Raw genomic sequence first — 119,826 nt, forward strand, 5'->3', positions numbered from 1 at the left:
ATATATTTATTTCCATCTTTATCACTTTAAGTTTATAATAAATACAAATAATCATCCATTTAAAGTAATTATATATAAAATATTTATATATATATTTTCTGAGATATGATAATTTTATTTTTCAACAATAGTTATTTCTATCTTTATCATTTCAAATTTGTAAATTTTATTTGAATCGTAAATTTTATCCTTTGCCAGTATGATTTTTACAAATAAAGGTATATAACAGTTATTTGAGTTGTCTAATATGTATATGTAACTGACCAAACTATATTAGTTATGATCTTTAGATTTAATTGGGCGTCTGGTGCTTGTTGAAAGCTCCGGATACCTTTCGGCTAACAACGTGCACACTAAACTTTTTTTCAAAATAAAAAACAAAGAGTAAGCTCCGGATACCTTTCGGCTAACAACGTGCACATGCACACTGAACTTTCTTACATATATTTATCGTCTTAAATTTACCAAATTTCAAAAATTTGAAGTTATATACACGATTATTTCGTCATTCATTTATGTATAATTTATTAATCTATTGTAGAATAAATTAGAACTTTTTCAGAAACCTTTATAAATAAATATTTTCATAAATCCAAGCTTTATTAAAAATTTAAGATTCTATTATACAAAAGTCATAAAATAAATAATTCTATTGTTAATAAATTAAATAACCTTTAATGTTACAATTAAAAAATTAGATTAAATTAAAGAAACAAATATTATAGGAATATTGTAGGGTGAAAAAATTGTCTTCTCTTTGATCTTGGCTTCCACATCATGTCTTTATGATACCAAACAGATGGGCTTGAAATTTCAGCATAAGCGATTTCTTTGGCTTGAAGAGCTTGTGTATTGAATATAATCCAATCTGAGAATTTAGTTGTTGTAGTCGTCGAAGGAATCATAACATCATCCTCAGGACCATCCTCATTGTAGTATTCTTTAGGTTTAACCTGTTCAATATTTTTTTTTATAAAGAAAAGTAATAATTAAAACATAGAATTATTATCAATTCTCATATAACATGATTATTTAAATAATCTACATGAAATTTAAGCTAAAGATAAAAATTAAACAATTTCGTTTCTATATTCCCAAAAATATACATGGTTATTAACGATCAAAGTTATCCTGCAAATATGGCAATCCAAGTGTAATCAACTTATGAAAAAGAAATTATATATAATAGAAATAATTTAACACGTTAATCATTCCGATTATATAAAATAATACCTGATATTAATTAGAAACAAATTTATTTATCGATATTATCTATTACATTAACAGGAAAATAAAAGAATAATAAGATCCATATGCAATATATTTTTTTAAAAAGATGGAAGATAAATATAAGAATATATTATAAATATTCGATTGAAGAAATTTTTTTTTTTGAATGTTATTATAATTTTGAGAACATAATAAAAAAATTAAATTTATAACCTCATCAAAAAGCATATTTATTATACCTTTTTTGAAAGGTGAACCAACAACAACTAAAGCTTTATGATTTATGGACTTGCTTTCCAAGAAACCACTATACGAACAAAAAAAATAAAAAGAATGAGGCGATTAATCATAAAAACAGAAAATCGGAATACAAATAAAAAATGTTGGGAAGATGATTAAATAATTAAACGTAAAACCTCAACAAAAAAAGCACAATATTATACCTTTTTTGTAAGGTGAACCAACAACAACCAAAGCTTTATGATTTATTTATCTTGCTTTCCACGAAACCACTATACGAACATGAAAATAAAAAGAATCAGTCGATTAATCATAAAAATAGAAATTCGGAATACAAATAATTTTTTTTGTGAACATGATTAAAGAATTAAACATAAAACCTCAACAAAAAAGCACAATATTATACATTTTTGTAAGGTGAACCAACAACAACCAAAGCTTTATGATTTTTGGATCTTGCTTTCCAAGAAACCACTATATGAACAGAAAAATAAATAGGATCAATCGATAATCATAAAAAACAGCAAGATCGGAATACAAATATAAATTTGAGAACATGATGAAAGAATTATTGAAATTGATAAAATTATAAATTCAATAGAAGAGAGTTTTTTTTGAGAATATGATTAAAGAATTAAACGTAAAACTTCAACCAAAAAAGCACAATATTATACCTTTTTGTAAGGTGAACCAACAACAACCAAATCGTTATGATTATTGGATCTTGCTTTCTAAGAAACCACTATATGAACAGGAAAATAAATAGGATCAGTCGATGAATCATAAAAACATCAAGATCGGAATACAAATATAAATTTGAGAACATGATTAAAGAATTATTGAAATTGATAAAACTATAAATTCAAGAGAAGAGAGTTTTTTTTTTCTTTGTTGAGTTATGGTGAAAGCAATCGATTGTATTTATAGTTGTGAATGACCTATATTTTTAGGGTTTCCAGTGAGGAGGTGTATTGTCTACGGGTTTTTTTTTCCTGCAGAAGCCCATTAATCTATAAACAATCTAAGCCTATTAATTATCTCAAATCTGTAGAATTTATAGTATAAAACAGAACTATAGTTGTAAAAGGATGTTTTCCAGGAAATTTAGGGATTAATTTAGCAAATTCTATTTGTGCAATTAACTTTTTATGCAATTAGATTATTTCTAATCCGATTTTTGATTTATTTTTAATGCGAAAAATAGGTAATTTTACGTCCAGGGGCAAAATATTTCAACGTGAAGGGCAATTTCATTAATGGTATAATGGTAAAATTTTGCTGAGATTGAATGTGAGACGTTTTCACTTCTCATTTAATATAATTGATTATTTATTTTAGATAGAATTATGATTAAAATATTTAGTGTTTATATTTTTCCTTAGTCTTAGACTAGGTTTTGAACCCACGATTTATTTTATATAAAATTATATATAATTGATGAGAGTTATGAAATATTATCTTGTATAAAACTTTAAGTTACTACTAAGACAAAACTTTTATTTCAGATACACAATTTTTAAAAAATATAAAAATCAGTTGTGCTAAAACTTAAATTTGATCAAAAAAATCATGAATTTAATTGGTGTCTAGGCGAGACGGATGGACATTCGAACTGGTGACCTTGCATATAGTAAACTATTTCTTTGACCACCAGACAAACAAAACATTTTCAGAATCATGAATTACTCTCGTTTTCTCATATTTAATTGACTGCCACCATCTATGTCTTTTGTTTTTCACACTGTTTCCTTACTCTACATATTCTTTTTCGTCATTTTCATTGTCAATATTTCATGATAATTGTTATCATTACTTTTACCGTCCGGTTCTTCGTTATACTCTTCTTCTTCCTCTTTTTCGTTAGCTTCCTCACATTCTTCCCCTGAATAATCATTTAAAACCATTTCTTTTTTTAGACTACCACATAATTTGTTAACCTATCAAACTTCAAAACCAAAATCATTGCCTCTTTTCTCATAAAATTCCATTGATCAGTATAGTCACCACATGCACTTAGTTATTGATCCTTTCACCCGTATACTTACTCGGTTTATTGAAACTTTTCGAACCAAAATCTTTAATACTACAATTGTAAATTAATTGCAGAGAAATCAATATGAACACATGTATAGCTAATAAAAATGTGTTGGTTGTCAATCATTTTTCTTTAAACCTCAAAAATTAACTCAAACAACATCAAATCAAGATCTTGTAACGTGATCCTTCTTTCTCGGACCCAAAAATAAAAATTTTACTAAAACAATATCAAATCACCTATCAAGTCATACAAAAAAACATGTTTTACAGCCCATAAGAGATGTAAAACCCGAAAAGAGATAAATAAGTTGTTTTCAAGATATTAAAAAATCAATAATATAATATTTAATAATACTTAAATTTTTTTTAATAGAGTTTTAATATTATGGTATTTTAAAATTTAGATGTAGTTTAAATAAGTTATTTTCAAGATATTCTAACCGATGTGGGATGTTGTGCACAGTTATTTATAAAAAGTTTAATATAGAAATTTTACATAATTTCAAAAATGTTAAATATTAAGATGTATGATTTCGATTGGTCGTTTTAAAAAATCTGAATATAGAAAATTCTAAGATTTTAAAAAAAGTTCATTAGTGAGATGTCGAATCCCTATTGGTTGTTTTAAATCCTAGGTGGACAGCTTTTGGAGCTTATAACTTCTACTTTTATTTAGTATAGAATAGTTTTTGGGTTCGCGTGGGTTTTTTAAAAATATTTTTAGATAAAATTATATATAATTAATGATAGTTATGAACTATTATATTCGGATAATTTAAGTTATTATGAAGACAATAATTTTATTTTAAATACACAATTAAAAAATATAAAAATCAATTGTGATCAAAAAAATCATGAACCAGTTTTGGTTTCTCATATTCAATGGAACACCACCGCTTATGTCTTCGTGTTTTTTTCATTTACTCTTTATATTCTTTCTCGTCATCTTCATTTTCAATTTTGCATGGTAGTCAATTTTGGTTTCTCATATTCAATGGAACACCACCACTTATGCCTTCGTGTTTTTTTTTCATTTACTCTTTATATTCTTTCTCGTCATCTTCATTTTCACTTTTGTATGGTAGTTGTCATCGTTACTTTCACCATCTACTTCTTCGTTATACTCTTATTCTTCTTTTTTCTTGTTCGATTTTCCGCTTTCTTCTACTGGATAATCGTTGAGAACAATTTTGTTTTAAATTAACACATAACTTTTGTCCACTTCTTTGTTATACTTTTATTCTTCCTTGTCCTCATCTGCTTCCTCATTTTCTATCACTGAATAATCATTCAAAACATTTTTGTTTGAAGTACTACACAACTTACTTTTTGTTGGAAATTTTATTATTGTCTAAAATAAAGAACCAGAAATCAATTGTATATGTAATCTAAATTGTTGAAATTTTTTTTATTGTTAAAATATTAAAATGTTTAAATTCACTAAAATAAAAAACCTAGTTAAACCGAATAAAACTTTTAAATTTGGATGCATGATTAATCAAGCTTCCTGTTCATTTTTAAATTTTGTAAAAGCTATGAACTTTTAAAAGTTTCAATATTTATAATATTTTAAACTTTTTAAAAATTTAAAAATTATAATATTTAAAAACTTTTTAAATGTTTTTATTTGCTCAAATAAAACATCAAATTAAACCGAATAAAACTTTTAAAATTGGACGCTTGATAAATCAAGATTTCCTGTTCATTTGTTGTTGGAAGCATATTAGTCTTATTTATAATGGTTATGAACCATTATCTAAAAAATTTCTAGCCGACGTGGGACGTTATATATATGTCTTTTACTTTATAGATTTAAATTTGTCCATTTTCTAAAAAAAATTAATAATATAGAAAACTACAATATTTTCAAAAATGTTAATAAATGAGATGTCTAATCCCTATTGGTTGTTTTAAATATTATGTGGACACCTTAAGCAAAAATGTTAATTAGTGAGATGGCTAACTCATATTGGCTGTTTAAAATCCTATGTGGATAGCTTAAGAAGCTTATAGCTCCTATTTTTATTAGTATAGATTTGAGTTTATCATAAAGGGTGTGTTATAAAAGGGATCAAACCCTCAGATGTATGTAATTATTGATTATTGAATAAACAAATTTTACGAGAGCTTTGTGTAAAGCTCATACGAAGATTGTACTTCGTGCGATATATTACTCATGGAAGAAAAGGAAAAATAAAATTTACCTATTTCGATCAAACCGTGTTAAGATTCGAGGACGAATCTTCTCCAACCCGAGGAGAACTGATGCAGCATATAGTGAGCTTTACGTGAGTGTTTACGGATTTGAGATCCATTAGATTTGTTAACTTATTTTAATTGTTAATTATTTATTTTAGAAAGAATTATGATTAAAATATTTAGTGTTTATATCTTTCCTTAGTCTTAGATTTGAGTTTATCATAAAGGGTGTATTATAAAGGGATCAAACCCTCATATGTATGTAATTATTGATTAATAAATATACAAGTTTTTCGTGAGCTTTGTGTAAAGCCTAGAGAAGAGGACTCTCAACCCTAAGAGCTTTTATTCAAGCCGTGCAAAGAGGACTTGCAAAACTACGTCGATGTCGTTCTCTGGAACCGATGTCGACCCTATCCCTATTGCTTTTTCGTCAAGTCTTGGCGTTCTAAGCAAGATCCGTTCGTGAATCAAGTCCTCTGGAGATCTTGCGTTCTCGTCCGTTAATTAAGCTTCCGCTCTCTATCAAATTCCAACTAAAATTTGTATAACTAAAACCATCTCACCTAGACACTCACACACTATTGCTTTAATAAATGGACCCTACAACTATTTTGCCAATTGCAAATAGTACATGTATTACTTTCCTAATAATCTTTTGAAAATGTACTAAAACTCAACTTATCTCTTTCTTTAATGGGGACAAAAATTTTAATTAAAGCTTTATAGTGGAATTTCTCGTTTAATGTCGGTTATATGAAGTCAAGAAGTGATTGAATTTGTTCTCCTGCGGTTTGCAGTGGTTAAAGGGACAATTAGGATCTGAATGATGACTGCATTCGGGGCGGCCAAATCCGTCAGCGGTTTAGTATGCCCCAAAAATAGGACGGACAATAGACCGCTGCAGACTAACTTTATTTGTACACAAAAATAGATCGCAGTTGGTCTGCAACGGTTTTTTCTGTATTTTTTGGACCGCGCCACAACAGACTAAACTTATGAATGATAAATAAAAAGCGGTCTAGTCCGCTGACGGATTTGTCCGTCCTGACCGTTGTTACCATTCAAACTCTTAGGGTGTTGGTAAAGTGAAGACTTTTTTATCGCGGGAGAAGAAATAGCCTTTAAGCCAATTCGAGTAAGCTGTTTTTCTTTTTACTTTGACCATTCCGGAGATAAAATTTAACCATCCCTGTTTATGCTGTTTCTTTGAGAGATTTGAGATTATTTGTCACACACTCATTTTATTTAACATTAAGCTGAAAATGTTTGATAAGGAAAAGATTTGTAATTGCGTTAGAGAGATTTGAGACCAGGGTAAGCCAGTTATTAAGACCTGACAACACTTGAGTGCATGGTCTCATCAAAATCTTATTTGTTTACCCATATCTCGTTTCTTGATGTATCCCTGAATTGTAATAAAACCGAAATTGAAGTTTCTCTTCTCTAACACCCGGATACTAATAACATCATTTTCAATCGTTTCCAATATTTTTTATATGAGAAAATTTGTAATCATGTTTTTGACGTGTAGTTTTATAAAATGTAAACATTATTGGAGTGTAGAAAGGGAAGAGGAGTGTGGCTTTTTATAAAGTTCCAGACTTCCAGTGAGTGAGTGAGCCACGTGTCATCTGGAGAGTGTTCCAAGTGAGCACTATGCGCCACGTCAGTATTTTTAGAGGCTCTAAATGAAGAACGGTTGAAGAGATTTACGCCACTAGATATGCTAAAATCCAGGTTTAAACTTTTATCTTTGAGAGGATAATTGTGGATTATCACAAAAAATGCTAGGAGAAATGAATCGAAATTAACATTTGGATCGCTGTTTGTCACTACTTGTCAAGAGATCTGAACCAAGTAAACCGTACCGCCTATAACCATCCTAGAAGATTGGACATTGTTGCATATTGGCGCAGGCCTTCACATACTGACGCAACTTATCAAATGAAAGAACAGAGTCCGATCAGTTCAGATAATGACTTGACTTGCACAACTCGTTATTGTTGTTAATATTGTTGCATCTTCACTTGGTTAAGTTTGTACCTGTTTGGAATTCCAGATTCTTGATTATGTCTCGCGAGTCCACCAGGTTGTATAGTATTCCAGGGGCATCTAGTAGACCAATGAGAATTTGTTTGACTATGGAGTATGATTGGATCTCTTTTTAAAAGATGCAGCTATCATCTTTGGGGAACTAATTAGGGGAACTTCTTTTGGTAGTGTTAACACCTTCATTCTCCTCGTGTGTTGTCCCACTTTACCATTGAAATAATCTGTTTTCAATTTGTGAATAATATGCATGGACTGAACTGGTAAACGCATGTATGTCATTGCCTGCAAGCAAAAGGCTTTGAGTTTGGAAGTGGATTTGCAGGTTCTATTTCACTTGTTTGAACTAATTTAATGCTCTCGTGATCACAAAGTAAAGATGTATGTAATGATTCTGCAGGTTCCTGACAGGTAATGAGCACAAGAACAAAATTCTTTACCGACGATGTATATAAAAGAGTATTGACAAAAACAATCTGTTCTGGTGGAATAACGACGAGGGATTTCAAATGGTGAGATAACAAACATGAGAATAACATCAAGCCAACATCAACAATTGGAGGAAGTTGTTGTTTGATCACCTCTGAGATAATTGAAAACCCTCTTTATGCAGTTTGCTTGAGGAAACTGGTGAAAATGGACTGTTGAAGGAAAAGGCATAGATAAGACTGTAGGTGGTGGTAACTGTGGCAGAAGACATACAGAGATTGCATCAGAAAACATTCAGATTCCGTAGGTGCAGGCACCCGCTCTTAAAGCTACAAGGTACCGTACATTATTGGCACATGCTTTATTGCTTGACCATGTGATTCACCCCCAACATTGTGGTTGACTGTTAGATTGTTATGCTGACATACATAATTTGAAATGAGAGGAAGATGCAGTGCTGGTCGAAATCTAATGGCGCCTTCCCTGCAGTAACTCTATGGATCTCTTTTCAATATACATTCTATATTTGGGTAGCTTTTGGATGCCCCAAAAGTTTTAAATAGTTTGTGGGTTGTGTTTTTGGTCCAATATTTGCAAGATTTAGCGGTGTGCTTGTAAGATATAGAGAAAAGACCAATAAATATATTTGCAACATACCAGCTCGGCTTAGTAGTACAAGTTAAGAGGTGAATGGGTAATGATGACTTCTAGTTGTTGTACAATTTGTAACTTACGTGAAATAAGGACTCGGAGCAGGGGAGCTTTGTACATGAGACACTTTTGTCATTGAATTAGATATGCTTGAAATTTTTAGACATAACACACTTCTTCTTTCTTTAGACATATGTTTTGATCATAAAACTTAATGTTTAAAAGCAAGCAAGGAACACTACAAAACCACATCTTGTTTAGTCACCTCTTTTTCTTTTGTTGCAACCAGCAGCAGGTAGCTCGATTTGGACCAAACTTGGAACGTAATTAAGAATAACTGGCGAATTTGCTGCATCAACCCAATCCAGCTGACCAAAACCCAATTCACGGACTTTGTTATCCTCTCCGAGAAAGAATGTCTTGTCGATGGACTTGTTCTCGTCTTCCATCCACCTTTCACTACACACGGCGACTTTCTTATCCTCGTCAAGCAAAAAGTGGACATTAGAAGTAATCTGAAGATCAGGGCTCAAATCAACTGCTAAGACCTTGCTCCCGGACACCACTTTGGTGGACACATCAATCTTACTCGTCACCCATATCTCAGCCTTGGATGCCTCATTTGGCTGTAAAAACACGGAGAGCTTCTCTTCTCCAACAACGGAAAGACTCAAAACCTCATGCCTTGGATACTGACGGAAGAGCCACAAACAGAGATGATTTCTCAGTAGAAAAATCAAATCTGACCAATGACAAGCTAAGTTGCGGTTTTGATTTCTCCTTAGCAAAAAAGTAAGCACTTCCCGTTAAAAACACGACGTAATCGTTGGCAGAGCAATCAATGGACCATCCTGGTGGAGTGAGATCACCGTCAGGAAGCCTCCTCCACGAATCATTAGAGTTAAGCTCGTAGATTTCTATATCTTCGCCATGAAAACCAAAGCACAAAATTTTGTAGCTTCTTTTACTACAGGACTTGTTCTTGTTCTTGTCTTGCTTGTAGTAGTATCCGAGAACAAATATGGTACTATTCATCTTACGATTGCGGGCTTCGATCCACCTGGTTTGACCAGTAAACGGGTTCCAAACCACTATTTTAGTACCAAACCAAGTGATGTCTCCGTCGTAGGGGTTGCATAACAATAAGCCGTCGCAGTGACAGACATTAGCTATATCGTACTGAGATGAATTGTTAAAATGCGGATGTGGTAGGCTAAGCTCTTTTTTTACCTCTAGAGATGGAGGAACATCTCCATTGGGAAGATTGATGCTCACCGGACAAATCCGGCACTTCTCTGTCAAGATGAGAGAGTGAATCTCCTTTGCGGCTTTATCGCGGTGCTCGCTTCCGAATCTCCGATCATCTTTGAATAAACGGTTCCATCGTTTGCAAGTAGCTCGTAATCGTTTAAGGGAAGTGGCCGGAACGCGATAGAGAATCTCATCTACCAAATCATTAAGAAGCTCCACCGGTCTCGCCATTGATCTCAGCTGATTGTAAAGTTAGGGTTTTGCTTTTCACGTTTCTTCTTTCTTTGCCAACATATATAATTTTGGATAGGAGCAAACTAAAATGTTAATTTATGTTGAGAATGGAAAGTTTCTATTTATGTTTCGAATTGTTGGTTTAATGTCGGTACAAGAATTGAATTGAGAGGTCTGTCTGAACCAATTAAACCGTACCGCCATAACAATTCTCATTAGTTTCGGAGAGTCCGATTTTGATATTTACAATGGCTTCTTCTTCTTCTTTTTGCATCCGGATTGGGATAACATATATAGGGCCTTCACATACTGATGCAGCTCATCGCATGAAGTATAGAGTCAGGTCAGTTCAGGTAATGACTGGTGGTGGTGTTCTTTTGTTTGAAAACTTTATCTATGTATATTGCTTATCTTCGTTAGGATTAGTATTTGAAATGGAAGCAATCTTCACATAAAGTATCTCACTTTCTTCATGATGTGGCAGGAGATCTTCAGCTAGAGAGACCATTGAAAGACTAGCTCATGGAAATCAATTTACTCTAATCTCTCTTTACATATGTTATCCCTTCACATTATTTGGTGCATTCTCTTACCTCAAAGTACTCTGTTTTTGGAGAAACTCATGCCCTTTCCACACAATGAAAAGGGGAGGAGGGGTGAATATATAAACATGGTAGATCCTTAGAAACACTCGTTTATGTATTTGTATGGACTTGAGAGGTAAAATAATTTCCATCATTAGCAGCTGACCGCCTTTTGTATCAAATCACTTTGCAAACATTTTTAGAAGTCGATTCGTTTAAGACATAACACTTATTTGTTAGACATATGCTGTACGAGACATGTTTAGACCATAATACTTAAAAAAAAAAAAACTGTGTTTAAAGCAAGCACGCAAGAAACAGTACAAGACCACATCTTGTAGAGGTTGTTTATAGTCTTCAGCAGGTAGCTCGATTTGGACCAAACTTGGAACGTAATTAAGAGGAACTGGCCGAGGTCCTGTCTGATATGTAGTCGGATCAAAACCAAATTCACTGACTTGGTTATCCTCGCCGAGAATGTATATCTTATCGATGCAGAGGCTGTCGTAATCCATCAATCTCTCACAACACACGGCGACTTTCTTATCCTCGTCAAGCACAAACGTTACCTCATCAGTAATTTGAAGATGAGGGCTCAAATCGAATGCTAAGACCTTGTTCCAGGACACCGCTTTGGTGGAGTCATCATCAATCTTACTTGTCACCCATATCTCAGTCTCGGATGTAGAATCGGGCTGTAAAAACACGGAAAGTTTCTCGTCCCTAACAGCAGAAAGTCTCAAAATTTCGCACCTTGGACGCTGATAGGGAAGACGCAAAAACAGAGATGATTTCTCAGTAGAGAAATCAAATTTGAGCAATGACAAGCCAAGTTGCGGTTCTGATTCCTCCTTAGCAAAAAAGTAAGTATTTCCCTTCAAAGACGCGAAGTCTTCAGCGATCACAGCGGTCCAGCCTGGTGGAGTGAGATCACCATCATCAGGAATCCTCCTCCACGAATCAGAGGAGTTAAGGTCGTAGATTTCTGTTTCTTTGCCAGCAGGATCAAAGCACAAAATTCTTTGACTGCAGGAGGACTTGTTGTTGTTGTACCCGAGAACAAATGTAATGAATGGATTCCAACGATTGTCGGCTTCGATCCACGTGGTTTGACCAGTAAACGGGTTCCAAACCACTATTTCATAGTGGCATGCGGTGGGACTGGTGATGAAATCGCGGACGCATAACAATAAGCCGTCGCAGTGAAAGACTTGGGTCGTCATATCGAATTGACGTGAATTGTTAGAACGCGGACGTGGTAGGCTAAGCTCTCTTTTTACCTCTACAGATGGAAGATTGATAATGCTCAACGGACAAATCCTCTGCTTCTCTGTCAAGATGAGAAATAGAAACTCCTTTGCGGCTTTATCCCGGTGCTCACTCGCGAATTTCCTATCTTCTTTGAACAGACGGTTCCATCTTTTGCAAGTAGCTCGTAACCGTTTCAGGGATGTGGCCGGAACGCGATAGAGTATATCATCTACCAAATCGTTTACAAGCTCCGGTATCACCATCGATCTCAGTCTCAGCTGCTGTAAAAAATCTAGGTTTTTGCTCTTTCTTCAAAGGGCTTGTTTGAATTTTAGTACGTTTAATAAGCAGTATATTTGACTCTGTATGTCTTAGATATAGTGAGAGAAAAAAAAGGTGGCTGAGTGAGAGAAAGGTTGCTGAGTGAGAGAAAGGAAAGTGGATGGGTGACTGAGAGGTAGAGGGGAACGTAGAACGGTAGACGTGAGAGGGAAGAAAGTGGGTGGGTGACTGAGAGATAGAGGGGATTAGGGGAACGTGGAGTCAGCAGCAAATTTTTTTTTTTGCTCTTTTCTTATTCCATCGATATATCTTTATTTTTTAAATTCTACTGTTACACTTTCTAATCTAAACCTATAAAATACACTCTAATATAAATTAGTTTTTTTAAAAACTTTCAAATACAAAATTTTTTTATATATAATTTGATATGCATTTTGTTTAATTATTTTAAATATATTAGGACTCAGACCCTAGCGATGTCGCGGGAGAAGTATTTTAGAAAAAAATAAATAAAATTTAAAATTTAAAATTATACATTATGAAAGCATTTGTCTGTAATAAAATTGTTTGAATACATAAACATTAAACATAAACTGTTACTAAAAACACAATCATCAAAATGAAAGCTACAATTAAACGCAACTTTGCAAAAAAATATTGTTTAAAGTATTATAAATATAAGGTTTTTTTATGAAGAATTATAGTAAAGCTACAATTAAAAAAATTATTACGACAAAGTGATCATAACTGAGAATATTGAACTAATGGTTGGAATGAATAAATATAATTTTCTATTAAATAATTATAATTAAAAACAAAATAATATAAATTTTAAATCTTAAAATATTTTTTAACGAAAAGTTACGATAAATAGACGCAACGCAACTATAAATTCTATATTAAGTTTTATTAAATTTCTATATTGCTATAATTATTTCTAAAATTTTAGTTAGATTATAGAATAACGTTGAATATTACATATTAATATTCAAATTATTTAGATTAAACGTAAAACGGAAAATTTGTTTCAACGAATAATGATTTGTTAGTTATTGATGAAAAGACAAATATATAGAAAGTTCAAAAGACATGACTATTTAAATAGACACACCTATTCGAACGAAAAGTTGTGATGAAAACATATGAATAAAATATAGTGAAAAGACACAACTCTAAAATGAACAGATACAACTTTTTGAGTTTAAAAAAAAAGGAATAAAAACAATTTTCTTACAAAAAAATACTAAGCAAAGTCGCAACTGTTGTTTGTATTTATTCAGATTGTTATTCTTATTTTTAAATATTAAACTATTTTTAACAAAAAGTTACGGTAAAAATAGTGGCAACCATAATTTCTATATTAAGTTGTATTAAATTTCTCTACTGCTATAATAATTTCTAAAATTTTAGTTAGATTATAGAATAATGCTGAATATTAGATATTAATATTTAATTATTTAGATTCAACATAAAATGGAAAATTTTGTTTCAACGAACTTGTTAGTTACTGATGAAGAGACAAATATAAAGAGAGTTCAAAAGACATGACTATTTAAATAGACACACCTATTAGACCAAAAAGTTATGATGAAAATATATAAATAAAATATAGTGAAAAGACATAACTTTACAATGAACAGATACAATCGTTTGAATTAAAAAAAAAAATATGAAAAGGTGCTACGAAAAATCGCAAATGTTGTGTCTGCACTTGATTTCACCTAATAATCCATATAAACTGATTTAAATAGAGGACATCTTTATTACCATATTAAGAAGTCAAATTTAAAAACTTACTATATAATTCATCTAACTCTTGAAAAAAACTCTAGTTATTTTCATGAAATTTTTATATTTAAAATTAACTAAGACTTGTAAATTAGATTCGTCACTCCAAAAATCTTTTGTTAAATCAAGAATTGAAGGAATATTTTTACTTTTAAAAGAATGAATGCCAGAGAATAATTTAGAAATGTGTAAATACTGTTGATATTGAAATTTTATATTATTTTGTGTCATGGCAAAAAATGAAAATAGTTCAAAAAGACAAATATATCTAGAGTTCAAGAAATATGAATATATGAATAAACACAACTCTACAATGAACAATTTTACCAAAAAAAATTGTTATAATGAACAATCGCAACTTTTTCTAAAACACACAATTTAATTTTTGTACAGATTTTTTTTAAAAATATCCAAAAGGTACGGTTGAAAAAACACAACTTTTGATGGCATTTTCGGATTGCTATTATATATAGACATTAAATTTTTATATTTAAAATTAACTAAAAGTTGTAGATTAGATTCATCATTCCAAAAATCTTTTGTTAAATCAAGAATTGGAAGAGTTTCTTTACTTTTAAAAGAAACAATGTTAGAGAATAATTTAGAAAGCTGTAAAAACTGTTGATATTAAAATTTTGTATTATTTTGTGTCATGGAAAAAAAATGAAAACAGTTCAAACATATAGATTTCAAAAGATACGAATATTCAAATAAACACAACTCTACAATGAACAGTTGCAAATTTACAAAAAAAATCAATACAATGAACAATCGCAACTTTTTGTAAAACATACAATTTAAAATTTTTTACAGATTTTTTTAAAAAATTATCCAAAAGGTACGATTGAAAAAACACAACTTTTAGTGGAATTTATTCGGATTGGGTTTAAATATATTGAAAATTCAAATCCAAAAACTCACTATGTAATCCATCTAACTCTTGGAAAATCACTCTAGGTATTTTCATTAAACTTTATATTTAAAATTAACTAAAAGATTAAATTAGATTCATCATTCCAAAAAACTTTTGTTAAATCAAAAATTAGAGGAACTTCTTGACTTTAAAAAAAATGAATGCTAGAAAATAATTTAGAAAAATGTATAAACTATTGAGATTGAAATTTTAGTTGACTTTGTGTCATGGCAAAAAAAAATGAAAACATTTCAGACAGATAAATATATATATATATATATATATATATATATTTCAAAAGATACGAATGTTCTAATCAACACAACTTCACAGTGAACAGTTGTAACTTTTCATAAATAACCGTTTTAATGATCCATCACGACTAATCAGAAAATATCCAAAATGTACGATTGAAAAAACACAAATGTTGGTCGCATTTATTTGGATTGTTATTATTATATAGATTTTATATCACAACTGATATATATGATTGTTCTGTACATATTTATTGTTGGATGATTTTTAATCCGTACATAAGTATTGCTGCATTGTTTTTAATTTGATTTCAAATAAAATTTATCTAAAACATTTACTATATTACAATTCCAACAAAAAATTGTATAACTAAAACCATTTCTCACCTAGACACACACACTATTGCTTTCACAAATGGACCCTACAACTATTTTGTCAATTGCAAATATATAGTAAATGTATTACTTTCCTAATAATCTTTTGAAAATGTACTAAAACTCAATTTATCTCTTTCTTTAATGGGGACAAAGTTTTAATTAAAGCTTTATAGTTGAAATTTCTGGTTTAATGTCGGTTTGATGTGAAGTCAAGAAGTGATTGAATTTGTTTTTCTACGGTTTGCAGTGGTAAAAGAAACAGTTAGGGTCTGAATGGTGACTGTGGTCGGGGCGGCCAAATCCGTCAGCGGTTTAGTCCGCTTCAAAAATAGGGCGGACAATAGACCACTACGGACCAACTTTATTTATACACAAAAATAGATCGCAGTTGGTCTGCAACGGTTTTCTTTCTGTATTTTTTGGACCGCACCACTTCGAGTGAAGGATTTGTCTAGTCTGACCGATGTTACCATTCAAACCCTTAGGGTGTTGGTAAAGTGAAGACTATTTTTTATCGCGGAAGAATAAATAGCCTTCAAGCCAATTCGAGTAAGTTGTTTTTCTTTTTACTTTGACCATCCCGGAGATAAAATTTAACCATCCCTCTTTATGCTGTTTTTTTGAGAGATTTGAGATTATTTGTCACACAGCTGAAAATGTTTGATAAGGAAAAGATTTGTAATTGCGTTTGAGAGATTTGAGACCAGGGTAAGCCAGTTGTTAACATTTGAGTGCATTGTCTCATCAAAATCTTATTTGTTTACTCATATCTCTGTCGTTCTTTGATGTATCCTGAGTTGTAAATGTTGTAATAAAACCGAAATTGAAGTTTCTCTTCTCTAACACCCGGATACTAATAACATCATTTTCAATCGTTTCCAATTATTTTTATATGAGAAAATTTGTAATCATGTTTTTAACGTGTAGTTTTGTAAAATGTAAACATTATTGGAGTGTAGAAGAGGAGTGTGGCTTTTTATAAAGTTCCAGACTTCCAGTGAGTGAGCGAGCCACGTGTCATCTGGAGAGTGTTCCAAGTGAGCACTATGTGCCACGTCAGTATTTTTAGAGGCTCTAAATAAATAACGGTTTGAAGAGATTTACGCCACTAGATATGCTAAAATCCAGGTTTAAACTTTTAAAATTCTTTCTGAGGATTCTTTGAGAGGATTGCAACATTGTTGCATATTGGCAGGCCTTTTCACATACTGACGCAACATATCACATGAAAGAACAGAGTCCGATCAGTTCAGGTAATGACTTGTCTTGCACAACTCGTTATTGTTGTTAATATATATTATCTTCACTTGGTTAAGTTTGTACCTGTTTGGAAATCCAGATTCTTGATTATGTCTCCCGAGTCCACCAGGTTGTATAGTATTCCAGGGGCATCTAGTAGACCAATGAGAATTTGTTTGACTATGGAGTATGATTGGATCTCTTTTTAAAAGATGCAGCTATCATCTTTGGGGAACTAATTAGGGGAACTTCTTTTGGTAGTGTTAACACCTTCATTCTCCTCGTGTGTTGTCCCACTTTACCATTGAAATAATCTGTTTTCAATTTGTGAATAATATGCATGGACTGAACTGGTAAACGCATGTATGTCATTGCCTGCAAGCAAAAGGCTTTGAGTTTGGAAGTGGATTTGCAGGTTCTATTTCACTTGTTTGAACTAATTTAATGCTCTCGTGATCACAAAGTAAAGATGTATGTAATGATTCTGCAGGTTCCTGACAGGTAATGAGCACAAGAACAAAATTCTTTACCGACGATGTATATAAAAGAGTATTGACAAAAACAATCTGTTCTGGTGGAATAACGACGAGGGATTTCAAATGGTGAGATAACAAACATGAGAATAACATCAAGCCAACATCTACAAGACTACAACTGGAGAAAGTTGTTGTTTGATCACCTCTGAAATAATTGAAAACCCTCTTTATGCAGTTTGCTAGAGGAAACTGGTGAAAAGGGGAGTGTTGAAGGAAAATGTATAATTAAGATTGTAGGTGGGAACTGTGGCAGCAGACATACAAAGGTGAATCTGTATATTACAAAAGAAAACATCCAGATTCCGAAGGTGCTGGCACCCGCTCTTTAAGCTACAAGGTAGGGTATATAACTGGCACATGCTTTACCATGTGATTCACCCCTAAGTCCCTAACATTGTGGTTGACTGCTAGATTGTTATGCTGACAGGGGGATACATAAATTTGAAATGAGAGGAAGATGCAGTGCTGGTCAAAACCTAATGACTCCTTCCCTGCAGTAACTCTATGAATCTCTTTTTTAATACACATTTTGCACAGCTTAAGGTTAAACGACAAATCAAAGAGTTTGTTATGAGTAAACGTCTTCTGATATGTTTCAACTTTGGATGTCCCAGCAAAACGCAAGTTTAGCTGCGGTCTTAAATAATTTGTGGGTTGTGTTTTTGGTCCAATATTTGCAAGATTAAGCGGTGTATTTGTAAGATATAGAGAAAAGACCAATTAATATATTTGCAACATACCAGCTTGGCTTAGTAGTACAAGTTAAGAGGTGAATGGGTAATGATGACTTCTAGTTGTTGTACAATTTGTAACTTAGGTGAATTAGAAAGGACTCGGAGCAGGGGAGCTTTGAACATGAGAGACACTTTTGTCATTGAATTATAGAAATGCTTGAAATTTTTAGACACACTTCTTCTTTCGATCATAAAACTTAGTGTTTAAAAGCAAGCAAGGAACACTAGAATACCACATCTAGTTTAGTCACCTCCTTTTCTTTTGTTGCAACCAGCAGGTAACTCGATTTGGACCAAACTTGGAACGTAATTAAAAATAACACTTATTTGTTAGACATATGCGGTACGAGACATGTTTAGACCATAATAATACTTAAAAAAAAACTGTGTTTAAAGCAAGCAAGCAAGAAACACTACAAGACCACATCTTGTAGAGGTTGTTTTTAGTCTCCAGCAGGTAGCTAGATTTGGACCAAACTTGGAACGTAATTAAGAGGAAATGGCCGAGGTTCTGTATATGTAGTCGGATCAAAAGCAAATTCACTGACTTGATTATCCTCGCCGAGAATGTATATCTTATCGATGCAGAGGCTGTAGACGTCGTGATCCATCAATCTCTCACAACAGAGGGCCACTTTCTTATCCTCGTCAAGCACAAACGTTACCAGCCCAGTAATTTGAAGATGAGGGCTCAAATCAAATGCTAAGACCTTGTTCCAGGACACCGCTTTGGTGGAGTCATCATCAATCTTACTTGTCACCCATATCTCAGCCTTGGATGTATCATCGGGCTGTAAAAACACGGAAAGTTTCTCGTCCCTAACAGCAGAAAGTCTCAAAATTGCGCACCTTGGACGCTGATAGGGAAGACGCACAAACAGAGATGATTTCTCAGTAGAGAAATCAAATTTGAGCAATGACAAGCCAAGTTGCGGTTTAGATTTCTCCTTAGCAAAAAAGTAAGTATTTCCCTTCAAAGACACGATGTCTTCAGAGAACATACCGCCCCAGCCTGGTGGAGTGAGATCACCATCAGGAATCCTCCTCCACGAATCAGAGGAGATAAGGTCGTAGATTTCTGCATCTTTGCCACCAGGACTAAAGCACAAAATTTTGTAGCTTCTTTGATTGCAGGAGGACTTGTTGTTGTTGTACCCGAGAACAAATGTTATGAATGGCTTCCAACGATTGTGGGCTTCGATCCACCTGGTTTGACCAGTAAACGGGTTCCAAACCACAATTTCATAATGGGATGTGGGGAAATCGCGGACGCATAACAATAAGCCGTCGCAGTGAAAGACGTTGGTCTCAAGTAACGGCTTAGAGGGATCAGCTGGTAGGCTAAGCTCTCTTTTTACCTCTACAGATGGAAGATTGATAATGCTCAACGGACAAATCGTCTGCTTCTCTGTCATGATGAGAAATAGAAACTCCTTTGGGGCTTTATCCCGGTGCTCACTCGCGAATTTCCTATCTTCTTTGAACAAACGGTTCCATCGTTTGCAAGTACTTCGTAACCGTTTCAGGGATGTGGCCGGAACGCGATAGAGTATCTCATCTACCAAATCGTTAGGAAGCTCCACCGGTCTCGCCATTGATCTCAGTCTTAGCTGCTGTAAACAATCTAGGTTTGTGCTCTTTCTTTTTAAGGGCTTGTTTGAATTTTAGTACGTTACTTCGGTCTTAGATATAGTGCTAGAAAAGAAGGTAGCTGAGTGAGAGAAAGGTTGCTGAGTGAGAGAAAAGAAAGTGGATGGGTGACTGAGAGCTAGAGGGGAACGTAGAAGTGAGAAAGAGGAAAGTGGGTGGCTGACTGAGAGATAGAGGGGAACGTCGGGTCAGCAGCAAATTTTTCTTGTTTTTCTCTCTTATTTCTTATTTCATCTACATATCTTTATTTTTTTCTTTAATTTTACTGTTACACCTCCTATATCTAAACCTGAAATACACTAATATAAATTAATTTTATTTTAAAAAAAATTTCAAATACATAAAAATCTATAGTTTTTTAATAATTTGTTATGCATTTTGTTTTATTGTTTTAAATATATTTTATATCACAACTGATGTATATGATTATTCTGTACATATTTATTGTTATATAGTTTTTAATCCGTACATATTTATTGTTGGTTCAGAATAATCATATACAACAATAAGCATGTATGAATTAAAAATCATCCAGCGATAAATATGTACAAAATAATCATATACATCAGTTGTGATATAAAATAATAAAAATGCATCCTACTATATTAATTGAGAAGTACAAATATGAAACTAACCTTAAAACGTGTAGAAAATTACATTCAATTGCTATTAGAAAAAATTAATTAAGCTTAATTAACTAATTTAAATAAATATAATTAATTAAAAAATAAAATAAAAACTCAAAATCTAAAAAAATATTTTCTTTCTATATTAAATTATGGACGAAATTAATAACTATTTTTTTAAAAATATATAAACCAATCAGAATTTTAAAAAATAAGATTTTATATCCAAGTATACAATACAATTATTTTTAATAACTAAATTTAAAGATTTTGTTAAGATTTCAAATTATGATTCTCCTATCATCTTTATTTTATTTTATTTACAAATTGTTTGGAATTTTCATATAATACTTATAATTAATAAAATGCATATTTTCTGCATATGTTGTGATTTGAATTTTTTAAAACGAAGATATTTTACTCAATGTATGAAAATATGTGTTTTAATTTCCATATTGGCGGGTTAGTAAAACTAAATTTATATAGATGATAAATTAATAATTTTTATTTGCTCAAAATTATAATATTAAAATTACTATTTTATATTTCACAAAATAATGATGCAAATACAACAAACAAAAAATATAAAACTGTAATAATACGTCAAAAATAAAATACTATAATATTTTAAAATAATTAGTATTCAAATAGACTAATAAATTTACATAAAAATTAAAAATAAATATTATCTCAAACAAAAGAACTTTTAAAAAAAATAAAATAATAATTTTTATTATTATATTATAATTTTTAATAAAAATATTGACCCGTGCTTAAAGCACGGGATATCTCCTAGTATAAATTATAAAGAAAAAAGATAGATTTTTTTTTGTATCTGAAAAATTGGTATGAAACTAATTTATATTATCTAATATTAGACTAACTATATAAAATAAATAAAAAGATTAAATTTTTTTTCTCTCTCTCACCCACACACTATTGTTTTCCCTCTCTCACATAATTTTCTCTCTCTCACCTATACACTCACACACTAATGCTTTCACAAATGGACCCTACAACTATTTTGCTAATTGCAAATAGTAAATGTATTACTTTTCTAATAATATTTTGATAATGTACTAAAACTCAACTTATTTCTTTCTTTAATGGGGACAAAATTTTAATTAAAGCTTGATGGTTGGAATTTCTGGTTTAATGTTGGTTTGATATGAAGTCAAGAAGTGATTGAATTTGTTATTATGCGGTTTGCAGTTGTTAAAGGGAAAGTTAGGGTCTGAATGGTGACTGCGGTCGGGGCGGCCAAATCCATCAGCGATTTAGTCCGCTCTAAAAATAGAGCGGACAACAGACCGCTGCGGACCAACTTTACTTGTACAGAAAAATAGATCGCTGTTGGTTTGTAGCGGTTTTCTTTTTGTATTTATTGGACCGCACCATTGCCGACTAAACTTGTGAATAGTAAATAAAAAGCGCTCTAATCCGCTGACAGATTTGTCTGCCCTGATCGCTGTCACTATTCAAACCCTTAGGGTGTTGGTAAAGTGAAGACTCATTTTTACCGAAGGAGAAGAAATAGCCTTCAAGCCAATTCAAGTAAGTTGTTTTTTCTTGTTTTTTTGACCATCCCGGAGATAAAATTTTACCACCCCTTTTTATGCTGTTTTTTTTTTTAACATCTTACTTTATTTTATTAATTGAATCAGAGATTACATAATTGTTTGTAAGGAATACAGATACAACCAAAACGTGATTAAACTTAAGATGAAGAAAATCCAACCGAACAAGTGAAGTAGCCGTTGCTTTCTTTTGTAAGCCTTGCACGCTAATAGATTATTAAATATATTATCTTCCTTCTTTGTCTTCTTCTTCAATCCGATATGATTGTTTCCTTTGGCTATCGTTCTTTTGACGAAATTCCATTTAACTTTAAAACGATCAATGGTAACGATCTATCTGTTACATCGCTTCCCAACAAAACATCTCAAGGAGATGACATTTTTCTTGGTTATAGCTAATACCCATAATTTTTTTGCGTATCCGATTCTCCGCACCGATGCTTCTCTTCTTGGAATGCTTGATATTCCTGGATCCCAAACTTGTCGACCAATGCACCACTCAAATCGAGATTTATCGATCGTTGTGTTTATCACATTATGAAAGGTTTTGTTATCACAATATGCCTTTGGAATCACTTGTAATTGCTCATCACACCGAATCGTTGAATCTATTGTGGGAATATCAAACGAACGGTGGTTGATTCCAGTAGGAATCCTTACACTGTCGCAGAAGAACATAACAGCCATCACCCAAATGGTGAGGAATAACCTTTCTCTCGCCGACACTAACACACAGGAAAACATTTCGCATCCACTGGGAAAACAGGAGAAGAATACACAAATTGAAGTAAACCGCCTTCGAAACCTTAAAAACACCGTGAGGAAAACAAATAAAGTAGTTAAGAATTTTAGAGAGAAACTATTGAGAATTGAATTCATAGGATCTCGGGAAGATATGAGCGGCCACCGTAAGGGAAATGCCATGATCACTTTCCGATCACCCTAAAAAAACGGTTGTGAACTAAAAAAACAAATACATGAAGTAAAAGTACAAAAGAAAGAAAAAGCATAGAGAAGAAGTAGTACGGCCGACGCCGAAGTTGACGCCGGCCGGATAATACAACAGAGGAGTTTAGGTTCTAATAACAGTCGCCTTCTTCGTCGCCTTGGGGAGGGGGTGAGAGACGGATTTTATGCTGTTTATGCTGTTTCTTTGAAAGATTTGAGATTATTTTTCATACACTCATTTTATTTAAGATTAAGCTGAAAATGTTTGATAAGGAAAAAAAATTTAATTGCGTTAGAGAGATTTGAGACCAGGGTAAGCCAGTTGTTAAGACCTTGTCCATGACAACATTTGAGTGCATGGTCTCATCAAAATCCTATTTGTTTACCCATATCTCTTTCTTTCCTTGATGAGTTGATGTATCCCTGAGTTGTAATAAAACCGAAATTGAAGTTTCTCTTCTCTAACACCCGGATACTAATAACATCATTTTCAGTTGTTTCCAATATTTTTTATATGAGAAAATTTGTAACCCCCTTAATTTGGAAAGTAGATGTTTTTTACGTGTAGTTTTGTAAAATGTAAACATTATAGTTCTTTCTAGCAGATAAAACAATTAATTTGATACTTACATTTTGTGTGGTCACAAGTAAATTGTTTGTACCACTTTCATTAAAAATTTTGAGTCACAAGTTGTATTATGCTTTATGCATGTCCCCCGATCAATGCGGTCCAGCTTACTAACCTCAATAACTCCAAATCCCCATTTTTTCTTTCTTCTTTGGGTCTTTTTAAAACAAGGCCATGAATCATGATTCGTACTATTGGGGGGTGTATTGAACTTAATATTTTAGGAGATTTGATGAGATTTTAATATTTTAGGATTTTGAGAGATTTAATGTAGTTTTAGGAGATTTTGATTATTTGGTAGAGATTTTAAATGATTTAATAAGAAAATGATTTGGGATTAATGAGATTTGATTATTGAATTTTAGGTGATTTTAGGATATTTAGAAAAAAAAAAAAAGAAAAGAGCAACTTGGACTTCAACATCGTCACTTGTTCTAGTGTTATGTATTAGTGAGATCTCTACAATGCATGTACACACAGTTCACACAGTTCACACTGTAGTTTCAAATCATCTACTTACAAAGATAGTCGACATTTTTAACCAAAAAGAAGATTCTTACATGATCGGAATTCAGAAAGGGAGAGAGAGTACTACTTAATAAAGACACACAATTTACACAGACTGACACTCTATATTAATTTAAGCTCTTCCAGCCATTCAAAATGGAGGAGACACTGATCTGGTTTCCCTTCTGCAACCGCCTTCTCCGAGAGTGAATAAAACCAACTATTTCTCCATTTAAACTCTTTAACAGCAGTTGGCCTCTTACGAAACCCACTCTGCTCGCTATTGGAGTTGATGGCGGCCTTGATAACAATGAGCCTGCATACGAGAAGTCTTATAGAATAGTCATACTTCCCGATTTTGTTTCACTTCCATTTCCTTCTGTTGAACTACCAGAGAAGGTGAGGATTGCAGTTGATACTGTAGTGAATGGTGGTTACTCCCATAACCACCAGAGGTGGCGGAGTCGACGACTAATTTTGGGTTCCAATTCACAGATGGATCAGCTTGATTGAGCAACAATGTCTTGCGCTGCAATGATCAACTCGATTGGCTTAAAGACAAATTTGAGATTTTTTTTTTGAGATATGTATCTGAGAGTCAAGAGAGAAAGGGATAGAGAATAGGAGAAGAGAAGTTGCAGAGATGGGTTCTTTTTTTGTTTTTTTTGTCGTCAATGGGTAATGGTTCTTCCAGAAAAAAAAAATAACACTTTTTATTAAAATCCTTCAAAGTTTCACCTTTAAAGGTGTGATTTTGTAAGTCATATATTTGAACTAAAAATGTTAAAACAATCTCCTAGAATCACACATTCAGTAGATTTTTAAAAAATTTGTGATATTTTGAATAACAGTATATTTAAAGTGAGATTTATAAATTATTGATTGAATAACAAGAGATTGTGAATGATTTTAAATGATTTATATAAATCTCAGATTCAATAACACATGATTTCAGATGATTTTTAAAAATCACTAATTCAATAACAGTGAATTTAAGAATACCTTAAAATCTTCTAAAATATCAAATTCAATACACCCCCTTAGTGTTTGCTATAGGAATTGTTATTATTTTTGTAATTTTTAAAAAAATATATAATCGACATCTAGTAAATGCATACAATGTGATGGCTCCATGAATAAGAAAAAAAAAAAAAAGATCTTATGTGAAGCTCACTGGTTATGACGGAAAGACTTCCACATTAAATTAAATAAAACAAACAACAAGTCAATAAATTTAAAGGGCGGTGCGAAATTGAGTCTCTTTACTCTCTCTCATCTTGATGAAGACTTAAATCTGTTATCCGATTCGTATTTATGGATTTTGTCATTCTGATAACGAATACTACTATTCAGTATTACAGGATATATACTGTATTAGATATGAAGATTATGAATACATAGTTTATCGACTTATTGTTAAATATAAAAGAAAACTATATCCTTTAAACAAAAGGCTTTTAATAGATAAAATTTACGTTGCTTGGATATGAAGTATCTGGATTTCATAATTTTATTTGATTTAGTAGGACTTAAATTCAATATTTTGGAGATCTAAACTTTTTAATTTTTTTTTTTGTCGGCATCTAAACTTTTTAATTAATTTCAGACATATTTGGATACAAATAGTAGGAGTATGTGATTTTTAGTTAGGATAAGTTTTCTGAGTTTTTTTTTAAAGTGCGTGCCCGTTTTGACATGTCCCATTTAAAGTGTTCATATACGAAATATAAACACATCCTTTTTATATCTACAAGAGTAAAATTGATCGACATAAATCTAAAAAGCTGTGAATATTCAATTAGTCTTTCAGCCTTTGAAAATATTTAGAAAATTCGTATCTTGCTTGACTTAGAGAAGAAGAACCTAAATGAAAAGTTTACAACAAGAATTGGAAGTATTAATTATTGTATACAATATACAAACTACAAAGGATATAAAACAAAATGTGCCGCTCTCAGATCTCTCTATGATCCATCATCACGCGTCTTTTAACAATCTGAATAGTCAACGCTAAAGAGACGTCCGAGAGTCCGACCAGTGAACTAGTACTACTACTAGTCAATAAGAGGCGGCAAGCACATCGGACGGTCAGTAGTTTTCACTGTAATGTTACAAACGGTCACGATCTCTCAGATCAATATATAGACATGGGACTTAATTCTGGACTTAAAGTTAATAGTATTAATTACATTAAACAATTAATAATACAAGTGGAGTGCTTTTTGTATATTTTAAATTTATTTATTAAACACCAATTCTTCTAGGTGTTGAGTGTTGACCAATATGATTTTTTTTAATATATACTACCATATAATATTATTCCTTTTATCTTTGTATTTTATTTAATCTCCAGTTTTGATAACTAATCTTTGGTAGAGTAAAGTCTTTTTTTTTTTTTTTTTTTTTTTTTTTTTTTTTTTTTAATGTTTGCATAAATAAAAAGAGGTTTTTACTTTGCCCACACTGTTCATTTTGTCTAAAGATCCGTTACCTCTCTCTGGCAAGAACTCTGTGAGTTTCCGACAAATAATTAGGAGATCGAAATTCTTGTCTGACACACACACAAAAAAAAAAAACCTCATTCTTATTCGAAACTTCCCCCGGAGACTTTTCTCTTTTTTTCTTTCAGTTTTTTTTCAGAAATTTCGTTCTTCTTCGTCCGTCCGTGGATCTCTCAAGTTTTGTTGAAGATATCAAATGGTGGGATAAAAAAAATAAAAAGAGAATAAGACACCGCCAAAGGAAAGTTTCTTACTTTCGTCACTTTAGTTTCCGAGAGCTTTGACTTATAAAAGCTTTCAGATTTTCCCGGAATAATTAAAAAAAAACCCTGGATGGAGAAATTATATTGACCGGGGTGTATAGATTTGTGAAGAAGGGTGATTTGAAGAGATGGGTAGGAGAATTAAGAGGAAAGGTTTCATAAACACTGAAGCTGCGAGAGAATTTGTAAATCATCTAGTTGCTGAGAGACATTCCTTGTTGTTGCTTGTTCCTTTGGTGTTAGCTTTCTGGGCAATTGAGAGATGGGTCTTTGCTTTCTCCAATTGGGTTCCTCTTGTTGTCGCCGTTTGGGCTGCTCTTCAGGTTCGTTTTGTTTCTCAAAAGAATCACCTTTTTTTTTTTTTTTTATTCCATTGACCCTTTGATAATTGATCGGTTCTTGTTAAACCGCTGGTTAATTTTGTCTGGATCCGTTGAATCTGAATACTTTAGAATCCTCAGATAAAGTTGGAACGCTTTTATGCTTTTTTGTTTATATCTAACAACTTTACCATTTACAAAAAGAGTTTGATCTTTCCCACTCATGAGGTAGATAGTTCTGGTAAATTGCTTTTTTCATGGATTAGTTTACAATCTTAGCTAATTGAGTTTCATTCATGTGTTTGTGTTAGCCTATGTACTAAAAACTGGTTAGGGGGTTTTTGTTATGTAGACTTGATAAGTGTGTTCGTGTGCACAACTCTGAACTTAGAGAGTGGATAAGTAAAGCTAAAGTCTTGCTGTGTTTTTCCAATGTGATCATATGTTTTGCTGCAGTATGGAAGTTACCAAAGGGCAATACTTGCAGAAGATCTTACCAAGAAGTGGAAGCAACACGTTTTCAATGCGTCGGTGAGAATTTCTTTAACCCTAGTTTTTGATTACCTGTCGTTATATTATATCGCTCGATGTTATAACTTATAAGAGTAGCGCGTTGTGGCTTTCTCCAGACGATAACTCCTTTGGAACATTGTCAATGGCTTAACAAGTTGCTGTCTGAAATTTGGCTAAACTTCATGAACAAGAAACTTTCTCTCAGATTTGCTTCCATGGTAGAGGTGAGTGAGCTCTTATTCTTAACTTTTCTCTTTCTTATCCAAAATGTGTGTTCTGCCCATATACTCGAGCTGTACATGATTCCTTGGGTCATTTAAAGACAATAAAACATGAACTTTTGATCGCAGAAACGACTGAGACAACGAAGGTCAAGACTAATAGTAAGCAATCTCTCCCTTTTCCATTACACTTCCTTCTAAGAAAAGTTGGACACAGTGATGCTAATTTGTATCGGTTTTCGATAGGAAAATATACAATTGTTGGAGTTTTCTCTTGGCTCATGCCCTCCTTTGCTGGGACTCCATGGAACTTGTTGGTCCAAATCAGGGGAACAGGTTTGATTACTTTGATATTTAAGCTGCAAAGATTTGAATAAATGGTTGTATTTTGATGTTTTACCTTTTCTTTTCCTTCTCTGGTGGTATAGAAAATTATGCGATTAGATTTCACTTGGGACACAACAGATCTAAGTATCTTGTTGCAAGCCAAGCTGTCCAAACCGTTTAATCGAACAGCACGAATCGTTGTCAACAGTCTTTGCATCAAAGGCGATGTAAGTGAAAGCTCGCATAACCTGCTAAAAGTGTAAATATATTCCTTTACATAGCCTTCTTCCTGGTTTATTTACTGTATCTTCTTGCAGATTCTGATCAGACCGATTCTTGAAGGAAAAGCATTGCTCTATTCCTTTGTATCGAACCCTGAAGTTAGAATTGGAGTAGCTTTTGGTGGTGGTGGTGGCCAGTCTCTTCCCGCGACAGAGCTTCCCGGTGTCTCCTCTTGGCTGGTTTGTTTCCCATATTTTATATCTCTAATACAGTTTTTTACGGCCAAGAATAGTTTCAGTTACAAAAGTCCATTTACAGGTCAAAATCCTAACAGAAACGTTGAACAAGAAGATGGTAGAGCCACGCCGGGGATGTTTCTCGTTACCTGCAACCGAACTTCACAAAACAGCCGTCGGGGGAATAATCTATGTAACCGTAGTCTCTGGTAGCAATCTTCACCGCAGTGTTCTTCGTGGAAGCCCCTCGAGAAGTTCCGAAATTGCAGAAGGTAGCAGCGGAAACAGCAGCAGTAGCAGTAGTAGCAAACCTGTTCAGACATTTGTTGAAGTTGAACTCGAACAGCTTTCTCGACGAACCGAGATGAAGTCAGGACCGAATCCAGCTTATCAATCAACGTTTAACATGATTTTACATGACAACACAGGGACACTTAAGTTTAATCTTTATGAGAATAATCCAGGGAGTGTCAGATACGACAGTCTCGCTAGCTGTGAAGTTAAGGTAAATTAATGAATAATAAGGACATTTTAAGTTAGTTTTTGTTACTGGCTGTTACTTGTTTGTTCATCTTTCTCTCTTTGGAATGTACAGATGAAATACGTAGGTGATGATTCAACAATGTTCTGGGCCGTTGGATCTGATAACGGTGTGATTGCGAAACACGCTGAGTTCTGTGGTCAAGAAATCGAGATGGTTGTTCCGTTTGAAGGAGTTAGCTCTGGCGAGGTAGATGATACAATTTCTTCTTTATGTATTACTACTCCAATAAACTTCTTTACTCAATTTGGCCAATTCACTTTATTTGTGTGTTTTGCTCTATAGCTGACCGTCAAGCTACTTATAAAAGAATGGCATTTCTCTGATGGCTCACATAGCTTGAATAGCGTTCATTCGAGTTCTTTACACTCCCTCGACAGCTCCTCTACTCATCTCTCCAAAACCGGTCGGAAGATTATTGTGACTGTTTTGTCTGGAAAGAACCTTGTTTCTAAGGATAAGTCCGGAAAATGTGACGCCTCTGTCAAGTTACACTACGGAAAAGTAAGTAAATCTTTTACATGATTTTGCTTTAAATGGCTGCTGCACGATCTTAAAATCTAAAGAGGCGGGCCATGTTCTTGAATGTTGTGTAGATTATACAAAAGACGAAGATAGTTAACGCAGCAGAAAGTGGCTGGAACCAGAAATTTGAGTTCGAAGAGTTAGCTGGAGAAGAATATTTAAAGGTGAAATGCTATAGAGAAGAGATGCTTGGCACGGACAACATTGGTACAGCTACATTGAGTCTTCAAGGAATCAATAACAGTGAAATGCATATATGGGTTCCGCTTGAAGATGTTAATTCTGGAGAAATAGAGCTTTTGATCGAAGCTGTGGCTCCTGAGTACAGTGAAGTAAGTGTTTGACAAACATCACTCTCTGTCTCTTCCTTTTTTGCCTCATTGATTATTTACGCTTTTTTTTCCGGCTTTTTCGCAGGCAGATTCTAGTAAAGGCTTAATTGAATTGGTTCTTGTTGAAGCGCGAGATCTTGTGGCTGCGGATCTTAGAGGAACCAGTGATCCTTACGTTAGAGTTCAATATGGAGAGAAGAAACAGAGAACAAAGGTACTAAAGCAATGGTTTGGACGCAAAAAAGACATTTTAAAGAGATTAGGAAACAAAACTTAAGAGATTTTGTTGTTTTCAGGTGATATTTAAGACATTGCAACCGAAATGGAACCAGACAATGGAGTTTCCAGATGATGGGAGCTCCTTGGAGCTACATGTCAAAGACCATAACACTCTACTTCCGACATCAAGTATAGGTAACTGCATCGTGGAGTACCAAGGGTTAAAGCCAAACGAGACTGCCGATAAGTGGATACCTCTCCAAGGAGTGACACACGGCGAGATCCATGTCAGAGTCACGAGGAAAGTCAAAGAGGTTCAGAGACGCGCCAGCGTGGATTCTGGCTCCCCGTTTAACAAAGCTCTGTTGTTGTCCAATCAAATGAAGCAGGTGATGATAAAGTTTCAGAATTTGATTGACGATGGAGATCTTGAAGGCCTTGCTGAAGCTTTAGGAGAGTTGGAAAGTTTGGAGGACGAACAAGAAGAGTATTTGGTTCAGCTTCAGACAGAGCAAATGCTGCTTATCAACAAGATCAAAGACCTTGGCAAGGAGATTCTTAACTCTTCTCCGGTTCAAGCACAGATTCATTCCCCATCTCGATCAGGGTCAGGTTCGGGGACAGGATCCTATAGCCGGAGATTACCCGCACCAATGTAGTCTGTTTTCAGATCAAACAATCATCTATAATGTATATAGATAGATATCTAGTGCATTGGATTAAATGTTCAGAGAGAGTTGAGCCCTTGTTACAAAGTTAGAAACATCAAGCTGTAAGTTTCTTTTTATTCCCATTGTTATTCAGTAACAATAAAGACAGTTATAATTGTTTGTAAAACTGTTTTTCCTGTGTCTAGTCTGATCAATAATTTACAGAAACCTACAGAAGCAAAATAGTTTTTACCTAAAGGTTATTCAGTCTGCTCATCACAGTAAGATACTTTTCGCATTAATAATTTCTCTTTCCCACAAATGTTTCAAAAAGCTAAATGACTCGAGGTAAGATTCCTAACTTGTAAATTAAGCCTTAAGAATAAATCCACAGAATTCGAACATGTTTGTTCAAAGAGTAACCGGTGATCATCAGATGATGAATAAACCGGACAAAACCATAATTATTACATCATACATGAGGGATCAAGTAACATGGCATGATACAGCTTTAGATGACTAAGTCATTGTGTGAGATTACACATGCATATGATCCCGAGTTAACCCCTACGGCTCTACTAGTAACTGTGAAAATGGCGGTTACAAAAGGGGATAGAAATTACATGGCCTAGGAAGAACCAGCGGGGACAGCTGCTGCATTGGAGCTAGGCTGAACCGAAGTGGCTGGAGTGGTGCTTAAGCTCCGATCTTTCGGCTCCGGTGCAACAATGGGAACTGAAGCTCCGGATTGTGAAAGAGAGGTTTTTGCAACCGCATCTAGAGCGGGTATCTGATGCTGATTCAAGTTAGCCAAATCATTTACAACGTTGTGAAGTTGTTGTAGCCTGTAATCTGTCTCGGGCCGCCGACAAATCTTCCTCAAGGGAACAATTTCCTGCTGGGAGCAAAGAAATCCAAAATAGGTGAGTGAGGAGGGTTTTGCTTTAGGGTCTCAACCATGAAACCAAATGGAGCTGATGGGTAAACAAAATGATAAGAGATAGCGAGAGAGATGATCGTCCAACCTCGGACTGGTCGTGGCTGTAACGCACCAAGAACCTACAACGACAACCTCTGACATCATGTCTTCTTCTTTGTGCGTCAAGAACAGTGGCATCAAAGTAAAGAGCTTGATCTTTTCCTTCCTGAAGATGTTATAAAAAAATATCCAGTCAGGGATAAACTTACATGACACCTATCATTAAATGCTTAGAGAACAAAGTTCTAAACCTGGAAACAAAGTACGAGATCTCCGGCAAGAACTGCAACACATTCTGATGCTTCACATGGGAGAGACCGTTGCCTTACGTGCTTTTTGACGTTTATCCATTCATCTTCTTCAACTTCAAAACCCGCGAACCGAACCTGCACTTCCTGAAAGACCCAAAAGAAAGATTTGTTGTTAGCAAAACTAAGAGGGGGAACAAAGAAGTCAACTAGAAATGTGTTAGGAATTACCGGATCACCAATCTCCAAGTTTCTATGTGCTAGGAAAGCTTGCACATCATACCTGTAAGTAACCAAAAGAGACACATATCAGAGCAAAGCAGTGGAATGTAAAGATATTGTTGAAAACTATCATAAGTCAGTCAAAAATACTGAAGATCGAGTGCAAGGGAATCACCATGCACCATCCCTGGCAGATTTGGCTTCAAATTCCAAGTAGGAGTTGTCTGAACCACTCCTCATGACACCAGGAACTATGAGAAAAAGCAGTAAACAGTTATGAAAATGGCATCTATGCAATATACGCCATACTGATCTAGACTTATGGACAAGAAAATAAAACTGAATAATCCAATGAAACCTATCTAAATACATAAGCTTCTCAAGCTATTTGACTGCGAGTAAAATATATAAGGCACCTAAAATACCGGAAGGGGCAGGAGTCATGCCGGGTAGATTTCCAGTCATATGAGTGGTTTTAGGAGCGGCTAATGGTTGCATCACATTTCTCATCTGATTTGGCAAATCCATACGCGGCATGGAAGATACATTTAGCTTCCCAGGAGCTTTATTTCCCCTTGCTCTCAAAGCATACCGCCTATTTTGGAACCAGTTCCAGATCTACGATTGCATAGAAACGACACTCCAATTAAGTAAAAACAATTCCAACAGACTCTGTCTAGAAAAACTCAAGAATCAAGAATGAAAAGACCAGTACTTGCTTGAATTGCACAACAATTTTCCCCTTCCGCTCAGGTGATTCACTGAGACAGAAAACAAATGTGTACCAGTTTTTAGATGATAAAGACACAAGAAGTGCTTTCAGACCAATAAAATTGAGATACAGCAAAGTAAATACCTAAACTTATCAGCAAGAGCTTCAAGAATATGTCGACCTGGCATTGCTGTATTATGCTGTAGCAAAATTGCTTCCATCTCATTCACCTTATATAACATTAAACATCAGCCATAGTAAACAAGATAAAACCTTTTCAGAGAACTGACAAAAACCATAGAACAAAAGACACATGGAAACACTTATCAATAACTCCAATTAACAAAGTAGGAGCCAATTGATTTCAGAACACACATCGAATTGCCTTCAAGTCTCGCATAAAGATTAACGCAAATTTCTCAAACAACAAGTCAAGTTTCTATTATAGCTAATTATAAAAAATCTCAACTGATCTTCAGAATCTAAACCCTATCATATCATGAACCCAAAACGAGACCCAAATCTAAGAAACCAAACCGACCCAAAAAAAAAATCAAAATTTTCAGCTCGGGGAGCTCAAAATTAACACCAAACACATCACATTACAAAGAAATCGAGATTAACCTCGGGTAGGATAAATCGAAACGCCGGACCGCCATTACTGGGAGGTCGACCCATGATATCTCCTTCGTCTCACCGAAAAAAAGAACAAAAATTGGCGGCAGAAACTGCCAAACTAGAACCAAACGTATCTCACTTTGAATTTCGAATTCACGGCGAAACTGTCTAGAACACGGCCGGTGACCCAACGACAACGAATCCGGTTTTACTAAGACCCGACTCCGCCGCTTATATAACTTTTTCACTTGTGTAATTATTTTTTAACTTAATCCCCTAGTAATGGGCTTTAAAAGCCCATTTTAAAGACCCAAATCTTTAAAAACCCAAAACAATCTTATCCGTATGGTCGAGTAATCCAAACCAGCTTTATCCGTCTCTGCTCTCAGTATCCCAAAAACAATGGCGAAGAAGACATTTCGCTGAAAGCTTTCTCCTCAGTGTGTCAATGGCTTTGGTTCCGCTTAATTTTACTGAAATGCCACTGAGAAGCTCTCTTCCTTTGACCTCGACCTCTCGCTACTGTTCGTCTCCTTCGCTCCACGCATTGCTCTTCTATTCCTTGGGTGTGAAACCCTCGCGTCATCAAATCGTTAGGCCATTCTCTTCGCTCCGTACGAGTGAGCGTAGCAACAACAACAGGAGCCATAACAACCGTCGAATTGATAATCGGAATCATAAACCTAGTCCTCCTTGGATCGATAAGTGGCCTCCCTCATCCTCCGAAGCTCGCGGTGATCATGTCGGCGAAAAACACGGCGGAGCTAAGATTCGGTCGGCGGAGGAGGAAGCTGAAGCGAAGCTTCGGTATCTGGAGCGGGGTAAAGGACAAAACGCGATTGATAGGATTGTTCTTCGGCTAAGGAATTTAGGATTAGGTTCGGATGATGAGGAGGATGTGGAAGATGACGAGGGAGGTGGAATTAACGGCGGTGATGTGAAGCCGGTGACTGGAGAAGAGAGATTGGGGGATTTGTTGAAGAGAGAGTGGGTGAGGCCTGATATGATGCTTGCTGAGGGAGAAGAGAGTGAGGAAGAGGATGAGGTGTTATTGCCATGGGAGAAGAATGAGGAAGAACAAGCGGCGGAGAGAGTTAAAGGAGAAGGAGGAGCGGCGGTGATGATGAAGAGGAGAGCTAGAGCTCCATCACTGGCGGAGCTTACGGTTGAGGATTCTGAGTTACGTCGGCTGAGGAGGGATGGAATGTATTTGAGGGTAAGGATTAATATACCAAAAGCTGGGCTAACGCAGGCTGTGATGGAGAAGATTCATGATACGTGGAGGAAAGAAGAACTTGTGAGGCTCAAGTTCCACGAAGTGCTTGCTCGTGACATGAAGACGGCCCATGAGATTGTTGAGGTTAGTTAGTTCTCTTGCATAGTTCACTACATACTTCATTGTAGAGGAGGTTTGTAAGATATTTAGCTGAATTTGAGGTACAAAACATGATGCGAGATTATCTCATGAGAACGGTTTTCATTATCTATTAGGGATTCGCTTCACAAAAGTGATATGGTCCTTTTAGGGACAATATTTGAGACTGTGAAGTACCTAAGCTCAATTTAGCTCTGTAATAGAATGGTTGTAGAGCTTTTATTAGAACAGTAGGAATTTGTGGTTGATCTCTCTTGGGAATAGTGACGTAGTTGTAAATAAGGTATATTTGAGGTCTGGAAAAATTAGAGATAGAGCTGAGCACGGCTGTTAGAATTTTTTGGAGTAACAAGACTGTGCAGGAGATGCATGTTAAAGTTTCACAGAAAACTGATTAGTTTTACTCTGATGGGCAGCGTCGAACTGGTGGAATGGTGATATGGAGAGCCGGAAGTGTAATGGTGGTTTACCGTGGACTTGACTATCAAGGACCTTCTGTGATCTCTAATCGAGTGGCCGTACCTAAAGAGACTCTTTTTGTCCCTGATGTATCGTCTGCTGGCGATGAAGCAACAAATGCCAAAGATAACCAAAGTCCACCTTTGGTAATCAGAGACCCGATCATCAAGAACCCTATTCGCAAGGAGAATATGACAGAAGAAGAAATCGAATTTAACAATCTATTAGACAGCTTAGGCACACGTTTTCAAGAATGGTGGGGTACTGGGGTGCTACCTGTGGACGCTGACTTACTACCTCCTACAATTCCTGGTTATAAAACACCTTTCAGGCTTCTTCCTACTGGGATGAGATCAAATTTGACCAATGCTGAAATGACAAATCTCAGGAAGATTGGTAAAACTCTCCCATGCCATTTTGCTCTTGGTAAGATGCTTTCTGATCCTAGATGATTTTTTTTCCTAGATGGTTCTGCTGTTTGGTGTGTTGAGGTTTTAAACTTGAATATGCTCTTTACAGGCAGGAACAGAAATCACCAAGGATTGGCAGCTGCGATACTCCAGATCTGGGAGAAAAGTCTGATTGCAAAGATCGCTGTGAAGCGAGGTATCCAGAATACAAATAACAAACTGATGGCGGATGAGCTGAAGGTCTCTCTTATTTTTTATTTCTCTAAAGTTCAATAATAGGGAAAAAGAAATACTAAGGCAGTCCATATATTGATAAAAAAAAATAGTAGAAAGTATCTGTCATCCCCCTGAGCCCAGTTCTATGGATTTAGGACGTTTAAATATTTACACGGAAAGGCTAAAATCTTTCATTACCTCTTGTCTTGTTACTATAGGCATTGACAGGAGGTGTCTTGCTGCTCAGAAATAAGTATTACATTGTAATATACCGTGGGAAAGACTTCCTTCCTTCAAGTGTTGCAGCTACTTTGGCAGAAAGACAAGAATTAACTAAAGAGATTCAAGATGTCGAAGAGAGGGTAAGAACTCGCGACATTGAGGCTATTCAGCCTGTTGGTGACATGGTACCGGCAGAAAGACAAGAATTAACAAAAGAGATTCAAGATGTCGAAGAGAGGGTAAGAACTCGCGACATTGAGGCTGTTCAGCCTGTTGGTGACAAAGTACCAGCAGAAGCTGGCACTCTGGCCGAGTTTTATGAGGCTCAAGCTCGATGGGGGAAAGAAATAACTCCAGACCATCGAGAAAAGATGATTGAAGAAGCTTCAAGGGTGGCAAATACGAGAGTTGTGAAAAGAATCCAGCACAAACTAAACCTTGTAAGTAGACTATTTTATCTCTGGTTGCTAATTTGTAACTTGAGGTCTATTGTGGATGTCGGGTGGCAACTGTGATAGTTAGTTGCCATTTGTGTATCTAACTTCTCCCTTGGTTTGTAACAGGCCCAATCGAAATTTCAACGAGCAGAGAAACTGTTGTCCAAAATAGAAGCCTCTATGATTCCAAATGGACCTGATTATGATCAAGAGGTCATCTCCGAGGAAGAAAGAGCTATGTTCCGAAAAGTGGGGTTGAAAATGAAGGCATACTTACCCTTAGGTGAGTCCTGCTCTCTTAAGCATTGTTGATGTATCCTGTATGTGTGCAGTAATTAAGAGGTTGTAATAAAATGGAACATCTGTCGTCTTGTTATATGAATTAACTGTTTCTTTAACGTGGACCTAACAGGTATCCGTGGTGTTTTCGATGGAGTCATCGAGAATATGCATCTGCACTGGAAGCACAGAGAATTGGTGAAGCTTATATCAAAACAGAAGGTCCTTGCATTTGTTGAGGACACGGCTCGGTTACTGGAATACGAGAGCGGTGGAGTTCTTGTGGCAATAGAAAAGGTTCCTAAAGGATTTGCTCTTATCTATTACCGTGGGAAGAATTACAGGAGACCCATTAGCTTGAGACCAAGAAATCTTCTGACAAAAGCAAAAGCATTGAAACGATCCATCGCAATGCAACGCCATGAGGTGGGAAATTCCTGAAATTTTCTACACAAATTGTATTTATATTCACTAGTTACTTACTAAACTTCTCTTTGGCAATTATTGCAGGCCCTTAGTCAGCATATCTCTGAACTGGAGAGAACAATAGAGCAAATGCAAAGCGAACTTGTAAGTGGTTTTTTTCAATGTTTAATATTCAATATATAATGTTAATCTTCTGACACTATTAAGCTCCCTTTGCTTTCGTGTTCTGCTCTGATTCACCTACCTGCTGCTTTTTGTAGACCGCAAAGAACCCGTCATACAATGAATCAGAATGGGAGAACGATGAAGATGATGATGATGATGACGAGGATGAGAAAGATGATGTGGAGGATAATGAGAGTGATTGGGATGAAAGTGACGGCGAATCTGCTATTTCTAGTATTGAAGAAGCTGATAATTCATCTCGCTAAGCTGAAAGTGTTTTGACACATGCGTTGTCCTATCTCAGGAGGTTGAAGCTGACGATGAGATATCACAGAAATGGTTCTTTACACTGACTGGAAAAGAAAAAAAACAAGTGCCGATTCATTGTCGACGTGTATAAGGTAAAGTCTCTTGTTGCAGAGATCACAAAATCTTCGGAGTTCAAAAAGCAGAACCTGTCAGTCTTTCAGCCTAGGCCGTGGGGAAAAAAGTAGCATCTATATACAGTTTTTGTTTCAAATACATTTTAAGTTTTGCCAGTGTATCATCATTATATCAAAAAACTATTGTAATTTAATCAAATGTATATCAGGAAGGTAGTGCCCATGTCTTAAGTCGTCTCTCGACTAGTAGTTCTGTACTGCCTTAGTGGTCTGAAGAACATTTGCATACTGGAAAACCATTAGTCAACCGAGAATTGTTGCTCTGGCCGCTCGGTCTAGCAGTTGCATGATCCTACAATTGCATACTTAGTCGTACACTTTAAAGTTTGGCTAAGATCCAAAATATGACATTACATCAATGTGCAGAAGTTGGCATGTAATATACTCATCATAGCCGTAAACTGAGAAAGCAAAGTTTCAAATCGACTACTCAGCATCAACCAACCCATGCATTAGTGCTCTATGTTAAACCAAATGCAACTCAAAAATATCCAAATCGATGAGAGCTGATGATATTCATTTGGATTTTTTTGGTCTCCCTTTGCGATCTGTTCTTAATTTACTGGCTCGGACGGCCAATGTACAAGCATTTATACATAAAATAAAATAAAAATTACAAAGGTTATAAGACGTTTCTTTGTCCCCTTTTAGCTATAAACATAAAATGACGTATAGAGACATGCATGGGAAGACTTTTCCCTACTTTTTTTTTTCTTTTTTTCTTGGGTGTAAATGTTAAGAAGCTTTTCCCTAACTTTCACATAAAAGATACACTAACTAATTTACTTGATCCCATAAATGATCTTTGTGTGTGTAAATAGTACAATTGATAAAATTGATGGAGAGTTCAATAGAAGAACGAGTAGGGAATTTCAAATTTAATATACGTGATTTGAATCCCCTTTACCATATGGAGTCCATATTAAACGCTTCCTCCGGTTGTGGTTGCACGTGAGCCGAACTTGAACCATTTTGCATAATATTGGAGGCTCCTTGTTGTTGAAGCGTAGACGGATTGAAATTGGGAATCATCTCTTTTGGGAAACCATAAGTGTTCCTAATTTGGAAAGCCTTGAGCAACAAAGAGTTGATTGGAGATAAAGGCGGACCAAGTAGACTTGTTGTCCAAGAAGGAAGATTCGTACTAGCCATGTTGATGTTCATGTTGAGACCAGCCGTGCTTGTAGTATTGTCTTCTGAATAAACATTGCGTTGCGAATATTGATGGATATGATTATTGTAATCGATGGTTGATGAGTTTGAATTCAAATTCGGAATCTCGATATCTTCAAATTCATTTGCCATTGATGAATTCGCATCGCATGGAGATCCAAAAGATGGTTGTGAAGATTGAGGTTGTTGTTCTTGTGCTTTCTTCGTTGCCGTGCTCTTTTCGAATACCCTACATACAACCCATTCCTCCTGAAAATTCAAAGAATCAAGATTATGTATTAATTTTTTTTAAACCAACTATTTATGATTTTTACTTTTAAAGCAGGTGTATAATTAAGTGGGTTATTAAAGGGTCTATGAGTCGAGGCATATGTCGGGTATAAAAACCCATGGTCCATAGAATACATATGTATCATGATACATATCTATATATATATATATATATATGCATTGTCAGAACTTTTATTTTTGGTGTTAAATTAACTAGGTATGTACCTTATTTGTGGGGTTGAAGGGTTGTTTGCTCTCAAGTCTGTACTCATGCATAACCCAATTGCTTTTCTCACCTTTCGGAGCTCTTCCTTTGTAGAAAACTAGGGTTTTCTTCATCCCAACCAACACTCCACTTCGGTATATCTCTTTATCTTTTCCGGTGGTTTTCCAATATCCGGCTTCTGTTGCCCGGTTTGTCCTCAAACCGGTTGGATATTTCCGGTCCCTTTGGCTGAAGAAATACCATTCTTTCTCTCCCATTGAAGCCTTGGCTGCATATGTACACATTATTTTGATACCATTAGCATAGCCGCATATATAGGTATGGGCTAATTTTAATTAGTAATCGCCTCAGACATCACAATGAGCCTAAGTATATACATATATACTATCAATTTTCTGGATAAATGTAATATAACTCCAAGTACAATATTAATTAACCAACTAGCTAGAAAATTATAAATATGGTATCTATTATCCACATGTTTGGTAGGCTAGATACACCTGTATATAAACGTAGTTAGAAATGAAATATATGGTCGCTGAAATAAACTATGGTTTCATTTATATAAGTTATATTAAGTGGTATATAATGCACGTATTCATCTATATGTATTGTTATATAAGTATATTATGTCTTCTAGTGATGTTTTATGGTATGTCGTATGACTAATCCATTTTCATCCTATTTGCTGGAGACATGATTGATTGATTTTACATATAATATTTTATACTCTTATGTTTTCTAAATTTATTTTATGAAAATTCATAGACAAATAATATAGAACAGATATAGCATACCCACATATATATTCTTATCCCCAAAACTATTGTTGGACAAATTAGGGAACAAAATTTATTTGGATATGATATAAACACGGGCGAACAGTATACAAGAAACATATCTTATAATGATTATCAAAGTATATTTACCTGGCAAATCCCAAGGTTCACACTTGTTAAGATCAACGTCGACGACAGCTTTACCGGTGAATCCTGTATCGGAGACTTTCCGAACTAGATAATGCGTTATGAGCTCCTCGTCTGTAGGATGAAATCTGAACCCTGGAGGAAGATTATCTTCCATTTTTTTGTTGTCTTCTAACTTGAGGCAACAAAAATATGAAGAATGGTTCTCCTCTCTCTCTTGAAGAAGACGAAGGAGATTGACTGCCAAAAGCTTTTCAATAATTAATGTGACATAGATGGGGTTTATATACATATATATAATTATATAACTCAACTATATATTAAAATAAATAATGATTCGTGTACCAAATACTGATCTTGAGGTAGAAGCGGCCACGGGTAGTCTTTTTCAACTGTTGATAATTACAGCTAACATTTTGACGATTCAAGGTATTTCTCCACGCATACGTATCCTAGTTTTATTATTATTATAACATATGTGTGTAGAAATGACCTTATATATATTTACTGTAGTGTCAAATAAAATATTTGTCGGCGTATATATTAATGTTCCTTTTAGATTGCATTACTATGTTTATAAAATAACGTCCGTCTTAATATCTGCATAAAATATATAATTATAGAAACATAATATGGATTTACGTGAGATTTGTCCAACCAACTTCACCAAATTCTACCCACCATGAAACCCTAGTGCCCAATGTAATGTGAACATGCATGCATGGCTTCTCCATTCTTTACTCGTTTCAGCAATTAATTATTATATATGAGAATTATAATTCTAAATATAGACTAATCGTCAAAATTTATAAACTGTTATATCAATCTTAAAATTATAGTGATTATAGAGGAAACGCTTCCATATTTTATCATTGCATCCCTATTACTCTATTGACACATTGCATCCATCTTACTCTATTGACACTTGTCTTTTGGCTTATCTCACACTACCATATACATCCATACAAATAAACACATGCAATGTTCTAAAATAAAATATGTTAATATACGCTCAAGTTGGGTTTTCGGATATCAGATTGCGTTGCGACTCTTATGCATATATACTTCGAATTGTATAACTCATATTTTATGTTAAAATGTTTCGTGCAAATATTTCCTCGATTGTCGGGTGTGAACCAAAATATGGATTTGGTGGACCCAATTATTTCTTGATACGTAGGTAAATAAAATGACCCAAATCATATATCTGTCTTTCATATAAAATATCTTAGGAAACAACGAAAATTTACATACTGTATTTGGTCCCCCAAATAAACTTCATTTCTTATAATTGTAGAGAAAACATCAAAAAGATGGGATGGTTACCACGGATAAAAAGAAAGTTATTTTAGTATATGTTTTTCTTAAGTTAGTGTTATAAGTTTAATTTAACCGACCCTAGCTAGGAGATCAAAATTTGTTCACATTGGATTTTCTGGTTGAATAGATAGAACAGTCTATAGAGGTCATAGTTAGTTTAAGTCTTAATACAAGGTTAAAATAATTACTCTGGAAGAGTGGTTAAATATCCCACCAACCTAATGGAATGTGTATATTATATATACATATACAAGAAAATATTATTAAGATATAAGTCTTAGATTTCAAATTTGTAGTAGGCGGAGTTATTCGGAGATTTTTTTTTTTTGTACACGGATATGTTGATTGTCATATATGTCAATCCTACCGGTGGAATAATTTCACAATTTCCTCTCCATACTTTTCTCGTCCTTGTTTCTAGGCTTCTGGCTTTCTAGAATCACACATATCTACACATGTTAATATATTTTTATATGAATGCAGTAAGAGAGTTTTTTTTTTTTTGGGAAAAGGTTAATAGATTAGTAATGATATGATCAATCGTGACTCGTATATTAGTATAGTTTATATGAATCATATATGACTCATGTATCAGTATAGTTTATATCATATATATTAACGGTAAAAAAATTATTACATAAACTTTTTAAAAAAAATCAATATAGTTACAATTTGTTTGTATTATATCGAATGTTCTTTTGTTACATTATTGCCAAGTCCCTTAACTAGGTTAATGGGTGAAATTATCAGTATTATTTGAATCACTATCAGTGTCATATATATATATATATATATATATATATATATATATATATATATATATATAATATGGATACTTGAATCAGTCATACCTTGCAACTGGTCTATTATTTATACACTAATTACTTAAACAGACGTTAACATATAAAATATGATAATCAAGATGAAGTGACACCACGAAACCTCACCTTATAATTCATTTATAATCGTAAATATTGGAGTCCACATAATCTACAAATTTGTCTACACGTTAGATTCTTTTTCTTTTCTAGTGTAGATTTTCTGTAATCCTTGAAAGTTTTGTCATGATCTACTAGAGTAAACAAACAGCCTGATTACAATGTCGTAGCCAAGAAATACAAGTTTTACATATAACATTCGATATTATCGGAACTGCTAAAGCTTAATAATGAGTTGACAAATTTATAAAAAAATTATCTATAGATTTTTTTAAAGATATAACAATGTAATAATGTTAACTGATAGATTGTTGCGTGGGTTGTGGTGTAATTGACACTTTTTTGTTTTTTTTTTGGTCTTTTTCGTTTTCTCTTTTGTATTATTTCGTTTTAATTAGGTATATACAGGCTTTGCCGTCACTTTTATTTATACACTATATGTTTATACCATTTCGTTTAGATGTGTATAATTGTGACGTTTATTTTTTATGAATTATGAAGATGTTGTTTCTTGCTTTTGAGGATCCAATCTTATCATTGACTAATATTGTTTTCAATATATTTATTGTATTATAGATTTTTTAATTAACTACTTATGTAAACCCTTCATACGTGGATGTTGCAATAAGAAGTTATTTTTTTTAAATATCTTCCGTGTAAGTGATTATGTTTGTATGCCCATGTTTTGGTCTAATATCAATAAGATGTTTATGTTTTTCTTTAGTTGGCTTTGAAACCACTTTTGAGTTAAGCAAATAATGAGTCGAATTATGGTGTTAATAAGTAATATAAATTCTTATGTATATATATTGTATATATGTGACTATAAATTTAGCTAACTAAAAAATTATGTAATATTTAAATACAATCTTGAACATATATATATATATATTTTTTTTTGTGGGAGGAATGTATGAAATTATTGGATAGAATTTATTTTTGAGTTAAATGACCTTTAATGTCTTTAAAGTGAGTTAAATATTAATAAATTTTTTATGTGTCTTGACTTTTTTAAAAAAGAATACCAAGTGTTTCCTTCCAAATTTGAAGTGACATAGTATCTTAGTTTTCTTATATGATTTTATGAACTTCAATGTAAAAGTTTTTCAAAGTAATAAGTACACTCATTAATTGAATTATAAAATTTGGAGAAATGTTTATTTCGATTAATCATCTGCTCTTTTAAATAAATTAAATAAGTATGTTGTTATTCCTACAAATAAGACAACATATATTATAGTTTAACCATGGAGTTAAGCAATGGAAATGGAACTTGTGATTGCAAGACAAAATGCTTATATGTTACACATTGATCGTTTAAAAATGAATAGGAACATCTAATTCTCAAATAAAGTTGATTGTTTTGTTAAAACCAACATATGTGAATTTAAATTTAACTATGCAAATTTTAAAAATAAATATGAATAGATTAGAAAGGCAAGAAATATAAAAGAAATATTTTTTATATAAATAAAATAAAAATTGAAAACAATGTTAAATATATATAATACTTTCCACATTAAAATATAGAATCAAACTCTTACAAGTTACAACACATATGAGATATAACAACATTTGATATTGGTAGGAGAGGAGGAGAGAATGTTTAGTATAAGATGGTAATCCAAATTAGATAATGGAGATGAATCTTTAAAAAATAGAACAATGTAATATATATATATATATAATACTTTCTAAATTAAAATATAGAATCAAACTCTTACAACACATATGAGATATAACAACATTTGATATTGGTGGGAGAGGAGGAGAGAATGATTACTTATAAGATAATAATCCAAATTAGATAAAAGAGATAAATCTTTTAAAATAAGAACAATGTAAAATATATATCATGTAGTCTCTAAAATTAAAATTTAGCATTAACAATTTACAATGATATTTCATTTGTTTTTTACAACCCATACAACAAAAATAAGAAATCAAAAATAACAAAAAAAAACGAAAAATGATTTGAGGTATTGTAGAAGAGAATGAGAGAATGTGAAAATGAGATAGTAAAAGAATGTCAATATGAGAGAATGATAGATTGAGAGAATGCTTATTTATATGATAAGAAATGATGTAAGTTACATTTAGAACTATGAAGTTACAATAGTAATTTATTGTGTTTGAATAAAATTGAGTGGTAGAATATGATTAATACATAATTTATTTTATTTTCAGTTATAATTTTATTTTAATGTGTGAGTTAAATATATTGTGTCTATTGGGTCTTAAATATTGTTTAAAGCAATTAGAAAGCAAATAAAAAAATAAATAAAAATTAGAAAACATTAAATAAAAATCAACCAATAAGGAGAGACCAAAACCTTACTTTTATATATATATGATATATTGCTTTAAACTTTGAAATAAGAAATATATTATAAACAATAATTTTACATGAGAAATATATTAATTTAGCCAACCAAAATATGAATATAAGTTTAGCCAACCAAAATAAATAAAAAATATTAAAATTTAACCAAAAATATTTTCTCTTGAAAGATAAATAAGTTAGTAGAAGAAATGAATTAATGTACAATTATTGGATAGTAGTTACATTTGAGTTAAATGGAGTTACATGTCTTTACTTATAATTAAATATTTTAATTTTTTATAACCTAAAATAAAAGGAATACCAAGTGGCTGAATCAAAATTCACATGATTTGGTTGTTTGTTGATATAAACTCAATACTTACACATAATATTTCAAAATAAAAAATATTACTTTTTAAGTGACAAACTAAATTAGTTTTCTTATAAAATTATATGAATTCTTCAATTTCAATAATTTTTAAAATCCCAAGGATAACTTATATTTTTTTGGTTTTCACTCATCAATTTAATTTATTGTGCTAGATTTCATACTAATGGTTTCATCTTTAGAGAATTTAGTGAAATGATATTTTTAAAATTATATTTTATTTTTATATTTAAGTTCCAGTTGAATATGTTTTGTTTTTTGGATCATTTTTTATTTTGATTAAAGACACAAAAAACTAATTGTTTAATTATGTTCTTTTTGTTTTCAAAAACCTCAAATCATAATAAAAAAAAAATATATATATTATATTGATCTCTGCAGATTTATCAATTGGATGACAAAACAAAATAGTCTTTATAAATGGATAATTATATTGATCTTTAAATATTATATTGATCTTTATAAATTATTAAAAATGATACATGAATATGTGAGATAACCAGAGACATAATAGATAATTACATATGGATCATTTCAACTTTATGATCTTATGGTGTGGTGAATATTGTAAGGAAGTATGAAAATAATGACTTATAAGATGTTAATATAAAATAGAAAATGGAGATAAACATTTTAAAAGATTAAAATAAATATATAAGATATACATATCATATAAACTCTAAAACTAAGCTTTTACAATAATATTTGATTTGAATTTTTATAACCTATACAACAATAACAATAAAAATACAAAAAAAAAAAAAAAAAAAAAAAAAAAAGAGATTTGAGAGTAGTGGAAAAAGATGAGAGAATGAAAGAGTGATAGACTAAGAGAATAAGATAATGAGTATTTATAGAAAGAGAAATTAGTAGAGAAATAAAGTTAATGTATAATTTATAGGGAGAATTTATATGATTTCAGTTTTATATTATGTGAGTTAAATGTGAAAATTAATTGTTTTTAATTTGTATTATAATATAAATATTTTTTTGGGTTAAAATTGCATTGTCAAGTAGACCAAGAAAGAGTGATAAGCCCAATGTATTGGACATATAGGCCCAATATAATATCTGAACAAAAGAAAGGTCCCAAACTCAGAGAATCACGAAGACGACGACTGAAGAAGAAAAGGAGAAGAGAGGAGAAGAAGCAATGGGAAGAAAGAAGGGATTACCGGAGTTCGAAGAGTCGGCGCCGGATGGATTTGATCCGGAAAATCCTTACAAGGATCCGGTGGCGATGGTTGAAATGAGAGAGCACATCGTTCGGGAGAAATGGATCCAAATCGAGAAGGCTAAGATCTTGCGCGAGAAGGTCAAATGGTGTTACCGCGTCGAAGGAGTCAATCACTACCAGAAATGCCGTCATCTTGTCCAGCAGTATCTCGATTCAACTCGTGGCGTTGGTTGGGGAAAAGACCACCGCCCTATCTCGCTCCACGGTGAGTTTAATTGTGAATGCTTTGCTGAAACGTTTTATTTAATTGGTTAATGTCGAGCTGGATTAGTAAATGCCATTTGAAAGATCAATCGATAAGTCTTATTGGATTGTTTTTTTTATGGTAGCTAGTGCATTTGTGGAATTTGCTTTTCATTCTTTGTTTGATTGATGAGAGAAACTGTCATGTTGAATTGGTTAGTCTGATATTGATTTGTCTGTGCAGGTCCCAAACCGGAGGCTGTTGAATCTGAATAATGTTGTGCACCTCATTGATCTGAGGTAAACTAGCTGGTTTTGGAAGGAGGATTGGTTGTTTATTTTTCTTGTGGATTGAAAACTTTTGAGAAAAATTCAGCATGTCTAGCTCTAAATTGGTTGTATTAGTGATTCTAGGAGCCTAGTATTAGCCTCCATGCTTGTGGTTTAACTAGAGTGCGTTGCCAGTTAATCAAAGGAAAGGCCTTCATTTGCTCGTTGTCTTTTCCTTGTTAAGTGACTAGTTACTGTTTGTATATGAATTGTTAATGAATCAATCACTTATATTGAGGTATTTTTATTGAGGTATTTAGGAACACTGGTTGTTAGAACTCCATTATCAAGCTAATCCTAGTAATGGCTTGATTATGATAATCTGAAAGATGAAACATATTTTGGACCTCAAGGAGTGTTTTTAGTTTAGAGTGAAACCTTTCAAGTCCACTGTTATATTATGAGGTTATGAATTGTGCAAAATATGGATCTCGAACTGCTGTACATTATTGGTTTATTGTGCACAACCCCCTGCTTGTTTCACTCTCAGCTGATACGAAGGCTTTTCTTGTTTTTTCTTTTTGGTTCAGCGATGCAGATGTCTGAGCTTTTCATGCGGGACATAAAATGGAATCTTGTCACAAGCTGCTAATGGCTCCCTGATATCTTCCAAACTCTATGCAGATTTCTCTTGTTCTTCGAAACTTGTAGGTCTTCGGACCAACACATTCCTGTAATTGAGCTTTGAGTATTGTTACACTCCACAGCATTAGTTTCTGATATTCAAAATAAGTCCCGTTTCGGCTCTCTCTCTCTGTCTCTCTCTTCGTTCCAGTAAATTTTACTTTAGTATCACAAATTAAGAATCACAGGATAAACAAAAACAAGATCCAAAAACGGATGAGTTTCAAAGTACATAGCAAAAATCCAACATAATTTCTCAGGAAAATAGTTTAATCTTCCGTGTCTTATTCCCTCACATAAGATACGATACGAGAGCTATCTAACTAACTCACTTCTCATCCCCACCACCAAAAAGCTTCATTTTAGACAATGGAGTTCTCAAGTACCCTTCTACTTCAAACTTCTTCGGAGAAAGCTCTCTATACTTAGCAAACTGTTCCTTAGCTTCGACGTTCTTGTCAAGCAAGCTATAGATCATACCTCGACAAAAATAAGGTCTGAAATCCTTAGGATCCTCTTTTGTCAGCTGTTCGTAGCTCTTCAATGCTTCATCCACGTTCTTCTGCAAGAAATGTATCTGCGCAATGATCAGTCTCACGTCTCTCGCTTCCTTCACCAAATACTCAGCCTCTGCTACAGACAACGCATCTTCCAGCCTCTGCAGCACTGCGTTTCCTTCCCCGGACCTGTCCATGAGCAATGCGTTCTCGAACAAAGCCTCCAACGACAATGGCTTTCGTTGGAGAATTTCCTCGAACACTTGGCGTGCGTTTTCCACGCGACCCATTTCGCCTAATAGCCTCGCCATCAGAAACTTCCACTCTGTTTCGTCTGGTTGTGCGGTTACTAGCTTCTCTAGTAGCTTGAGAGCTTCCTCATCTTCTCCTTTCTCTAGCTTCTGCTGCAATAGTGATCTCAGCTTCTCGACGGCCTCAGGAGTGGAGTCTAGAAGCTCAGACAACGGCGACGATTCAGACAATTTCTCTTCTTTCACTTCCTCGTAGGTCTCTTCGGTAGTGATAACCGGAGTTTCTGCTTTCACCGGTAAAGTTGCGAACTTTCCGGTCATGGAAACTGCAGCGCCGACGAGAATCGCTGACTTAGCAAAAGATTTGAGCTTTTCCCGAAAACAATAGCCAGAACCATTCTGATTGGAGCAAGCTTTGACACGAACAGAATTAAGATCACGACGAGGAACCAGAGGTCCGGTGACCGGAGGCGCTTTGACGGCGACGAATGAAGTAATCAACGAAGAAGAAAGTGAGGAAGGAGCTGAGAGAGACGAAAACATGGCTGCCTCGTCTCAGAGCTCTCAGAGTATCAATGCTTGCAGAAGCGAAATCAAAATCGAAAGAGCAATGGAGAGCAAACTCCTCCGGATGAACAAGGCGCTAATATTGCAACGCGCTAAGCTTGGGCGCGTGAAGTTAAAAGTGTATTTGGGCTTGGTTTTATATTATTGGGCTTTTTAAAAAAAAATTGGGTCCTTTTGGCCTTTTAGTTTTACTAAGGCAGATCTCCGGCGAAACGGTCTGAGATACGGAAGAATCAGATCAAACGCCAGCGACCAAGAAGAAAATCAAAAGCGGGCAGAAGAAGAAAGAGATAAGCTTTCACATCAGTAAGTTGAGAAAAATCATGTTTTGTTTTTTGAAATCACTATCAAATTTTCTTTAATCAGACCTTTAATCCCCAAAAATCAGTAATTTTTCTGAGTTAGGGATTTCATGAAATTTTTCTGTGATCGATTATTAATTGTGTTGTGATGAATAAACCATAATTGAATCAGATTGTGAAAGGCATAAAAATGGGAAACACTTCGTCGATGCTGACTCAATACGACATCGAAGAAGTCCAGAGCCATTGTCATGAACTATGTGAGATTTTCCGACAACTCCCCTTGTCTCTGTCTTTTTCTTTTTACTTACTTATATGTTTAAAAGGTTAATACTTTTGTGTGTGTTTGATTCAGTTGAGCAACAGGAGATTCTATCTCTATATCAAAGGTTTTGCCAGTTAGATCGTAATGCAAAAGGATTTATATCTGCTGATGAGTTTCTCTCTGTGCCTGAGTTTGCAATGAATCCACTATCTCAGGTTTTGATATTTCTTTACTTTAAAAATCTGTTTAATCATGTTGGATTGAGTGAGAGCTTTTTAAAAAATTTGTTGGATTTAAATAACAGAGGCTGCTTAAGATGGTTGATGGTTTGAACTTCAAGGATTTTGTGGCTTTCTTGTCTGCATTTAGTGCTAAGGCAAGTCTAAGACAGAAAGTTCAACGTAAGTAGATAAGTTTCCTTCGAATGAGATTTTGTGGCAAATCTTCACTTTGCAGTTTATTGTATGGAAAGATCATAAGAGCTTCTTTGTTTTCCAGTGATCTTTAAAGTCTATGATTCGGACTGCAACGGGAAGGTATCCTTTAAAGATATAATGGAAGTGTTGCGTGACTTATCGGGATCATTCATGTCAGATGAGCAAAGAGAGGTATGATGTATAGAGAAAGTTGATAACTTTTGAGTTTATAGAAAGTGACTGTTAAAATATAACTAAAAAGAATGAAACATCATTAATCTATCTACTAAAACCTTCCTCTTATTAGCGTGTAATGATTGTTCTGCGGAAACACTAATGTTACCTCATTTTAACTGTTTTGTTGTTCCATTACTCATGTGACATATCAGTCAAACTCTGTGATAAATGCTAGAATATTTCCTTGTGTTCTTCTTTTGCTATTGACTCTGATCATCTTGTGATCCTATCTCTGCTTAAACCGTTATGGCTATGATCAATTGATCCTGAGTAGTGTTAAAGGCTGTAAACAAGTGTTTTACACCAAGTGTCTTGTGTGTTCTTTCACTTTTGTGGTGCAGGAAGTGCTACGTCAGGTTCTGAAGGAATCAGGATACACGAGTGACTCTTTCTTAACAGTGGAGGATTTCGTAAAGGTACCAATTTTTTTTAGCTTCTCGTGATTGTTGTTATCATCAGAATTTCCAGTTAATGCTCCAACTTGTCACATTCCTAGAATCTGAAAACTGCATCTCCTTTTTTCTTGTTATCTCCAATGTCACAGATCTTTGGGAGTTGTAAACCAGAGATGGACGTCGAAATCCCTGTCGATTAGGTCTATGATCATATATCATCAAAACTTAAATCTCATCGTGTATTTTTGTCCACACTGTTTGTTACTAGAATAATCCTTGTATTGTTTTCTTCAGCATTCTTATAAAGTTTTCTAATTGTTTCCTCTACTTAGCCTCTTTGCACTAGCTATAATAATGACATATGTTAAGATACTTTAGATCCTAATCTTTTCTTTCTCAAGAAAAAAGAAACTTGGAAATGGAATGAATAAATAATCACGGAATCTCCATTTCTGCATAAAGTAAAGTTGATTTTTTTATAAATAAAACGTCAAAGAAGAAGGCTCTGGATTTCAACGGATTACGTGTTTGCATATTGAAAAAAAATTCAATACCTAATTAAGGTCCTAATTAAATTGACAAATTATATGTCGACCACGTGTGACGTAACGTAACGTAATTAAAGTAAGTAGCATTAGCATTATTATTGCCCCCACACACATAAATAAAAGTCATTTTATACATATAAAGAAGAATTAAAACGTCGTCGTTTTGCTTCATAAAGGTGACCACTTTGTTCACCTACTGAAAAGAGGTCCACCACCCACCACTTAAAACAGTTTCGTCAGTCAACAAAAATATCTTCGCCATTCTTCTTTTCTTTCATAGTAAGCTTTTCTCTTTTCTTTGAGAATCCCGTCTAGTAATGGCGGTGGCGAAGCAAGGTTCCTTTAGGCATGCGATACTAGAGAAACGAGAGAGGCTTCTTTCGAATAATGGATTCTCCGATTTCAGATTCACTGACATCGAATCTAACGATCTTCTCGAAGGAGGCAATAATGGAAGAACAAGGCTATGCTGCTGTTGTTCGTGTGGTAATCTATCTGAGAGAATCTCCGGAGTGGTCGACGGTGTTAAAGATGTGGCGAAGAAAGCTTGGGATATGGGAGTATCTGATCCGAGAAAGATCGTCTTCTCCGCGAAGATTGGTCTTGCTCTCATGATTGTTGCGCTTTTGATTTTTTTCCAGGAACCTAATCCGGATCTTAGCCGTTACTCTGTTTGGGCTATTCTTACTGTCGTCGTCGTCTTCGAATTCACCATCGGTACGGTACTTCATCTTCTTCTTTATCTCACACTATATTCCCTAGGTTTTTTCTCCCACGATTTTTGGAGATTAAATTCGAAATTTTTGGTTTAGGGTTTAAGAAAGAGAGTCGTGCGTTGTTGCTTTCATCTGTAGAATGAATTCGTCGTTTTCTTGATTTTAAAAATTAAAATAAAAATGCAAGTGTTTGGTTTTGGTTGGACTGTGTGTAATTGACGATTACTGTAGCATTGAACTTAATTACATCTCTAGTATTGTTTTCTTTATTGTGAAATTGTGTGGTGGTAATACATTGTTGGGGTTGTTAATAGGAGCAACTCTAAGCAAAGGGTTTAATAGAGCGCTTGGGACGTTATCAGCTGGAGGTCTTGCTCTTGGAATGGCTGAGATTTCCACATTATGTGGCGACTGGGAAGAGCTCTTCTGCACTCTTAGTATCTTCTGCATTGGTATGTCGTCATCAAATCTTATGTATTATTCATTTTTGGTGTTCTCTCTGCTTATGTATATGTGTTTTTCTGTCTTGACAGGGTTTCTCGCAACTTTTATGAAACTATACCCGGCGATGAAAGCTTATGAATATGGGTTTCGGGTTTTCTTGCTTACGTATTGCTATATTCTGATTTCTGGGTTCAGAACTGGGGAGTTCATAGAAGTGGCTATCTCTCGGTTTCTGCTTATAGCTCTTGGTGCTGGTGTTAGTTTAGGTGTCAATATGTTTATCTATCCTATATGGGCTGGAGAGGATCTTCATAACCTTGTTGTCAAGAATTTTTTGAATGTTGCTACTTCCCTTGAAGGTTAGTAGGAATGTTTTTGGTTTTCTGAGTCTTGTGAAGAGGGTGCTTGAATTGTAAAAGAAAGGGTTTTGGCTTTGGTTTTGCAGGTTGTGTGAATGGATACCTCCGCTGTCTTGAATACGAGAGAATCCCTTCCAAAATCCTCACATACCAAGCCTCAGAGGATCCTGTTTACAAGGGTTACAGATCAGCGGTTGAATCAACCAGCCAAGAAGAGTCTTTGGTAATTGCCGTTGTGGAATCATCATCATTAAGTGTTTTTTCTATCCTTGCTTCTCGCCTCTGACTTTGTTTGTTTTGTCTCTGTTGTATTTGCATAGATGAGTTTTGCAATATGGGAGCCACCTCACGGACCATACAAGTCTTTTAACTACCCATGGAAGAACTATGTCAAGCTCAGTGGTGCTCTCAAGCATTGTGCATTCACTGTGATGGCACTGCATGGTTGCATTCTCTCAGAAATCCAGGTAACAACATAGTATATGACTTGTTATGGATGTGTGTGTATTCGGATATTCCTCTGGTTCTAAGAGAGATTCATACACTTGTGGAATTTAGATAGAATCAAAGTAGTAATCAAGATGTGAATACAAATCAGAATTTGAGAAATGAGTTGTTCATAAAATTAGAGTTTAATCTGGGAACATTTCTTCACAGGCACCAGAGGAACGGAGACAAGTTTTCCGGCAAGAACTTCAGAGAGTTGGCGTAGAAGGAGCCAAATTGTTAAGAGAGCTCGGTGAAAAGGTGAAGAAGATGGAGAAGATAGGACCAGTTGACCTTCTCTTCGAAGTTCACCTAGCTGCAGAAGAATTACAGCTCAAGATCGACAAGAAATCTTACCTTCTCGTCAATTCTGAATGCTGGGAGATCGGAAACCGAGCCACCAAGGAATCACAAGAGCCTCAAGAAGAGCTCTCCCTCGAAGATTCAGAGAACCAAGCAACTCCAATCTACGCCTTCAAATCCCTAAGCGAGGCAGTTTTGGAGATACCAACGAGCTGGGGCGAGAAGAATCACCGTGAGCCGTTGAACCATAGACCAACTTTCTCGAAACAGGTATCGTGGCCTGCACGACTTGTACTTCCGCCGCATCTGGAGACAACAAACGGAACTTCACCGTTGGTGGAGACGACAAAGACGTACGAAAGCGCTAGTGCATTGTCACTGGCAACATTTGCGTCTCTCCTCATTGAGTTCGTCGCTAGGTTACAGAACGTGGTCGACGCCTTCGAGGAGCTAAGCCGGACAGCTAATTTCAAGGAGCCTGAGATTGTTACCTCGACCACGGATTTAGAGTTCTCCGGAGAAAGAGTCGGACTTGTCCCCAAGATCCGCCGGTGTTTCGGGATGTAAGTTTTTAAAAATAGATGCATCGGCGTTTCAGTTAAACGCCCGAGAGATTATAGTTTGAACTTTGAACTGTTAACTGTAAACTGTAAACTAGTAACCCCAACTCTATACAACTGAATTAGTAAAATAATGGTAAAAAATCAGGGGGTTTTTTTTTAACCCTTTATATCAGAAATGTGTATTGGACCATTTTGGGACATGTTATCATGGGTTTCAAATCTAATTTTTCTTGGATTTTAAACTGACTGATTTATTATTTTCGTTTACTAGCTATATTTGTAATCCATGATGAACTGCAGCACCCAGTTTGTAATAAATAAATAAAATGTTTATTTTCTGAAATTTAAGTCTAAAAATCTTATGCATGAATTACTGATAATTTGATCACTATGTAGATTAAGTACTTGAAGAAAACTTATTCATTATCAGAAATAGGAAGAGATTACGTGAAATTCACACTCATGGTTTGTTCATGGGCTCCCACAACAATGAAATCAGTGCCTTACATCTTTGGCCATGATAGATATAAAAGTATATAACACAGGAAAAACATATATGTTGTGAATAAAATAACCAAAGTTCGTTTATCTTTGGCCATGATATATATATATATATATATATATATATATATATATATATATATAAAGTGTATAACACAGGAAAAACATATATGTTGTGAACAAAATAACCAAAGTTTATGAGTCAGCCCATCATCCGTTGACTTGTTGGAGGAGCCATCATCTGTTGCTGCTGTGCTTGTGCATTCCCAGCCCACCCTATTATATTGCACCAATTGATATTTAATAGTATTACTAATTTTTAAACCAGCATCAGTTATAGAAAAAATCTTCAAATATTAAAAGCATTACTCCTAATCAAAAAGAGATGGCAGAATATAAGTTTACCGATGATGGGGTCAAAACCATGGTGCTTGAGCTCACGATACTCTTGACAAAGAGCACATGGCATACATACTAAGTGAGTGAGCCAATCGGGAGCCGGAGCATCTGGTAGCCCGTATTTGTTTCGTATCTTGGCCCGGAATATGTGTGAATAGACGAAACATGCCCCGGTAAAAAATATCGCTCCGTACAACACCCCAGCTGTCGCACAAGCTGCGTGATACACATATATAAATACATTTACACAAATGACAATGTCAGCGTGTGTTTGTTTGTATAGCTTTGTGTATGTATGAATGACTTACGCGTCGCGCCTTCGTCAACGATCTCCGCAATTTGTCCGAACGTGACGCATGGAGCTAACAATGTGATCACGGCTGATCCAATGTGCACAAGACCAAAAATATATATTAAGAAACCAATTGTAGAATGTATTTAAAGATCGCGTTATGTTATAAAGTTATCTAACCATTTTCACTGTCGTTCATGCAATCGAAAAGTTGAGAACTCCAGCGGTTTTGTGTTTGGTAATTGACCGGTGTGCCCGTTGGTATGTTTGCCTGGTTACCAGTTGCACCGTTATGAGGAAGTACCTCGTTGTTCTGGTTAGCCGTATGTTGAACCTGAGGTTGTGCCTGATTCGGTTGGCCATCTGGTCGAGCCATAGCTAGTATTTACCCGGCTGGAGTGTGGCAACAAATTAAAAAGGATTTCTTCTCTTTTTCTCTAAATTTTTCTATTTTAATAACAAGTCTCTTAATCGTTTTTGTGAGAGAGATGATGGTTTTGTTTATATAAAGTAGAGTTTTTCACAAGTTGAATAAGTTTAAACTTTCTTGAGATGGTGGGCTCTTGTATATAACTAAATTCATAAGTGTATGTGATTTCTATGAAACATTATTCCCCAGACTAGTTTGGCTGTCACCATTCTTCAAAAAAAAAAAAAAGAGAGAACAAAAAACAAATGCAACCTTTTATTTTGTAATCAAATTTGAACAAGTTGATTATCAAAAAAGAAAAGCTTATGTAATCAATTTAATAAGATCCGACATCATAGGTGAGGATAATGAAAAGTGTATATGCGAATACACAGATTCAAAATATGTGTGGATATGGTAACTTTAACTTGAAAACCTTTTTGATATCGCAAAACAGGAAATGGATACAATCGTTGTTTATCATATTCGTTTTGGAATATTATTGGCTTCTATATATTGCGTATTGGAGTTGGACCAACTGGTGGTTTTGATTAAATGTAGAAACCAAAAAAATAAAGAAAAACTGCAACTAACTTTCTGAAAGAAATGATAGAATGATAATTGATATTGGTAAACATGATTTACGCACTAACATATGTTTAGTTTAATTTGCTTAAGTCAAAACTCAAAACTTGGAATGACCTTGACTTGTCCAAATAGTTGACGTTTCAAATACAGCTCATTGTGTATCAGGGGAAAAAATAAGCCCTCTTGGAAGTAAAAAAAATGACGATTTTCCAATTCTGTGATATCAAATCAAAATAAACAAATATTGATAAAACTGAAAATAAATTAAACTAATGTGGTCATTATGAAAACTACACTCAAAAGTGCTCTTTTCCATGAACCATTTATTTATTTTAAAATATTGATGCAAAACATAAAACTTTGAAATCAACCCATCATCTTCTGATTTGTAGGAGCAGCCATCCTCCGTTGCACATTCCCATCCCACCCTGTCACATAAAAGAAAAGTTTGTGTTATTTAGGCTTGTATTATAATTTATCGGGCAATTGAAATAAAAAGGGGTACATATATGTAACAAGGTCAACAGATAAAAAGTGCAATTACCAATAGAAGGGTCAACACCACGGTTTTTGAGTTCACGGTATTCTTGACAAAGAGCACAACGATCACAAAAACAGTGAGTGAGGCAATCCGAAGCTGGAGACTCTGGTAACCCGAATTTGCGTCGGATCTTAGTCCGGTAAGGCGACGACAAAACTTAGCAGCACGTAACATAACCCACATTTCATACAACCTACAACATAATTTTGTATTTACAACGTTACATGAGTCACACATATTTATGCATGTCTGTCTAACAAATAAGGACATATTCACAAGTAAATGAATATATGTATTACCGTTCCTTCCTTCGTCGGCAATATCAGCGATCCGTCCAAAAGTGACGCACGGGCAGCAAAATGTGAGGCAAGCTTATCCGACGTAATGCACAACAAAATGAAGAAATTTAAATCATTGTATAATAGTGACAATAGATCAAAGGACAACTTGATCAATTCTATATATAGATTCTTACTAGTTTCGACGTCATCCATGCAGCTGAAAAGACCCGAAGACCATTGGTTTTCCATTGTAAAGTAATATTGGATTTATTCTTCTGCCTAGCTTGAACCAAAACTTGCGTCTTTCGTCGATCTTATTATAAAAAGCTGCGAGATCGTAAATCAGTTAGGATTTTTAGAAGAGAATGTTTTTTGATTATTTGTTGTGAAATGCTTTAAGAATGGAGGGTGGATATATATGGTTGATGGTGTCGCTTCGAGACACACCACAAAGGTTTAATCTTTAGTACATTTCACTTTCGGAAATAAAATCAAAAATGTTGTAAAAAGAGACATAAAACATTGCAAAATATTCTTAACTCCTTAATTAGTATATTGCACTTTTTCAAGATGAGGAAGTTTTTTGATAAATTGATTTGTTCTTTTATGGAAGGTGAGATCAGATTTTAGGGGTTGGATCGAGTTAATCATTAATCAATATATATGTAAGGAGGTGAGAGATATAATATATATGAACTAATTTTTTTATTACTAAGTGTATATTTATATCCTTAAATGGCTAAAATTTTCAACAAAACTAGTTTAATTTTGAGAGTTTGTATAATGTACGTAATCTGGTTTTATATGTAAATTAATACTACTTATAAATGGGAACAAAAAGAAAAAAAAAAACTCTCCTAAAATTGTTTAACGAGTATTGAAAACAATGTTTTTAAAACCGGACCGGTAACTGAACCGGGAAAGCTTTTGGGTCATGAGTCAACATGGTTTGACCGGGGTCAACTGGGTTCAATTGATTTTGATGATACTTTTATAAATAATAGGTATGAATAGGTTTTCTATTTTTTTTCAATGATTATAACTATGATATAATTGGATATGCCAAATAAAATACTTCAATAATCATAATGTTTTTAAAAAAACTTAAAAAGTAATAAACTCAAAGTGTAACAAACTCAAAGTGTAACCAGTACTAATAAAATATTTTAGAAATTCAAACAATAAGAGAATAAGAGTATAACATTTAATCTTCATTCTCTAAGAAACCTTACTATTGCTAATTTGCTAAGAAGAGGTAATTAGTTAAATTAATTGCACTCATTCTTTCAAAAAAAAAGTAGAACCCGGTTTTATCCGGTTTAATGGTTCACCGGTTTTTGGTTTTTTGGCGGGTTGATATGGTTTTTTACCGGTTTAATTTCTTTTGGGTTTTGATATTAACCCAACCCAGACATGTTGCCGGTTCGTGGGTTAACGTGGTTCGACCGCCGGTCCGGTCCGGTTTTGAAAACATTGGTTGAAAATGTAAAAATCATTAAATAATAAAATAGTCAGAACAAATCTGACAAATGTTTTTCAACTTAAATGCAATAAAATGAAATAATTCTACCACTGTAGCAAACATAGGGGCCTATGAATAGCGCAAGGATCAGCCCATTAGTTATTCTATTGCTTTTGGTTTTTGAAATTTGAAGCCTGTTTAGGCTGGAAATGTTTTTAAGTACCAAATTACTACTTTACCACTAAAAAAACTCTAATGTATCAGCAGATCTGATCGGAGTAGTAAAAAAAACAAATAAACAACACACAAAACTCAGAAAAATTCATAAACTCGATTCGAAAGCCCAGAAGCTTTCTTCGTATTGAAGTGGGATTTGCTTGTGAGTTCATCGGAGAAACGAGATCGGGATCCGCATACGAGTACAATGGAGGCTTTGCAAGATGGATCGGAGAGAGATAAAACTCCTCCGCCTCCTTCTTCTTCGTCTTCTTCCTCCTCTCCCATTCCTGTCGTCACCAATTTTTGGAAAGGTTTGTTTCAGATTCATGTTTAATTTCAACGTTTGCTTCGACTCTCAGTGAAAGCTGAGTTCGAGCTTGTTTAGTAGTAGGAGAAATTAGTGGTTAGGTTTATTTTAGATTTTGGTGGAAGTAGGAAGGCTGAATTAAAATTAGAGACGGTGATTGATGTTCCGGAGAATGCAATGGTAGTTTAGTGTGATCGCATTGAGGAATTCCCAATTGATTGCTTTTGAAGTTATCGGTTCACTTTTTAGTATTTGAACAGCTAATTGGTGAACTGGCTCACTGTTTTCTTGCTGATTATTTGGTTTGATAAGTTTATTTCCCAAATGATTTCACTGGTCTTTAAAATATTTGTTTCAGAATTTGATCTGGAGAAGGAGAAGAGTCTGCTTGACGAGCAAGGGCTTCGAATAGCTGAAAACCAAGAAAACAGCCAGAAAAATCGGCGTAAGCTTGCAGAGAGCACGCGAGGTATTTTTTGGTTTCACCTTTTATTTCGCTTAATACTATGGGGAATTAATAACTAGTTCCATCTAAACGTACCTTGATGTTTTCTTAGGTCATTCAGTTGGATGAATATAATAGGAGATGTTAACATATTCTATGGTTTATCTTGGTAACAGACTTCAAGAAAGCGTCGCCTGAGGACAAACTTAGTATGTTCAATTCTCTGCTCAAGGGATATCAAGAAGAAGTAGATAATATTACCAAGAGGGCCAAATTTGGGGAGAACGCTTTCCTAAATATCTATCAGAAGCTCTATGAAGCACCAGATCCATTTCCTGCTCTTGCCTCTATTGCTGTAATTCTCCACTTACCTAGTGTTTGCATAATAGAAACCTAAAGTCCTCTAGCCTCAATGATATTCAGCTGAACTTACTAATTGCTGTATTCCAGGAGCAAGATCGTAAATTATCTGAAGTGGAATCTGAGAATCGAAAAATGAAAGTTGAGCTTGAGGAATTTAGGACAGAAGCAACTCATCTGAAAAATCAGCAGGCGACAATAAGAAGGCTAGAAGAACGGAACCGCCAGCTTGAGCAGCAGGTCAGCTTGCTTTGAACCTTTTGTTTTAATTGGTATAGTGACAAAACTAAACGAATGTAACAGTCTGTAAAGCACAGCTTCCTCGAATGCTTGAGCCTTTTCTGGGAGGTCAAATGCAAACTTATGCACTGAGTCAGAAAGACGAGTTATATAGAGATGCTATTTCGTGATCTTGTAACGGACAACTTTCGATGATTAACAGTGATATCGTGTTGTTGTATTTTGGATATAGATGGAAGAAAAAATCAAAGAGGTTGTTGAAATCAAGCAACGAAATCTGGCTGAGGAAAACCAGAAAACGATGGAGCTTTTGAAGGATAGGTAAAAATAATTTATTTTCTGAATGTTTTGGGTATTTATAGGCAGTTTTGGAGCTAGCACTAACCTTTACATATTCATCTTTTATACAGGGAGCAAGCTTTGCAAGATCAGTTAAGGCAAGCAAAAGACAGCGTCTCCACTATGCAAAAATTGCATGAGCTAGCACAGAGCCAACTTTTTGAACTCCGTGCTCAGTCAGGTTGTGCATTGAGCTTTAACACGGTCACTCATTTTGTGCTTTCATAATTGGAATGGTCTCCGTAATCAATACGCATCCATAACATTTTCAGTTTTTGTTTCACGTTTTCTTTGTTCCTTCTTAAATTATTAATACATCTTTCTTTTATCTAAATTATCAGATGAAGAAACGGCAGCGAAGCAATCTGAAGTTGGTCTATTGATGGATGAAGTGGAGCGTGCTCAAACCCGCCTCCTTACTCTTGAGAGGGAAAAGGTCTTTCACAAAATTCTCTCTTGATGTCATGTTTGAATTAAGGGGATGTCTGAAGATAAACTGGGTATTTTTGCACTCTAATTTTGTTTATTGGGTTGTAACAGGGACATCTGCGTTCTCAGCTGCAAACAGCTAATGAAGATACTGATAATAAGAAAAGGTGAGGTGACGCTTATGCATCCATATAACAAGGAACATAATTTCAAGTTGGTCTTATCTAATTTTTTGCTTTGTTTGATTTTTTGTTGTGCTCGCTGCAGTGACAATGTTGATTCGAATAGTATGCTGGAGAACTCTTTAACTGCAAAAGAGAAAATTATTTCAGAGCTTAATATGGAGATTCACAATGTTGAGACAGCTCTAGCAAATGAACGAGAAAGTCATGTTGCCGAAATAAAGAAATTCAATTCGTTGCTCAATAAAAAGGTGAAATTTCTTTGTCTTTATGCTAATAATTTTTATACTTTTTTTTGGAAATCAGTTTCCTATCGCTTTCCATGGTCTAGTGTTAGCCTGCCGTCATTTTAATTATATTAAACCAGGATACTATCATTGAAGAGATGAAGAAAGAGCTTCAAGAAAGACCATCAGCTAAATTAGTTGATGATCTGCGCAAAAAAGTGAAAATTCTGCAGGTATTCATCATTTCAAGTGTTTTTTGATGCTCCCTTTTCCCTCCTAATTGACATATTGCCACAGACCCAAGGATCCATTTGCCTGTTCTTTCTGGTAATGATATTATCAAGTATGGTGTCATGCCATTTTTGCATATTAGGCTGTAGGTTACAATTCAATTGAGGCTGAAGACTGGGATGCTGCTACCACTGGTGAAGAGATGAGCAAAATGGAGTCGCTTCTTCTTGATAAAAACAGAAAAATGGAACATGAGGTCACTCAGTTAAAGGTACATAAACTTCTACGGAATGAACCATCTCCATCTGTAGTTTTGTCTCTTCGTTGCCCTTTCCCGCTTCATTGACATGAACATACACAAGTCGATGTCATTGGTTAATTAATACCGCCTCTTCTCCCAGGTTCAACTTTCGGAGAAAACTTACTTGCTTGAAAAGGCTGAAGCCAAGGGAGAGGAACTGACAGCTAAGGTTAATGAACAACAAAGACTGATACAAAAGTTGGAGGATGATATTTTGAAGGTACGTAAGAATGTGTAGTTACCATTTTAAGGTAACTGTGCTAGTGAAGCGGAAAACCCAGATCAAAGTCTTCGACTATACTTAAAACCTTGTTTACTTGTTACATAGGGTTACAGTTCAAAAGAACGAAAAGGTGCTCTGTTTAATGAGTGGGAGTTCTCAGAAGCAGGTGTGGCCGAGCAGTCTGAGGTACTTCAATCTGACCTATGTATAGGAATCAAGTAATTTCTCATTCAACACTCGCGAAGCTGAGAAAATTCCCCATTAGAAAAGGGAAAGCATCGAATCATTCAGAATTAAGATCTTGATAAAGAATAACATATGTAGCTTTAAGTTTTCTACTAGAAATTTTAGATTGTCTAACGTGTATGCTCGCTCTGCCTTCTATTTATGACGTGAATAAAAATATAGCCAGGAATTTTGTTAAAAAATATATATATTACTATGATCTAAGTGTTTTTTTCAAACTAACGTTGAGCTTTGTTGCCAAAACATCTGAAAGTTTTCATATGGACTAGAGGGGTATTTCCAAGATATGGTTTCCAAGATATATGGTTTCCAAGATATATAGTTTCCAAGATATAGTTTTTATATATACCTCACACAAACTAATGAATTTATCAGTTACTAATGCTCTTTATCTGTTGTCTGTTTCTTTATAATTAGCCTATGGATCAGAAGCATGTTCCATCAGACCAAGATCAGAGTTCAATGCTTAAAGTTATCTGCAGCCAAAGAGATCGGTTCCGAGCACGATTACGGGAAACAGAAGAGGTACTGTAGTACATAAAAGAATATCCTCTTTCCTCTGTCTTCTCTATCTCGAGATAAATGTATTTGAACTGTATATTCTGGATTCTCTTGACGTTGTAGGAGATAAGGCGATTAAAAGAGAAGATAGGCTTTCTCACAGACGAATTGGAGAAGACCAAAGCTGACAACGTCAAACTCTATGGAAAAATCCGTTATGTCCAAGACTATAACCAGGATAAAGTTGTTTCACGGGGATCAAAAAAGGTATTTCTTTTCTGCATTGCGCGTTTCCCCTAAACCTTTTCTGTCTTGTGCTCTGGTTTTACCCATGGTTGATATCGTTCTCCAATCTCAGTATGTAGAAGATCTTGAAAGTGGATTCAGCTCGGATGTCGAATCAAAATACAAGAAAATTTACGAGGATGACATTAACCCTTTTGCAGCATTCTCTAAAAAGGTTTAAAAAAAAAAAAACATTCTCCTACTATGGACACACAAGCCTTAGATTCTTTTCTCATTCGATTCTTTACATATGCGACTATTCATGTGTTCCATAGGAAAGAGAGCAACGTATTAAAGATTTGGGAATCAGAGATCGGATTACACTCAGCAGTGGTCGCTTCCTTCTAGGAAACAAGTAAGCATCTCGCTCTTCAGTTTTTGATCTTATTCAAACTCGATCACAGAACCATCGGTATTTAATTAGACAATTGGACCTTTCAGATACGCAAGGACCTTTTCTTTCTTCTACACAATAGGATTGCACGTACTTGTCTTCACTTGTCTCTACCGTATGTCAGCTTACAGCTATCTCAGGTAAACCCACCAAACCTACCAATTTTGGTTTTGTTTTATTTTTGTTATCTGTCCATTATGTGATTGATTTTATTTAATATATTCTTTTTGTATCGGTTAGCCATGGAGCAGAGGAGAATCTGATGACAGATGCAACCATAAACCTCCCTCACGGTCTTTAAGCTCTCTCCCTAAACTTCTTCGTTTTTGGTCGTTGTGTTTTTGGTCTTGTTAGTGTTCGTTCACTGGGCAAATCTAAAGCGGTTGAATTATCATATCTTCTGTACAGAAGGATCCGAATCTTTAAATACATATATAAAGCCACATAAAAAAATGCTTACTTTAAAAAATTGAGGTAATCGCCAAATAAAGATAGCCACTAGAGAGTTATTACTTATTACATCCGTTCATATACATCGACTTTAAGGTCTGTTTTACCTTTTCTTCTAAACATCGGTGACAAAAATAACAACCAACTTTAGATGGAAAAGCTACAAGTTACAAGTTTAATATTTTATTGGGGACTTGCAATTTAGTTCCAACCTTTTTATATCACTCATTAATTCTATTAATAAAATCGATGTTTACATGAATGACATTACAAGAGAAGAAGAATAAATTTAAGATACAAGGGTAGGTGTTGGTCTATGTCTAGCAACTTTTACAAGAGTAGAAGGTTAAATTTAAGATACGAGGATTGGCTTTCTTCTTTACATACAAATAGTTATAGTATGTCTTTTCTACTTGAGATTAGCCTGTCCATATATCATGGAGATATACAACTAGTAGTAGTATATGATTTCTCAAGCAGATTTAGTTACTAATGTAATATTCTCCTCCTGTTTTAGCCTTGTTGAAAAGAAGAAAGTCTTCATGATACTGTTGGAATGTCAGACAAAATTTCTGCTCAAGGAGCCTCTAAATAAATGGACAGAACACTATGAACACTTTGTAGAAGTCCCTCTATGAAGAAGAAGAGGGTCGTGAGCAAAAGCACATATGTATCAGTACAGTGTCTTCACATCTGTGATGGTAGCCAAAATAGCTTATGCAGTTGATTTATTTAAAGGGTATTGGTAAACATGCAATTCATGGAGAGAACAAAAAAAATTTGGTAATTAGAGTGAAAATTATTCTTTTCTAATACGTACGTGAAACTCTTTATATAGCTATAAACTATATGGCATGTGATATACATACGAATGGGTTATGTAGTACAGTATGTGTATTATATTAAGTGAGGTGTGAAAATTATAAATTTGGGGACCGAAAGAGAGAAGAGAATGATGCTAAGTTGCTAACCACCACTTTGCGATGAGACTCTTTTAACGGGTCTTCTCCATCCGTCAACTTTGGTCGACCGCCCAACAAGTACGGTCATTAAGGTTGTAATATTACCTATATGTCCCTTATTATGTAGCTTTCTTTCGTTTTCACTCTCAATGTTTCAGTTTCATGAGTAAGACATGGGCAAACAAAAAAACAGCTCCCCGGCCCGAATTACTTGTCATCACCCTTTCCGTGAAAAAACAAGTTCATGCATAAGTGAGAACGGAATCATTGTATCGGCCCTACAAAGGGGTGTGTGTGTGTCGTGTGTGTCCCATATTTCACTATCCATAGATCAATACAAACATATAAGTTCATTTCAAGATTTTTCCCAAACTTGAAACAAAATTTATGAAACGAGATTCAGGATGTACTCTAATTTAAAAACGAGAAGTATCCAATGTAATGCGCATCTTGGAACTTGTAAATAGAATTTAATGAATTTTCCTGCATAATGTTTACAATAAATCAACTTAAATTAAACGCATTTAATGTCGCATACTGTCTTGTCTTTATATGATCATAATTAAGTTTTCGTACTAGTATAAGTTAACTGCGTCATTATGCCCTGATTAAATACTGTATTAGGTAGCCATCCTACATGTGTTGGTTAGTTAATTATAACTTACACAATTTATGTTTTATAGTGTATCTAAATCTGAGATTCCTTTATAGTCATAACTTACACTATTAGGCGTAACTAGTATAGAGTATCTAAATCTGATATCTTTATATGTTTCAAATGTTGTTCCATATGTCTTCATACTATTATTGAATTTTCACTTTTATTTGTTTAATGAATTTCACTTTCATGGAGACTGGAGAACAATAGATGCAGAGCATGAGTGACCCATCTATATGGTGACTTCACTTACATTTACTGAAACTCAACGTCTTCATACAAATCCCAACGTATTGAGTGCTTCAAAATTTTACTTATACATGTCCCCATGGGCCATCTGGACTAAGGGTAGCATTGTCATTCGCGGTAGGATTATTTGGACAAATTACGTATCATACAATAAAACACAAGTTATCAAATCAAGTAATTGTCTTAGTTCATGACAAATATATCAACATCCTTATAACTACCTTATCGCAAAAACAACACATGAATAATCCAAACAACTTTTTATTAAGAAACAAAATGATCCATCGTTTCCAAAAAAGAAAAAGTATATATGCGTTTCTGATTTTCGAAAATCTAATGTTACTTTTTTAGTTTTTTTTATATATCTGCATTTCATCTTTGTCAAAATTAATAATAAAAAAAATTTCTAAAAATATATTTATAATTATCTGTATTTTTTTAATAGAATTTATTTTCCAGTATTGTAATGAAAAACTCTAATAATTTTCCTGAAATATGTAAAAACAAAAAAAAAAACATTTTCAAAAGAGTGTATAGGTGAAACGATAATTATTACGTAAATAATGTTTTAAGTTATCGTGTTAAGTACAAAAACTGTTTAACGGATAATTGCATGATTAGTAGTCCTATAATGATTTGTAGTACTAGTAACTATTTGGCGTCATTCGCTCTTGTCCACGTGACCCGCACCCGCAGTATCTAATGTGAAACTAAACTTGTACTGTTCTGTAATAAGAGAATTAAATTCGTCGTCTGCTGCGAGGCTACAGTAACACGTGTCATCATACTATGAGTTGAGATCGTGCCGACAACAAAATAGGGTGGGGGCCACGTGTGGTAATGAGAGGACCACGAGGGGAACGGTGCTCCTTTACTTTCCTGTCCTTTTTTTTCTAGTAATAAAAATCTAACTACGACGCTTTTAATTCGTTGTTAGTACATCACTTCTTTTGCAATCAAGTTGCTAATGCATCGCAATTAAGCAATTATTCCAGGGGACTATACACACACGCAAATCTTGTTTGTTTTAACTTTAAACAATACAAACAAAAAAATTCAGGTTAACAGCTCTAGCTTATTTACGGACTAATGCTAAAGACTCCGTAAGAGACGTAAAAGATATCATATATAGCTCGCAATGGAAACAAAACTACTCACAAGGGCGATGATCAAAACTCGTCCTATCTCGCTCGTAGCCTATAAACTATACATGGACCACAATATTCACCGTGTGGCTCATAACTTGTCGGATATTTTTCGAGAAAAAAAAAAATAACTTGTGTGAACAAATCGTTGGTTGGATCCAGGTGGATCAGTAATCTCCAATCGCGCGCTGTTCAGAAAACCATCAATCAAATCACAGGCCGAGTTCATCCGATATACATACATAAGGACAAGCGATCACATGATTCACTAGATTCTGAGATCTTTAGCACCACCATGATCTCCTTCGTTTTTTCTCCACTCTTTAAATAATCACAACTCATGGAAAGAATGTTAATATTTGTTGTTAATTATGATATGATTTTAAAAACTCTTAAAAGAGTTTGACGAGACAAAAATAGCGTAGGCGACATTCATATGGCATTGTACAAAAGAAGCATAATGAGATTGGGGGGCCACTCTGCATGTGATTCTTATTCTTGAATTACCTCACCCCTCATCAGCCCCATCGCCACTACGTCCATATTTAATCCCAAATTGTTATGTTTTTTTATTACTGCAAAACTTTGTTTTTTGAGATATATCATTTAATTAAAATTTCAGATTTTAGGACGAAGGAATACTTTATATAATCAAAAACTATTTGGACATACGATAATCAGCCATGATTTAAATTTCATAATATGTTGTTTTCAATTGATAAGACTTCACAATTGAAAGAAAAGTTAGAATGGGACGGCAGATTAAAATAAATATAATTTTAACTTAATCACAATTCACAAAATGTCACTATCTTAGCTTAAAGTATATATATGCATCGTAACTATGAGCAAAATCATATATTCACATATGTTACATATGTATTTCGTTAAAATTAAACATCTCCCATTTGATTTAATCTAAAACAGAAATGGCATTCTAAGTTTCCACTAACAATATTCTACCGTACGTTCACGTCATGTAGCGTTAAATACGAAATGGGCATTTTCTTGAAGTTGCTAAAAAGTTATGAATTCCTTTGCAACAATCTAGATATAGCTATGTCATACCACCGCAAGGTAGTGAATAGTATATGGTGATCCGTATCATCTGACCATCTTATAACGAAAAAGTCGATATTTTTATATAGAAAAATGAAGTAGAATACGGTAAGAAAATAACCTTTATGACGAAATTAGTAACGGGCCGAGGCCGACTAACTCACCCGTGACTTATATGCACATGATTACTCGATAGTCGTTACAATGGCTAAGGTAAAGTAAGCCCTAAACGTCCCCCCTCGTCATCTCGTTCCCAAGACGTGGCTCCATGCATGCATGTTTGCTTACGACACAGTTAGCCGTGTAATTGTTATGGTCTCTTATGCAAATTAACGTGAACAAGGAAACATGGGAACAGACTCGATCGGTTGAAAACTTTATAATATTACTTTTGTTTTTTAGTATTAATATTTAAATTATCTTTAAGTGATACTATTATGTCTGACTGTAATCGGTGATTAAAATGATCATCAATTCGCTCACAGTTCCATGTAAATATTTGTTTAAGGATAAAAAAAAAACAAAAAACGAAAAAAAAAAATTTGTTTAAGGCAAGTGTGAAATATGCAAATTTTCTACCATGGCTTCTTTTCCATGTTTTCACGACCGGACCGGACGGCGAACCGGACTACCTTCTGGGTCACTGGGTCAGCGGTTCAACCGGGTTCGACCGTGGGTCAATTCATTATGAAATGTTTACTATATTTATAGAAAATATATAGTTTATAACCAATCTTTGTTTGTCTCTACCACCATTAAAAAACAGGGCAACGATTAAAAAACAGGGTAACGATTAAAAAACAGAGCATTGCTTAAAAAAAAGAGCAAGAGTCACGATTATGAAAAAAAAAAACACTAAGTAAAACAAGAACATCATCTCCATCACAACAACCAATCTTCGTTGTCTCTACCCCCATTGCCTTCATGTTCTTCAGGTGGCATAGTGAAGTCTTCATCAATATCTGAAACATCTAGAAATCACATAGTTTAATCAAATATTGTAGGCAACTAAAAGAAAATTCTAAAAGTGAAATGAACAATTTAAACTTTTAAAGATACCATTAGACTTTTCAGGGTTTGTGTCTTCATGGTCTTTGGGATATTCCTCAGCAAGAGCATTCTCTAATTCATCATATTCAAGTTCACCTGCTTCTTCTTCTTCAACAATCCAAAATTCTGTTTTATCAATAGACTCATAGTCAACAGGATCATATGATCTTTTTCTTTTTGACCTGTACATGTAAAACAAAAACGAGATCATTACGTCACAAAGACTCACGAGGTCATATTATTTGATAGTATGATATTCACCTTTGTTGCAAACGTAAATTGTAGTGAACAAAGACGAGATCATTAAGTCGTTGATGCTCTAATCTATTCCTCTTCTTGGTATGAATCCGCTCAAACACACTCCAATTGCGCTCACATCCAGATGAAGAAGCAGTTTGACTAAGAATTCTTATTGCTAACTTTTGCAAATGAGGAGCATCATAACCAAAATATCTCCACCATTCATCTAAAATATCAATTAAAATATCAATTAAATCATATATAAAGTAAAATGCAAGTCAAATCCATGTTTAATAACTTACCTGGCTGTGATGTTTTGCTGCAAGTAAGAGCCATATCAGGAGAAAAGCTGCCTTCACGTTCTCTGTAAGATCTAAGCTCTTGAACGAGCTTTGTTTTGCTGTTCTCTGTTTGCTTTCCAATTAAGCTCATTAACCCACTCATAACTTCAGGCTTCTCACAAACTGAAGTTTGATCATACATGAAAGCTGGGTTCAAATAATACGCTGCAGCATGAAGATCATGGCGCAACATATGATCCCATCTTCTATCAATGATGTTTGTATAAGGTTGGTAGAGAGGTTTTCTTTTTCTGAACATCGTTTTAATGCCTAATCTTGCTCGATACATCCCTTCATACACATATGGCAAAGAAGGCTTCTCATCAGCATCACAAATGCGTAACAATCGAATGATAGGAGTCATAATCTTGACGATTATCAAGCATTCATTCCACATTCGCTCATCTAGGATAATCAATTTAGCTTCCTTTGCTTTAGACGTCTTGAAAAGCTGCTTGAGTTCAGCATCTGTACTTGTAACCAAAGCTTGTAGATCTTCTTTATGTTGATAGAGACTTTGTAGAGCAATGAAAGTTGTAGCAAAACGTGTTTCTCCAGGTCGAATGATCTCTCTCCAACCAGGTCTTTTTCTGACCCAATTTAAAGTCGACTTATGGTTGTAAACAAAAATGGTTACCTTAGACATCCGATGCGCTAAATTGTGAACAGAAGGTAGTTTTGTCACATCTTCCAAAATCAGATTGATACAATGAGCTGCACATGGAGACCAAGCAATGGTGGGAAACTTTTCAGCGAGAAGCTTTCCAGCAGCTTTGTAGTTGGGTGCACTATCAGTTACAAAATGAACTACATTTTCTGGACCGACCATACCCACAACTTCAACAAACAAGTTGCATAAATTCTCAGCACTTTCATAGATATCAGAAGCATCAACTGACTTGAGAAATGTGATTCATTTAGGACAATAAACTAAGAAATTAACTAGCGGTCTTTGTCTTGTGTCCTTCCATCCATCTGCCATAAGAGTACATCCAGTAGTGGCCCAAGTACTCCTAAACTTATCAATAATCAAAGAAACTTGCACCTTAGCATCACGCAACAATCCAACACGTAGAGCATGGTATGAAGGCCCCACATATCCATGACCCATACTTGCTACCTTATTCATCATAGGCTGGAAAAGTGGAGAATTCACGGCATTCATTGGAATACAAGCGTCATAAAACCACAATGCAACAGACATGTCCACATCATGTATTCTCTCTTTACTTTGCATACAAGCTTTTATAGTTGGTTGGGTCGGATCATGCACACCTCTTTTAAAGTATTCATGTAGATCAATACCTTTTTTCTTCCTCTTTTGACTTGGGCGAACATCACCTTCGATATCATCTCCATCACCATCTTGATTTTCAGGGCCATCGTTCGTATCATCTAAAACAAGCTTTTTCTTCTTCTTGTTCTCAATTTCTTTTAATGTGTTCAATATCTTAAATCGCACATCTCCTGGAATCTGTGAACACGCATCTGTATTTCCTTTCACACCCGCAAGATGTTGTTTCATCCTATTAATTCCACCTCCTAATTTTTTTTTGTGACAAAATGAGCATTCCAAAACTGTTTTTCCTCTTGAATCATTTGATTGAATCACATAGGACCAAGCTATATCATTTTTTCCTCTGACTGAACGGTTTGCAGCTGCTATTTCTTCATAGTCTTCTTCAGTTTCCATTACTTGTAAAATACACAACTACACAAGAAAAAAAAAACATAGATCAAACATAATACTATAACAGATTCTTAAAAGATGCACAACACATGAGGATCAGTTATTTATAATACAATTATAGGACATAATCGATTTATATATATGCAAACACGATGATGAATTGATGATTAACTATGATAGTTTAAAAAACAGAGCCACGATTAAAAAACAGAGCCACGATCATGAAAAAAGTATTATGTAAATGTCCAAAAGCAAGTGATGATGGAGATTAGAGACATAAGAAATTCAAAATAAAAGAGAAATTGAAAACAAACTGTTGGCTAAGCACTACGAGAGATGAGGACTGCGAGTCTGCGAGAGAAGATGAAGCAAGCGACGAGAGGTTCTCAAAACTAAACCCTATATTTGGTCTTAAAAATCAGAGATTCAAAATCGAAAATATTATTTTTGAACTGCAACCCGGCCGGTCCGGTTCGAATAACCGGGTCGTGGGTTTATAGCGGTTTTTTCTGGGTTTTTCCGGTTTTAAAATTTCCGGTTATTAGTAGTAGACCCAAACCGGTGAACTGTCCGGGTCGCGGGTCAACCGGTCGGACCGGCCGTCCGGTCCGATCGTGAAAACATTGCTTTTTCTTTTTCTTTTTGGACTACGCAACTTAACTTTTCACATTGATTGATTTCCAAACACAGACACAGTTGGTAGTAGATTCAGACTGTAATTTATAAAATATTGAAGAACAAAGGGGCCACAAGAGAAGTCTCTGTTTCTATGAAGACTTTTATTTAGTTACAAAAAGGACTTCTGTGTAACGTAAAACTTTTTTGACTATTCTTCATTTCGTCTCACAAAGACAGAACACTTTCAAACACATCTACTGATTACTTCTTGCTGGAGACAACAACATTTTTCAAACTTATAAATAATCAATCCTATTATTAATTCGATAAAAGTCGAAAATAACTTATGATTAATTTATAACAAAAGACATAGAAAAAGGAAAAATTCACACTTGAAGATTTTTTTTTTCTTTTCGTAGTTCCATAAAAGTTTTACTGATATATCTGTAAAACTATTCATTTGTCTACTTTTCTTTTCCTTTTTTCTAGCATTTATTCGGTGACAACCCGATACGATTATTCGCTAGATCGTAAGTGATACGTGTCCCTTGCTGCTGCACGTTCCCGATGATCGACAACGACGACGACGTCGGAGCAAAAGCGAAGCAGAACGTTCCGCTATCATCCACAGGGATCAGATAATTCTTCGCCGGCAAATCTAGCGACTTACCTCCGGTGAAATGAAACGTCACCGTCGGTACTTTCACTGTGGAAAGAGACGAGAAATCGTAGCACGTGTCGAACAGAGAGATGCTCGAAGTCCCCTTCTTGAGATTCGTAGTGAGTCTAAGAAACGCGTCGCGAAGCGAGTTATACGCCTCTGTCTGAAGACGAGTCACGGCGGTTCCACAATCCAAGATCACCCCTCCGCTTCCCGAAGCGTCTACCGCGAAGATCGAGTCAGATATCATGACCTTTTGACCACCGACGCTGAACCCGCTGAGCCCGAGGTAGTAGAACGTGTCGATCTTTTGGTTACGTAGAAGCGGTGCCGTCGCGTCTCCGCTTCCGAGTTGGACCGAGTTGAAATCAAGACTCGACGATTTAGCCGAGTCACGGTCGACGAGGCAGTAAGAAAACGACGTCGCTTTCATCTGATTAGTTATCGATAAAACTCCACCTCCTAAACCGAGTAAACCAGCTGCTCCGGTAAAGAGACCTTCGTTATCGTGACCGCATCCCAAAGCGACGTCGTTTAATTTACCTGACTCGCCAAACGTCACCGTATCGGTAGCGAATTCACCGACGGTGAAAGATCCGTCTCCGTAACTAACTTGGTAGAGACACTTGTTTGAGCGACAAGCGGAGGTTTCGAGAAGAGAGCACTGTGGAGCAGAGCAAGTGAGTGACTTGTACGTGGAAGACGAAGTCGGGTTAAAAACCGGGTCGGATTGTTGGTAACAGTCGGAGCAAGGTTGACACTGGATCCAGTTCACGTCGCTTCCCGTGTCGAGCACCAAGTACATCTCTTTCGCCGGAGTTCCGACTCCGATTCTTGAGAAATACTCGCCGCTTCCTTGTGAGGCTCCGGAGACGACAGGTGTCGTTAGTTCTTGCGTTTGGTAACGGGTATCTTCGTTGTAAACGGGTTTGAGATCGGATCTATCGATTCCTTCGACGGCGAACTGGATTTTCGCGGCGATGCCGGCGACTCGGGATGATTCACGCTCGAGTCGGCTCAGTACTAGGCTCTTGTAGTCTTTGTGCTGTGACGCGACGAGAATGTCTCGGGAGTGAAGCTCTAGAGACAGTGGTGAAGAGGAGTTTAAGAAGACCGGGTCGGATAGGGATACGGATTCGGGTCTGGAGGAGGTGAGTGAGGAACGAGCCGGGTCGAGTGAGAGGATGGTTTGTGTTTGCTGGAGAGATGAAGCGACGTCGAGCACGGACGTTTTAGGTGGAGTGGATAGAGGTCGAGATGAAGCATCGGTAGTGGTGAGGAGGAAGAGAGAGAGAGTGACGGTGAGGAGAGAGATAAGTCGCGCGAGAGCCATTTTTTCCCGGCGAAGGTTGATATGAGTTAAGTGGAAGAGAGAAAGAGTAAGTAATGTTTTTTATTTATAGAGAGGAAAAATAAATGGACTGAGGAGAGAGTCACTTAGGCCTGGGCATTCGGTTAAACAGTCGGTTTCGGTTCGGTTGTGTTTGGTTTTGGTTAATTTGGATATGCTAATATAATAACCATTCGGATATTATAGAAATTTCAGTTCGGTTCGGTTTGGATATCATTCGGTTCGGTTCGGTTTGGATATTAAATTTGAAAACGAAAATAACCACAGTTTTGGATATGTTTTGTTTCAATCCATAATCAACCAAACTAACCAAATGAAACCAAAAAATAAGACAAAATAAGACGCAAATATGGTTCTAAGTCCTAACCGTCGTGAATAAAAAACAGAGTTATGAATAAAAAGCAGAGTTATGAACAAAAAACAGAGTATAAAACACACATGTGAAGCCAAAATAATAAAAAAAGAGAACAAAGCTGTGTCATTCCCACTAAGTGGAGATTGTCGAGTATGTGTTCTCTTAAGCAACCAACAACGTTAATATAATAACCAAGATTCAAGAAATTGAAAACCAAGATTCAAGAAATTAAAAACCAAGTTTCAAATTACCACCACCAAACAGCCGTGAATCAAAAACAAAGTATAAAAAAACACATGTGAAGCGGAGATAATAAAAAAGAGAACTAAGTTGAGATTGCCGAGTCATGATGTCTCCTCCCAAGCAACCAACAACTTCAATATGTGATACATGATCCAAACTCTATATAATTTAAATAGTTAAGGTTAGCGCTTACAATTCACATTTCAAAATAACAAATGAAACATAATTTTAAAGAGATCAATTTGTATCTTTTTCAAGAGTATCATGCAGTTCAACTTCCGCAAGCAGTTGTTGAATGGTGACTACTCCTTTTTCAGCGAAGTGAAGATCATCCTTTAGCCATTGTTCTGTGCACATCAAAACCTCTATCATATAGTGAGTCAAACAACTTCTATATGGGTCTAGTATTCGACCACTAGTGCTAAAAGCACTCTCCGATGCAACAGACGAGACTTGCATAGCAAAGACATCTTTCGCTATCTCTGATAAAACTGGGAATTTTCCACTATTAACCTTCCACCATGACAAAACATCAAATTCTGTCCCCATCATAACAGTTGGGTCTGCAACATCTTCATTCAAATATACTTGTAACTCATTGCTTGCATCCTTGATTCCCTTCTCTTTAACCAATTCCTTGTACATCATTCTCACCCTTTTATACTTAAGGCCATGATTATCAGCTGCAACTTCCATTTTATTTGACAAATCATCATAACCTTCTTGACCACTCTGAGAAGATGACATATTATGATGGGATTGAGACTGAGGTAATTTCTCTTCTTCTTGTTGTTTGCTCAAACTACAACTGTATTCCTGGAACAGTTGGCGCAATACAACTTCTATTGAAGCTGTAAGCGTCTTAGTCTCCTCACTATCTTTCCCATAAAGCTGTTCAAAACAAAGATTTGGAAACTGCATTTTGTTCCGTGGATCAAATACACTAGCAACAATGAGAAGTTTATTAATATTCTTCAAACCCTCCCAATATTTGTCAAACTTCTCTCTCATTTCATAAGCTTTGTTACGTACTTCTGGATCACTACTCAAACACAACTCAGAGAGATTCAACTCGACATTAACAATCTCATCATAGCACTTGTGAGCACAAACTTTAGTAGATGCAGAAACTTCGAGTGTAGCGTTGTAAAAGATAATAAGAAAGCTTACTAGTCTTTCAATTTTTACCCAATCAACTGAAGTAGGTGGTCCTATCCTTTTTGTCCCATCTTTTTCACAATGTAGAAAATAATCATTGTAGAGCTTATCTTCAGCTTCCATCTTATCAAATGCTAACTTATACTTGATAGCTCTAGTTAGCATTAGATAAGTTGAATTCCACCTAGTACTTACGTCCAAAGGCATGCTTCCTCGGGTTATCCTAGCATTGTCAACACGCAGCTCAAATGCATTCCTTCTCTGAGTATTAGACCTCACATATTGGATCCCATTACGGATAGCAGTCACACTAGCCTCCACCTCATGTAAACCATCCTTAACTATCAAATTCAGAATATGAGCAGCACACCGCATGTGCATATATTTTCCACCTAACACAACCGAGTCATCTCCCAGTAACTTAAATTCATCTGTGAACATCTTGAGTGCTGAAGTATTGGCTGTGGCATTGTCAACTGTGATGGTGAAGATCTTTTCTATCCCCCATTCAGCTAAACACTCCAAAAGAACCGCTGATATAGTTGATCCTTTGTGGTCAGAAACATTCTTAAAACCAATAATAAACTTCCTTAAATTCCAGTTTGCATCAACAAAATGCAAAGTAATGACCATATAACTTGCACCTGTAGTGTTAGCAACCCAAATGTCTGTTGTAAGAGACACTCTCTGTTTTGTAGACTTGAACAGCTTCTTGAGAGATTCTTTTTTCTTTACAAAAAAACTCCACAATGTCTCTTGTGGCTGTTCTGCGCGAATGAGGCTGGTAGAGTTTGCACTTATTACAGAAATGTTTCCAAGCAAGACACTCAACAAATGATAGAGGTAGTTCAGCTAATACCAACATCTCATTTGTAGCCTCCCTAAATACCTCTTTAGAAACCTTCCCTAATTTCAGATTACCTTCAACACCATCTTGTTCTAATTTTTTTTGCTTTGCCTCATTCCATGCCTTGTATTCCTTGCAAATCTGCAGATGTGTATGTAAATTTGACGTCCCAGAAGTTGCAAGACAACTCATCTCCTTTCCACAATAGTTACAATTGCACTTGCCTTTCTTTCCTTCAATTTTTGTGAAGTGATCCCACACGGGAGACCTTGGATTCATTGGTTTTTCTGTGGTCTTTTGTGATTGTGGTGGCTTGAAAGTAGTTTCACCAGCTTTCTCTTTTCGTTTGCCTTTGTGGACACTTGCCGGAGCTGGACTTTGAGTAATGTTTTCAGCCTCCTCGTTTCCTTCTTGTTCTTGTGGAAAATTACTTGAGTCCATCTACAAAGTAACAAAGAGAAGTTAAAAACAGTTCGTATATATCAATTGTGAAAGACTTGCTTTTATCATAATTAAAATACATATAATACAACCCCTGTTTCCCCACCACGTAGTCACGTAGACACGTACGATCACATATATGTAAATCCACAATCACAATTGCCAAAGCGTCAAACACAATGGTCAACGAACAAAAAAATATTTCTATAGAAGGAATGAATGAAGGATCATAAACGACAACTTGTATAGTAGCAATTTGCAAAATCAATTTAGTAAAATAGTAATGGTTCACTTTAAAGACAAATTATGACATCAATTAAAAAAAATAAAAGAGAGAGATTCAGTCAGTGATGATATGAATCCTTACCTTCTATTCTTCTGAGTTCTGTCAAAGATGTTTGAGGCAATGATGGAGTTTTAGCCGAAGTCTGTCGCCGGTTTGTGTTATGTGTAATGTATTACTAGGGTCTAGGGAATTAGGGCTACTGTATTAAGGTTGAAGTCGAGAAAAGGAAACAACGGTATTTATATATATCATATATATCATATATATCATATATATATATTTATATAATACATATGATCTATTTCGGTTATTTTGGTTATTCGGTTGCTAACCGAAACCGAACTAAAACCGATTCTTAAGAAATATATTATCCAGTCGGTTATTTGAAAGTATCCAAAGCCAAACCAAAACCGATTTTTCGGTTCGGTTCGATTCGGTTCGGTTCGATTAATCGGTTATCGGTTTTTTTGCCCAGACCTAGAGTCACTCACGCCAGAATTGCTGTGGTTATAAAAGCCAACATCAATTATGTTATTATCACATTATGACATGTATAAAAAACTTTATAGTTGGATATAGTATTTTTTATATGTACAAAAAATAATATCAAGAATGATTATACAAAAATATAAAATCTTAATCTAGTGTGAATGTTTAAATATGATCCCGACACAGCATAAACATATTACACCGAATAAAATACTAAATGTATCGGCGACGGAAGAAGATTCGTGTACTTTGTAGAATTTAACACAAATAAAAAGAAAAGTTACAGCGTAGGTCTGGTAACTGTACGGACCTGAGTAGATAGGTACAGGTTGTCTTGATAGGGATTGACTTGCTAAATTTTCTTACTACAAGCGACTTTTTATCCAGTATTTTGACATCCCTAGATACGCGTCACTGAATAAGATAGGTGTGTTTATTTTATTGCAGAGAAATTCGAATACCAAAATACTCTTAATTATTTAACCAAATCACTTTTAATTTTTACGTAAAAAGCAAAGCTAAAATCTTATCCCTAGTAAAGTAAAAAGCTTTGTATTTTCTTACCATCGCTAAACCAATCAATATTTATGCGGTGTTTTAATGAATTTTTCATTTCAAACTTATATCATATCACCATGAGCTGAATGTTACTTACGACTAACATCTGTTTAGAGAAAACTCAGTCGAAGTTTTGGATAGGGATACTTTTGATATCTTATTCATCGAATTCAAAACTACTGAAATTATTATAAATGTACGATGTAAGGGGTTAATGTCAGTTTGTGTTGTACTAATTGATCATGAAATTTCGTGTTGTATATTTATTCAGATATTGTGTGTTGTTTATATATTTGCTAAGTACTGTAGATTCTTTTTTTGTCAATGCAATTTGTTTACAGGAGGATTAATGGAATTAACGACTTTTAAAGTTATAAAATGGAAAAGGGGTGAATGTGAATGATGTGAATGAATCTATTATATATAGGTTAAAATGGTAATTTAATGTGAGAAGTAGGGTAAGTTTCTAATGGTAATTAATTGTGAAAAGTGGGTAAGTTGTTACTTCGTTAGACGAGAGATTTGGGTTTATTTCGCTTTCCCTGGATTAATGGTAACGCACCCTTTTAGCCTTGGTTGTTGCGTATCATTTATTTCTCTTTTGTTTTCTTGTTATCTTACATTAAATTTATATTCCATCCCACTTCCCTTTATTCCCTAAATAACATGATACAATATTAAATCAACGATGGTTTGTATCGCATACTTTTTAGGTTTTTTTCCATATGCTGATATGCTTCATTAATTTACATTTCAAGATCCGTTAATATGGCGTTATTTCGTAATAAAAGTCTCAAGAACATTATAATGTAGACGCAATAATAGAGTTTTTTCTCTTTGTTAAAGGCAAAGATTGCAAAAAAGAGAGAAAGGAACAGACATTATTATTGATCTAGTTTGGGGTGACTGTACCATTATACTATTATTACTAGGCATGCTTGGATAAATTAGTATTGATGTCGATATTATAAAAGGAAAACATTGTGGCTTTGATTAGGTTACCAACAGTGCCGGCTTAAACATATTACATGCCCTTGGGCAAATTAAAAAAAAAATGCCCCTTAACCTATAGAAAAACTTACTAATTATTTTTTTGTTCTCTTTGCTTCATATAATTTTTTTTTGGTGCCCCTTCTAGCTTACAAATTTTTTTTGTGCGCCTTTAACTTGCAAAGTTTTTTTTGTGCCTTTTTTAACTTACAAATTTTTTTTGTGTGCCCCTTTTCTTATATGTATATGCCCCTTTAATTTATGTACCCGGGGCGGTCGCACTGCCTGCCCACCTAGTTAAGCCGGCACTGGTTACCAATTAAAAAAAAAAAAAAAAATTCCTTTAAATACCACTAAAAAAGTTTTTTTTCCAAAAATACCACATTTTAGTTTTTCTTCCAAAAATACCACAAAAGTTTTTTTTTCCAAAATTACCACTAACACAAAAAATTGAATTTTAAGAATGTATAATTTTTTTTTTATGTTTAGGTTGACAATTTAGTTTTAGGGGTAGGGTTTAATATTTATAATTTAGGAATTAGTTTTTAGTATTAGAACTTTAGTTCAATTATGTGGTATTTTTGGAAAAAAATATATTTTAATGGTAGTTTTGGAAAAAAAACTAAATTATGGTATTTTTGGAATAAAAACCTATTTATGACAATTGCCCTTAAAAAAACCTGTAAAAAAAAATCAAATTAGAACATGTGTTAGCGGGCTTGGGCCTGATGGCCTGGTATTGGCCCATGGGTGCGTAAGGAAATAAAAATTGTACTAAAAAAATAGAGATTTTATCCGTAAGGGCGCCAAGCGGTATGTGTGGTTTTAGATTTCTCTTCCAAAATTTCTGAATTTGTTCTTTGTGGAACCAAATCGAAATGCGTTGTGTGAATTGCGTCGGTTGTTCTTCTACTTGGTCACGGCCAAGCTCAGCTTATAACCGTATCTCCTTCTGTGGTCACCTTTCTTCATCTGGATTCTATCGATGTCCTTTATCTTTACGTTCCTCTTGCGATGCTAACAAATACAACTTGGCCGTGTCGTGCTCCTCTACATCTGGACCGTCCGATTCGAATCCCGAACCATCTTCGAATCGAAAATCTTACAGCCGTAGATGGCACAACCCCCTTCCCCGTCGTCGACATCCCGATCAAATGCCGTCTTCTCGGATTGTTCGTGATTGGATCGATTCAGATAGTACAACTCCACTTTCCCAAGGTAGTATACTATATTCTACCATGAATTGTGCACCAAGCTTCGTGGAACTATTTAGGGTTTAGTTTTGTTAGGCTTGAGTTTCTATTGCGGATGTCTTTTAGTTCTTACTAGTAGTGTGTACTGTAGTTTCAGAGAGATTCACTGTAGTGTCATACAACATACTGGGAGATAGAAACGCATCACATCACAAAGATTTGTACACCAATGTGTCTTTCCCTTACCTTAAATGGGGCTACCGCAAAAGGTTGATATGCGAGGAACTGATTCGTCTCAATCCAGACATTATCTGTCTGCAGGTGATGAACTTTACCTTGTTTTTTTTTATTCACGGGGTTGAGTGTCAAGGAGTTATGTTGATATTTTTGTTTGTGGATCCGTTGTAGGAAGTAGACAAGTATTTTGATCTTTTCAGCATGATGGAGAAAGCTGGATATGCTGGCTCCTACAAGGTTGATGTATTTCCTTTGTTCTATGAATTTTTCTGTGGTTTTATGAAAAAAATGAATGAATGGTATGACGTATATAAAAACATTGTTGGTTGGTTTTATTTATACTTTTCGTTCTGAAGCCTCAGCAAAAAGTTGTAGTTTACATAGAAGGACTACAAAATATAAGCTTTGCAATGGCAGCGGCGAACTGGAGATAACATTGATGGGTGCGCAATGTTTTGGAAGGCCGACAGGTAGCACTTATTGCTGGAATCTATTTGTATTAGTGTGAAGAACAAACGACAATTTTCTCCAAGTCAGTGTTGTTTAAGATATATCTTTTTTTTTTTGACAAGGTTTCGAGTTTTGGAGAGGGAAAACATTGAGTTTAGCCAGTTTGGTATGTGCGATAATGTTGCACAGCTTGCTGTTCTTGAGGTAGCAGTTCTTTTGAATGTTTCATGAACTTTTTTCATGTATTTGCTTAGGTGATTTCCTTTCTTGATCCAATTTTTTTGGTGGTTCCTGTCAGCTGCGGAAGTGTAAGTCAAGAAAGATACTGCTGGGCAACATTCACGTGCTTTATAATCCAAATAAAGGAGATGTGAAGCTAGGTCAGGTAAGTCTCCACATTTCAATTGGTATATATATCCTCTACACGAGCATTTGACAGTCATGAAAGTTTACAAATGTTGTTCTGGCCCTTTTGGCTTTAAGTCTTCATCAGTTCTATTTATCGGATTCATGTTTTAACCTGTTTCGTTTCATTGTTTTATGTTAAACTAGTGAAAATGTACTAAATATCAGTCAAGAGATGCTCACTAGCATGTCTCCATATGAATTCATAGCTTTAGTTCCTGATTCGTTCATATGGCTTCTTCTTGACTGATAGATCCGATCACTCTGCTCAAAGGCTCACTTGCTCTCTAAGAAATGGGGTGACATTCCCATTGTTCTAGGTGGGGATTTCAATAGCACTCCCCAGGTACATATCTTTTCAGAAGAACCCATCCACTTTGGTATTGTGTATATGCTTATCTTATTATTTGATTTTGTCCAATCACGTGCAGAGTCCATTGTACAGCTTTTTGGCATCCTCTGAGGTATGCCCATTTACTGTCTTGCTTCATTCAAACTACATATCTGTCCGCTTGTAGTTTCTTAAACCGGATTATATATGTTTCTATCTTACAGCTAAATATCATAGAACATGACAAAAAAGAGCTGTCTGGCCAGAAAAAATGTCGTCCAACCCAAGTTCTTGAGACCGGAAGCAAATCTAGTAATACAATAATGTTCAACAGCAGGTTAAGATTATTTCTCTGAAGATTTGATTAGGTCTACACGACTATACTTAATGGTTGTCTAGTGACTGCCTGGTGAAATAGCCATTGTGCTCACCTATTGTTGAATTTGTAGCTCTTGGACCAACGAAGAGATCCGTGTCGCGACCGGGCAAGAGAACTCTTACTGGGCTGTACATCCACTTAAACTCAATAGCTCATACGCCTCAGTTAAGGTAACAAACTAAGCTTTACTGTCTATATATATTGCAAGAACTAGTGAAACAATTAGTCTTAGATAATGTTTTCATGGTACACAACAGGGCTCAGCTAATAATACCAGGGACTCTGTTGGCGAACCTCTAGCAACCTCGTATCACTCGAAATTCCTCGGAACGGTTGATTATCTCTGGTAAAACATTTTACATTAAAACAAAACTTGAAAGTGACTAACTTAACAGGTTGGTTGATGAAACTAACTAGTAGTTTTAAACATACGTGTGGTCTGGTTTAGGTACTCTGATGGTCTTGTACCTGCAAGAGTTCTTGATACTCTTCCCATTGACGTTCTCTGCAAAACTAAATGCCTTCCTTGTAAAGTATGTTTTGTATTCTACAGTTTTAAGTTTTCTTACTACACTTTTATGTTTAATACATTATACATTAAGAGCCTTCTACGTCTTGCAGGAACTAGGAAGCGATCACTTGGCACTTGTTTCCGAGTTTTTCTTTGATCCGAACGGTTGAAAGCACCTAAAGCCAGCTTCGTTTTTTTTACTTATGGTTTACAAATGGTTTGTCTGTGTTTTTACAAATTACCCGAATTATATGGTACGATACCAAACCGACTTCTCCGTAAATAATTGAAATTGGGATAATCAGAAATTCAGAATCAATAGTCAGCTTTTTAAATCCGGTCACTATGTATTAAACCGACTTTTTTTTTTTAACGTAATTGAAAGTAAGATAACCAACCATAATTGGTTCCAGTTTATTGTGATTTCTGGATGTAAACCGAACCGGAGATAAGCCTTGTTTTAATTGAACCAGTCGGTACGATTGTAATTTGGTTCCGGTAAATGGAAACGAGATCTCTCAAAAGCTTCTCGAGATTTTGTAAGAGCTGTAAGAATTGGAATCGAAAGAAGAAGAGAGAAGAAAGTGAAGAAAATGGCGTTGAGCTCGTTGACATGGGGTTACGCACGGATCATAGCTGGAACACTTGTCGGTGGGGCTCTAGGATTCTACGTAATGCATCGAATCGAAGTTAGCTACAAGGTTAGTTTCTTCGTCTTCGTCTTCTCTCTTAAGAAAGCGATTGTGCTCGATCGATCTTAAGACTGTTGGGGTTAATAACGCAGATGAAGATGGAGGAAGCGTTGAAGCAATACGAGAAGGAAAAGCTGAAGAGACAAGAAGAAGAGAATCTTAGTCTGATCAATGAAGATTCCGTTTAGTCTTTTTTTTTTACTTATTTATTTTTGAGTTTCGTGGGAGCATGCCTTCAAAGTGTTCGACGAAATGCCCAACATATGTTTTATGCTGTTTTCTCTTTTTTACTCTTTTTTTGGTTTGGTTTGGTTTGGTCTGGCATTATATGAAAATGTTTCAATTGAATTTGGTTTGAAAACTAAATAACCATGATATGTATTTTCTTTGTTTCTTAACTAAATTAGTACATCAAAATAGTTGTTGCATCTGAAATTACAAATCCTTAATCAATTATGCTTCTTTTTTGTTTTTTGAAAGAATCCTTTAATGAATAATTAAGTATGTATATCATAAGGATTGATGAATTTGATTTTGAAATGGTTAGGATGAGCTAAAATTTAGAGAGTTCAATAGTAGTAAAAAAAGTTGGCTATTGGGATCGTTCAAAAGTTTTTGGGATCCCAACTAATTGAAAAGTTCAATTCTGATCTTACCCACCATGGACCTACTGGTTGCATGTTACTTGGACTTCCTCTCGGATCTTTCAGGCGGGCCTCTCTATCCCGTAATGCGATGGCACCAACCTCACTCAGAGTCAGAGAAAAGGTCACATTATATTTTCAAAATATTAAAAAGAAAAAAAAAATTCATCAGTAGAAGTTGTGATTTCATAATACAAGTTGAGCTATTTACGTAATATTAAAAAGTGATATGTTAATTTATCAACTAACTTGGTTAAATATGCTATATATATAGTGCTATTCTTCTTCTTTTGTTAACGTAAAAATTAGAAAAATGCGAGGTACATGTACATGGGTGATGGGTTTATATAAAGCCAGTAAGTTGGCAAGAATAAAACAAAACTAGATATGCCCTACATATATAACTATTTCGTGGATATCCAAAAATTAGAGGTTGTAAATCGGGTGTTTTTAAGGAAATAAAAGGTTGTAATGAGTGCAACAGCCAACAGGCAAGAGATGTCTTGTCTTCGTGAACTTCACGTGCATGGTGCATCCCCTCCCCATTGCTCTTTCGTAAAGATCGTAATTAAGTTTGATTACTTTCTCAATTATAATGAAGAAAGATGTGATGGATTCGACCTTTCACTTCCTTACGTTTGAAAATATATAAATCTCCCATGTGATTCTCCCCTTTTAATGGAAAATGATATATACCACTAAAGTGGATTTTTTTTTTTTCTTTCTGTTGCTATACTACTTTAGATTGTTGAATTTTATAGTTCAACAAATTTCAGAATCTGGATCTATAACGTCCATAGATATCTAAGACGAAAATTTTATGTTGGGATTACAAAACGTAAATAATACTTCGTCAAACATGAGATTTATTAACATAAAGTTTCTAATTAACATTGGAACAATATTCCTATACAATATTTGCTGTTAAATAATTATTTCTATTGGTAAAACTTTAACTCGCCTACACTCCGTGACAATTTTAATTGTACTACGACGTAGATTACACGATTAGAAAATGGCACTTTTGTTTGGTCCCAACCGATATCTATTTTAAGAAGTTTGTGAGGTTCTGCAATTTTGTAAATCTCTTCACTCAGAATTATTCGGTTTTGTCGTCTTATCTGAAAGATTGATATATCTTTGTCAAAGTTCTATTTTTTTTCTTTTTATTTTAATCATAGTTGTGACTTCAACTAATACACGTTTCAAAGCTAAAATCACTAAAGTTTAAAACAAAAGATGGAATCACAAATCTTTCGCATAAATAAAAAAGAAGAGAAAAAAACAGTACCATGATTATGTATGTTTGCTTAGACTAAGTGGTGGTAGTTGCCCGTCAAACCACAAAGCAAAGAGAAATAAAAGAAGAAGAAGCAAAACTTGCACCGTCATTCGCCAAAATAGTAAGAAACAAGATTTGAAAACTAGCTTGAAATCACACACTTCTCTTTGGAAGAGATATACGTGCGTCGGATATTCCACAAAACGGTCATGTGTAATGGCAATTTCTTTTAGCCAAATGCCAACTCAAGCATAGTACTCCAAAAATAGAAATTAAAACGCACAATAAGAAACCACTAATTAATAATATTCGCGCAAAGAAAGTAAATAACAGAAAACTACGTTATTCTTAATTTGTTGACAAAGAAAAGCTACAGTTCTTCTTTTCATTTTTTCTGTTGGGGCCAAATACTACGATATTTTTATACGAGAAGTACATACATACACATATGTGGTTCGACAAAAAAAACAAAAGCTTATGATTATGAATATTATGTTTGAGGTCTCTGATGATTCACTTGAAATGAGCTGTCCATATTGTAAGGAAGACATGACTAGACCTTAATTCGTGATGGATATCAATTATTAGATGACTAGAGATTTAAATGCAAAATATCATCATATGTGTCTCGTCAGAAGAGTGTCTACGGTTTTCTTTTAAAAGTATGCTAGTATACGTTTTCACAGTTTTTTTTTGTTTTTGTTGTTGTTTTTGGGTCAACCTCTTATAGAAATAATATAGTCAAATGTTACTTCTCTCGTCGTGTGAATATCAGAATATGTCGAAAGTTTCGAATGAAGCCTGTTTCAATGATTGATAATTTAGATCTTTATCGTAAAACTACAGAAACGGAATGTAATTTTGTGTTTGTTAATAACATGTGCATCATGTGAGATTGAAACCCAGTTGTTACATAATGATACTAACACAAACTAGTAGCTAGACAATATACTCTTGTCAATCTTAATTTATGATTGCAGGATAGCTCTTTGGACTCGTGCATTTCTCTAAAGGAAAGACTCTTCTTTTATTTATATTACTTAAGTGAAATTTCATAACCATGCAAAAGGTTTCAAACGTTTATTTCAAAAAGAACTCTAAATCGGATAATCCCTTTAAATAGTTTATTTATTTATTTAGCAGTTAAACTTAAAGTAAGTTTGCATGCATGTCCAACTTAAATTCGAAGAAATTAAGATAAAATATGGACGGTCCGCAAAACCTATGTCGTTTCTAACATAATCCAATAATGGAACTGAATAGATCAATTTCTACCGATGATGAATCTTTGAACTGAAAGGAGACAAGAAAACAATACATCAAATATTTTCAACCATAACGGGAAGCTAGTCGGTCACACTTCACAAGTGGCCTTTGTTTTTGGGTTGTTTCGTTGAAGGGACCCGAATCAATGGTGGGGAATACTTTCTACTTATCTCTTTCTCTCTCCCACTCCAATATATATATATATAAATGATGAACCTTCAATTCCTTTTAAACACCACACAATCATCAATTTACACCCTGAATCCCCCATATATATAATACTCACATTAGACAATGAGGGAGAAGTCAAAGGAGGAGGCAGTGAAGCATGGGGAGAAGAAGAACAAGCCTTCTTCACCAAAAGGAGTTGGAGAGTTTCTGAAAAAGAAGAAAGGGAGGTTCTATATTATTGGGAAATGTATTACTATGCTTCTTTGTTCGCACAAGTGATCATCAAAACACACATATTTGTATACATATATAATTATGTTATCATGCATGTGTATATATATAGATGATGATAGAGGTATAAAAAGGAGAGAGTTCACACATAAATACATCTTTACCTTTTCCGTATCTCTCATTTTACGCGGGTGTGTTGTTGTCGTCGTACAGTATACATATATTCATATCACTAAATATTCTTCTTTGTGAACTATATATATATATACAACATGCAATACTATCTCCCATGGACCATGGGCCATGGTTGTAGAATTTATAATGTATCAACTTTTTTTTAGAGAGACAAAGACAAAGAGGATGCCTTTTTGAGCACTATGGATTGTAGATTATTAACATGCACACACAAAAATTGTAACATATTAAAAAGAAATTGCATTCATTTACCGTTTAGAATTAGGGGATGGAAATAAATAAAATACAGTGGACTAAAATTTCTTAATGGGCTTATATTCTTATTGGGTCTTCGTCGTCTCGTATAATAATGAACATAGAGAGCCCCTCGGGCCCAAATAATCTCTTACACTTTTCAAGTCTGAACGTCGTCGTCTCTCTCTCTTCTCTTCTCCGTTGTGTTATCGTACCGTCACGCTCCTCTAAAGACGACGGACGCAGCCTTTCTCCGTTCATCCTTTCGCCGGAAGTTTCTTCCAGGTATCATATTCTGCTTCCGCCGTTGAAATTTTTATTCGGTTTTGTTTCCATAGAGAAAAGGCAATTCCTTAGTTTTGGATCGGCGAATCGATTACAAATACACAAAAATAAAAAGTTAGGTTCTTCAGTAAAGTTGTTGGTTGTATCCGTGTATAGAGTTCCTTACACTTGGGGATTTTTTGGTTTTTAAATTTCTCCAATTGGGTTTTTTTTTTTGTCTTTGTTTCTATGTTGGCTCAGGGGAGATTTGTTTTCAGCTTGTTAGGGTATAACGATGGTTTTAGAAACTCTAGAGAGTTCATGTGAGGGTTCAAAGAGAAGACATGTAAACGGTGGTGATGTTGCTGTTCCTTGTTCGGGAGATGAGTTTAGCAATGGAGACATAAGTGCTGCTCCTGAAGTTCCAGCCGTAAGCTAAAAAAACCATGGGTTTGATCTATGCATATTGCCACAGGTGTTTCTGCTCTTGTTGTGACATTTTGGTCATTGTTGTGTCTTATGTAGAAAAGAGCTAGGGTTTCAAGGGAGATGACATTTGAAGATATTTACGGTGCGGATACATTACTGAATGATGATGATGAGGAGGATGATAGTGATTGGGAACCTGTGCAGACGCCTGTGGAGTTTGTTAACTGGTGTTGTGTCAATTGCACTATGTCCAACCCTGGTGATATGGTCCATTGCTTTGTACGTTTTCATTTACTTTTTTTGCTTTACTGCTACTTTTCTGTTATCTCGTACGTGTCTGCACAATGTGCATTTTGTTATGCATCTGTAAAGTTGATTCCTTGATGTAGATTTGTGGTGAGCATAAGGAATCTGGCATCCTGAAGCATGGATGTTTTGCGTCTCCGTTTTCTAAAGATACTGGTCTCATTGAAGTCGAAGAGGAATATGGAGGTAGGAGTTACTAGCTTTGCATCTTCCCCTAGACATATTGCTTTTTCAGTTTTTAAGTAACGGTAAGCATGTCCACTTCTCTTTTAATTCGATCTTAGGAAGCTCATCTGCAACCAGCTCGACAGCTGTTGGGTTCGACGAGAGAATGTTGCTACACTCAGAAGTATGATCCTGTTACCGTTTATGTGTTTATGTTTTCCTGAGAAAATTCTAGTATCTGTTGACATCTCTATGTCATTATTACCTCCAAAGCTTTTCTTCGTGCAAGTGTTTCCATTTTAATATGTTCTGATGGCATGCTTAAAAAGTTTGAAGTGAAGGCACATCCGCATCCAGAGAGACCTGATCGTCTTCGAGCTATAGCTGCTAGTCTTGCCACAGCTGGTATGTTTCGTTTACTTTCATGAGAATATTAATATGTTTCATTTTACAATATCATACTGTTGAGAGTAATTTTGGCACTCACCAGATTTGAAAAATTTGCAGGTATTTTTCCTGGAAGATGCTTACCTATTAATGCAAGAGAAATCACGAAACAAGAACTCCAGATGGTGAGCTGCTACATAACTTTCCTAGACATTTCTAATGTTTTGTTCATCGCAGAGGATCCCTTCATTGCAGTACTTTTGCAAACAATTCGCTAACTGGGTTGTGTTTGTCAATTTTGAGGTCCACACTTCAGAGCATGTTGATGCTGTTGATACTACAAGCCAACTTCTCTACAGGTTTGAGTTTTAAACCATTTGTTACTTTTTAGTGTTCACTGTTCATATCCTTGCTTGTTTACCTGACTGTTCAAACTTGAATCGTAATTTCCTTTGCGTAAGCTGCCCCATTATTTATCTCTTTTTGTTCGTAAATCGTAATCCCATTTTTCTTTTACCACTGTCTGGCAGCTACTTCACCTCTGACACATATGCTAATGAGTATTCAGCACGTGCTGCTAGACTTGCAGCAGGTTTGTGCGCTGATTTAGCTACAGAAATTTTCACTGGCCGTGTAAAAAATGGTTTCGCTTTGGTATGTCTAATTCACCATAATTCTTGAATTTAGAGATAACTACACCATTTAGTCTAAAAAAAAACTCTGATTGAATCAGGTTAGACCTCCCGGTCATCATGCTGGTATCAGGCATGCTATGGGGTTTTGCCTTCACAATAATGCAGCCGTTGCTGCATTAGTAGCACAAGCAGCAGGGGCAAAGAAGGTGCTGATTGTGGACTGGGTAATATTACTGATAACTCAATGCTGGGTGATTTTGTAGATATTCAAACTTCTTTAATTCGTTGTACTCGACATTGTGTGGTTTGCCTCATATGAATGATTTATCTACCTTTGCAGGATGTCCATCATGGAAATGGAACCCAAGAGATATTCGAACAAAACAAATCTGTAAGTTGCCTAATTTTATAGATGTATGCGCATCGATTTTGGAGTCTCGGATGCCGTAAAAATATTATTGGGAAATGACATTTCTTGCACTTATGATCTGTAACCATTGTATAGGTATTGTACATATCCTTGCACAGACATGAGGGAGGAAACTTCTATCCCGGTACTGGAGCTGCTGATGAGGTACCTATTCTCCTCTGTTTTACATTGTCTCATCCAACATTCATTACTCGATGTATTTGTTGGTATATATATGCATATACCTTATTTGCATTATCTCTGAGATTTTGGGATTTTTTTTTTTACTTTCTGCTCTGTTTCCGAAGTCTATTTGAATTTTCTCTGTGCAGCAGAGGAATATTTTCTAATAATAATTATGGGGTGTAGGTTGGTACAAATGGTGGGGAAGGTTATTGTGTAAATGTTCCCTGGAGTTGCGGTGGAGTTGGTGATAACGACTATGTCTTTGCGTTTCAGCATGTGGTTCTTCCCATAGGTACAGAGTCGTTCTACGTATCCTCTTTTGAGTTTGTTCAACTCTATCTGAATTTGTTCATATAAACGTTTTGGCTTAAATGAACCTAATATTCTTTTGAATCTGCGTTCAGTCTAATTTTAACTGGAACCTTCCCTTGTAGCTTCTGCATTTTCTCCAGATTTTGTCATCATATCAGCGGGATTTGATGCAGCTAGAGGAGACCCATTAGGATGCTGTGATGTAAGCTTCATATTCCAGGGCTGTAATTTAGACAACTTCTGGAATCAGTGTATTGTTTCGTGGATTTCAACAAAGAACGTTCTGTTCTACTCTTTTTTTTTTAACAGGTGACTCCGGCTGGCTATTCTCGAATGACACAGATGTTGGGTGATCTGTGCGGTGGGAAAATGCTAGTTATTCTCGAGGGCGGGTATGCGTTTTGCCGTTTTTTGAATAGCCTCTTATTCTTTAAGGGCAGATTTTGAATAGTCTCTTGTTTTTGTTAAATGCAGTTACAATCTTCGCTCCATATCTTCTTCTGCTACAGCAGTGATCAAGGTTAGTCTCTATTTCAAACTTGATATCCTTTAAATCTGCATTCTGATCCGGCTTAATCTATAAAGGTGCTTCTGGGTGAACATCCGGAGATCAACCCGCCCATCGCTACCACACCTTCAAAAGCTGGCCTACAAACTGTTTTTGATGTGATGAATATTCAAATGAAGTTCTGGCCATCACTTGCAATCAGCTACTCCAAATTACTCTCAGAGTTGGAAGCACGTCTGATCGAAAACAAAAGTGAGTGATGATCCTTCCCAAAATAAACTATTTCCTTCGTCATTGCACTTTCTCCTAATTGAATCTCTTACTGGTTTTTACAGAAAATCAGATAAAAAGGAAGCTTGTTCGGGTTCCCACATGGTGGAAATGGGGACGCAGGAAGCTTTTGTACAAGTTTCTCTCAGCTCGTATGAATTCAAGATTAAAAAGATTTTAGAAAGCATTTTTCTACTCGTAGCAACAACTGTATTCTAACTTGAACTTTTGATACCTCGAGAATACTGTTTAATCGTAGGTCACACTATTTATATCTCTTCATTGTTCCATATTCATTTGCGTTTTAAGTATTAGTTGAAACGTTATTTCATCTTTTGTTGTAAACATTGTGGTCTCATTCGAGAGCCATTTCATCTCTTCTATTTTTTTTGTTTGGACATCAAAACAAAATCACGCATTTCTGTTGCCATGTTTTAATGTTAACGCATCACATGTTTATTATCATCAAGTGATGAGACCGTGACTCTTTCACGCATCACATTATGTTACCATCCAAACAAAATTACGCATCACAGGGTGTTTTAAATAATGTTAACGCATCACAAATAGATTTATAAATAGAGGCACAAACTGCATGCTCACAACTGAGCGATGGAATCTCCAAACCAATACTACTCGGCTCTAGTGACACTCGTAAATTTATCATATGGTATACACATGTAAATCAAAATTACTGAACATTCACAGAATCGGAGCTTCATTATCATTGGAGAAAAGTTATTAACAAAAAACCTCAAAATTCTATACAATAATAAACCAAATATTAGTCTCGTTCTTTCCTTTTGCCTCGCGCACCAATACCATGCTGGATCTTGACCGAACTAGGAGAATACGAGCATCCGAGAGGGGCAATAACATCATCATCATCATCAGGTGGCATAACATCTTCTACTTGTTGGATACCATTATGTCCATTCAGGTATCCGAGATCCACTTCTTTGTAGTATCCTCCATTCCCTCCAATCAGGTAAGCTCTGTCGTTGATAAGGTATTGGTCTTTATCGAATACCACAGCGATTTTCTTCTCCTCATCAATGAAGAAAAGGCCACCCTGATAAGCAAACTGATGAATAGGACCAACGAGTGGTTCCAAATCCACTGCTAAGAAGACCTTCTTGTTCCATGACACCACATTGGGCTCAATCTTATCCGTAACCCAAATCTCCATCGTCCACGTGTCGCGCAGATAATACACTGCAAGCTGCTCTTCTCTAACACTAGAAAGAGTCACGGTATCGTCCGGGTAAGAGTGAAATGGCAGAGGCAGCCGCGGTCCAAATCTCTCACTTGTAAAATCAAAACAGATCAAGAAATCTTGGACGTCCCCCAGATTTACGTATCCTTGCGCATCCTCCACTAATTTTTCTTTAGCAAAAAAGTAAGTATCACCCTTTAAAGACACCGACACGCCACGTTTATACGGATTTACCTCCCAGTCGTCAGGGGTGATGCCATCAAGAACCCTCCATGAATTAGACTTAAAATCAAAGATTTCGAACTCGGGAACACCAAGTCCGAAGAAACAATTTTTTTAAACCTCAAGACTTTTTGGTTTTCAAAGTTTTGGTCGTGTCCGAGAGCATATATGTCATACATGTGGAAAGCCCTTCTGGGTTCGATCCACCTGGTATGTCCCAAATAGGGGTTCCATACCACGAGCCTAGTCTTGTCCGTGGGCAAGACTAAGAGTAAGCCGTTGGAGTGAAAAACTTTTGATATCTCCACTTGATCATCTGAATTGTTGTTGTTAGTTAAGCTAGTAAGCTTACCTATTCCCTCCAACTGATCTTCGTCCTCGTATCCATGGAGATTTACGCTCATTAACCAAAGCCTGTGTTCAGACATCATTATTATTAACTGCCTCGCCGCGTTATCAATGTGCATCTTTACAAACCTCGGATCTTTGGATATAGAGTTCCACTTTTTGCATGTGAATCGCACTCTTCTCATACATGTCAATGGAACCCTAGAGAGTATCCTCACCACCAAATCCCGTGGAAGATCGGACATCGTCGTCATTGCTTTTACAACTCAATATCGGCTGGGGTATAAAAATAAATTAGGGCTTTTTCAATTAGGAGATTATATACATCTTCTTTACCATTTTTTTTTTCTCACTTGTTTTTTTGTTTTTTTTTTCTTTTGGTAACAGCTACTAGTAAATATTCCGCTTTAATTGAATTTGCATGATGTAACAAGTCGGCATACTCGGATCGTTATTTTTTATTGTATAAGGTTGTGATGGGGAAAATACGAAACTAAAAAGAATGTGAACCTTTTTTTTTTTTTTAATCTATAAATTGTCCTCTTCTTTGGTTTTTTTTTGGTTCCTGTTTTGTTTTATATGTATTTTCAAAATTTGGTTTTTAGTTATGCTAATTCGACTTGTTATAGTGTTTTTTTTTATATTTATTTTGCTGTACAATTTTTTTTTTTTGAATTACATATTTCTTCCTTTTCCAATTTTTTTCTTTTCGAATACGTATTTTCGAGATAAAATTATATGTTTTTGGAACTGCCATTCAAAAATGAAAAGAAAATAATTCATTAGTATAATTGGATGTCAATGATATTTATTATTCTATTCTTTTGTATTCCATGTCGAGTTTTTTATTTTTATTTTATTTTATTATGTATTATTTTCAAACAAAGAAGACATCCAAAAGTTTCAAATCCAACTATTTTATTTATATATATATTTTTTAGCGTATGAAATCCGTACGAGAATACTCAAATTTGAGGGTTTTCAACATGAATAAGGGCCTAAGATTGGATGAAATTTCACTTTTATCTAATAGTTGATGTATCTGGAGGAAATAATTTGAGGGTTTTCAACATGAATTATTTTTGTATCTCTATGTCGATGTCACTTGTGGCTTTTGAATTTTTATATGGATCGATTGTGTTGTGTGTTGTGTTGAGTTTTAGTTTGGACTCCTAGTTCTGGATTTGATTTTGTAAATTTGTTAGTTTTTATGAACTTTTGAATTTCTCCGTTGAGGTCTTTTTCACTATTGTGTTGTGTTGTGTTGGCTGTGTCTTTTGGTCCTCTAGATGGATGGATTTGTGGTCCTCCAGGCCTACTACTACCCTGGTCTGGAGGACCGGTTGTAATCCAAACTCAACACAACACACAAACAGACCGGTTTTGAATTCCAAAATTCCAACACAGAACAGAAATTTTGAATTCCAACATGGAACCAGCACAAATTAAAATCTAAACCAAGAACCGGCAAATAAATTCTCAGATCCAACTCAACACAACACAGCACAACATCTCGAGGATAAAAAATTCTAACACAAACCGATCTCAGTAGGCGCAGAAGACACATAGAATTTTGAAAAAAAAAAGGGGAAAAATCAAACACAGGGATCTCAAAGTCAGAGAGAAGCACGAGATAACTTAACGATGAGCGAGAGCAAATTTACGTTGACCTTGATGATTCCCAGCTGCTTCCATCATTGCTGAACCAGACAGAGAGCAAATTCAAAATCAAGGATAAAAAAAAAACACACAGGGAAGCACGAGAAGAATTTGAAACTCGAAATCAATCTCCAAATGAAGAACCGAAGCTGTGAAAACTCACCTTCGTTGCTCAGCTTTTTTTGTTTTTCAAATCGTGAGGCTAATAAGCCCTCCAAGTATGAAGATCAAAGCGAACCAAAACATCTTCGTGCGTTAACATTCGTCCGCAGCCAGAACCTCATGGAGCCAGGAAGGTCCTCCTAGGGCAAGGTAGGACTGAAGCCTTCCATCCCGTGTTACGCTCCCTGCAAAGGCTCTTGCAACTTTATTTGCCGAAGAAGCTATCTACTTTAAAAACACAATTTTATACATTATATTTGGGTTCTTTTGGTTCCAGTTTTTTGTAGGGTTTAGTATTTGTTATGAAATATGTTTTTTTGCAAAAAAAAAATCACAAATGTATAGATTTTAAAGTGAATAAAATGGCAGATTCAAAATAATTGGAGTGAAAAGTGGCAAAATCAATAATAATCCCATTAAAAATCGGTTCAGTTTTAACTAAAATTTGGCAAAATAATTGTTTAATTTGAACTTGTGTGTTGTTTGCCATTTGATGCTTGATATTTGTCTGACAGTGTACCTTGCCAATGTACATTTTATTTCCTTTTAACATGACAAAATACAATAATACTATACTCTATTATCTTATCTGTTAAATCATATTTTTTGGTGCTCTCTTTTTAACGTTTAGAGACATTAGCATCGCATTTTGTAGTAAACATTGTTTCATTTGGTTCAAATATACTCTCTCCGTTTCATAATATAGGATGTTTAGAAAAATATTTTGGTTTCATACTAGAAAGAGTCACGGTATCGTCCATGTAAGAGTGAAATGTCTGAAATAAGGGTTCCATACCACGAGCCTAGTCTTGTCCGTGGGCAAGACTAAGAGTAAGCCGGTGCAGTGAAAAACTTTTGATATCTCCACTTGATCATCTGAATTGTTGTTGTTAGTTAAGCTAGTAAGCTTACCTATTCCCTCCAACTCGTCGTCCTCGTATCCATGGAGATTTACGCTCATTAACCAAAGCCTGGATTCAGACATCATTATTATTAACTGCCTCGGATCTTTACAAACCTCGGATCTTTGGATATAGAGTTCCACTTTTTGCATGTGAATCGCACTCTTCTTATAGATGTCAATGGAACCTTGAGTGTATCCTCACCACCAAATCCCGTGGAAGATCAGACATCGTCGTCATTGCTTTTAGAACTCAATATCGGGCTGGGATATAAAATAAATTACGGCTTTTTTAATTAGGATAACTCAGTGTTCAAGAAAGCGGTCTAGGCGGCCGTCTAGGCGCTAAGCGCTCAGCAGACGCCTAGATGACCGCCTAAACCGCTTAAAATTACATAAATTTTATTTTAATATTTATTTTTGTTTTTAACTAAATATATTTAAATTATTAACTTTTATATTTATACGTAATTATAATCATTTATATGTTGTTAATATAACTTAAATAAATGTACTTTTCTTACTTTTGTTTATAATTTATAATTTTTTTATTTTTCTAACATATATTTTTACATAATTTTATATATATAATGTTTTATGTTGTAAACGCTAAACCGCCTAAAAACCGTCTAGGCCCCGACTAAGCGTTTTAGGCGCTAGGCGCTGGGTCACTACCCAGATACCGCCTAGCGCTTTCTTGAACACTGGGATAACTAGGTACTACCGCGGGTTGAATATTTTATTTTAGAAAAATTTGGAAAAATACAATGGTTTGTGATTAAAATTGTTGGTTTAGAATCTTTGGAATTTTTTCAATCTTTAAAATGTTTATTGAATGGATGATTCGATGATGGTTTGGTATAGAATAGACTGCTGTATTTATAGGGTGAAGGATGATTATTTCTTTATCTTCGTATTCTAGTGATATAGTTGTGAGTATTTTTTTAAAAGATACTGTATTTGGTTTTTTTAAAGAGTATATTCTTCTTTTTAGTTATAAGAGGATAAAGATGTTGTTAAGAAAATATCTTATGAGAAAAGATTTTGTTAAGAGATATTTTTTTTTGTTTCGATTGTTTGTTTATGTGTTTGATTTAGTTGGATTAATTATCTATGTAACCCTGCAATTTTGGTTGAGTACTCGAGTAGGAATTTTAATTTTAAATAAATAATTACTAATTACTACTTATCTTTTATAGCCTTTATTGTTTTAGTCTTTATTTAAAATTTTCTAATGGCAATTACATGTAATTTCTTACACTTTTTAAGGTTTCTTTTAATTTTGTATTTCTCAATTAATATAGTAGGATATATATATCTTCCCACACTCTCTTGTTTTTTTTTTTTTTTTTATAACAACCAAAGAGGTTTACCATTTTCTTTGTCTCACTTTTTTTTTTTGGTAACAACTACTAAATATTCCGTTTTAATAGAATATTTCCATAATATTATTACAAGTCGGCCTCCTAGTAAACAATTTGGGGGTGTGCATTATTTTAGAGTCATATTTATTAGAGTCACGTCTGTACATGGTTGTGGAAACTCTTGAGAGTTCCTGTGAGGGTTCAAAGAGAAAGAAGACATGTGAACGGTGGGGTTGTTGCGGTTCCTTATGAGGTCCACACTTCAGAGCATATTGATGCTGTTGATAACTCTATGGGTTGGAACATTAAACCATTCGTAACTTTTTAGTGGTCCACGGTCCACCCTCAGTATCCTTGCTTGTTTTACTCCTCATCTGTCTCTTTTTTGCTCTTTACCTTTTTTTTTTTGGCTTGCTACTTGCTAAAAACCCGCAGAACGACTTGCCCCTCTATGACGTACTGAACACTCAAATGTAATACTGTTGTCTACAAAACTGTTGTTAATGTCATGTAATGGACACTCAAAATGATTTGCCATATATCGGAACAAACGATTCGATTTTGTCTCCTAAACTCATCTGCAACCAGCTCGACAGATGGGTGGGATTATTTGGTAGAGGTAGTAGCATGCTAACGTGTACATGAAATACCTTAGTGACCTTGCCTCCCAGAATCTGCTTAAACTTGTTACCCTAGGGTAATGTTATTTCTTTTTCAACATTTTTTTTCATTGCACGGTTGCACCTTCTTGCCATCTACCATTTAATGAACTTATTTGTTTACTTACCAGGACAAATGAGCACGAAGACGGATTCCAATGAGCTGTTTAGTCACTCAACATATGGTATTCTTAGGGAGTTGGATCAAAGCGAATTGGAACCAATCCTGGAAAGGAAAAAACCTAAATTTGAAGATACGAGAGGACAACTATCCGGACTGGTGTGTGAATCTTAGGCAGCCTATCAATGCTCGACCTTTGTCCATCTCTACGGGTAACTCTTTCGAGTCCTATTTTTCTGAAAATTGTGCATAGGGATTATATCTGCTGTTTCTTGAAATATGACATTCTTATAACTATGCTCGCTCTTTTATTTTTATTTCTTACAGATGATTTGTTCTCATCAAGGTGGGTGGAATTGAAGTCGAAGAGGAATATGGAGGTAGGAGTTTCTTGCACTTATGATCTGTAACCATTGTATAGGTATTGTACATATCCTTGCACAGACATGAGGGAGGAAACTTCTATCCCGGTACTGGAGCGGCTGATGAGGTACCTATGCTCTTTTGTTTTACATGTCTCATCCAACATTCATTAGTAGATGTAGTTGTTGGTATATATATGTATATGGTGTGCATTATATCTGAAATTTTGGGATTTTTTTTTTAACTTTCTGCTCGTTTCCGAAGTCTATTTTGAATTTTCTCTGTGCAGCAGAGGAATATCTTCTAAGCGTGTAGGTTGGTACCTTCCCTTCTGCATTTTCTCCAGATTTTGTCATCATATCAGCGGGATTTGATGCAGCTAGAGGAGACCCATTAGGATGCTGTGATGTAACCTTCAAATTCGAGGGCTGTAATTTACACAACTTCTGGAATGTTCTGTTCAACTCTTTTTTTTTTTTAATAGGTGACACTATTTAATCATAGGTCACACTGTTTATGTTCCACATTTATTAAGAAGTCAAAAAAAAAAAAAAAAACGCACAGATTAGAGAATGATTAAAAGAAGTATCACAAACATAAAATCCCGACAACAGTTAAAAAGAAAAAAAAAACAAATCCCAATAACGTTTGAAGAAATTAGAAAAGGAGAAGAGAGAACATTGGAATTATTCCAAGTAGTAGGAGTCTAAAACAGGCGGCGGTAGTGAACCACTACGAGAAAGTCGTAAACGCCGTAGTTCCGGTAGGTGCGTCGGTAGATACCCGGTTCGTACCAACGCCGGTGGCTCCTGAGACATTGAGAATAAGATTGTGAGGCAACGTAACTGTCTACCTCACGTTAAAGCGGCCGCCGCGAAGTCGCCACTCCATGTGGTCATAGTAACGGTGCATGTCGAATATGTACATGCCCTTCGATTATTCTATTTTTTCGTACTCCATATCGAGTTATTTTTTAATTTTATTATATATTATTTTCAAACAAAGAAGACATTTAAAACTTTCAAATCCAACTATTTTTTTATATATAATTTTTAGCGTTTGAAATTCGTACGAGAATACTCAAATTTGAGGTTTTCAACCTGAATACGGTAGATCACGAAAGTGAAATTCCATCCAATCTTAGGCCCTGTTACTATTTGAATCCAACTCTTAGATCCCTCTCATCTGATATTTCAAACCAACTAGCTCTTACTATTGGATTAGACAAATTTACCTATTCCAATCGGATTACATCTTTCCGTATCAAAACCAAACCATCTCTCCGTTTCAAAAGAAAGTAAATAAAAATCGGTTCAGTTTTAATTAAAATTTGGCAAAAAATTGTTTAATTTGAACTTGTGTGTTGTTTGCCATTTGATGCTTGATATTTGTTTGACTGTGTACCTTACCAATATACATTTTATTTCCTTTTGACATGACCAAATACAATAATACTATACACCATTATCTTATCTGTTAAATGATTTGTAAAAAATCATTTAAAATCTTAACAATTGAGTTATTGGATTCTAATTTATAATGAATTTTGAAGACTTTAACAAAATCATCAAAAATGAATAAGTGAAAGATTACTAGAGAGTATTCTATAGTTTTGTTGATTAGTTTTCTAAAATCTTGTAAAGTAATCCAAATAATCTCTGTATTTTTGGGATACTTTCTATGACTTTATTTTGTAAAAAAAATGTGTAAAATCATGAACCAATAACATAATAATTGAATTCATTAACAATCATAGACTACATCTCTCCGTATCAAAACCAAACCATCTCTCCGTTTCAAAAGAAAGTAAATAAAAAACCGGTTCAGTTTTAATTAAAATTTGGCAAAAAATTGTTTAATTTGAACTTGTGTGTTGTTTGCCATTTGATGCTTGATATTTGTTTGACTGTGTACCTTGCCAATATACATTTTATTTTCTTTTGACATGACCAAATACAATAATACTATACACCATTATCTTATCTGTTAAATGATTTGTAAAAAGTCATTTAAAATCTTAACAAATTTGAGTTATTGGATTTTAATTTATAATGAATTTTGAAGACTTTAACAAAATCATAAAAAATGAATAAATGAAAGATTACTAGAGAGTATTCTATAGTTTTGTTGATTAGTTTTCTAAAATCTTGTACAGTAATCCAAACAATCTCTGTATTTTTGGGATACTTTCTATGATTTTATTTTGTAAAAAAAAATGTGTAAAATCATGAACCAATAACATAATAATTGAATTGTTAATGATTTTAGGATTGTTAATGAGTTCAATTATTATGTTATTGGTTCATGATTTTAAACACTTTCTTTACAAAATAAAATCATGAAAAATATCACAAAAATACAGGAATTGTTTGGAGGACTTTACAAGATTTTAGAATATTAATCAACAAAACTCTCTAGCAATTTTTATCAATCTTTCACTTATTCACTTTTAATGATTTTGTTGAACTCTTCAAAAATCTTGATAAATAAAAATCCAATACTACTGCATTAAAGTTTTTAAAACTCTATTAAAATCTCAATCCAATAACCCCACTTAACAGATAACAGATAAGATAATGGTGTATAGTATTAAGAAAAGCTTTGCATGACTCTTAGGCGATGTAATTGTTTTCTTCTAATACCCATTATAACATATATAAAAAATTACGCATCGCATTTTGTAGTAAACATTGTTTCATTTGGTTCAGTACTTCAGATATATATTTCATTTCAGTTCGATATTTCTTTAGCATCAAGTGTCCCATAACAAACTGATGAGTAAATGAAACGACGTTTACTTACAAAAATCATGGAATATAAAGTTTTCGCCCTCAATTCAGTTTCATCCCAAGCGACGACCACAACTACAAGAACCGATTTGAGCTATTTACAAAACCAAAACCAAAAAAACGTCATGGGTACTTGTTCACAGGAACCGCCTGAGCCACTGGCAGTCTGCAGCATCTTTCTCTAGCTCATCTTTCATCTCACGTACCCGTTGAAGTGAATCTTTAAGCTCCATTTTATCAAGTGGCATTGCTGCAAATTCTTTCAGAAACTTGTGAGCTCGCGCTGCCCCTCTCGATACTTCCTCTGGATCATCTTCTCTGTTCTTTCTCTTCCCACTCTCCTGCAATCAACAAGACGAGAATTTAATACTTGTCACCTAGATTTTACAAATAGAGCACAAACTGCAGAATGGGTGAATGATTCCATCGTCAACCAAAAGACAAAGGGAAAAACGAATCAAGACCTCATTGTTGATTATCATGGAAGACGGAGAGAAATCTTCCAGTTCTGCAGCTTTCTCTCTTGCAAGGGAGACTACGCTTTCAGGGAAGTTGGCAAATTCCGCCACATGAATCCCAAAGCTCTGGTCACAGGCCCCTGGTTCAACCTAACCAGACAAACAACACACCACACACAATTAATTTCATCTTTGTAAGAAAATCAAGCAAGCAATTTAGATTAAACAGAGACACTTTTTACTGCAACAGATCAGCAGATGCAGATGCATTTTCTTTTTATTATACCAACCTTGTAAAGCATGGTGAGTTTGCGGCTTTCAGTGTCAATGTGAGCGCTTACATGGAAGTTTGCCACACCAACGGTGTTACCAGCAACCTCAGAGTTTGCTTGAGCCAAGGCAGTAAGTTCATGGAAGTGAGTAGCAAACAGAGTTGGTGCTTTCTTCACTTGAACTAGATGCTCACATATAGCCCATGCTAAACCTAATAATATATTCACCAAGATATTTTCAAGAACATTGAATTCTCTCACATATGACCAAAAAATGAAAATTAAAAGTATGAAGTGACGAGAATAGCAAACTTGCTAAAAACATCCAAATGAAAAAGATAAACTGCAGAGAAACTAACCAAAACCATCATAAGTTGATGTTCCACGACCAAGTTCATCGATAATTATCAGTGACTTGTCGGTAGCGCCTTTCAATATGGATGCAGTTTCAAGCATTTCTTGCATGAAAGTAGACACTCCGCGTAGCTAAAACACCAAAGAAAAAGAAAAAAAGTTGGAATAAGCTGTGTGCAGGAAATCAGCAGTTTCATTCATCGCGCGATAAACTTAAAACTCACTTGACAATCGCCTGCTCCTACACGGGCAAAGATGCAGTCTCTGATGGAAATTGATGCTTTATCACAAGGAACAAAGGAACCAACTTGAGCCATCAGCACAATGACACCAACCTGGGATTTATAATGGCAGGAAGCTGGTTTTAATCATACGCCTATGAAACAAAACCGAAGTACAAGAAATCATCATACCTGGCGAATGAAAGTGGACTTCCCTCCCATGTTAGGTCCTGTTACTATTTGAAACCAACTCTTCCCTCTCATCTGATTTCAAAGAACAATAAAGGGCAAACAAGGAATTGCTTTAAGTCAAACAGGAAACAAAGAAAAACAAAGGCGTTTATTTTACCATTACAATACTTACAAGTCTGCAATCATTTGGTATAAAATTCACCCAGTCTTGAGCTTCTACGCATGGATGTCTGCTTCCTTCTAATACAAGATCTCCAGCATCCTACAGTTTATAAGCATGCTCTCAATATTATGTCAGGAAAAAAAATCTAATAATTTTCGGAACAAAACAGTCACTTGAGATTGTACTGACCGAAGAGGTGACTTCTGGCCTACAGTATGGAGTAGGGCAACTGGCAGCCAAGTCAGCAAAGCTTAACAAAACATCCATTTCAGAGAGCAACAATGCTAAGTCCTCAAAGACCTAAAACCATACAATATATAAGCTTTCAGAAATGAATGTAGTTTACTGCCTTTGATTTTAAACATCCATTTCCATTCATGAAAATATGAATTCATCTCTAGACAGGTTACTTGATTATAAACAACCAATTCTGTAACAGCAAAGTTTAAAATGAATAATAAACATACCTCGGAGAAGCTGGTAACGGTCTGAACTACACGATCAACAAGCTCCTTCTGACAGCTCTTGTAATCGTCCACAACACTTTGGTACTGGTCCCCAAGTTTCTTAAGCTTTGTGTTTGTGAACTTCACTCCATCTTTACGAGTCTCCAGCACTATAAACTGTGTCGTCAGCTTCTTCCTAATCTTTGGCTCTTCCTTCTTCGTGATCCTAAACACATGCCCAAACTGCGCTGCTTTGTCAAGTTTTAGAGCCTTGTCGACCTGAAGATCGAGTTCCATAGCCGTCTTTTTGTGCAATTCGTGAATCTGCTGCTCCAGCAATTCTTTCTGATCTTTCAGAGATGCTAATGTGGTGTCGTAGCTTGCAGATATCATGTATTCTCCATTTTCTAGCTGGTCAAGATCTACAGAGTACTCTACCAAATCGATGAACTTTCCGAGGTGATCTTGGTCTGATAAAGCCTCGAGCTTTTTCAAGTATCTCTCGCTGATGAGTGATGAGAATTCTCCAGTGTACTGTTCCAGAACTGTTTTGATGAAGGGAAGCCTTATAGTTGACTGCACAGAGACGATGAAAACTGAATTAACAATCACAGAAACCTAAGAACATACTATAAATTCAGAGATACATAAAACATATTTATAACAATGAAAGTGCAATTTTTAAAATTCCAGAGAGTCAGGTTAAAGCGCGGAAAGTACCTGATAGAGTTTGATAATATGTTGTAAGCCACCTCTTCTTCTCTCGAGACTCCGCACAAGCCTCTCAACATCTGAGATTCGCTTCAGATGCTGTCTAAGATCTTGCCTTAACCCAGCTTCTTCAACAAAGCACTGAACTATATCTAATCTCGTCTTAATCGCATTCAAATCCACGAGAGGTTGCTTCAGCCACATATGAAGCAGTCTCTTACCCATCCCTGCAGTGCATGTTCTGTTCATGAGACCAAACAAACTGAAATTCTTATTAGCATCAGTTTTGCTCTCCATCACATTCAACGCCCTCATAGCTGCAGAGTCGAGTCTCATGAATCCACCGATATCATATCTGCGGATTGTGAAGTTCCCATAGTTACCCTCGTCCGAGAGAAGTTCAGAGAAAGAGAGTAATGCACCTAGAGCAGGAGTGGCAAGGTCAAACCCGGATATCAAATCTCTAACTGGTTCAATATTACCCTTCACCAGTCTCTTTAGATCAGAATCTAAATCTCGTCCTTTGAACTCGTGTTTCTTCCTTTCTGTTATCATCACGGCACACCTCTCAAGAGAATCATACAGGCTTTTGCATTCATTGGATTTTCCGGATTCAGCTGGAACAATGCATTCTTTTGCGCCTAGAGCAATTAGTGAGGACTCCAGATTAGTGAAGCGGCTATCATCAAGAAACTCAGCTAGTCCAAGAATTCGCCTAGTCAGATCAACATAGGACATTCCGATAACACATCTGCCCTCTTGAAAATTTGGAAATATGGAGACAACAACTGGTGTGTCCTGCATTTCATTGTTTGCAAACAAAACATCTTCAAAGCTTCCAATGTTTCCAGGAGAACCTGTTTTCACAAGTCTCCAATTCGACCCACTTCCTTCATAAAGCTCAACAGTATGATCATTACGCTCCAGTAGAAGATCCCGAGCAATCGTTTCAAACATGTTCCTACTGATGCTAACGCTTGAAAGAGCATTTGAACCACTCCCAAGCTGCCTTAAAGCAGTGGTTGTGTGATAATAACTCTTTGCGATGAAAACTGAATTCTCACCATGAGCTGTATAATAATCCTGCAAACGCATTTAAGAAATTTCAATAAATCAATGACAAAACAAGCTAAGAATCATGTACACTGTATAAACAACCAAAGTCTATCATTATTAAAGAACTATAAACTCACCTTCCGATCAAAGAATCTAACAGCTCTCGAGTCCTGAAGGGAAGAACAATCAAAACCCACATAAGCATAGATCCAGAAACCGTTAAAGACTCCATATTTTTTTCCTAATTAGCTTCCCAATGAACAAAAATGTCTACACTTGCTTCAAACCCTAGTTTTAAGGGTTTATTGCAATTGAGGGCTCTCTATAATTTCCCAGGAATAGAAAGAAGACTTACATTTGGTAGGGTTTTGTAGAAGGAGAGAAACCCTTGAGCCTGCTTTGCATCTACCCAACAAAATTAAAAAATGTCACAACCGATAATATCAGATCTTTTGCAAAACCCATAAACCCAAATTGGAAAATCGAATACGAAAAATGAAAAAAAAAAACTAGGGTTTTTAACAGTACCCAGTTTCAGCTCCGGAAGCTTGTTCTGGTCCTCGATATTGCCCTCCATTGGAAGATACAGAAAGCTAGAATAGAATCCTTCGCCTGAGCTCTGCAACTAACGGTGCAAATGTTCCTCTTTCGTTGTTTTTTTTCCAAAGGAACTGGAATCGAAAGCGACTAGAGGGAGATTTATGGTTGTCTAATTTGGCGGGAAAACTGATTGGCGGCAACCGGCGGCGCGTGTATCGACGTTCATTGAGACCACACCACGATTCTATGTTTCGTTCGAGATGTTTGGTCTATAAAAGATAAAAGGCCCATTAAAGCATGTATTGGGCTTATATTATTACCTAGCTCACTACTAACTGAAGATCAAGTCACGAAATATGCTAAAACAAAATAATTTGATGGTTTTGAGTATTTTTTTTGTTACAGAAAGAAAAACCAAAATATGCTAAAACATTTCATTTACTTGTAGAAGAAAAACATGATTAGCGACCAAATTATTTGGATAATGAGTAGATATCTTTACATATTATCCGGAAAATTTTTAATTTCTGTTGAAAAATCAATATGGAAAACTATGGACAAAGGGAAGTGGAAGGTTTTGTACTATAAAGCACTAAATTGCATAAGAGAGGACGATGATGATGGCCTTTGATGAGCCACAAAAGTCGTATGAACTTATCTTTATGTCATTTATGGTTCCAAATAGTCAGGTATATTCCCCCCTTTTTTATTTCTTTCTTTATTTATCTTATTGATTTCTATATTGGATTTATGTTGAGTTGCATTCTTTGTTTTTTTGAAATAATTCTTTATATGTATGTATGAGCTTCGACCATGTTAATTTTCATCAACCTCATTAATATTATCCTTTTTTTAAAACACGCTTTGTCCTTTTTGGAAGAAAATAAAGGGGAATTTGATTTAAAAGGACATTTTTTCTTCAATTTGTCCCACTATGCCTTCTACGCTAAATTTGTCATTATGCATAAATTACCCTTTAAAAAAATGAAACTAACTTTTAAGCAATTTTAAAATTTCTGTCACCTAAAAACAAATTCTAGAAATAAGAAATAGGTTGCCATATGGTGTTTTTGATGAAAAATTGGTGTTTTAACATTGAAAAAAAAATATTCTGCAATATTTAGAATACATTTTCTACTAATTGTATATATTCTGAAGATATTAGATTATAAATTCTACATACTATACATGTTCTAAATAATGTAGATTACAAATTCTTCGCACTCTACTTGTTCTGAAAACTTTAGAATCAATATATCTTCTAAAACTTTTAGAAGTCGGATTTTGTATGTGTTCTACAGAAATTAGAATATATATTCTACACATAACTCTATATTCTACAAATTTTAGAATTTGTTTTCTTCACTTTATACATATTCTACTGAAGTCAGAATATGAAATCTACATTTTATCATGTGTCCTGCGAAAATTAGAACACTAATTCTACACTTTACTCTATGTTCTCCATAATTTAGAAACTGAATCCGAAATTTAAGGAAACAAAATATTTACGTAATCCTGAAATTATGCTAATCATATATATTCTTAAAAAATGAGGAAATGGATTAAGAAAAAAGTATTTTTTTGATTAAATTTAGGAAGTATACAAAAAAGAAGAAATACAGAAAAATGAAATTTTGGTTTTTTTTACAATTAAGAGTTTAATTGAGTTATTAAGGGTATAATTGAGTTATTAAGGGTATAATTGAGTTTTTTCTGTATTCTAAAACCTACTCTACCAAACTTAAAAAAAAAAGCATAATGGGACAAATTGAAGAAAAAATGTCCTTTTAAATCAATTTCCCCGAAAATAAAAACTAACTAGTGGAATACTCAAAGCCAAAAGGATAAGTTCGTACAGAATATCTAATAGGTTTTTTTTTTTTAATCATTTTCCAGAAACAAAGGAGTAATGTACAATATTAACATGCTAAGTTTGTAAATTTATTTCAAGGTTAATTTGAATGTTAATAAATCACTAATTAAAGCTTATATGTCCACAGTTTTAAGTTTCACGTATTATCGAATAGAGCATGATGGTGACAAAACAATGACATAACAAATTAACAACAAAAAATATATACATATATATACTTATAACGTTAAGATATACTATGTCTTTTTGTGCAAACATTACTATATATATGTCTTATAATTAAAGTAAAATAGAAAAGTTGGTATATTAGCAGCAAAAATTATGTTAAGGTTTTTATAAGTTTTCGAAAATGTTATTGACAGAAGATATTATTATCACATCACAGAGTTTAAGGGTCCCCAGTTTCTTGTCATGATGATATACCAATAAACTTTATAGAGTACAGCCAACCTAACCAACCCATGATGCACACAAACTTATCTCTGTGTATATATAATTCACACACACCCACATAGATATATTCAGTTCTCTCTATATAGTGATACTAGTGTGATCTTTATGTATATGTGTTTGTGCATTTATAATTCGTTGTCAAAACCTATTTTTTTATGTCTTTTCCCACTTCGACATTCTGTGACATCGAACTTTCAAGAACACTAAGTTCCAATTAGCACACGTTTAATAATTACCAAACCCATCATCCAAAAGTTAAACCATCCATCATCTGAAAATATTGATTATTCATTCTATCTAAATTAAACTTTACATACACCATATCACGACATGACGTCTTAGACTCTTAGCATAATTCACCTATATACACGGTACATAAATAAAGATGTATGTTTACATGTACACAACCTATTACATCATATTTTAACAAAAAGAAACCTATTACATCGTAAACCATATTTTATATTTAGAGGTGAAGCATGGAACAAAAATAAAGTAAGCAAATTAAATTGAACATTATTTGTGTGTGGTCGAAGCCATTTATAAAGATTTTGAAATGATTAGAATAAAAGGGTATCATGATGGTACATCGTCAGGGGGAAAAGAACATCAATTTCTAATTACAACTTCCGTATAACTGCTAACTACACTTAGATACAATTCAAAACATTTTTGTAATGAAAATTAGGCATTCAATTTTGGTTGGTCTCATACTATTCTATTCTGATATCAACCCGGTGATGCCTCTAGATTATATATGAAAAAACATTAATATGAAGATATGGTGTTGTCAAATCTCCTTAACTTAAGCGTGAAAGTAGGAACATAGGCTATCTCTATCTTTTCACTATCCCTAAACCTAAAGAAGCTCAAGCTCTACATCAACATGTTACTCTTCCATTAAGCTTGTCGCGATCATTTGTTCGATACTCTAAGAAATAAAATATTTGATATAAATCAACTTTAAAAATCGTGATATATTTACAAGAGGTGATTGTAATTGAATTTGTAAATAAAATCATTTGAACCGAAATAGTAAGTTTAGACGGACCCTTATGCGGTTTTTTTCTTTATAAATGATGGTTTTCATTATTTATTTTAGACTTATGCGTATGTTGTATAGTTGTTTTCTGACTAATTCAAAGATATTTTATAGAGTATATTCACTCAGAAAATTTGAAGTGAATTTTGAATTCTAGTACCTATATAACCACAAAATTCAGTGACGTGGTGATGTATAAATTTTCTTAGAGAATTTTTATCATCTTTTGTAGTCCAAACAAGAATACTCAAACATCGTTTTAATAATCAGGAATATGGAAGGAAGAAGAAGTCAATATTGAGTATTTTCCCATGAATATAAGGGGAGACAAAACACACATAATTTTCCAACACATTTCCATGAAAGGAAATTGCGCAAATGAATGGTAATCTAAAAGAGCATTGACTCTCGTTGCTATATATAGAAAAGGATTCATTCTCTACCCAAGAACCAAAAAAAAAAAGAAAAAGATGACAACACATTACAAAGTAAAATAAATTTTGTACTTTGAGAATGATGATAATGAGTGACTGAGATTTGTAACCAACAACATTGGGAATAGATAGATATATAATAGAACACATAATGAAAGCACTCAGGGGAAAAGCAAAATCAATGGCCCCTTCTGTAAGGGAAAAAAAGGATTGAAATAACCCAAAGATTGAAACTTTAATTTGAGTCTCACTAATAAATTACAACTTAAAATAAAATTTAAAGAAACAAACTCAAATTGTTGATATGATATATGTTGTTGTCTTCTTCATGGGTTATGAGAAAGAAGAATTGAAAGCAACCTTAGAAGAAGCCAGCGAGTCCATCCATTATAGTCATGTGGTCCTCCTGATAATGGCAGGCCTAGAGAGAGAGAGAGAGAGAGAGAGAGGGAGAGGGAAGAGAGCAAAAAGAAGTGAGAGCATGGGATGTGCTAGATAATTAGGTGAGAAGGCGGCATGTAGAAATGGAAAAGAGTGGATAACAATGGATGACCAAAACAGGAGTTATTATTTACAAGGACAGTGTTTCATCTTTGCACGTAACTCCTAAGTTTGTGTTCTACCTGCGTACAAATACATGCATATAAATACGTAAACAGATGTGCAAGTACTTGTGGTGAGTAGCTTTAATTAAGGTGTTAATTATTAAGACTTTGATCCTCGTCTCCAGATTTACTTTAGTGATTTGTATTAGTTTTACAATCTGAACTTCAAAAAAGGTACAAAATAAGCAGATGACACAACTTTATATATTAATTAGACTGACACATTATCTGTTAAAGATTGATTGGTCAAAAGTTGATAATTAGGTTGTAAGTTATGGTTTAGCCTGTTAGCTAACTGTTTTTTTTTCTTTTTGGACAAGATCAACATACAGTATAATACTAACCACCTAATTAAGAAACTCTAATCAACCGTTAACCGTATTAACTTCTCATATTAGTTTTAAAATGTATCTTTTTCTGTGTGAAGAAGAGATATTTCTAAAATATGTTTTTAAAAATACTTTTACGTGGAAAAATACAAATGGAAAAATAATGAAATGATGCAAAAGCTTACAAGATAAGCACGAGAGAGAAAAGAAGTTCCCTTTTTAGCGAAAGCGACTCCTAAACATATGTATAAGAGAGAGAGAGAGAGAGTGTATGTGTGACTGTGTGTGTGTGAGAGAGTCAAAAGAAAATAAAAGATTGGTCGGTCATGGCATACTGAACAGAGAGACTCTCAGAGAGCTAAAGCTTTTTAATTTATTTTCTTCCTAAAATTGCAGTTTTTTTTTTCTTAGGGCTTCAAACTGCCACGTGCAATCCTCCTATTTGAAAATTAATTTAATCTAGCTCTTCTTACAACGGTAACCTTCTAAAAATTATCTGCTAACTCTACATCACGAAAATTACAGTAGATGGGTTTTTGCACAATAAAGTATAAACTAATATTTGCATGTTTTTATTGATTAGTTGCTGAACATTTTTGGTTAATCATGAATAAAAGTTGGCTCCTTTGTTAATGGATGCAAATTGATTGATGAGTTATTTAATTCTGAAGTTTCGTAGGTATAGAGATAGATACTATCATACTAATGGATTATTTAACGTTTTTTTCTTTTTCTTGCCAATGGTATTGTTACAAGTTACAACACTAGTACTATTACTTACTTCCAATGCCACGTCGAAAGAAAAAAGAGGTTATTTATTCCAATGCTTTCGTCAGTTTTGCTATTTGAACTCAATTGGAATCCAATAAGTCTACGTAAGAAAAAAAAAGGAGCTGCCCTTTTTCAGAAACTATCTGGTCTATTCGCAATTTAATTACCAAATTTTATAGAAGAGTGATGTTGCATAACAAAAAAATTTATATTGTATGCATAACAATTTAGAACAATCATATCTATCTCTAAATTTAGAAAAAGATCCATGATGGTAATAAATTGTTATAATATTGTTTAGATTTATTTGATATTATCCTCTATAGCATATATGCCATATATATATATATATATATATTACAATTCATATTTTATATTTTAAATTACAATTGATTTATTTCATATATAATATTCAGCAATATATAATAAATGTATTAAAACTTAAGTTAGTATGGATTATGGAAAATGGGAAATGGTATTAAAAAGAATCACTCTTTGAAAAGATATAACATTTTTGTACTTGATCATACTTCATAGTGTTTTTGGAAATACCACCAGAAAATCTTAATATAATATTTATTTTCCTTTAATTTTTCTCATTTGGAATGTAAATCAATTTTTTAAAAATATGTTAATTATAATTTATAGTTTCTTTATTCTGTTCTTCAGAAATTACTTAATTTATTTTAATATTATTTATACACAACTCCAAAATTTATATATATGCCAATAAACATTTATCTGTCTACCTAATATTTTTTTCTAAATTATAATCTTATTACCTTCTGTTTCTTTCATTTCATTATATCTTGATCCTTATCTTCTAAACAATATTAAGGTCATAAAAATCTATAAGTGGGTTTTACATGTCATTTCAATAAGTTAAATATATATTTTTATTTAAATGTAAAGGTTATAATAATTGGTAAAATATATGTTTTGTCAACCAACTAAAAAAATAATATCCTATGAAATTGATTATTGGGATAGCTAAAACCTAAATTTATAACATATATTATATAAGAAACAATTCAATATAGTGAAATATTTTTTTATTGAACTAACTATAGTTAGAAATCTTTTATTCCATGAAATTAATTATTAAGAGACATATAATCTTTGGATTAGTTAATATAGCTGTCAAAAATTTAATATCTATCAAAGAATTAAACTCCATTCTTATCTGTATAAGAACATAAACAAACACAAGGTCCTAATACTAGTAGAAATAACAAAATCTTTATATATAACCAAATAAAACGAACATCTATGATAACATTTTCACAAAACAAAACGAATATATATTTTTTCATGCCAAAGCTAGGAGTTTAAAAAATATATATAAAGAAAATAAACGAGTCTTCAAAAGCGTATATGTTGTTCCTTCCCCCATACTGATATCTCTCTGCCTCTCTCTATAGCTATCTCTCTCTCTCTCTCTCTCTCTCTCTTTTTCTCTCTCTTTCTCTCCATTCTAGTTCATAGAACGTAGACTCATTTAAGTACATTGCCTGTGTTGTCTTTCTCAACCATTTCGTCCTTTGCTTCAATAAAGGTATCCTCTCTCTCTACACATTTAGACACACACATAGATTCTCTTGAACAAAGACATATTGTACTATTATTTGACTAATCACTATTACTGTTCTTTCTTTCTTTTCTTTTTTTTTCTTGATTTTGCAGGCTAAGGAAAAAGATTCAAAATTCTTTCTTTTCTAGTTTTGATTTTGGCTGAGATCAATGTCTTCGTCATTGGAACAGTAATCTTTCTCTTTGATTTCGCCTTTTTTTTTTTTGTGTGTCTGAAGAAGATTTTGGTACAAGTGTCATTCTCAAAATTTTGTCTTAGGGTTTTTTAATTTTAATTTTGTTGCTTCAAAACCCCCCCAAAAAGACATGAACAACAACACTTTCAGTACTTCTACCACCATCAGTGTCGACGACTACATGTTATTCCCTTATAATGACCATTATCCCTCACAACCAGTGATCCCTTTTAGCCCTTCTTCTTCCATTGACGACATCTTGATTCACTCTACCTCCAACACATCAAACAATCATCTTGACCATCATCATCAATTCCTACCACCTTCTCCTTTTCCTCAATTCGATTTTGTCCCAGACTGCGCCCTCTTGGACTCTTTCCTCCCACAAAACAATGGCCATGATGATAATCAAACCGTCACCAGTGACAATCATCATCCATCACTTCTCCCTCCCTTGATGAACAACACCATTGGAGATCAACCCATTGAGCCCTCGGAAACTATAACCCACATAGAAGATTCCCAGACAATCTCAACTTCTCAAGACCCCAAAATGAAAAAAGCCAAGAAACCAAGCAGAACAGACAGGCACAGCAAGATCAAAACGGCCAACGGGACACGCGATCGTAGGATGAGACTTTCTCTAGATGTCGCCAAAGAGTTGTTTGGCTTACAAGACATGCTTGGATTCGACAAAGCCAGCAAAACCGTTGAGTGGTTGCTCACACAAGCAAAACCAGAGATCAGAAAGATCGCGAAAAGCCATTCTCACCGGTGCGGCTTCAGCAGCGGCGACGAGTCTCACAACCGTAAATATGCAATATTTTCTAGTTTTAAGTCTATTCAAGTTTTTATCTTACTTTATATGAAAAGATTTTATCTTTATAGTTAATCTGAAATTGTGAATTTCGTAATTAATTTAGGATCAGCGTTAGGATCCATGGATACATCGTCTAGTCTATGTGAACTTACACCCATGTGGACGGTCGACGATAGAGGCAACAATACTAACTCGACCGGTACGTACCTTAACGGTTGCCTTAATGTTTTACAATGATTATAGAGTTACAATTTTCTGTAACAAAAAATTATAAAAAAGAGGTATATGTTTTAAAAAACTTATATATTCATGGGGTGACATTAGAAACAACAGGAAACAAGGTCAATGGGAGATCAATGAAAGGGAAGAGAAAGAGGCCAGAACCACGTACGCCCATTTTGAAGAAGTTGTCCAAGGATGAAAGAGCGAAAGCAAGAGAAAGAGCAAAGGATAGGACAATGGAGAAAAGGATGATGAAGATGAAAGGAAGATCACAATCGGTTAACATTGTGGAAGAAGAAGTTCATCATCAGGGTGAGATAGTAAAAAATAATTTAAGCGAAGGGAATCAAAGTTCTTTCAAGGTGACGCAATGCGTAGAAGATATCGAAGAACTTTGCAAGAACGATCGTTTTGCAGTTTGCAACGACTTCGTGATGAATAAGAAAGATCACATTTCGAACGAATCTTATGATATAATCAACAGAAAGAACTCATCATTTCCAATGATTAGTCACCATCGCAGCCAAGGGGCAGCTAATTCCATTGAGGTACCTTAATTATTCTATAACTACGAGTCCCATTTATAATTTTTATGATTTTTTTCTTTATATGGTTATTAACTAAAGTTATGCATATTTATTCAAGTTTAGGCTATCTCAAATTTAATATCACCAATGTATCAAAACATTTAATTAACGTTAGATAGTTTAATTAGTATACTAGTTTTGGTGTGTTTGTGGATCCACATCAGAGATTTGAAGGCGCCGGTTTTTTTTTTTTTTTTTTAATTAACTAACTTCTATTAGCTGTAATATATAATTGTCAGTGGTTATGTACCTTGCAGCAGCAGCAGCAGTTTACGGATCTTCATCATCGCTTCTGGGCGAAACCAAGAGACCTCATGTACAACTATTAAAACATGTGTTGATAGTGATTTACCGTTAAAATCGGTTGATGTGACGAAAAAAAACTAATGTAATTTGTATGCTATTTTGTTTTTAATTATTATCGAGTGTTTCTTTTTAACTATGATATGTATAGCCTTCAAACGCTTTTTTTGTTGATAGAATCTGTGTGGGAGTGTTTTATTTATCGGTTGCTTTTAGGAATACAACAAATGTTTTGCACAAACAAAAAAAGGAATACAACAAATGACAAAAAGAAACGTGACAAATTGATAAAAATTCTATATTATTGTGATTCTTTTATGTGTCCTTGACGTCAATTCTGGTAGCCATAATCAAGAATTTAAAACCTTTCAAGGCTTTATATAAATGAACTTAGATGCGACAGCTTATCAAAAGGCTTGTGATCACTAATATGTATAAGTGGATTAACGTTATTATTTTAAGTTTTTTTTAAAAGCGATTTAATTTGCTTTGTCCTTTAAGGCTTTAATTAATGATAACTTGTGCTTTAATAAATCAAAATCTCTCGCCTGTATAGTAGTAGGTTACTTGTTTTGTTATAAGTTGAATATTACTTAATCAAGAAAGTTTGGTTTACTCAATTCAAACTTAAAGGGGTATATTATTTTCCCAAACTGCAATTTAGTATCAATCATAGATATATACTGTTAAGAAATATCAAAATATTTTATATGACTCTTTTTGATAGATCTACAGATAGTAAACAACCCAAAGGTATGATTATGATCACCTTGATGTTCACACTGTTCTTTTTTTCTAAAAGATGATAAAATTATATGTGCACTAAGCTGTGGTCTTTGTATTCATGCTATAATAGAATATACGTCCCTCACCATTTTCATAGCCTCGAATAAATAAGTCACTTTGATTCGATGCCACTTCCAGATAAACTTAATTATGCTTTGCCATCAAACCTCGGGTGGTTGGTGTTGTTAATTTGTTATAGTCCGGCGTAGGAATGTTAAATCATTAAAAATTACACAACTCTGAGCTTCAGACTACACCTGAACTGAATTACCCATTAGAACATATTATATTAGCAATTATAAAGTTATTGTACGTGAAGACGAAAAAACAAAAAGTATTGTACGTGAAAATGTCTGTGAGGCTTTTTTGCAATTAAAAAATATATATATATATATATATATATATATATATATATATATATTGGGCTTACAAGGGGTTTTTAGGATTTTAGTTTCTTAAAAAAAATCTCTATTTCTACGAAAAAAATATATTGTGCATGTTTTCACAATTATCTTATGAAAAAGTGCTCATATATTTTGTAAAATGTTTGTTTCGTATTGATGGTTGTCCCTATAATAGCGTATGGTGTTACCTCGGTTCCTCCCCTTTTCTTTGGTCTATGATTTTGGCTTTTGGCTCCTAATAAAACACACATCCATACGAGCACTAGAAAAAAAACAAACTACTAAAATATCTAGTCGAATTCAACTACAGCCTCATAAACTTTCGTGATTTTATCAGAGTTAAAATATATATTAAAAGGTATATAGGCATCTGATGCTGAGATGACTGTAATATCAGATGTGGAAACTTGATTTTGTAAGAGACCTCTCTGGTTTCAACAAAAATTGAACCACTTCCGAAATATAATTAAAATGAGTAAAGTCATTAAATGAAATTAAAAACTAGAATCTGATTTACAGGGCTTTTAAAATGGAGTCACAACATGTTTGTTTTATGTTTTAGTTGGTAATTACAAACACACTTGATGATAATATATGGATCCATTCATATTAAATCTTATAGGGACAAATGGAGGAAGAGATTTTATATTTTGTTTTCAATGTATAAAGTTTTATTTGATTATACTATAGTTCCTATATAATTAGTAAAACGGAGGAATGGATTACAGTAGTAAGGGATTGAAGAAGTCCCAAACACTAGGTGTCGAAATTTCAAGAAGGAATATGGAAAGTATAAATACTAGGATGAAATTCTATGCGATCATTGAGATGACAAAAGTAAGTTAAAAGAATAAAGCGACACTTGAGAAAAGAAAAAAAAAACAAACAGTACACAGAGGAAAACAAAAAAAGCAATGTTTATATACAAAAAAAAAAAAAAAAATTAACTACGTACAACTTCATAACATTTCGTGATACATAGGTCTCATATGTTTGTATTGTATCAATTAGTCGACAAAACCATATGATATGTTGTCTAAGGTCATGTGGAATGCAATGCCAAACATAAACACAACATGGGATTTGCAGTTGTTTTGGACTTCGTTGGATGTTTACTTTATCAAAGGTTTGTTGTGTTAACTTTGAACATATCTAATAAGAGAGGATTATAAACCATTTAAGAGAGGATTATAAACCATTTAAGTTTTTTTTTTTCGGCAAATCAATATATATTGATATCAGAAAATGTTTACAAAATACAGAATCGATTCAAAACAACCATTTACGCAAATATAGGAAATTATTACAATTTCGATGAAAGAGTGGAAAATAACCATGCTATCTTTAGACTTATAGGCTAACAGATATGATCTGTTATGTCCCCCTTTCACATACTTTTTATTGGCTAACAGCATATAGCTGAGACTCCAAAATGCTCTTGGCATAACTTTAGTTGATAGGAAAAACTGAATTGTTGCTTGAAATGAATCTAGAGCATGCCATATTTGCCAATCAGAACACCACTGTCTGTACATAGTCACCAAGATTCATTTGAAATCCTTTGGAAGATGTAGTCCTCTTACCCATGTATGTCTTTGATGCCACCGGAATAAAGTTGAAAAGATTTTTAAAGGAATAAAGCAAAGGTAAGATGTCATCGAATCCCTATATCTCTCATTCTCATCAACGATGTTAATGAGACAAAAGCTAATCTCTTCAATTTGGTTTATCCGAATAAAGAGAGAATACCAATCATGTAAGATGAATGGTTCATGTCTCAGTTTATACCAGAGATAACAAAAGTGTTGGATTTTTCTCGACAAAGGGAGAGTTTCCGACCGGTAAAAGCAATCACCACCATCATCATCAAGAAGAGTAATTTTCTTTATTTTGAAACCAGTTTCTCTAAAACTCAAATAAATAGACGATAAAGTGGAAGTTTCCGACCAGGGGATGCAAATAATATCACCATCACCAAATTTTGTCAACTTCTTCAATAATTGGAGAAACAAGGTCTTACCCACCGAGAAGAAGAGCAGTCGAGTGTTAGTGATGCAATTTAATCGGGAATTCATCTCGCAATCTTCTATCCCAAAATTTGTTCCGCCTGGATCCCAGATCTGGAACTAAAAGCCATTCCTCGATTCGATTGCGTCGGAGTTAAAAATCTGACGATGGTGATGAGGATCTCTTTCAATCGTTATGCAACGAGAACCGCTTGAAACGAAATTCAGCGGGAAAGCACCGCCACTGCTCCGATGATCTGGCCGGATTGTGGTCGGAAAGAAACTCTCACGACGGGAGAGAAGAACAAGTAATCGGATGATTGAAATCAACCAAATAGTTTTGGAAATCATTGGCGAGTATTATTGAAAATCAAATACTATACAAAGAAGGAAAAGCAAGGAATAAATAGCCGACCGACGCTGGAGAAGCCAGCGCCGGCCGGTAAGGGGAAGAATATGAAAGGTTTCTGAAGAGTTGCTTCCGGAGAGAGAACGGAGAGAAAACGGTTAAAAGAGTTTCTTTCTTTTTTTTTCTTATAGGTCAAACCCATAAACCATTTAAGTTTACATTATTCTGGGAGAAAGAATAAGAAAAAGAACAAACGAAATTAAAATCAACTTCATGTGAGCACTGAGAAGAACAACAAAAAAGTTGAAGGAGATAAATAAAGAGGCTCCACGTGCCTAAATTTGTCAAGATGTAAAACCTATTTTTAGAATTGAAAAACTATTTAAAAATAATAATTAACCTACACGGCGAGAATTAAATTATTTGCAAGGATTAAAAGAAGAAAATAATGCCAAAATCAAATGAAAACCCAAATTAGTGCGAATTTAAAAACAAAGAAAAGGACAAATTGGAAAGAAAACAAAAATTACTTATAAGAAAAAAATATTCCAGAAGAGAAAAGAAGAAACAAAACAAAGACAGATCTGCAACTTTATTTCCTAAATTATATGAATAAAAACGAAGTTAACTAATCTCCGAAAACTGTAATCAAACCCGAGTAATTAAAGAAAACAAAATTAGAAGGAATTAAAAAATGAAGAATGGAAAATAATTACGAGCCCTAGATCTGGATTAAGAAAGGAAAAACAAAAAAGCCCTAGATCTGGTTTACGAGAAACAAGAACTTTGACTGTTATTACAATAACCAAAAGAACCGATGCTTCGATAGAGAGGCAGATCCAGGCATAGAGATATATAAAGAACGAAACCCAGAACAAGAAAATTAATCACCCGACCTTGTGTGTTGTTTTTTTCAAACCCTATAATTAAATAAG

The 119,826-nt window shown here is 34.6% G+C and overlaps 17 protein-coding genes, 1 long non-coding RNA gene and 6 pseudogenes across 35 annotated transcripts; 12 read left to right on the plus strand and 12 right to left on the minus strand.

The window, feature by feature from the left end:
- Positions 1-8,880: 8,880 nt before the first annotated feature.
- LOC104748297 (F-box protein ETP1 pseudogene) lies at positions 8,881-10,346 on the minus strand (annotated as a pseudogene).
- A 757-nt stretch (positions 10,347-11,103) lies between these two features.
- On the minus strand, positions 11,104-12,532 carry LOC104746205 (F-box protein ETP1 pseudogene; annotated as a pseudogene). Its single transcript, XR_015581546.1, has one exon. The product of XR_015581546.1 is annotated as an F-box protein ETP1 pseudogene (transcript).
- Positions 12,533-18,569: 6,037 nt separating this feature from the next.
- On the minus strand, positions 18,570-20,082 carry LOC147926432 (F-box protein ETP1 pseudogene; annotated as a pseudogene). Its single transcript, XR_015582898.1, has one exon. The product of XR_015582898.1 is annotated as an F-box protein ETP1 pseudogene (transcript).
- Positions 20,083-26,559: 6,477 nt separating this feature from the next.
- LOC104746208 (uncharacterized) lies at positions 26,560-31,275 on the plus strand. Its single transcript, XM_010467627.3, has 13 exons — positions 26,560-27,305; positions 27,759-27,833; positions 27,932-28,039; positions 28,166-28,198; positions 28,283-28,372; positions 28,465-28,590; positions 28,681-28,824; positions 28,904-29,326; positions 29,417-29,551; positions 29,648-29,866; positions 29,959-30,219; positions 30,305-30,433; positions 30,516-31,275. The coding sequence occupies exons 1-13, from the start codon at positions 27,111-27,113 to the stop codon at positions 31,095-31,097; spliced, it is 2,520 nt and encodes an 839-aa protein (XP_010465929.1). The 5' UTR covers positions 26,560-27,110; the 3' UTR covers positions 31,098-31,275.
- Positions 31,276-31,440: 165 nt separating this feature from the next.
- Positions 31,441-34,013, minus strand: LOC104746209 (protein SAWADEE HOMEODOMAIN HOMOLOG 2). Of its 4 annotated transcripts, none has more exons than XM_087488837.1 (9): positions 33,874-34,013; positions 33,394-33,479; positions 33,253-33,298; positions 32,963-33,155; positions 32,713-32,788; positions 32,547-32,598; positions 32,319-32,462; positions 32,114-32,233; positions 31,441-31,983 (listed from the first exon to the last, which is right to left on the minus strand). In XM_087488837.1, exons 1-9 carry the CDS (start codon positions 33,925-33,927, stop codon positions 31,717-31,719), a joined length of 1,038 nt encoding a protein of 345 aa, XP_087344963.1. In that variant the 5' UTR covers positions 33,928-34,013; the 3' UTR covers positions 31,441-31,716. The 4 variants fall into 4 exon arrangements, with proteins under 4 accessions (XP_087344963.1, XP_010465933.2, XP_010465931.2 ...); XM_010467631.3 differs by having other exon boundaries at positions 31,441-31,986; XM_010467629.3 differs by having other exon boundaries at positions 32,954-33,155.
- A 70-nt stretch (positions 34,014-34,083) lies between these two features.
- LOC147926433 (chloroplastic group IIA intron splicing facilitator CRS1, chloroplastic-like) lies at positions 34,084-38,470 on the plus strand. Its single transcript, XM_087488836.1, has 8 exons — positions 34,084-35,227; positions 35,659-36,127; positions 36,221-36,351; positions 36,546-36,989; positions 37,113-37,269; positions 37,399-37,691; positions 37,776-37,835; positions 37,952-38,470. The coding sequence occupies exons 1-8, from the start codon at positions 34,316-34,318 to the stop codon at positions 38,120-38,122; spliced, it is 2,637 nt and encodes an 878-aa protein (XP_087344962.1). The 5' UTR covers positions 34,084-34,315; the 3' UTR covers positions 38,123-38,470.
- Positions 38,471-39,054: 584 nt separating this feature from the next.
- On the minus strand, positions 39,055-41,170 carry LOC104746211 (NAC domain-containing protein 20-like). The gene is made up of 3 exons (XM_087488838.1): positions 40,898-41,170; positions 39,968-40,236; positions 39,055-39,721 (listed from the first exon to the last, which is right to left on the minus strand). Exons 1-3 carry the CDS (start codon positions 41,049-41,051, stop codon positions 39,203-39,205), a joined length of 942 nt encoding a protein of 313 aa, XP_087344964.1. The 5' UTR covers positions 41,052-41,170; the 3' UTR covers positions 39,055-39,202.
- A 5,723-nt stretch (positions 41,171-46,893) lies between these two features.
- Positions 46,894-48,362, plus strand: LOC104746212 (NADH dehydrogenase [ubiquinone] 1 beta subcomplex subunit 10-B). Of its 2 annotated transcripts, none has more exons than XM_010467638.2 (3): positions 46,894-47,305; positions 47,528-47,583; positions 48,144-48,362. In XM_010467638.2, the coding sequence occupies exons 1-2, from the start codon at positions 47,017-47,019 to the stop codon at positions 47,557-47,559; spliced, it is 321 nt and encodes a 106-aa protein (XP_010465940.1). In that variant the 5' UTR covers positions 46,894-47,016; the 3' UTR covers positions 47,560-47,583; positions 48,144-48,362. The 2 variants fall into 2 exon arrangements, with proteins under 2 accessions (XP_010465940.1, XP_010465941.1); XM_010467639.2 differs by having other exon boundaries at positions 46,930-47,305; positions 48,152-48,362.
- Positions 48,363-48,382: 20 nt separating this feature from the next.
- Positions 48,383-49,528, minus strand: LOC104746214 (protein SLOW GREEN 1, chloroplastic). Its single transcript, XM_010467640.3, has one exon. The coding sequence runs from the start codon at positions 49,526-49,528 to the stop codon at positions 48,566-48,568; it is 963 nt and encodes a 320-aa protein (XP_010465942.1). The 3' UTR covers positions 48,383-48,565.
- Positions 49,529-49,718: 190 nt separating this feature from the next.
- Positions 49,719-51,494, plus strand: LOC104746215 (uncharacterized). Its single transcript, XM_010467641.2, has 7 exons — positions 49,719-49,858; positions 50,027-50,114; positions 50,210-50,334; positions 50,424-50,520; positions 50,618-50,727; positions 51,114-51,188; positions 51,317-51,494. The coding sequence occupies exons 2-7, from the start codon at positions 50,045-50,047 to the stop codon at positions 51,365-51,367; spliced, it is 528 nt and encodes a 175-aa protein (XP_010465943.1). The 5' UTR covers positions 49,719-49,858; positions 50,027-50,044; the 3' UTR covers positions 51,368-51,494.
- Positions 51,495-51,875: 381 nt separating this feature from the next.
- LOC104746216 (aluminum-activated malate transporter 9) lies at positions 51,876-54,762 on the plus strand. Its single transcript, XM_010467642.3, has 6 exons — positions 51,876-52,432; positions 52,746-52,883; positions 52,965-53,234; positions 53,321-53,457; positions 53,555-53,701; positions 53,892-54,762. Exons 1-6 carry the CDS (start codon positions 52,033-52,035, stop codon positions 54,588-54,590), a joined length of 1,791 nt encoding a protein of 596 aa, XP_010465944.1. The 5' UTR covers positions 51,876-52,032; the 3' UTR covers positions 54,591-54,762.
- A 314-nt stretch (positions 54,763-55,076) lies between these two features.
- LOC104746217 (protein PLANT CADMIUM RESISTANCE 5-like) lies at positions 55,077-56,253 on the minus strand. The gene is made up of 4 exons (XM_010467644.3): positions 55,959-56,253; positions 55,795-55,866; positions 55,493-55,702; positions 55,077-55,363 (listed from the first exon to the last, which is right to left on the minus strand). Exons 1-4 carry the CDS (start codon positions 56,152-56,154, stop codon positions 55,290-55,292), a joined length of 552 nt encoding a protein of 183 aa, XP_010465946.1. The 5' UTR covers positions 56,155-56,253; the 3' UTR covers positions 55,077-55,289.
- Positions 56,254-57,141: 888 nt separating this feature from the next.
- Positions 57,142-57,846, minus strand: LOC109129298 (protein PLANT CADMIUM RESISTANCE 7-like; annotated as a pseudogene).
- Positions 57,847-59,182: 1,336 nt separating this feature from the next.
- Positions 59,183-65,251, plus strand: LOC104746218 (protein CASP). Of its 2 annotated transcripts, XM_010467645.3 has the most exons (20): positions 59,226-59,589; positions 59,944-60,054; positions 60,207-60,385; positions 60,481-60,630; positions 60,863-60,951; positions 61,041-61,150; positions 61,311-61,405; positions 61,510-61,565; positions 61,666-61,831; positions 61,948-62,040; positions 62,181-62,309; positions 62,440-62,559; positions 62,668-62,748; positions 63,226-63,333; positions 63,433-63,576; positions 63,668-63,769; positions 63,870-63,949; positions 64,036-64,128; positions 64,229-64,281; positions 64,956-65,251. In XM_010467645.3, exons 1-20 carry the CDS (start codon positions 59,484-59,486, stop codon positions 64,982-64,984), a joined length of 2,094 nt encoding a protein of 697 aa, XP_010465947.1. In that variant the 5' UTR covers positions 59,226-59,483; the 3' UTR covers positions 64,985-65,251. The 2 variants fall into 2 exon arrangements, with proteins under 2 accessions (XP_010465948.1, XP_010465947.1); XM_010467646.3 differs by lacking the exon at positions 64,956-65,251 and having other exon boundaries at positions 59,183-59,589; positions 64,229-64,622.
- Positions 65,252-69,393: 4,142 nt separating this feature from the next.
- On the minus strand, positions 69,394-71,835 carry LOC104748298 (uncharacterized; annotated as a pseudogene).
- Positions 71,836-72,736: 901 nt separating this feature from the next.
- Positions 72,737-74,730, minus strand: LOC104746219 (protein ASPARTIC PROTEASE IN GUARD CELL 1). Its single transcript, XM_010467647.3, has one exon. It carries the CDS (start codon positions 74,442-74,444, stop codon positions 72,936-72,938), a length of 1,509 nt encoding a protein of 502 aa, XP_010465949.2. The 5' UTR covers positions 74,445-74,730; the 3' UTR covers positions 72,737-72,935.
- A 5,892-nt stretch (positions 74,731-80,622) lies between these two features.
- LOC104746221 (carbon catabolite repressor protein 4 homolog 3) lies at positions 80,623-83,670 on the plus strand. Of its 5 annotated transcripts, none has more exons than XM_087488839.1 (14): positions 80,623-81,047; positions 81,174-81,343; positions 81,431-81,496; positions 81,677-81,729; positions 81,832-81,913; positions 82,008-82,094; positions 82,368-82,460; positions 82,546-82,578; positions 82,670-82,782; positions 82,895-82,994; positions 83,082-83,170; positions 83,273-83,357; positions 83,446-83,479; positions 83,520-83,670. In XM_087488839.1, the coding sequence occupies exons 1-14, from the start codon at positions 80,708-80,710 to the stop codon at positions 83,615-83,617; spliced, it is 1,443 nt and encodes a 480-aa protein (XP_087344965.1). In that variant the 5' UTR covers positions 80,623-80,707; the 3' UTR covers positions 83,618-83,670. The 5 variants fall into 5 exon arrangements, with proteins under 5 accessions (XP_087344965.1, XP_010465951.2, XP_010465952.2 ...); XM_010467650.2 differs by having other exon boundaries at positions 80,641-81,047; positions 81,180-81,343; XM_010467649.2 differs by having other exon boundaries at positions 83,446-83,670.
- A 58-nt stretch (positions 83,671-83,728) lies between these two features.
- LOC109129042 (uncharacterized) lies at positions 83,729-84,455 on the plus strand. Its single transcript, XM_019236571.2, has 2 exons — positions 83,729-84,036; positions 84,120-84,455. The coding sequence occupies exons 1-2, from the start codon at positions 83,929-83,931 to the stop codon at positions 84,213-84,215; spliced, it is 204 nt and encodes a 67-aa protein (XP_019092116.1). The 5' UTR covers positions 83,729-83,928; the 3' UTR covers positions 84,216-84,455.
- Positions 84,456-87,449: 2,994 nt separating this feature from the next.
- Positions 87,450-92,332, plus strand: LOC104746223 (histone deacetylase 15). Of its 3 annotated transcripts, none has more exons than XM_087488842.1 (18): positions 87,450-88,335; positions 88,593-88,744; positions 88,840-89,022; positions 89,133-89,235; positions 89,334-89,398; positions 89,544-89,619; positions 89,722-89,786; positions 89,905-89,960; positions 90,132-90,255; positions 90,335-90,460; positions 90,577-90,627; positions 90,742-90,810; positions 91,015-91,123; positions 91,266-91,345; positions 91,453-91,535; positions 91,618-91,663; positions 91,729-91,903; positions 91,987-92,332. In XM_087488842.1, exons 2-18 carry the CDS (start codon positions 88,610-88,612, stop codon positions 92,100-92,102), a joined length of 1,662 nt encoding a protein of 553 aa, XP_087344968.1. In that variant the 5' UTR covers positions 87,450-88,335; positions 88,593-88,609; the 3' UTR covers positions 92,103-92,332. The 3 variants fall into 3 exon arrangements, with proteins under 3 accessions (XP_087344968.1, XP_087344970.1, XP_087344969.1); XM_087488843.1 differs by having other exon boundaries at positions 87,454-88,335; positions 88,576-88,744; XM_087488844.1 differs by lacking the exon at positions 91,987-92,332 and having other exon boundaries at positions 91,729-91,911.
- RTFL20 (ROTUNDIFOLIA like 20) lies at positions 87,514-87,795 on the plus strand. Its single transcript, XM_019236468.2, has one exon. The coding sequence runs from the start codon at positions 87,514-87,516 to the stop codon at positions 87,667-87,669; it is 156 nt and encodes a 51-aa protein (XP_019092013.1). The 3' UTR covers positions 87,670-87,795.
- A 235-nt stretch (positions 92,333-92,567) lies between the features above and the next one.
- Positions 92,568-93,964, minus strand: LOC104748300 (putative F-box protein At4g09790; annotated as a pseudogene). Its single transcript, XR_015582423.1, has one exon. The product of XR_015582423.1 is annotated as a putative F-box protein At4g09790 (transcript).
- Positions 93,965-98,226: 4,262 nt separating this feature from the next.
- Positions 98,227-99,509, plus strand: LOC104746224 (uncharacterized). Its single transcript, XR_015581363.1, has 4 exons — positions 98,227-98,490; positions 98,584-98,785; positions 98,901-99,063; positions 99,226-99,509. It is a non-coding gene; the product is annotated as an uncharacterized LOC104746224 (long non-coding RNA).
- Positions 99,510-101,659: 2,150 nt separating this feature from the next.
- Positions 101,660-106,831, minus strand: LOC104746225 (DNA mismatch repair protein MSH2). The gene is made up of 13 exons (XM_010467654.2): positions 106,127-106,831; positions 105,954-106,003; positions 105,736-105,768; positions 104,552-105,625; positions 103,853-104,407; positions 103,575-103,685; positions 103,395-103,484; positions 103,223-103,294; positions 103,034-103,144; positions 102,815-102,941; positions 102,474-102,667; positions 102,190-102,333; positions 101,660-102,066 (listed from the first exon to the last, which is right to left on the minus strand). The coding sequence occupies exons 1-13, from the start codon at positions 106,173-106,175 to the stop codon at positions 101,863-101,865; spliced, it is 2,814 nt and encodes a 937-aa protein (XP_010465956.1). The 5' UTR covers positions 106,176-106,831; the 3' UTR covers positions 101,660-101,862.
- Positions 106,832-112,808: 5,977 nt separating this feature from the next.
- On the plus strand, positions 112,809-115,482 carry BRC1 (TCP family transcription factor). 4 transcript variants are annotated; one of them, XM_087488848.1, is made up of 5 exons: positions 112,809-113,203; positions 113,332-114,223; positions 114,338-114,433; positions 114,568-115,004; positions 115,301-115,482. In XM_087488848.1, exons 2-5 carry the CDS (start codon positions 113,545-113,547, stop codon positions 115,370-115,372), a joined length of 1,284 nt encoding a protein of 427 aa, XP_087344974.1. In that variant the 5' UTR covers positions 112,809-113,203; positions 113,332-113,544; the 3' UTR covers positions 115,373-115,482. The 4 variants fall into 4 exon arrangements, with proteins under 4 accessions (XP_087344974.1, XP_087344972.1, XP_087344973.1 ...); XM_087488846.1 differs by having other exon boundaries at positions 112,867-113,203; positions 114,559-115,004; XM_087488847.1 differs by having other exon boundaries at positions 112,874-113,203; positions 114,559-115,004; positions 115,304-115,482.
- The last annotated feature ends 4,344 nt before the right edge of the window (positions 115,483-119,826 follow it).

The sequence above is a fragment of the Camelina sativa genome, chromosome 15 (genome assembly GCF_030686135.1).
Source record: "Camelina sativa cultivar CO46 ecotype springtype chromosome 15, ASM3068613v1".
Classification (NCBI taxonomy): Eukaryota; Viridiplantae; Streptophyta; class Magnoliopsida; order Brassicales; family Brassicaceae; genus Camelina; species Camelina sativa.

Bases quoted from the DNA above. Each gene is read 5' to 3' on its own strand.
- LOC104746208 (XM_010467627.3), top strand. From the start codon at position 27,111: ATGGGTAGGAGAATTAAGAGGAAAGGTTTCATAAACACTGAAGCTGCG. The intron at 28,591-28,680 runs GTAAGTGAAAGC...ATCTTCTTGCAG, and splicing joins GTCTTTGCATCAAAGGCGAT to ATTCTGATCAGACCGATTCT. The intron at 29,867-29,958 runs GTAAGTAAATCT...AATGTTGTGTAG, and splicing joins TCAAGTTACACTACGGAAAA to ATTATACAAAAGACGAAGAT.
- LOC104746209 (XM_010467628.3), bottom strand. From the start codon at position 33,927: ATGGGTCGACCTCCCAGTAATGGCGGTCCGGCGTTTCGATTTATCCTA. The intron at 33,299-33,393 runs GTATTTACTTTG...TTTCTGTCTCAG, and splicing joins GCTCTTGCTGATAAGTTTAG to TGAATCACCTGAGCGGAAGG. The intron at 33,156-33,252 runs GTACTGGTCTTT...ATGCAATCGTAG, and splicing joins TTGTTGTGCAATTCAAGCAA to ATCTGGAACTGGTTCCAAAA.
- LOC147926433 (XM_087488836.1), top strand. From the start codon at position 34,316: ATGGCTTTGGTTCCGCTTAATTTTACTGAAATGCCACTGAGAAGCTCT. The intron at 36,128-36,220 runs GTAAGATGCTTT...TGCTCTTTACAG, and splicing joins CCCATGCCATTTTGCTCTTG to GCAGGAACAGAAATCACCAA. The intron at 37,836-37,951 runs GTAAGTGGTTTT...TGCTTTTTGTAG, and splicing joins AGCAAATGCAAAGCGAACTT to ACCGCAAAGAACCCGTCATA.
- LOC104746211 (XM_087488838.1), bottom strand. From the start codon at position 41,051: ATGGAAGATAATCTTCCTCCAGGGTTCAGATTTCATCCTACAGACGAG. The intron at 40,237-40,897 runs GTAAATATACTT...GTACATATGCAG, and splicing joins TGAACCTTGGGATTTGCCAG to CCAAGGCTTCAATGGGAGAG. The intron at 39,722-39,967 runs GTACATACCTAG...TTGAATTTTCAG, and splicing joins CCTTCAACCCCACAAATAAG to GAGGAATGGGTTGTATGTAG.
- LOC104746212 (XM_010467638.2), top strand. From the start codon at position 47,017: ATGGGAAGAAAGAAGGGATTACCGGAGTTCGAAGAGTCGGCGCCGGAT. The intron at 47,306-47,527 runs GTGAGTTTAATT...TTGTCTGTGCAG, and splicing joins CCGCCCTATCTCGCTCCACG to GTCCCAAACCGGAGGCTGTT.
- LOC104746214 (XM_010467640.3), bottom strand. From the start codon at position 49,528: ATGTTTTCGTCTCTCTCAGCTCCTTCCTCACTTTCTTCTTCGTTGATT.
- LOC104746215 (XM_010467641.2), top strand. From the start codon at position 50,045: ATGGGAAACACTTCGTCGATGCTGACTCAATACGACATCGAAGAAGTC. The intron at 50,115-50,209 runs GTGAGATTTTCC...TGTTTGATTCAG, and splicing joins GAGCCATTGTCATGAACTAT to TTGAGCAACAGGAGATTCTA. The intron at 50,335-50,423 runs GTTTTGATATTT...TTTAAATAACAG, and splicing joins CAATGAATCCACTATCTCAG to AGGCTGCTTAAGATGGTTGA.
- LOC104746216 (XM_010467642.3), top strand. From the start codon at position 52,033: ATGGCGGTGGCGAAGCAAGGTTCCTTTAGGCATGCGATACTAGAGAAA. The intron at 52,433-52,745 runs GTACGGTACTTC...GGTTGTTAATAG, and splicing joins CGTCTTCGAATTCACCATCG to GAGCAACTCTAAGCAAAGGG. The intron at 52,884-52,964 runs GTATGTCGTCAT...CTGTCTTGACAG, and splicing joins TCTTAGTATCTTCTGCATTG to GGTTTCTCGCAACTTTTATG.
- LOC104746217 (XM_010467644.3), bottom strand. From the start codon at position 56,154: ATGGCTCGACCAGATGGCCAACCGAATCAGGCACAACCTCAGGTTCAA. The intron at 55,703-55,794 runs GTAAGTCATTCA...TGTATCACGCAG, and splicing joins CGTTGACGAAGGCGCGACGC to CTTGTGCGACAGCTGGGGTG. The intron at 55,364-55,492 runs GTAAACTTATAT...GCAATATAATAG, and splicing joins TGGTTTTGACCCCATCATCG to GGTGGGCTGGGAATGCACAA.
- LOC104746218 (XM_010467645.3), top strand. From the start codon at position 59,484: ATGGAGGCTTTGCAAGATGGATCGGAGAGAGATAAAACTCCTCCGCCT. The intron at 60,631-60,862 runs GTCAGCTTGCTT...TTTTGGATATAG, and splicing joins ACCGCCAGCTTGAGCAGCAG to ATGGAAGAAAAAATCAAAGA. The intron at 63,334-63,432 runs GTACTGTAGTAC...TTGACGTTGTAG, and splicing joins GATTACGGGAAACAGAAGAG to GAGATAAGGCGATTAAAAGA.
- LOC104746219 (XM_010467647.3), bottom strand. From the start codon at position 74,444: ATGGCTCTCGCGCGACTTATCTCTCTCCTCACCGTCACTCTCTCTCTC.
- LOC104746221 (XM_087488839.1), top strand. From the start codon at position 80,708: ATGCGTTGTGTGAATTGCGTCGGTTGTTCTTCTACTTGGTCACGGCCA. The intron at 82,461-82,545 runs GTACATATCTTT...AATCACGTGCAG, and splicing joins ATTTCAATAGCACTCCCCAG to AGTCCATTGTACAGCTTTTT. The intron at 82,579-82,669 runs GTATGCCCATTT...TCTATCTTACAG, and splicing joins GCTTTTTGGCATCCTCTGAG to CTAAATATCATAGAACATGA.
- LOC109129042 (XM_019236571.2), top strand. From the start codon at position 83,929: ATGGCGTTGAGCTCGTTGACATGGGGTTACGCACGGATCATAGCTGGA. The intron at 84,037-84,119 runs GTTAGTTTCTTC...TTAATAACGCAG, and splicing joins GAATCGAAGTTAGCTACAAG to ATGAAGATGGAGGAAGCGTT.
- RTFL20 (XM_019236468.2), top strand. From the start codon at position 87,514: ATGAGGGAGAAGTCAAAGGAGGAGGCAGTGAAGCATGGGGAGAAGAAG.
- LOC104746223 (XM_087488842.1), top strand. From the start codon at position 88,610: ATGGTTTTAGAAACTCTAGAGAGTTCATGTGAGGGTTCAAAGAGAAGA. The intron at 91,124-91,265 runs GTACAGAGTCGT...CTTCCCTTGTAG, and splicing joins GCATGTGGTTCTTCCCATAG to CTTCTGCATTTTCTCCAGAT. The intron at 91,664-91,728 runs GTTAGTCTCTAT...TAATCTATAAAG, and splicing joins CTGCTACAGCAGTGATCAAG to GTGCTTCTGGGTGAACATCC.
- LOC104746225 (XM_010467654.2), bottom strand. From the start codon at position 106,175: ATGGAGGGCAATATCGAGGACCAGAACAAGCTTCCGGAGCTGAAACTG. The intron at 106,004-106,126 runs GTACTGTTAAAA...TTTGTTGGGTAG, and splicing joins GCTTCCGGAGCTGAAACTGG to ATGCAAAGCAGGCTCAAGGG. The intron at 103,295-103,394 runs GTAAGTATTGTA...CTTTGAAATCAG, and splicing joins TACCAAATGATTGCAGACTT to ATGAGAGGGAAGAGTTGGTT.
- BRC1 (XM_087488846.1), top strand. From the start codon at position 113,545: ATGAACAACAACACTTTCAGTACTTCTACCACCATCAGTGTCGACGAC. The intron at 114,434-114,558 runs GTACGTACCTTA...GGGTGACATTAG, and splicing joins CAACAATACTAACTCGACCG to AAACAACAGGAAACAAGGTC. The intron at 115,005-115,300 runs GTACCTTAATTA...TGTACCTTGCAG, and splicing joins GGGCAGCTAATTCCATTGAG to CAGCAGCAGCAGTTTACGGA.